General features: G+C 37.4%; 1 protein-coding gene across 2 annotated transcripts; it reads right to left on the reverse strand.

Moving 5' to 3' along the window:
* Positions 1-9,676: 9,676 nt before the first annotated feature.
* Positions 9,677-110,603, reverse strand: LOC131063721 (uncharacterized). 2 transcript variants are annotated; one of them, XR_009111122.2, is made up of 6 exons: positions 110,265-110,603; positions 57,808-58,135; positions 57,648-57,716; positions 56,572-56,622; positions 22,031-22,152; positions 10,019-10,153 (listed from the first exon to the last, which is right to left on the reverse strand). XR_009111122.2 is itself a non-coding variant. In XM_057997622.2 (5 exons), exons 1-5 carry the CDS (start codon positions 110,405-110,407, stop codon positions 10,088-10,090), a joined length of 657 nt encoding a protein of 218 aa, XP_057853605.2. In that variant the 5' UTR covers positions 110,408-110,600; the 3' UTR covers positions 9,677-10,087. The 2 variants fall into 2 exon arrangements, 1 of the variants encoding a protein (XP_057853605.2); XM_057997622.2 differs by lacking the exon at positions 22,031-22,152 and having other exon boundaries at positions 9,677-10,153; positions 110,265-110,600.
* Positions 110,604-144,179: the final 33,576 nt, after the last annotated feature.

Here is a 144,179-nt window from a genome sequence, read left to right on the forward strand (position 1 = left end):
GAGTAACAATTTGTGGAGCTAGTGGCCCCATGGATAATAAAATTTGTTGCTTGCTTTTGAACATCCCTCTTAAATGATATTTTTCAATTAAAACTTTTAATAATGTTTCTTGCAAATAAAAAAATTTGGAGGCAAATAAAAAGGAGAGGAAAAAATGGTGAAGCCACCTATCATTTTTTTCCAATAATTAGTTTTTGCATATTTCTAGCCCCTCCTTTTTCTACAACCTATTTTCAATTATTAAGCAATAGTTGCTTCACCAAAGTATGAAAAGATTCTAAATTTTCCTTTTCCCATGATTAAAACATTACATTGTCAGGGCTCGGGTGTCTTTCCCCTTCCTTGATTGGGGTTTTGGGTGTTTACTGGTCTGACTAGGTTCTCTGGTGCCATGTCCAACTGTGTTTTTTCTAGGTTTGCTCCCCTATTTTGTGGTCCCTTTTACTATCTTTTGGTTGTTATAATAAGGGTCAACACCCTAGTTCTTGTTGCTTTCTTAATCAAAAACATTACATGGGAACACTTTCACTTCTTATTTTTAAGCATAAAATAGACTTAAGGAGCCATATGGGGACATGAGGTTAGAGTCTTTTTACTAAGGGCAAGATTGAGCTATGTCCCTGTGCTAGGGTATTTTTCATTACATCCTTTCTATCAAAAGATGGTAGGAAGAAAGTGCTTGAGGGTGGATCTGGATGTGGGGAAAACAGTACCCCTCACTCAAATCATAGTTTTACTCCAAAGCTTTAATAGAATCCTTATATATTATGCCTATTTCAATTAGACTGCCCAATCTCCCTCTCCAATTTTGGCAAGTTTCATGGTTTTAATCTATTGACAATGTTCTTGGTCACTTGTTACAAGAGGGTGCAACACCATCAAACTCGAAGCACACTACCTATGCTCGCATTCTCATGGACGTTGACACCTCTTGGGATTTTCTTGAGGATATTGTCTTGCATGTTAAGGATAGACCATGGAATCACACTTGACTACGGGGGTCATTCATTCCATTGCAATAGAATTTTTTCTATAAAACACTTTGCTTCAAAATACTCTTGTTCTTGTCACAAGAAGGTGGAAGCAACTTGGTGGATAAATTTCCTCCATGATCATTTAATGTCGAGGCTTTGGTCGCCACTTACCCTAGGGTTGCTGAGACTTCAAATATTTATCCTAATCGATTGTCTTCTTAAGGCCTAATAATGGCCAATTCACCTTTGGCCCTCCTACAACTGGGTGTTGAACTTATGTTCTTACTCTTCTAGAGGTTTCAATACAACATTCAATTCCTCTTTCCCCTTTGTTCTTAGCCTTTGGAGGATGATGTCTTATCAAAGATTGTTCAAAGAAGGAACATAGGTCTTTTAAAATATACTTGTGTTTCCCACACCCAAGTCAAGGGGATTGCGTAGGTGGGCTTCCAATTATGTTTTGTTTGGCAACCTTGTTGCAACCTCATCGCACAAGTTTTATGATCCCTTCAAAACCATATTTGTGTTGGCAGATTGATTTTGTTGGTGTATAGATTTTAGTTACTTCCAAAGCCCACTCTTCTATGCTTTTGTTTGACTTTTGTTGACGTTTCAATTGTTTCGGGTTTCTAGGGGCCCATAACATCTATTGTTTTACCTATTTAATTAGAAACAATATCATTGGTGAGTTACACATCAAAGTATTTTTCAAATATACTGGATCAAGATACTACAAATACTATTCCAACTACAAGACCAATAGAAGATAAATTCCAAAATAATCAAATCACCATAAATTCCATGTTATGACTTTTTTTTCTTTGTAATGTTCATGCCACAATTCAAGCATTCATGAACAAGGTATTCGATGAGTTTCTTCGTAATTTTGTTTTTATATGTTTTGATAATGTCCTTGTTTAAAATAAACTTTAAAATCCATTAACCTTGTTTTGTTTTTCGATTCAAAAGAAGGTTAATCTCATGGATTATGGAAATTTAATGACATTGTTTAACATTAATGTAAAGCATTAAAGCATTTTACTTGACATTTCAGCTAAACAAAAATTGTATGCCAAAGCTTCTAAGTGAGAATTTGCTAAGTAATCTTTATAATACCTAGGTCATATTGTTTATGTCAAAGAGGTGTACACCAAGCCAACTAGTGCAATATGTAATTAGTCACATGAGGATTTTTGGGTTTAGCAAGGTCTAGAGGTTTGTGAGACATTTTTTTCAATAGCTCATCCTTTAATAGGTCTCACAAAAAAGGATTCTATACATTCTTTTGATCAACTCAAACTATCTATTATCAATGCTCCAACTTAAGTATCCTGTGATGTTTCCAAGCCATTCATCATTGAATGCGATTCATATGGATCTAATCTAAGTGCAACACTCTCCCAAGATGATTACACGATCTCATTTGAAAGCAAGATAAATAATGATAAAGAGGCAAATGTCAACATATACCAAGGATTAGTTCGTCATTCTTCATGGGCTAAGTAGCATTAACTTTTGCTAGGAAGCAAATTATTTATTAAAACAAACCATCTCAACTTTAAGCACTTGTTAACAACCCAAGGCACTTGTGGAGGATCAACAAAAGTGGATTGATCATTTGTAGCCATATGACTTTAAAAATCATTTAAAAGAGGGGGAAGGTGAATGTTGTGAAAAAAGCACTATCATGCAAAGAGGAGTCGCCTATCTATTTAGGTTAAGGAGTCAATAATGTGATAGAGTGGGCCCCAAGGATCTTAATTTAATTCTAAAATTAAAATCTCATCACTCGCATTGAATTTAATTAAATCCTCACTTCCAAATTGTCCATTACATGGAATTGAGTTTAGAACCCCCTCATTAGACCTTGGTCACTAAGCAAAGTTTATTTTTGAGGTTTTCTTTGACTCAAGTTTATCACTTGAGTTATATACCTCATCCAATATGCTCATTTAAATGAATGTTAAGGGTCTTAATGAGTACTTCCTTCATTAGTCAACCTACTTTATCTCATGGCTACAAGATCTTCAAGATTATTTAAATGAGATTAATGATTAATACCTACTAGGGTACAAGATCTTCATGTTTATTTGACCCAATAATGCTCCAACAAAGGAAAGAAATTGTACAAGGCAAAAGCTTGTTCATTTCATAATAACAACATTCTCTTCTAAGATCACATATACTTTAGAAATGGATACAATTTAGTCAAATGACACTTATACTTGCCATGAGTCCCCACTTATAGGCCATACAAGTTTCCATAAAATTTATAAATATTACTTTAAATTTCTCCTAGTAGAACATGGAGGATTTTGTGAAATTTGGAGTAAAATGTTAAAAAAAGTCATCAACAAAATGTTGATATTAAACAAAGCGAGAACTTGCATCAATTGGACTTTATCTTGAGTGTACCGAAATTTGAACATTAAGATGAATGACATATATTGGTTGACCAAGTATGCTCATTTCATTCTTATGACAAAAGTTGGGCTCAATGGACCTAAGGTTGACAAACTTATTAACAATGTGTACTCAAACTACATGGGATCCCAAAATAAATCATTAGTGATTGGTTGTATTGTCCCATAACATTTTTGGCATGAACAATTTTGATCAATTGGGTGGTATTTAATTGAGTACTGCCTAGCATTCCCAAACAAACAAATAGACATAAATTCTCAAAAGGGTACTTGAGGACAATAGATAAAGTAGATGGATGAAATGGTTATATCTAGTTGGGTATTGATACAACACCGCATAGCACTCTCCTTAAAGAAGTCCCCATTTAAGGAATTATATGGCCACACATGCCCCTTATCCACAGACTACATAAATCAAGGGAGAGATTCTAGCATGACATAATACAACAATTGAAGGACAAAACAATTTGTACAAATGGGATGAAGCAAAGATTCTATAGTAACATAGGCCAAGGTGAAGCTTTGAAGTATAAGTCATTGCATTTGTATGAATAAAAACCTAAAAGTAAATCCCTTTAATAGACTATTATTATCATACTTATTGTTTACCTCTGCTTGTAATGCCTACCCTAAGTCTTACTATTTAATCTAACATTTGCCTATTTATAATAAGAAGTTAAGTTACGTAGAGAGTAAATTATAGGTTGATCAAAGTTATAAGAAAAAAATTAATAAATTGATAATATATCTAGGTTATCCTTATTCCATAATAAAAAAATTTAACTTTTAAGAATAATTAAAAAAGAGCTCAAACTAAAAAGTTATCATTAATAAACACAAAATATTACCTTTTAACAATATTATTATTTTAAGATTATAAGAATTTTTATAATCCAAACTACAAAGCTACCATTAAAAGAAAATATACAACCGCATTATCTAATAGAGTTTTCTAAACAACTTAATTCAATGCAATATACAAAAAAATGTGCCTAAATGAATACTATTCAATTTCTTAAATAAGAATCATATACTTCATTATCTATTAAAATAATTAATTAGTTTCTTGATACTAATAATTATTTCAAAATCTCTTCATTTGAAATTTATTTGTTGGGAGAGAGGGCCCTATATGTGTGCACCTTAACTTCACAAAATACTCTCAATTTTGTACAACAGTTAATTTGTCAAGTCTCCTATGTCCATATGGTCAAATATGATATCACATCAGCATGCATTTTTGTGAAGGTGTCCAAAATGGTCCCAAATTATGATAAAACGGATAGGTGTGCACTAAGTCATGTTTACTTGTGAGCTGATGTAACATCACATGATTGATTACGTTTTGAATTGTAGAAGTACTTTTTAGGGATAAGCATTTACATGATATTTTTAGTGCACCACCATTGGATCCATTTGTCCACATGTTATATGTTGAAATATAGCTTCAATCAAATTATTCATGGCCGACTTAGTCATTTGAGTGGCCTATCGGCCATTCACAATTAATAAATCATATTAGTCACTTATCGACCTTGCAATACAACCTCGTCACTTTGACGTGTTAGTTATATTGCCACCAAAGGTCGTATGAATCAAAACGTAACTAATGATTATGAGAAGACGTAGGGACGTAATTGTTGACATGGAATCGATCTTGGAAGAGTCATGATGATTGGTTTCATCTATCCATAGATATATGATTCAATTCATCTACTCTTCCAAGGTGAATCGAATCATCTAACACCTACAACAGTTTGTATTATTTTTCTAGCAATACATTGAATAAAGACACAAGCAAATCACGCATTACTTAGTAGTTCACATTCCTTGTTTCTGCAAATCGACCATCATCTTCAACAGTCTACATTATACATTCAGAAAAGGTTCCTTCTTGTGACATAATATATCTATCTCCAGCAAATCATACATTCAGATAGAGGTGATATCACAATCACCAAGTGGATTGCACTCATAGCAAATCGAACTTATATATTATAGTTTGAACTATGTTGATACTAGTTTTAAGAGGTGAAGGTAACAAATTGTTAAATTTTTGTCTACATAATCTGATCACCTAAAATTAACATGGTATCAGAGTAGGCTTAAGGAAAGATCAAATCAAATTTATAGAAGCAAGGTTATCTTCCACTACTATCTTCAAGTTCGACTACTCCTATCGAACATCAAGTTGGTGAATGGAATTAGAGTTGAAGGCAGGCTTGAGGGAGCATCAAACTTCATATCTTGGAAGTTTAGAATTATGCTTGCCTTGGGTGAAAATGAATTAGACGAATTCATGAAGAAAGCCATACCGGAACCAACCGAAGATGAGAAGCTTCAATGGAAGAGAAAGAACCACAAAGCAATGAAGATGTTGGTTGACTCTGTGAAAGATCACATTGTAACAATTATCTCCAAGTTGGAAACAACATATGAGATGTTCAAAGGATTAGAGGAAATGTATGAGATCAACAACACTAGCTGAGCCCTTGCATTAAAGCAACAACTTCACCACGTCAAAATGACAAAAGAAGAATCCATCACCTCATACTTCATTAGGATTATTGAATTGAGAGATCAACTCTCTACCATTGGACACACTATAGAGGGCAAAGAGTTAACCATGTTGGCACTCAATGGTCTCCCTTCATCTTGGGAGTCATTTATTCAAGGGATAAGCACAAGATCAAAACTTCCTAAGTTTGATCGATTGAAGATAGATTGCATTCAAGAAGAGACAAGATTGGTCACAAGAGGCATTGGTCAAAGTTCTACAAATGAAGATATTCATGTTCTTGCCTCTCACTCCTCAAAGAAGAAAGGTAAGAAAGGACACTTCAAAAGAGGGAAGGATATTTCAGAAATCCAATGCTTTAGATGTGACAAATATGGTCACTACGCAATGAAATGTCCAACCAGGACTATGCCTCAAGCTTCCATTGCGGATGTTGGTGAGACTCTTCCACAAAAGGATTCAAATGGATTCATATTCTGATTTGAAAGAGATAAGTTTTATGGTTGAATAATGTTCATGAATTTCATATATAGTTATTAATTCATGCAATTGCATTATGCATGTTATTTGTGAAACAACATTGTCATCAAATGTCCGCTTACGAAAAGCTTCAAATGTCCGCTTACGAAAAGCTGCATTTGGATATCTTGTTTTTTAAATTTCTTCAATTTACTATGAGAAACTTGTCCCTTACATACAAGACATCTTTAGAATCACAACCTATTGCTTTTCAAGGTATACAGTTTTGAAGTTCTATTTGTGATGAAGAGATTGAAATCCAGGAACAATATGCAGAGGACTTTAGTGGAGATTTTGAGATTTTGCATTTCCAAACATTTTATAAAACAAATATTTACTTGCAGAAGTGCAACAATTCACTTGTAAAAGCCATAGAAGCATTTGTACAAGTGATGATGCATCCAAGGTTATGAAGCAAGTTGAGACAAGAAGGCTCTTCCAGTGAAAGAGAGCGTACTGCAAGGAGATTTTGTTCTAAATCTCGGGATGGTCATATTCCTAGCTAGGGCTCGATCTTAAGACAACAGCTCCATGGTGGCTTTCGATCTAACACTTCCACCCATATGAGGATCATACTAGATGATGAGAGTCTCTTGAAGCAAGATATCTTCCATGATTCGGACCATGTGAGCAAGGGATGCTTAGATGACAGAGGGAGTAGCTAAGAGGATCTTGGTCATATTGGTTCAAAGGGAGTGGACCATGTCAAGATGGTTTCTCTAGTGATCAATATCACTATGGCATGTGGAGATCAAATATCACTATGTTAGAGACATGGTGAAAGGGAATGTTGTTCAGTTAAGATACATTAGTACTAATGAGCAAACACCAGACATTCTCACGAAGCCTCTCTCCAGAGTAAAGTTTGTATACTTTCAAGATAAGCTTGGTATGGTGGATAATGAAGCCCTAGCTGAGATTGAGTCTCGGCTTCATTGATTTGTTTATTTTGTTTATATATATACTAATGTATTCTTATCTTCAAAAGATGTTTAAAGTGTAAACTCTTGTTAATACATTTCTCCTTGAGAGAGACTTGAGGTGTAAGCCCTTATCTCCACCCTCTGATATGGTTCATGGTGGATGTCATGTGTGTGACACCATGACAACACCACGTGAGAGAATCTGTGGTGATTTTCTTGTACTTGTGTGTTTACCCTCTGCATGAGCCATGGTGCATATCATTGTGAGGTGACGATCTCACAATAATGGTTGATATCTCGTGAGGTGATATCTATGGATATGCCATAATGGTGGACATCATGTGAAGTGATATCTATCGATAAGCCATAATGGTGGATATTAAATGAGGAGATATCTATGGTGGATATCACGTCACGTGATATCCATGGATAAGTCATAATGCTTGATATCACAATGAGGTGATATCTTTCCCTTCCACATTTGGGTGTAGCCATTGTGATCAACATCATGATGAAGTGATGTGTCTTGTAGACATCTAGAAGGATTACTCCCTAGCTAAGAGAGAGTGTTGAAATATAGCTTCGGTTGGATTATTCATGGCTGACTTAATCATTTGAGTGGCCTATTGGCCCTTCACAGTTAATAAATCATATTAGTCACTTATCAACATTGCAATACAACCCCGTCACTTTGACGTGTTAGTTATATTGCCACCAAAGGTCATATTAATCAAAACATAACTAATGATTATGAGAAGACGTAGGGACGTAATTGTTGACATGGAACTGATCTTGGAAGAGTCATGATGATTGGTTTCATCTATCCACGGATATATGATTTGATTCATCTACTCTTCCAAGGTGAATCAAATCATCTAACACCTACAACAGTTCGTATTATTTTTCTAGCAATGCATTGAATAAAGACACAAGCAGATCACGTATTACTTAGCAGTTCACGTTCCTTGTTTCTGCAAATCAACCATCATCTTTAACAGTCTACAGCAATCAGAAAAGGTTCCTTCTTGTGACATAATATATCTATCTCCAGCAAATCATACATTCAGATAGCAGTGATATCACAGTCACCAAGTGGATTGCACTCATAGCAGATCGAACTTATATCTCATAGTTTGAACTGTGTTAATACCAGTTTTAAGAGGTGAAGATAACAAATTGTTAAATTTTTGTCTACATAATCTGATCACCTAAAATTAACATTATATAGCATGTATTGGTACCCCTATTACCTACTGGTCCCTCTCCCCTAGTGTGGGGGGGCCAAAGCTGGCCTTTGGCAAGCTTGATCTTGGGTCATTATTCAAGAAATTGAAATTATAAATTTGTAACCTCTTTGAACTTTGGTCCTTATTCAAGAAAATGAAATTATAAATTCATAACCTCTTTGAAAAGAATCAAGTTATAGGATAAAAATGACATTAACTGTTACTTGTCTTTTCTGTATTGCATGCAGATCTTAAAATTCAGAAAAATACACGTTACAATCAGATCTTAAAATTCAGAAAAATACACGTTACAATCAAATTAGTTTTGTAAAATTTGAAGGTTCCCTAAATCCCAACCAAGGAAAGATGTCCCAAGCCAAAGGACCTTTTCATTGTTAATGGAGAGTGTGTAGAACTTCTTTAGCGAGTCTTTGCATTGAGAATGGGACTGACAATCACTATTACAAGGTAAAAACTTAGTCAATTCACATAAAGCCCAGATGAATCTACCTAAAGGATTGCATGTCTAGTGTGCTTGATTAGCCAGGATTTATTGCATAAAAAATACTATGAATTCTTAAATCAATATGTGTTGATCTACACGTGAAAAATGAATATTGATATTACATCATTCCTGTTATACTAAATACCAAGGTACCGTGAAAAATGAATATTGATATTACATCATTCCTGTTAAACTAAATACCAAGGTACCAGGTACCGTCAATGGTATAGATGGTGGGACCTTAGGCTTGGGTGCAACACTGATCTATCCATGTCATACATACAGTAAACACAAATGGCTTTTGAAAGCATGAAGCTAACCAACTAATGGGTGCATAATGTATGCTATATTATCCTAAATAAAATTCAGAATAACGTGATATGAAAAAGATTGCCTACCCAACATTAAATATTGACATTAACGTTGCTTAGGTTTTAACCACTAATAAAATACAGTGAGGATTAAGTTCAACGCATATTAGCTTTTGCATTATAGCTTTTGGAACAATTCACTATTATTGAATCATCATTTGAGATGCTGAAACAGGCAGTTCTCTAAAAGAAAGTCTCACATTGACTACAAGGAAAATAACCACATTATAACAGGCAAATGCTTCTTCAGAGAAAGAATTAAATGTATTAATCAACTTCAGTTGATGTGATGACGTTTCGCTAGAAACTGCCATTAATCATATGAAGAAAATTGTAACAAGGAACCTTACTAACTAATATCAGTTAATAAGATAAAAAAACCACACGACTCACAAGCGAGAATATGTCAATTGAGGAAAGAAGATCCACAAAACAATACATTCAGGTTAGTGATGGCAATAAAATCAACTTCGCTTTTAAGTAATGACAATAAGCTCATGCACAATAGACAACAAATTTTGTAGATATTAATTATAGGCCACCACAAACACAGGACCCTGCCTGATTGTAAGCCTCTGCCAGAAACTCTAATTCAACCTCCATTACACCTCAGTACCACAATATAACTCTACCTGCTAGAGAAAGTTGTTATTTGTTGCATCACCTGAATGCAATGTTCAATTATCTCGAGCAACTGCAACAGAAGGGAATCAAAGATAAATGAGATGATAATTTGTGACACTAACTAAATATAGTGCAAAACATTCAGAAATTTGAATTTTCTCTATGATTGTAAATTCTATTCTATATCACCCTGGTGACTTGAAAATTTCACAGTGAAACCTTTATAAGACAAAAAGCAATTTATCATAGATAATTTATGCAATTCAATATAGTTGAAACAGAAACTAAAATCAAAACAAAGACAAATCAGAAATTCTCATGTCATCGGGAAAAGTATAGTTAGAGAATTCCACCAAAATGCACTTGCCAATTTAAAACAATAAGAAACAAGCTTAACAAAAGGCTATTCAGGATTCAGTTGGAATGCTCATTGAACATAGATTTTTATTTTTTTAGTAGACCATGAATATGAAACAGGAGATGGGGTCGATAAATGATGACATTGCCCATACAAAAGCACTAGACATCTGCAAAAAGTATAACATGAAATTTGTTAACTGTTTCTAATTGTCCAGATGTAGGTGCAACTTATACCAGGTTATTACTGAGCAGTTGCAAATGCCCCAGCGTTAAGCACACTAGGAGACCTTTTGGCTGACTTAAATACGAAATAAAAGTGGAGTCAATAAAATGATGAAATTGCCAATACAAAAGCACTAGACATATCTGAAAAATATACTTTGATGTTTGTTAACTATAGCCTAATTGTCCACATAAAGGTACAACTTATACCAGGTTATTAATGAGCAGTTGCAAATGACCCAGCTTTAATCATGGTTGGAAACCTTTTTGGCCAACTTAGATATGAAAACTTCACTGAGAAATTATATATGCAGTCCAACCTACTAAAACAAACAGAATAGATGCTTAAAATAGACCTATAGACCAAGCTAAGACTTCTCTGGAAATCCATAAACTGGTGTCGATGCCCTTTGAACACAACTTATATCTGCCCAAGTATGGCACCAAACAACTACTAACTAGCCAATTTGATGGAAGGACTGACCCTAGCACAGACATGCAAGCTAGTTCATGAATATATATACGTAAGCAACGATTGGATGCCTCAAAGACCCAATCAAGATACCCACCAACATTTGTAAGAAATTTTTATTTTTTACTTCATCAGGACAACAATTTTCTCATCTGCACTCAAGTATGATTTTTCCTGTAGAGTGAATTTATTTTAATCCTATTTAAATACCCTTCCTCAAAATTTCCCAGTCTCATATTTTTATCTTCTTGAAACCTGATTTGCATTACTATAGAGTGATTTAAATGGGTGGCAGCTTAAGATCATTATGATATCAAATTTCATTGGATTTATTAACACAAAACTCACCTTTGTTTCACCCTTGAATCACTGTATTTTGCTTGATCATTTTCTATTATGGAATAAGTAACAGGAAGCTGTAATTATCTATATGTGCACCGATGATTGTAAATTGTCCATAGGGTGATTGAGTAAAGCATGAATGTTACTTACCTGTTCTATTTTTTAGAAGTCGTATAGAGTATTTTATTTAAGAGGGGATTGAGTAATTGGACGAAAACAAACCTTCAGCTGAGTTGAGGGCTTAGAAGCATCAGTGCTGTCAATGAAAATAAGGATGACATTGATAGCCTACAATGGTGACATAAGCATGCCACCCCACATGAAAACATGTTTGGTGTCGATCTAGGCTACAACCAGGATAATGATGACCAAACACATATTTAAGCATAAATATCGTCTAAACTTATTATTTTCTAGTGTATCATGGATTCATGGATTGATATTGAAATATGATTTCACAGGAAAAAAACTTTGCTGAAATAATTAGTGCTGAACAATATACAGTAACAATGGTAATGAATTCATTGTATATGATACCAGTTCCTTTTTGAAACATGTTACGGATCAGTTTGCTGTAAAAGCTCCTATTTTTTTCAGTAAATAAAAATTCAGGATGTACAATTTCCTGCTCTTATAGATTCTTGGAAGAGACTGAATAGAATACTAACTGATTTCCAGCTTGATAGTGGCTCAAGTACAAAGGTGAGTATGCTATCCTTCACTAATTCTGTAAACCATAAATGCTGATATATTCTGATTTTAACTTCCTACTTTCTTACATTATGACCCCATTTCACCTTATAGTCTGACCTTGGCTGGTATTACACAACTGATTGACATGTTGACATTTTTTTTAATTTAGATTATCAAAAGCATTGCATGAACCTATAGACAAGTTGACAGATATAATGATGTTATGATAATGAAGTAGGCATCAGAAAGGAGACGCTTGTGCTGATCATACATTAAGCTAGTCATCAGTAATGGAATCCCAGAAGTGTGAATGACGAAGCCATGATGTTGCATATGATCAGGGTTCCTATTGAGTCATACTACTTTTCCGTTAATTTTTAGAGGCAATAAGAATCATGTGAGTCATATTGCTCTCTATTGATGGGCTGTCATCCCAATGGGATATCAATAAACACAACAGAAAAATACAATACAAATAGATTTTGATTTCATCAATATCCGTACATAAATCACCCAAAGCACTGATCAGTTACCCAGTTTCTTAGGTCATAAGAAGACAATAACCAAACTACATCCAAAAACAGATGTCCCTTGAAATTTGTTGATGTGTGGGATTAAAAGTATAGACCTGCAACCAACTCCATTTCTGTCTAGCCCAAAATACGCATAATAATTAGCCATCAATTCAAATTTCAATGATATACAGTGCAGAGCTAAGTCCTCTTCAGAATAGGTCCATCTTGGATAAGGATATCTAAACCAGCCCTAGGCCCCATCTCAAGACAAATGGTTGCATCTGGTACAAGGAGGTCCATCTCAAGCAATAATTAAGGAAATGGCTCCATCTTAGGACAAGTTACAATAAAAAAATAGGCCTTGTCCAAGGACAAGTAACATACCAAGATTGGATCTCCTCTCAGAATAGTCATTCATACAATGACCAATACAATAGCACTTACAGCACCAAAACTCATTTACAAAAGACTAATTTATTAGCATTTGAAGTTCAGCAATAACGATCTTCATAAAATGCATAAAGGCTAAAGCAATTTATGGTTGAAAAAAATTCACTTGCAAGATCTAATCTTTTAATTCAAAAGATCCTTCTCATTTAGGCCTCTAGGCTTTCTAAACACCAAAGAAACATCTACAAAAATAAACATATATGCAACATATCAACAATGTGAAGCAAAACCAAACACTGAAACACAGAATCAGTACGCTGACATCAATGAAAACCATACTGACACATCAATCATCTTCACATTTGCAACAATCTCCCCCTTTGTCATTGATGGCAACATTCATCAACGTCAAACACCTTTTAGATTCTCCCCCCCTAGAAAAATGACTATATCTTTTCAAATTACTCAAACTTCTCCCCCTTTGACATCAAGGACAAAGGTAAGCAACAACACAGCTCCCCCTAAGAGGAAGCCCAAAAAACATTAACCCAGACTAAGATATGCATGAAGTTCACTGGACTAATGCACTGCCAAATGCACTTAGTTCAAACTAGGAAGGGGTATGACCCCCAACATCTATTGGAGATAATCAAAAGTATCTTTGCACAAAGCCTTCATAAAGATATTTGCAACTTGCTCCTTTCTAGGTACATATTCAAGTTTTACTTCATTATCCAACACCTTCTCCCTTAAGAAACGATACCGAATAGAAATATGCTTTGTTCTGGAATGCAGTACCGGATTCTTAGAGATATTGATTGCACTTGTATTGTCACACATGATTGGGATCGGTTCATCAGACATCACACCAATATCCTTTAATGGTTGTTTCATCCAAAGTACCCGAGTGCAACATAAAGCAGCTACAATGTACTTAGCTTCTGCAGTTGATAAAGATACATAATCCTGCTTCTTGCTTAACCATGCAACTAACCAGGAGCCAAGGAAAAATGCTCCGCCACTAGTACTTTTTTTTTCATCAACACTTCCTACCCAATTTGCATCAGTATAAGCTTTCAGAGTAAATTCTAATCCTCTGAGATACCACAATCTGAAATCTTTTGTTCCTTTCAAATATCTGAATATATTCTTCATTGCAACAACATGAGATTCTTTTGGTTCTTGCTGAAATCTGGCTGCAAGACAAACAACGTACATAATATCCTATCTGGTAGTAGTCAGATGTTGTAATCCTCCAATCATAGATCTATACTTACTTGCATCAACTTTAGGAGATTTATCATCATTAGTCAACTTACATCTAGTAGTCATAGGAGTGCATACCGGTTTGGAATTCTCCAATCCAAACTTCTTTAATAGCTCTCTAACATACTTCAACTGAGAAATGAAAATACCTTTATTGTTCTGATTCACTTGCAATCCAAGAGAGAAACGTAATTCACAGATCATAAACATTTCAAATTCCCTTTGCATTTCACTAGCAAATTTCTTGCACATGTCATCATTACCTCCAAAGATTATATCATACACATACACAACAACAATTAAGATCTTACTTGATTCAACTTTAAAGGAAAGATTGATGTCAGCAAACCCTTTTTGAAAACCTTGATTCAGTAAATACTTATCTAACCTTCCATACCAAGCTCTAGGTGCTTGCTTCAATCCATACAGCGCCTTCTTCAATCTGCAAACAACATCCGGATCATCTGATAACTTGAATCCTTCCAGTTGTTCAATGTAAACTTCTTTTAATTCTCCATTAACTTTGAAATCCTTAAATGTTGCAAAAGCTAAGAACATCCTGATAGCCTCCATTCTAGCAACACGAGCGTATGTTTCTTGGAAATCAATTCCCTCAACCTGTGTACCCTTTGCATACCAACCTTGCTTTGTTTCTCACTACATGACCATCTTCATCCAGCTTATTCCGGAATACCCATTTTGTTACAATAACATTCTTATCTATTGGTCTAGGGACTAGTTCCCAAGTATGATTCTTCTCAATTTGATCCAAATCTTCCTTCATAGCCTTCATTCAATTCTGATTTTTACAAGCTTCTTCAACTGTCTTAGGTTCAACTTTAGAAAGTAAACATAAAAGAACTTGCTTTTCAACAACTTTGCTTCTTGTAATAACTCCTCTATTTTTATCTCCTATAATTTGATTCTCAGAATGATTTTTCTGCGCATACCTCGGGGGTTTTGATATAGTTGTCGGAGCAACCCGAGTTTCTTTCTGCTTGTCTTCATCCATGTTCTTCTCTTCTTCTCTACTTGCAGACTCATCAAATTCATAACCTGCTTGAATAGTAGTTTCATTTGAAATGTTTTCATCAACCTTCACATTTGCACTTTCAACATTTTTGTTCAACCTCTTGATATAACATCTGTAAGCTTTTCTCTTTGTAGAGTAGCCCAGAAATATACCTTCATCAGCTCTGCTATCAAACTTCCCAAGATTTCCTTCATCTCTCTGGATATAGCACTTACTTCCAAAAACTTTGAAATACCTTACCGAAGGAATTCTTCCATGCCATAACTCATATGATGTCTTCCCAAACTTCTTCCTGAATAGAACTTTGTTAAGGATAAATACAGCAGTGTGTATTGCTTCTCTCCAGTACGCTTCCAATAGATTTGCTTCCTTGATCATAGTTCTTCCCGCCTCTTGAATAGTGTTCATTCTTTCAACTACTCCATTCTATTGAGGTGTCCTCTAAGCAGATAAATGTCTTCTAATTCCATATTTTTCACAGAAAGTGTCAAATTCATCAAAAATAAATTCACCTCCTCTATCAAATCTTAAACATTTAATCCTTCTATCGACTTCATTCTCAACTCTAGCTTTGAATATCTTAAAATTTTCCAGTGCTTCTGATTTTTCTCTTAGAAATGCAACCCAAGTCATTCTAGAATGATCATCTATTAAAAGCATGAAATACCTCTCACCTTGTAAACTCCTTGTTTTGGTCGGACCGCAAAGATCTGTGTACCAAATCCAATAATCCGATAGAAGATTGTTTTTTTCCTCTGAACGTTCCTTTTGTCTTCTTTCCCACTTGACATTCTTTGCAAATGTTGTTATCCGGTTTAGTCAGTCTTGGTAAATCTCTCAAAGCTTTTATCATACTAATCTTCACCAAATTGTCAAAATTGATGTGACACATCCTCGATGCCATAGCCAACTTTCATTGATCTGAGATAATAAGCAATGTCCAACAGCTTCCAATGGATACATGTTTCCACCTGTCTTTTTCCCTGCAGCAATAACAGTTCCGAATCTCTTCCGGATCTCACAGCCACCATCCTGAAAAACAACATTGTAACCATTTTTGCACATCTGTTCAAGACTCGAGATTATAATGTAATCCTTTCACATGAAAACAATGTCAGTGTTATGCTTTCCATCAAAAATAATAGAACCAATTCCAACAATCTAAGCAGTCTGATCATCTCCAAATCTAACAGAACCACCATCATACTTTTAAAGTTTTACAAATTTACTTTTGTCACCGGTCATATGATTTGAACAACCACTATCAATTAACCATTCATTTCTATCTCTTCTAACATGCAATGCTAAAGCAACAGTCTCAACAACCTTAGAATTATTATTAGTTTTAGGTACATCCTCTTCTACCAAGAACAAACAATCACCATCCTTATAATCTAACTCATCATCTGAAATACCATCATCATCTCTAACATAGTAGGCTTTCTTATTGAAGTTTCTTTTGTTTTCCTTAAATTTTTGTTTTGATCCTCTTTCCAGACATCTAGATGCATAATGACCAATCTTTCCACATTTAAAACATTTAAGGGGTAACATACCTTTATACTTGCCAGTTCCTCTCTTTAGCTTTCTCACAAAGTTCACTTCCATTTCATCCAATCTCGCATCCTCTGAATCTTCATTGCTGCCTTTGATGCTTTAAATGTTGTCTTTGTTTTTACTTTGTCTTTACCAAACTTCCTAATCTCGAATGCTGTTAAGGTGCCATACAACTGTTCTCTGGTAAACTTTGACGGATAATAAGTTCTTCAATAGCTGAGATCTTGTCACTGTAACATTTCGATAAAGTCCTCATGATCTTTTCTATCACATCTTTATCATCCAAGGTGCCACCAAGGTCTTTGATCTCATTGACTGCACTATCAATCTTTTGAAAATAGCTTGCTATATCTTCTTCTTCCATTCTCAAATTCTCATATCTACCTTTAGCAGTTTGCATCTTAGCTAGCTTAACTCTATCATTTCCTTCATAGACGTACTTCAATCTTTCCCAAGCTTCATAAGTAGTATCTAATGCAACAACCTTTGCCAATTCAGTTTTAGATAATGCACTAAAGATAGCATACCTTGCTCGCTCATTCTTTTCATAGGCTTCAATCTCATCCGGTGTAGTAGGTCCATTTGCCGGTTGCACATGCTTAGTCTCCATAGCTTTCCAAGTCTTGTAACTCAAAGAAATCAAATATCCTTGCATCTTCACTCTCCAGAAGCTATAGTAGGAATAATCAATTTATGCGCCATCGGATCTCCTTGAGCGGTTAGTCTCGCTTTCTAGGAACTAAAGCTCTAATACCAATTGTTGAAATATCCCAAGCAACTGCGAGGGATGAATCAATTGTACATTTAACTTTTCCCACAAAAACAAATCCGGTAAACAAATCTCAGATTACATAATCGCAAATTGATATAAGCATGAAAGATCATACACATCAAACACTAGATATGACGTGGAAAACCCAAGAAGGAAAAAACCACGGAGAATATTAGTTCTCAATATAAAAAACAACTATTAGGGTGACACCAGTTACGGTGATTTTTACAAGAAGGCTCACTGCCAGAAATGCTCGTTGTAAGTGGGCTCACTGCCCAAAAGAAGAAGAAAGAAAGAAAGAAAGAATCCACCACTGAAGCACACAACTGACTTGTTGGAAGAAACCTTAGGCTCATTGCCACCAATACCAAACAGCATCAGCACACAACCATACTGATCATCTACAGCCAAACATAACTTTGCACAAACCGACATGAGATAGATCTTGTTTTCAATCCAAATCCTCTATATCTTTCTATCTTTTCTATATATTCCACATTACAATCATTCTTCATTTATATTGATCTCTGATATAGAATTTTCAAGGCGGCCAAGGAGAAAGAAGAAACACAATTCAAAATAGGTCTTCACTAAGCATTCCCATGATGGAAAGGAATGAGAAGTGGACCACACCACGATGCACCAACACATTATCCAAATGCCGCAATCACCGGAGCAAAAGATAGAGCATCTGAGGTTAACCGAACTCGAACTGATCATAACCAAAAGCACAACTCCGGAGCATACCAACACATGCCGAATCAGAATAACAAAGATAGACATGAATGACATAAATCTGAAATCTCATCAACAGAACCGAAAATGCGGAGCACTGCAACTTCTGCCAGAAAACATCATTACTGCATAGACTTCCGAAGCACAACTTCCAAACCTCCAAAACATGAGAGAAATATCTCAAAGCAATATCCAACAACATATCAACACGTCATGAACATATCTACAATATATCAACAACGCAGAGCAAAACCAAACACTAAAACACAAAATCAATACGTTAACATCAATGACAACCATACTGACACATCAATCATCTTCACATTTGCAACATTAAGACATTCATAAATGTCAATCAAAATCACAAGCACCCAATTTATTTCAATAACTTTTTTATCATAATTTCTTCAAAAAAAAATCCTTGAACTTGGGATTCCAGCCTTGGGCAATGCATTAAGACATTCACAAATATCAATCAAGATCATAGGTGTTGGTGTTGGAAATAAGCCACACCCAAACCGACGATGGACTGGTCCAAGAGGGGCCAGTAGCTCAGTGGTAGAGCACTCCAACAGCGTATGGAAGGTACTAGGTTCGAGTCCTAGCTGGTCCATGTCTCAACATGGTATCAGAGCCAGGTCCAGGCTAGGAGCCCAAAGCACACAAGAGGTGTGGCTAAGGGGGGGTGTTGGTGTTGGAAATAAGCCACACCCAGACCGACGATGGACTGGTCCAAGAGGGGCTAGTAGCTCAGTGGTAGAGCACTCCAGCAGCGTATGGAAGGTCCTAGGTTCGAGTCCTAGCTGGTCTATGTCTCAACATGGTATCAGAGCCAGGTCCAAGATAGGAGCCCCAAGCACACGAGAGGTGTGGCTTAAGGGGGGGTGTTGGTGTTGGTAATAAGCCACACCCGAACCGACAATGGACTGGTCCAAGAGGGGTCAGTAGCTCAGTGGTAGAGCACTCCAACAGCGTATGGAAGGTCCTAGGTTCGAGTCCTAGCTGGTCCATGTCTCAACAATAGGCACCCAATTTATTTCAATAACGTTTTTAATTTGGTACATACTTGAAAGTTCAAAATTTTCATGGGCAACAAAGCATTTACCAAAAAGCATTGATGCATCCAAGACTCTAAAGGATTACCATAACTTCATCATTCTTCAAAATTCAAGACAAATCCATTACTGTTTGCACAAATGTGCCTCAAGTTCTGGAAGTCCAAGTTTGCCATTAAACTTAACACTTTCATGAGTAGTTCTCAAACTTAAGATTTCTTCTCCCTCTTCCAACTTTGTTCTACCAAACAGAATTTGAACCATAATTACAAGACTCAAACTCATCTTAGACTCGACAAGCTGATTTTTGACCTAGAATTGGACTCACCACCCAAACTCAGCCAAGTCTTGGCAAATTGAAAAAACTATGAAAAATAGAGATTTTTAAGGATTTAAAACTTGTTTTAAACACCTTTTAATAAACAAACTTTAAAGACAATAAACTAATCAAATAGAAGCTACTTCAATCACATACACAAGTAGACATCAATCACATGAGTATAAAAGCAGATTTTAGCTGAAGAAAACAACATTTTTAGAAATATAAATAATGTCAAGTGTTTAATCTTTACAAAACACATGAATGACCAGATCTATGGCATCAAAAACAAAAATAACAATATGGAGTTGAAAGGAGCTTGTATCCCTCAACCCAACATCACTAGCTCTTAATGTCTCTTCTCCCTCTTCCAACTCTCTTCTACCAAACAGGATTTGAACCATAATTACAAGACTCAAACTCATCTTAGACTCGGTAAGCTGATTTTTGACCTAGACTTGGACTCACCACCCAAACTTGGCCAAGTCATGGCAAATTGAAAAACTATGAAAAATAGAGATTTTTAAGGATTTAAAACTTGTTTTAAACACCTTTTAATAAACAAACTTTAAAGACACAATAAACTAATCAAATAGAAGCTACTTTGATCACATACACAAGTAAACATCAATCAGATGAGTATAAAAGCAGATTTTAGCTGAAGAAAACAACATTTTAGATATATAAATAATGTCAAGTGTTTAAGCTTTACAAAACACATGAATGATCAGATCTACAGCATCAAAAACAAAAATAACAATATGGAGTTGAAAGGAGCTTGTATCCCTCAGCCCAACATCACTAGCTCTTGATGTCAATTCATGTGCTTCTATCTCAAACAAGTCTACAAATGTTGCTACATCCTTTAACAGACTAAAAATATAAATTTAATTTAATTACTAGGAATTTAATTGGGCAAAAGTTAAAAAAAAAAGTGTTTTTTATCCATCCAACATGGCCCATAAAGATTTTCATTTCCTTGTTTTTAAGAACTACAGCAAAGATTTGGGAGTAGTGCCCTCAATGGGGTCATGGGGCAATGCCCTTGTGGGGGTCTGCGGGCTATGCCCCTAGCAGGGTCAACGGGCAACACCCCTTGTGGGGGTTTGGGGACAATGCCCCCAACGGGGTTGAGGGGCATAGCCCTTGCCACCAAGCCCAAATTAAAGGCTTTGAGACCACACAAATTGTCATGTTGCATGCCATTTTTCATAATTTTATCACTTTTTAACCATCCTCTAAAAGTCCTCCAAACCCTTCATTTAAAGTTTTTTTTTCCTTTTATTTTCTCATTTTAACTGCTGCTGCAACCAAGTCTTCCCTCCAAAGCTCATTGGGTCCGGCAAGTTTGGTAGACTTGGCAAGATTGACCAAACTCACCACATACCCAGGTCACAAGTCCTTGGGACCCAGTTAATGCCAACCACCTTAGGGCTCATTGAGTCTTGATAAGTCCAGGCGAGTCTTGTAACTATGATTTGAATAGTGTACTCCAATCTCAATTACGATGAAACCATCTCTTGAACTCCATAAAAGCGTATGGTAGAAGAAGCAAAGTCCAAGACCCCCAAAATGAAAATGATCCCACTCCTCATTGTCAAAGGAACCATCTGAAAGTGCAACCTCTCAAGAACTAGAACCAAAAAGCTGTTTCAAAACCTGTTAGAAATACATCATAAACACCTAAAAAGTAAAAACAAAACTTTGGAGCATATCAAGAGAGCTCACTGGGTTTGGAGTGATTTTTGTTTTGTGAGTGGAAAGGAATTTGTCACTCTCTACAACATCTCTTCCTGGTTGGACTTGCAACTGAAGATTGCAGTTGATTTCAAGTTGAAGCTCTTTCTTCATATTTGAAGAGGTCCCACAAGGGAAAAGTGTGCAGATATGAGAAAGAAAATACCTCTATAATGTAACACAAGATCTCTTTTGTGGGACATCATGTGCAATTGAAATTCATAGTGGTGTAGGGCACAAGTGAAATTGCAAGGAATCCAACGATACTTCCAGGTATCATGTGTGCATAAGAAAGCCCATTTATGAGCGGTGAGAAAAAAAAGAGAACTAAGACAATTATCACTCACCAAGAAGCATGAGAATTCAGATTTAAAACACCTACACACTCAAGTACTAGGTCGTTTCCAACTTTAATATTAATCATATGGACAAATCCATGGGGGAACAAAGAAGTACCTGCAAGGGAAAGAGATGAGCACCTTGTTAAGCTGATTGTTAGATGTATCTATGCTGATGGGCTTTCCTTTAATTTGGTGATACATATAGGCAGGAAGCTTGTGAGGGCCATTCATGAAGCCCCAAAAGGAAAGAAGACCCAAGGTTACAAAAAGGTGAAAAACATTATTCGCTAGGGAGAAGAAAATGTGTCAGTCATAAAGCTAGTCAGGGATTGTTTAAAGGAAAAAGGGAGAATCATATTTTCAGATGGATGCAAAGCCAATAAAAATAGGCAGTGCTCAAAAAGGGAGACATGAAATGGAAATGAGACTGCAAAACACCACATTCAATTCTACAATACATACAAGACTTAAATTCCCTTAAAACCATGCATTCATGTATTCCCAGCACTGCTCACCTAAGATCTTATCATTGAGAACTTCTAGACTTGTCTACTCTTGTAAATTTTTCATGCTATAGAGCAAGTGGATAGTGAAAAATGAGAAGAAAGTAGATAAATATGAACTGGCCCATTTTGACATACATTACCACTATTCTTTCAAAACATGAAAAACAAAGTTGTTTCAACACCAAATACAAAAAAAATCCCACTATAGATATCATAGGCATTCACACTTAATTTTTTCAAGAGAACCACGCAAAGTAAATTGTGTCACAATTTATAACATAGAGTCACAAGGGAACGATGTAATGTTCCCTTTTGAGGATTATACTCGATTTAACCAAAAATAACAATTCCAACAATACACTTTATTTACAAATAGTCTTCTATAAATAAATTACATAATTTGCAGTTAAACTTAGAGAAAATTGTAATTAATTAACATCAAGCATTATGATCATAAATAATCCGTATAGAAAATAAAATATCTTAAATTCATATGGATCCATTTTATAGCTTATTTCCATCAGCCAGCTATATTAGGAATGCAATGGGAAAGTCTGATAGGGCACTGGGAGACTATCCTCCTCAACCAAGCCCAAGGGCACAAAATGGGCCTTCGAGTCATTCAGCCCCTTGGCCCACAAGCAATAACTTGGGGTGGTGTATTTGATGAGCGAACCAGTACTGCTGTATCTCCCTACCAAACGTTTCTCTTTGATTACAGATATGATTGCTTGATAAAAATCAGATAGATAATTACTAATCTTATAATTCTTGATGGATTGGCAAGTTAATTAAATAAATAAATTATAGCTTCCTAACAGATTCATAAACAAATAAATAATAGATAAAATCATGTCGCATACCAATCACTTATCTAAATAATATAGATTGCTGTTCTTTCTTGAATTATACTCAGAATCAGATTTCCTTATTTGATGCCTTATTCAAACGATGCCTCCTTCACTTATACCCTTCATAGTAAAAGGGTCATACCTTTTGGTTATGAAAAGATACGCCTGTTTGCATTGAAATGATACACCTGTTTTGCAATTGATGTCCTTTCACTTTACAACTGTGCCCTTCCATGATCGCAGCTATTAAGGAAAGATAAAAGATATTCAATATCAGTCAAGGGAAATAGCCGACCAGCAATGATTAATATTCCTTTCCTTAGGCGCTGCTTGTAACAGGTTTTAATATTCATATTCTTTGGGTCGGCCTCTCTTGGGATTTGCCATCTTGTATTTATTTTATGGTTAGCTTAGTCAGCCATTTTGGAACTCGCTGCTTAGGAATTATTTAATATTTATCCTAGTCGGCCTCCTATGTTATCACTGCCTCAGTTTGATATTAATAGATGCTGAAATCTGATTTAGGGTCATGACAAACGAATGGATCTCAAAACCAGATTCTGTTTGCAATATACAATGTATGTAATCTCATTGTATGTTCATGGGTTAGTGTACATGCTAATTCATGTAGGGGCATACACTTCATGTTTATTATTGCGTTCACTTTATGTAAATATTCCAAGTACATGAGTTTTAGGATAAATATCACTAAAAGAAAAAATTGAATGCAAAGACATATTGTGGAAAATGCACGCAACTAGATGGAAAAAGCTTTAAATACATATGAAAGGCTCTTTGTAGATGTAGCATCCACCTCATAATCACTAATAACCTAAAATACCAGAATCGCGGCCTAGGGTCACGGTGCGGGGCCGAGTATGGGTTCGGTCTGGCCTTGGGTGCGTCACAAGTTCGTGACGGTGAAATCGTCAGGTCAACATTAATTTTAAAATTCTCATACATTAATTTTACATGAAATCATTGTTGCCCGTTTCTATATCCAGCATCATCAATAATAATGTTTAGGTAGACTACAGGTAAACTATAGTAAAAATATTTATATCGAGCAAATATTTATTAATTTTAATTTTTTTTAAATTCATATATATAATATTATCATATATATAATAATTAATATTATTATAATAATATATATATGTACAGACGTACCCATACCCAAGTAAAAAATTTGTCGTACCTGCAAATCTATATCCATACTCATATTTGTACCTGTACTCGAATCGACAACTTAGCTAATAACCTATGGTGATTAATGAGTAAAGTAATTGTAATCCACATGTAACATTTACCCAATAATCACTAACAAAAGAAGGTAATTAATGAGTATAGTAAATGTAATCTAGAGTAAAAGAATCAAATACTAGGTTAGTTTTTTACTTACCATACATAAAATGATTCTACAATCATTACAAATCTTACAAGTCCATTTTCTCTACTTTGGCATAACTACAAAATGCAAGCATTCTACGTTACAAGTACATGTGACCACATCACACATCAGCCCATCAAGATGGGGATCCCCCCTTTTTTTTTAGATTTTTCCTTCTCTAGGAGTAGTCTCTCTTTGCTTGTCTCTTGTGAATGGAGTGGAGTAGGTCATCAAGCGTTGCAAGAATGATTCGAAGATGGACTTAAGATTGATCAAACCAAGTAAAGTCAGGTGAAATAGCTAAGAGAAGAGTCAGTCACGAAGTTGCGTACCTTGTCCCAACCTCGAGCGAATTTCCTACCTTGACCCTGTCCTTCCAAAGGATCCAGAGCGAACTTGTTCCCTGTCCTTCCAAGGGTCCCAGAGCGAATTTTCTCCATAGGTGTTCTTAAGGGTCGAATTGATGATGCTTTCATGAGGAAAGATTTGAAAACCTAAGGCTAAAATCAACTGAGTGGAAGACAATTGAAGAAGTCGGATAAAGGATCAACTCCAAGTTGCGTACCTTATTAAGGTCCTAGAACGAACTTGTTTCATGTCCTTCCTAAGGGTCCAAAGCGAACTCTGTCCTTGGAGCAATCCTAGAGCAAATGTCCTTGGAGAGGACATGGAGCGAATTTCTCCAAATCATGTACCTTGCCTCAAACTTGGATCAAATTTTTCATCTCAAGACAATGTACCTTGGCCACCATAAAGAGTGAAATATTTTTTATCAAGTCTTGTCCTTAGAAAGGTCTTGGAGTGACTTTTGAGTCTTGTCCTTCCAAAGGATCTAGAGCGAAATTTTCATGTCCTTCCAAAGGATCCAGAGCGAAATTTTCATGTCCTTCCAAAGGATCCAGAGTGAACTTGAATATGTGTACCTCGAAAAGTCTTAGAGCGAGCTTTTTCTAAAACCATGTGCATACCTTCCAAAGGACAGAGAGTGATTTTCATTTTTAGGTCTTGTCCTTCCAAAGGACAGAGAACAAATCCTATTTTAGGTCTTGTCCTTGCCAAGGTCAGGGAGCGAATTTCATCATGTCCCTACCAAGGTCTTAGAGCGAACTATTTCCAATTCATGTACCCTCTAAGGGACATAGAGCGATTTTTTTTATACAAGTCATGTCCTTGGAAAGAACACAGAGCGAATTTTATTTTTAGGCGTGTCCTTGCTAAGGACGTAGAGCAAAATACTTATCAAGAGTCTTGTCCTTGCTAAGGACATGAAGCGAGTTTTTTCCTTTGACCTTGTCCTTCCAAAGGACATAGAGCGAACTTTTTTTCAAGGTCGTGTACCTTACTAAGGTTCAAGAGCGATTTCATTTTAGGTCCTGTCCTTGCTAAGGACATGGAGCGAACTATTTACCTTGACCTTGTCCTTGCTAAGGACAGAGCGAAATTCTTACCTTGACCTTGTCCTCCCTAAGGTCCTAAGAGCGAATCATGTGTGTACCTTGCAAAGGACCCAAAGCGAAATTCATCAAAAGCAAACATTTTGGCGCCAAGATCAATTCAAAATTCGAATTGCTAAAAGAAGAACTCTAATGTGTTAAGTCGGCCAGCATGAGGAAGACAATTTGTTGTTTTATTTTTGCTAGATTAAGTCGGCCTTAACTCCAAAAGTCATGACTCTACCCTAAATCGCATATATAAGAGAAGTCAAAAGGATCATTTTAATATCAATTCAAAACACAATTCTGCTCCAAAAGCGAATTTTGTCAGCAGGTCAGCGAATTTCTCCAATTGAACAGCGAACTTCATCAAGCATCAGCAATTATAAAGGGCGAATTTCATCATTGAATGCAGGTCTGGTCTTTTAGAAAAGGCGAATTTATCATTTGAAGATCAGGTTGAAGCGAATTTATTCAGCTAGGAGCCTACCATACAGCGAATTCACATTGGACAGCCCTGATTTGCCTTAGACATCACAATTGCATTCCAAACAGTGATTTCATTAAGTAGTGTCAATCATTTAATTGAAAGGAAATCATTAAAATCAGGGGTAAGGACTGCATTTACGATCAAAAATCAGGTCTGATTAGAGGCAGAAAATCACAATTCATCCAAGTTAGGGTGCATGTATAGAGTTAAATCAGTCTTATTTAGCAATTGATTTCATATTTTAGATGCAAGGTTCAATTCATGCTCAAGTAGATAGGCCTCAATGCATTGATAACTCACCAAGAACATAACTTGAACATTTTTAATAGGTGAATGATGGCAGCGCCCAAGGCAAGTGGATCTACCTCCCAGCAGGCTCTCATCAAAGAAGATCAGAAGAATGATGACTTGGAGACCAAAATTACATCCCAGTGGAGCAACATTGGAGATACAAATCTTGGGAACTTCAATGTGAAGAAGTTTCGTGAGGCACCATACATTGGCAAACCATCATCGATAGCCGAGAGGATAATAGAAAGCGGCATCATCAAGGCAGCTGGCTTCCCTCCTGCAGTTAGATGTAAGAACTAATGATTGAGTGTGCCAAACACTACGATTCACACTCAAGGACAATTGTGGCCGAGGATGGAACCGTTCTTGCTTACCTATCAGAAACAGCTATAAGTGAAGCATTCCACCTACCAGAACAAAGAGACATGATCTATAGAAGCTTGGAAGGAGCAAAATCAATTTATGAAGATGATCCCGATGCATGCCTAGCAGTCATCAATAGGGATTGGTTGCAAAAGAGTAGACCTCGCCTGAACAAGATATCTAATGGGCCACATCGAATTGACTTCCAAGAGGAATTCAAGGATTTGATCACCTTGCTTGGTCGAGTTATAGGTGCTCCTCAAGCCTTTTGTTTTGATAAATGGATGTTCTCCTTCATACAAATAATCATTCAAGGGAAAGGAATGATCAATTGGGCAAGAATCATTAGTAATAGCCTAGATGTACAATTGAGAAGGTTAGTTCCCACCAAGTCATTCCACATGAGCTCATATGTCATATATTCCCTAGCAAGGAATTATGAATATGCGGGACTACCACATAGAGGCAGAGTTGGAAGGAGGCCCAGCGAGATAAGGGTTTGTGATTCCTATGAAATATTGCATCACCCACCTAAGTCGCACTATAGATTGGTCAATGATACTTTCACAATGCACATTACTAGGATCCTACAAGGTGGAATCCATCAGAGATTGTCCCCGGAGGCACAAGCACTTATCAAACAATATGGTGCATGGTTCATTCACTTCCCCAAATTCACATACATAAGGGTCCAAGGATGTCCTTCTCCTCCTTATATGTTGCCACGTTATCCCACAGACATGATAGTACTTCTTGAGGTGGCAAGACAATTGTTATCATGTACCAAGTCATTGAGGTACAAACACGGAGGTGTCATCACTAATTCCATTTCACTTGGGAATTCAATAGAAGTTTGTCCTTCCCTTCAAGCAGCTGAAAATGTCGAGCCAGAGTTATCTCTCTATTTGTTTACATCATTTTCTTCTAGAGATAACTTTGATCCCTATGGTAATGTAGAAGAAATGGCTGGAAGAAAGCATAAGCACATGTTTCAAGTAGACAACTTTTGGATGAACGCACGAGATGACTTTGAGATAAAGAAGAAGATGTACTCATGGCTACCTCTTGATCTCATCAGGAAATGCGAAGTCTATAGAGTGGCCGACCAAGCACAAGATAGTGGTAGATATATCCAATCTACCTATGAGATGGAAGATTTAAAAGGAAAGATTAATTGGGATGAAAAGGAAGTCATGGATTTGAGGGAATTGATGAATCAAGTCTTAACTTGCACACGCAAATGGGTAGATATTCAACATCAAAAATTGAAGGAGCAAGATGTAACAATGACATTCAATTTAACAAGGACAGAGGAAGAAGAAAGGGCAAGTGTAAGTGAGAGCACTTCTCATTCTAAAGGATCAAAGAGGAAGAATGAACAAGGAAAGAAAGAGACATCAAAGAAGAAGCAAAAGACAAATTCTGATCAGCCTCCTAGTGCTTCTTCTAGGCATGAAAGAGAAATAAATCAAGGCAAAGATCAAAGGATAGATGAAGGCATGGTCCATGAAGTAGATGAATCAATGGAGTCTACAATACAAAATGACAGGAATGATAGACAAGATAAAGGAAAGATGCCACAAGAATCATCAAATCCGGCCCTTCATATCCAGATTTGTGATGATAAGAACAAGTAGATAATAATGAAGCAACTTCCCCTCCCAGGAATGAGCCATTGCCAGAGGAAGTGCAAGTAAAAGAAGGAAGGTCTTCTATCCCCGACTGGCTAAAGGAAAGACTTGCCAAGGAAGTAATAGTGGAAGAAGAAGAACAAGTATTTGATTTGAGAAGTCTTCTAAATGGACCTCAAGAAGATATTGAGAAGAAGAAAGCTTCAAAGATGCCCAAAGTAATAAGAGATGATACAGGCTCCAGGAAGATACAGATCGCCACTCCGGCAATAGATAAATATGAGGATGAGATTATGGCGGATGAATATGATTTGGAGACATTTAACTTAGGTCCACTAACTTCTGAACAAGCCATGGAGGAATGAAAGATCCCAAATGGATCATTTTGTTGTTGCTGCTGTAAATTCTTAATTAAACATATTATATTTTTGTAATTTTCCGGTGATCTTATAGAACAGACAGAAGTTGCAGAAAGGGATTGTTTCTTTTTGGGTTTTGATGTTATAAGTAAAGTAATTGATAAATAGCAACAACTGTGAAATAAAATAGTAAACAATGTTCATATGTAAGAACACTTAAGCAATCTGAAAATATTGCAAATCATACCAGGCAAATAACCTAGTTTTGTATTCAACAAGAATCCATACATTTATTTGGAGTTGTTCTCAATATGGATTGATGCCAGATGGAGGAATATTACTGGCAACGAACAAGGAAGACCAAATAAGCTGAATACAACCCTTCAAGCCAACATACAAACAAGGCGTGGTTGCAAAGGAGGGTGGAATCTGCTGCAAATCACGTGCCAGCTGAAATAGACCAGCCGCCCAGTTGAAACCCCCAATATGCACGCTGAATCTTTAGGACAAGAAGATGTGTCTTCTACCTCTGACAATCTCTGTGCAATCCTAGATAAATCCATTGTCAACTCCTGCTGAGGGCTACGTCCCAGCAAGCTCAGACCTGGGGTTTGCGTCCCAGACCAAAATCACTCTTCCAGAGCAATTCCCAAATTCGCAAGTTTCAAAATGATCAAAGATACTATCAATTAGGTTTTCATCTCCTTATAACTCCTTTCCCTTTGCAAGTCGAACCCTAAAGAATAATAAAGCTTGCGCTTTATAATTAAAGTGACACTTTCCCAATTATGGCGTCAAACTATAGAAAAATATCACTTTATTGCGAATAAATAGCTTCAAGCATCCAAAAAGACTCCGGGAGGTGAGAATCATGTAGCAAAGTTCAAGACCTTTCCAACAAGCTATAACACATAGGCATATCAAACCAGATGAAGCCAAAAACCCCTTATTACTCCGAAATGGCTATATACATAGCCTTATTTTAATTTATTTAATCACTAACTTAGGAAATATTTAAATATATTAAAATATTTTCATAGATCCAATAATAGCCCAAAATAACCAACCAAACACGAATCTGACTTCGTCACCTGTCTGTGACTGATGCCGGACAAGATGGGCCAACTAGCAGTCCCATCCCTAAAATCCAGGGATAATCCTAGAAACTAGGAAACACACCCAATCTTCCTGAAACTGAAACCATGGTATGGTCTCGTGGAACCTCAAATATGGAAACTGCCACAACCTTCTAAAAAGTAGGGAATCGCCCTAAAAAGTAGGAACCTCTCTCCAAACACCTGTAACTGCTCAAAAGGATCCTGCTCTACTCCTTGGTCCCCCAGGTGGTCATTCAGTCAACTGCCAGTTCTCCCTAAAAAAAAGGAACTGTCATCTGATGGTCCAAAATGGCTCACAGAGCCCCTGCAAAGCTCCATGACCCTCAGAATGAGTCCCCTAACCATGTCATTGACCTACGGGAACTCGAATGGTAGGTCAACCCCTGCTCATCTCATGTCACCTAGGAAAGGGGACATTACAAGGAAGCAACTGATTCAGTGAAGGCAGTCAATGAGAAGCTAAAGGCTAAAATAGAAAGGAACAAAAGGTTAGAAAAAGAGGTAAATGCATGGAGGAGCTATTTCCATCAATTCAAGGAACCACTAAGGCAGCATGACCCAACAAACACACGTCCACTAATGCTTCCTCATGAATCGGTAAATCATATGGAGAAGATAGCAAACTCAACACAACTTCTAGATGCATGGGTCAACAAATCCTTCACAATGGCTAATGAGTTTGTAAGAAATATGATGAAGATACTTGGTAGAGCGATTCATGTTCTTGAGATAGTTCATAACCTCATGGTGACAGTTGATGCCTTCACTCATACTAAGGATGTCACCATTCCAGTATTGCAAGCAATAAGGAAAGCATCTAGACAAATACTGGCACAAGAGGGGATAATTAGAAAGGAATCAACTCCTAATCTGTTACAGTGGTCAACTTTGCTTCAAATGAAGAAACTCCTTTTTGAGGACGTTAGTAACAGATGTAGTCAAGTTGAAGATACCGTCCATCCTATTCATGACAAGATAATTGAGGTGATGTGCATTATTCTTGACAAAAGGGCAGAAACCGAAACAGATGTGGACATTCAAGAATTGGAGGGTAGGATAAAAGTCATCTTGCAGGGAGAAGGTGGACTAATCACAGAAAAACAGTTGGATTGTATGTATACCACTATGTTCCTTATTGATAAGACAAAAGAACTTGAGCATGGATGGGAGATAACACTTCTTGCAGTCTTTGATGAAGTGATCCACCTAGAAGAACGAATGAAGAATCTACCTGAGATTCCAATTTTTGAAGTTGAGAGTATGACGTTCAGATTCATCCAATATGCCTAGAAAAGAAAAGGAAAAGGGGAACAAAGTTCTAGAAGAAAGTTTGTTATGATTCCATTTGGCGTTCCATTTTCCTATTGGAGGATGCTTCCTCGATTTTCGTGTTGACACATACTATTCTCTCATTGGTTGTTTCATGATGATGATTATCTAGATAGGGTTTTCATTTGTATCAAACCCTAATTAGGGTTTAGGTGGCAAAATCTTGGCCCTTGATCTTCATTCGATCTCGGCCCTTGATTGTATTTGGGAGTCTGATATAAGCTCCACTCATTTCATTTGTAATGGTTAATGTTAATGATGATAACAATAGCAATAGAGTAGAACAAAATAGAAGAGAGTAATAGTGCTAGAATAGAGGCAAGAGAAAGACTTGAAGAATTGTTGTTGTTTGGCTATTGGATCAATAAAAAAATTGAAGTTATGGTGTTTTTGCTCAATCCTTGAAGCTTATTGCATGGTTCTTTTATCTTCTCAAGCCAATCTTTTGATGTTAGTTTAAGCATTAGATTAAATGATGGAATGTTGCAATTGATATATTGTGAAGCTCGTTATCCATACCACTAGCTTTCTTGCTAATTGTAAGCAAGCCTTGTGTGGTCAACTGGAACATTTGAAAGTGTTTAAGTTCGATTATTGCTTAATCATTGATATGCATTCAATTGATGGTGTCTATGGTTAGTAGTGATTTGAAAATCTCTAAACATCCTTAGAAGATTGCACTAGTTCCAGTGGGGTTGTTCATGTATGGCGATGCTAATAACTAGTTGAGCTTCACTTGTGTCATTTCTTCATTCACTCATTTTAGGATAGCTTAGAACTTCTCTAAACCCTCGTCTTTTGCCATTTTTTGATAATCATTTAGTAGTCTTAGGAAGAAACTTCATTGCATACCATCTGCCAATCACTTTATGAAATCTTTTCGAACCATAAATGCCCCCTAGATGAAACAGCAATCAAAACGACCAACGAAGCTTATCCACACGTAGTGATCCTACATTCATAAACCTTGGAGTCTACTCGAATGATACTTAAGCTAATCTTCAGCATCCGAGAGATTTTATTCAAGAGAGGATAAGATACTTATGGTATTTTATTATGTGTTCACATGTGCCTAAAAAACACATCAAGAGTACTGACACACATTATTGAGCCACACTCAAAATTTGCAAGAGAAGAGTAAGCAGTCTATGAGAGTCATCTACTCTTCAATCTACAATCATATAGGCTAACATTTTACTTAACATTCATAAGATGATTCTACAATCATTACAATTCATACATGTCCATTTTCTCTACTTTTGAATAACTACAAAATGCAAACATTCTACGTTACAGGTACAAACACACATCATGGAACCAAACTCAAATTTTGCAAGAGAAGAGTTAGCAGTCTCGAGCAATCTATAAGAGTTTAACCCAGCTAAGGATCATGGTGGAAAAACATATTTAGGGGCAGCTATTAAAGGGAAAGCAAGGTTGTTAGTTGCACAAATGAGGACGAGATTGCATCATCTTAAGTGTGAGACCGGCTGGTGGAAGATACCGAAGGAAACTTGGGAAGAACAAACTTGCATATTCTGTAATACACGAGTGGTGGAAACGGAATGGCACTTCATCATGGAATGCACAGGTTATGAGGATATATGTACTCAATAAAAAAATGGCTTGAAGGTTGACAACATACACCAGTTATTTGAGGAAGATAGGCTTAACCAAACGGCCAGCTTCATAGCCAAAACTAATAGTAGGAGGACCAACATAAAAAAGAGTTTGAAAATTAATTAAGGATGCTTTTTCTCAATCCCATAGATTGTTCAGTCTCATGGACATCATTAAAATATTTCATTCATTCATTCATTCATCAATAGGTCGCAACGATAAGTAAATACAATAACACTTGTATTACGAACCCTCCTCCATTCCCTTTCTCTATAAATTGAAGTAGAAGAGAGCACCTGTAGTGTCATAAAATTGCGACCCTAGCAATTTTCGATTGCATTAAGGTCCTCACGCATGCGAGTTCGAATCCTCTAGCCTGATCAGAGACTGGAGATTGCTCAGCTTGCGGAAACAGCTTCTTCGTTGGCCTTTGCATCACCCCGTCCGCACTCTGCCATGGAGAAAGGGGTAGGACAGGGGCATGGCGCCACTGTCCTCCCAGGACAGGGGCGTGGCACCCCTGTCCCTGCCCTATTTTGGGGCAGGACCCTTCCTAGGGTTGCATTGTTGGTTGTGCCTCGAGCGGGAAACTCCCCCGATGTCGGCCCATGACGAAATTCAAATCCACTAACATGTATTTAAGGGGCATTCGTCCTCTCATTTGCATAAGTTGAAGTTCGATAAGATTGGAGTGTGTCAAGTTGCAAAAACGATCAAGCATTTAAGCATTCTCTTCCAGCATTGAGCACTCTCAAGTCTCCCTTCAAGGCTAAGTGTTGCATTCAAGTCAAGGATTCAACCATTGAAGAGGAAATTGATTTAAACATTCAATTTCACACAAGCGCTTCTATCAATATTGCTATCACAACCTCCCTTGAGGTGATTTACAATTCAGTCTTTCATTTACATCCACTTGCAAGTACTTTCTTTCATTAGTTGGTTAATTCCAAAACTGGGGTTTGACCTAAAGGCAAACCCCCAATCCCAACCCATTTTCCTCTCTTTTCTGTGTGTAGGTTGCAGGTGCGTAGCTGTACTTTTGAATTCGGGCTTCATTTGCAGAGGCGGAAAAACCTTTTTCGTTTCGCAGATTTTTCGGAGGACCATATACGTTCCCGCCACTATCCGGGCAACTTTTTCTCAAATTCGTGGGGCGACTTTGTCTCGACATTTTACTGTCAGATCCAGGCGCACAGCTTCATCCCATATTCTAATCTCAGATTATAATCAATTCTTTGTCACTTTTGCACTACATAATTCAATCAATTCCTTTCCATTTCAAACAAGGAAAAGGGGATCAACTTAGCATTCTGTTGTGACGTTTTCACACATCGCCCCATTGCAAATGGGGACCCTTGCTTTTTTGCTTTTTAGGGTTTGTTTTCTAGGTCTTTTAGGGTTTTGTTAGTTAGCCTTTGCATTTTGAGTGTTGTCAGGGAGATCAATAGGATAGCAGGTCCCGCTAGAGTGAAGTCTTGATCCTGAAAATTTGGCTAAGTCTGAAAGTCCTGATCCTGAATTTGACTAAGTCTGGAAACTGAAAAACCTCAAAAAACTAGATTTTGCAATATAACTCCTGGAGGTCTGAAACCACTCTCAAACATCCTGAAAGTATATATGGAATATAACTTAAAGTATAAGTGATCTTTCTTCTTTCTTATACTTAAATGTTATATTCCATAAAAATTATCCTGATGGAGAGTTCAAAAAGTCAAATTTCGCTCCTGTCCTTCACTGAGGATCCAGAGCGAAAAGCGCTCCTGTCCTTCACTGAGGATCCAAGGCGAATCGCTCATGTCCCTCACCAAGGGTCCAGAGCGATAAAGCTTAGTGGAGTCATTCCTGACCTTGTTTGGACAAATTGAGATATCGAAGGCATGAAGGAGGATGTAATCAACCCATTGAAGATAGTTTTGAAAGTTAACAAGGCATAAATGAGCTCATAAAGGCCAGGGCGCTCCTGTCCCTCTCCAAGGGACCAGAGCGATTTTCCCTCAAGACAAGTTTTTGGCAAAAGGAAGGCAAGTTTCGCGTTTGAGGTGGGTGAAGGAAGACGCAATCGATCCGTTGAAGATAATTTTCAAAGCTAGCAAAACACAAGTGAGCTTATAAAAGCAAAATCGCTCCTGTCCCTCTCCCAGGGACCAGGGCGAAAAACACATTAGCTAACCTTCCTCTCCAAATTCGGATGAATCCAAGTCAAGACGCAAGGTCAAAATGATGTTTAAAAGGTTTCACGGAGGAATGAAGTAACAAAGGCCATCAAGTTGATGAAAATGGCTAGGGCGCTCCTGTTCCTCACCAAGGGACCTGAGCGAAATTTTCAAAATACTTAATTACCTAGCATTGTGAAATGCTATTTCTTGCTTCCAGGACTCAAGATGAAGGAGGGAATGATATTCTACGTCTAGAAAGTGATTCAAGGTTGATACGATTAAGAATTTGTGCAATAAACTAAAAGGCGCTCCTGTCCTTCAGTCAAGGACCAAGGCGATATTCATTAAAACAATCATTTCCTTCCAAGACCACACCAAGGCAAGGTTGTGCAAAGTCAGAAATGCCTTTAAGAAGATGGTGAACAAGGAATTGCCCCCAAAAGTCAACAATTTCAAGCTCAAATGCAAAGTCCGCTCCTGTCCTTCACTGGAGGACCAGGGCGAAAATCCTTGGGATAGCTCATTTGGTCTTGAGAAAGCAAATTGGACATGCATGAAACGAACAATAGAGATCATTGATTGCCTCACATCATAAATTGACAATTTGGAAAACGAAGATCAAGGACAAAAGGATGAAATCGCTCCTGTCCCTCACCAAGGGACCAGGGCAAAAATGGTTCTAAGGAGCATTCGTTCCAAAAATTGAATAGATCAAACTCAAGATTTCAAGTAAAATGCCATTTTGGACGTCCAGGATGAAGTGTTGAACGTGAAAAACAAGAATTGCAAGGCTAAAGTGTAAGGGCGCTCCTATCCCTCTCCCAGGGACCAGAGCGATCTTGTTGATGTCCATTATCTTGCCATGCCTAGGCGCCAATATCATCTATGACACATTTAATGCCAATTTCGATAAAACCTTGAAATATTTTTGAAATTAAATTGACATTTAATAAGTGCGCAAAACATTTAATAATTAATTTATGCCTTTAAAAATCGAAATTTTAATTATAAAGGCATTTAAAATTAATTATTATTAATTTAAAAATAAAATTGGGGCGCTTGGGGTATTATTTAATGTTTTTATAAAGTCGGCCTCTTCTTTTATTAAATTTTTATTTATTTTTGGCCTATTTTCCAAGTCGGCCTATGGGAAATTGCAAAGGTGAGCGCTCTATATATTGGAAGTGGTTTTTTCACAATTCAAATCATTCTTGCATTATCTCTCATGCGAACTTGAAGAGCAATTTGAGGAGGGCGAAATTCATATTGAAGACTATCGGAGAGGCGTATTTCTTGCTAGTTTGGAGGATAATTTCCAGATTTTTGCAGACATTTGAAGGCAAATTTCCAGATTTTTGAAGAGGAAGGTGGAGTTCTTTTCCAAGCTAAAGGAGGTTCATTTTATCCAAGGGAGAGCTTTGATCTACACTTTGCCTAGCAAAATTCATCTATTTTTACATCATTTCTTAGAGTTTAAAACTCAAGAGGAGGTATGGCGAAATCATCTTGACACCCTTATTCAAGATTTATCATGAGGTTTCCTAAATTAAAATCTTGAATCTTCCTTTTAAAGTTTAATTTTTAAATTTCAAGATATATTACTAATTTTGAAATGTTGTGTAGGTATCAAGATGGCGACTCCAAGCTCGAAAGATCTACAAGTCAGAAGACTCTCCTCAAGGAAAATCAAGCCAAATCAAGGACGATCAAGCAAGGACAAGGACGACCTTCTTCGATCCAGCCTAGCATCGACAAGGACGACATTCTTTGGACTAACGTCATCAAGGGCGACTTCTCCAATCCAGTATTCCAAGGCAAGGTACATCAATCGTCCTGCACATCAAGGACACAAGAAGTCAAAGCAAAGGGTTCGTTGAAGAAGTAGATAGTTCCAGATGAATTAATTAAAGCTAGCTTCTCAACAACATCAAGTTGAATATTTACCAAGTTACAAGTGTCAGACGAGGTGGCATCCTAGTCATCACTTCTCCAGTCAGATTGATCCACCTCAGCACGTCCAGATTCAATGTACCTAACTCATGGAAGGTGGCACAAACTTCAATGTACCTACCCCGGCTATTCATTGGTGGAATTTTCCAGAGAGGACATGTGTCCAAGCAATACAATTTTATCATTGGTCAAGCATTAAATGTTATGTAATGGTTGTAACAAACCCTAATTAGGGTTTTCATTGTTGAATCTTGGCCATTGATCTCAAATTGATCTTAGCCATCGAATTGTATTGTGGGCACTATATAGGCCCTGGCATTTCATTTGTAAAGATATAGAAGCAAATAGATAAAAATAATAGAATAGATTAGGTGAATAGAGAGTAGTTAGAAGGTGATTAGAATAGCAATTAGAGTAGAGTAGAGAGAGAAGGCAAAGCTTGTTGCCAAGAGGTTGTTGTAAAAGACTTGTGTAACTTCATTGAAGAAATGGTGAAATTTATGGGTCGATTCGACAATTTGCATGGTCTTTATACTTCTCATATTTGATTTCATGTTATTAGATGAGTGGAAGAAATGTGCTTGATTGATGGTGGAATTCGTACATCCATACTACTAGCAATTTGTTGATTGCAGACTTGCCTTGCGTAGTCAACTGGAATCATTCAGCTTAAGCTTAACTTCAATTGTCGCTTCTTCATTGATATGCATCAACCTGATGGTGTCTATGCCTGCAGTGATGATTTGAACATCATAAAGCTTTCCTTCGAAGATCGCACTAACCTTGTGGAGATGGTCCTGGGATGTCAAAACAAGACTTAGTTAGAATTTCATCAAAGATCAATCATTGCTCTTACATTCTTAGTGTTAGGATTAGATCTTTTCCCGCCCTCATCTTTTTTCCTTTTTTTTCAAATCAAAGCTAGTGAAGTCCTATGTTCCAGCAATATTCAAAGCAGATCAGACGTTCAATCATCAAATGTAAGTCCCTTTGTGATTCCAGCAAATCACATCATACCACAGAGAGCTTATCCACACGTAGAGACCCTACATACAAGAACCTTGAAGTCATCCCGATTGATCCTTTTCGCGACATCTTCAGCATTCGGAGGCTTTACTCAAGAGAGGATAAGGTACCTTTAGGTATTTTATTCTATGTTTGATAGTGTACAAAATACACGTCAACACATTCCCAATTCATTCAGAATTCAATCTAACATCTTTGTGTGGAGAGATTGAATCTAGTGAATTATCCTCTATTTCTAATGTAACATGGTGAAAAATGCTTGAATGGTAATCAATAGCGAAATTTTCATCTCTTTGAGGGAAAGCGTAGTTTTCCTCTTGATCTATCATTCACCATTTCTCCACCATTACATTTTGGTGAACCCAACATCTTGCATGCTTTCCTTTTAACAACATTGCATATTTTTCATTTACAAGTTTCAATTGTCTGCAAACTTAGTGGTTAATTCATTAAAAACCCTAGTTTTTAAAATTAAAATTGAACTTGTAATTTGTAAAAATTGCTTGTGGTTATCTTAGATCTGAAAAATTGTTTTGATTGTCAAATTCAATTTCTTCATTGTCTTGTTCAATTTGCAATTAAAATTTACAAAATTAAGAGGTTACTTGTTAAAACCCTAATTTTCAAAAATCATCTTGAACTTGTGCAAAAAATTGGATTTCAATTTAATTTTCAGATTTCTGATTGTTCTCAAATTTGTTTTCAATCCTACAATTCAAATTTTCAATTTCCCCCCTTTTTCCCAAAATTCAAATTTCAAAATTATGTGGTTAGGTCATCAAACCCCAATTTTTAAAATTAATTAGATTTTGTTTGAGTTTCATATCAATTTCATTTACATTCAGATTTCTAAACATTTTCCAAGGTGTCCCTATCCATTAGGTTTGACCCTTTTCAAAATTGCAATTCAATTCCTCTTTTTCTTCAAAACCCTAATAGGTCCTTTTTGCACATTTGTGCCTTCATTTCACCCATCTAGAGATCATAAAATTTGCCAATTTTGGGGGTTAGCTTTAAAATCATTGTAATATCCATCCCTGAAAGTTTCGAAAAAAGTTGGTCGGATCATGTGCGTTCCCGCCATGGTCCTTGGCTTTTTTCCCGAAATTTCGAGAGACTGTTATGACTGTATTTAATAGCCTAAATCCAGAAGATTGGTTGATTTTATCGATTTTTATCCCTCTAGAATCGAAAATACCTTCAAAATTCAACATTTCAAATTTCAAGAAAATTTTTAAAATTAATAGGTTAATTATAGTCTGCTCTGATTTTAAAATTAAGTGGTACTCCCTTGGCCCTAATTTTAAAATTCCGATTTCCTTTCATTTTTGGAAATTGTGTCATCCTCTTCCCCCAACAAAGTTCAAATTGTGTAATCATTATTTTCTTAAATTTTGCATTAACCAATTTCGTAAGCTTTGTTTCACAATTCAAAATTCAAATTTTCCCTCTAGTGCATGAGTTTTACCACTATTAGTCCTACCTATCCTATCCCCGTTAGACGAAGCATTAGAATTAAGGCTTCCCAAGGTTTAATTACCGAGGAGATGGAGCCTAATTTGGGTGACTTCTTTAATGAGGATCATGCTAATTCTTCCCATCCTAATCATGTGCCTATTCACCCCATTGATGGATCCCATGATGAAGAAGAAGCTTTAACTAGGATTTCTTTAGATCAACTTTCCACATTGGACAATCAATTTGATAACTTTCAACAATGGATGTCCCAAGAGTACCCTAATAGTGAAGCTCTTCCATTAATTGAAGGTCTTAAATGCATGCTTCAAAGTGATAAGAATGGAATTGATATATTGCATGGCATTGCACATATTGTTGATTCTAATGTCATGCCTATCAAAAGTTGTGCTGAAACCCTAGGTTACTCACAACCTTCAACACAAGTCAATCCTTCAATTCCTTTGACTTCTCCTATGACTAGTATTCCTACTTTCACATCCAACATCATGGCTACTTCAACTCAAAATACCATTCCTACAACCATAGGTCATGGGGGCAATCCCTCTTCTTCATTTAATCCTCCATCGTTACCTATGTCTTCCATGAGTGTTCCAATCAGTGTGACACAAGGGGGCAATTCCTTCAACAACTTTATTCCTCCTTTAACTGTCCCTTTTCCTACCCAATCATCACCAATGCCTACTTATCATAATGTCCCACCACCTTATTCTCAGTCCATGCCTTCTTTCAATAACATCACACCACCTTCTCAATCACCTATGTCTAACATCAATTCTTCTACCGAAATGACAATTAACAATCTTGCTCAAACCGTGTCTTCCTTACAACAAAGAATTGCTTCCATGAGTCAATCCAAGTTTAGTGTGCCCAACATTAATGTTGCAAGCCCACTTTCTCTTGATATTGTTAAAGTTGTGCCACCTAAACATGTGGAGATCCCTCAATTACCAATCTATAATGGAAAAGGTGATCCTCTTACGCATGTCAAAACATTCCAAACCTTGTGTACCGATTTTTCTTATGATCAAAGATTGCTTGCAAAACTGTTTACAAGAACACTAAGAGATAAGACCTTACAATGGTATTGCTCTCTGCCTTCTTATTCTATCACTTCCTTTCAACAACTAGAAAATGCTTTTTTCCAACAATTTCAAAACAACATTGGTCCTAAAATCACTTTGACTGATTTAATGCATTGTAAACAAGGTGTTAAAGAAAAAGTGACTGATTTCATTGGTAGATATACGCATTTGTGTGCTCAAATTTCTTTTCATGTGCCTGATAATGATATTCAAAGAATTTTCATTTCTAACTTACAAAAAGATATCAGGGAAAAGCTTCTTTTCTCTGAGTTTGCTTCTTTTACGCAATTGTGCGCAACACTCCACAATTATCAATTGGTTGTGAGTCAAATGGAGCAATCCACTCCTATGGCTCTGGGTGATAAGGGGGAGAGTGTTCAACAACCATTTGCGAAGTTCAAACCAACAAAAAGCTTCATCAAGTTCAATGATCCAATCAACAACAACCATGTGAATGCTACAACAGGTGTGCCTTCTATTTCTAAATTTTTCCAAAGAGAAAGACAGTTTACTCCTTTGAATGAATCTTTACATAGTATCATGTCTCAGTTGTTGCACAGAAATGTTATCAAACTTCCTCCTATAAAACAAATTGATCCTTCCAAACTTGCATTTCCTTATTTTGATAACAATTTCTTTTGCCAATTTCACCATCAACCTGGTCACGATACTGAGAAATGTTTTGCATTGAAGAATAAGATTCAAGACTTGATTGATAATAATACTATATCTGTGGCAGGTGTGAATGATAAAGGGAATAAATCAGTAGCTCCTCCTAATCAAAATCTTAAGATTTTCATTGATCCCTTGCCATCTCATACCTCTAACATTATTGAGATTGTGCCTAATTCTCTCTCTTCTGAAGAATTCACCTCTATGGCTCCAAACTTGGTTAATATGGTAGAAGCACAAGATAAGGATCCTTGTATTACATTTGACCCTAGCGAGACCATTAGAGCACCTGATGGCCCTTTATACATAGTTGCAAAGGTTAAGGATATCCCTTGCCATGGTGCCTTGATTGATCACTCTTGCATGGTTAATGTCATAACTGAAGAGTATCTTTTCACTTTACGATTGCATAAACCACTATATGATGCTTCTAATGTGGTTGTGAAGTTATTTGATGGCTTCTCTTGTCCTACCATTGGTTTTATCACCCTTCCTGTTGAGGTTCATGCTAAATCCATGGATGTTGACTTTGTTATCATACCTTCTTCTGAGCAATTCCATGTGAAGTTGGGCTATCCTTGGCTATCCTCCATGAAGGCTATTGCTTCTCCAATACACAAGTGTTTGAAATGTCCTCACAATGGAGAAATCATAATCGTGAACCATAGCTTATTTTGTCCATCCGAAAGAAGCCCTGGTGTTCCTATTGATCTCTTTTGGCCTAAACAATTTCAATCTCTGCCATCAAGGAGCGATGCTCTTTTTCAATCTTATCAAAAATGGAAGAATGATATGATCTTATCCTTAAGTCAACCTAGATCGCCAAACATTCCTATTACTCTTCAAGATGAGGTTCTTTCCCTCTCGGATAGAACTAATCTCCCTCGTAAGGAAGATGATGGACCTGGTCTCCTTCCTACACCTAATATTCCTCCTTTCTATGGCGCAGTTCCACCTCCTTCCTCTTATCGAGAGAAGAGGCCTGCTTCTCCTATTGTTCAACCAAAAAGACCTCAACCTAAACTTTCCTACTTTTTCACGTGTTCCTCCTCCTTCTCAGCCTTCCACTAAGACTCGACGGAATCATTGTGTGAGAGAACGCCGACGAAGACGCTGTGTTAAAGCTCGTGAAGCTATCTCTCAAAATACTCAATCTCCTCAGACTCCAACAGTTGACATGATTCCCTTTTCTCCTAAGCAAGATGTTCAACCAACATCTCCAAATCATAAGTTGCATAAAACATGTGATGGTTTTACTCCTATTCGTGTTCTTGCTCCTCTTTCTCTAAACTTTGATAAAGAAATGGGTGAAAATGTTATTCATAATGGCAATACAACTCCTAATGCTTCTGATAGTGAGTATGAGTATGTTGATGTGGACAAGCATTTATCAGATTGAGTTTTCACAAACCCTAATCCTAGCTCCAAGAATCGAACAAAGTGACTTACACCATGAGCATAGTCCTTGTTTGGATCTTGTGATAGCTCCATCTGTTGTGCTCGATGTCGCTCCTCTGGCATGTTCCTTGCCTTCCCGAAATAGTGATCAACAAGATCGGGAGGCGAATGTCGTGCTAGATTAGCAATATTAGCACTGCGGATCTTTCTCTTGATGATATGATGAAAGAATAAGGATCCAGTAGAATGCTAAGAGGGGGGGGATGAATCAGTATACTCAAAAACTGATAATAAACTTCCAATCTCAAAATAAACCTATCAACAAATAACTCTGTCAAGATAATGTCTCAAAGATTACCAATATCAATCAATCATCAATCGGTTTGACTGTTATACCAACTTAACAGTAAACAACTTCAATCTTGTAAACATCAACAATGCTTAATCAAATATCAACATATTCATCTCTCATGCTTCCAGTTATCATGCCTTATCAGAATAGTTAAGTAGTTAATCAAATCAATAAATAAGATCATAACCACAAAAGCATTCACCACTAGACACAAATATTTATACGTGGAAAACCCAAATAGGTAAAAAAGTAATGTCCCCTTTTCTAGGTGACATGAGATGAGCAGGGGTTGACCTACCATTCGAGTTCCCGTAGGTCAACGACATGGTTAGGGGACTCATTCTGAGGGTCATGGAGCTTTGCAGGGCTTTGTGAGCCGTTTCGAACCTTCGGACGAGGTCTCCTATTTTTTAGGGAGAACTGGCAGTTGACTGAATGACCACCTGTGGGACCAAGGAGCAGAGCAGGATCCTTTGAGCAGTTACAGGTGTTTGAAGAGAGGTTCCTACTTTTTAGGGAGATTCCCTACCTTTTAGGAGGTTGTGGCAGTTTCCATATTTGAGGTTCCATGGGACCATACTATGGTTTCAGTTTCAGGAAGATTGGGTGTGTTTCCTAGTTTCTAGGAGCATCCCTAGATTTTAGGGATGGGACTACCAGTTAGCTCAGCTTTTCCGGCATCAGTCAGAGATAGGTGACCAAGTTATATTCATGATTGTTTGGTTATTTTGGGCTGCTATTGGATATCTGGAGATATTTTAATATATTTAAATATTTCCTAAGTTAGCGATTAAATAAATTAAAATAAGGCTATGTATTTAGTCATTTCGGAGTAATAAGGGGTTTTTGGCTTCATCTGGGTTGATATGCCTGTGTTATAGCTCGTTGGAAAGGTCTTGAACTTTGCTACATGATTCTCACCTTCCGGAGTCTTTTTAGATGCCTGACGCTATTTATTTGCAATTTAGTGTTATTTTCCTATAGTTGACACCATAATTAGAAAATAACACTCTTTTCATAATGCACCAACTTTACTCCCTTTTAGGGTTTGGCTTGGAAAGGAAAGGAGATATAAGGAGATGAAGACCTAATTGTTCATTATCTTTTTACACAATCAAACTTATTTTGTGAATTTGCTCTAAGTGAGTGATTCTTCATTTGGGACGCAAACCCCAAGATCTGGACTGGCTGGGACGTAGCCCTCAGCAGTTATTGGCATTGGATTCTTCAGGCAGAGTGCATAGTTGACAGAGATTGAGTACACCATTCTTCATTGTGGATTCAGGCTGCAGAGTAAGGGTTTCAGCATGGCAGATTGATTCTTCAGCTTCGGCGTGATCCTTGCAGCCTTAGGGCTGCCATTTGCAGCAAGTACATCCCACGTGGAATGTAAGGAATGCATGTATTCAGCCTTAGAGGTATTCTTGATTCATGATATATTATTTTGTGAAGAACTTGGAAGTTGCAGGTCTGCAATTTACAACAGCAAGCAAGTTTGAGACGGAAACCTCAGATTTGGTCTTCAGGAGGATGGAATCCCTTCTACAGGAGGCACGTGGAACACATCAAAAGCTTGTTTCAGGCATATTGAGGGTCATTTCAACAAGCAAACTCAGTAATCATTAGCAGCAAGGTCATTACATCAGATCTGAGCAAGAATACATTCAATTTCAATGCATTACTTATTTCTTTTGGCAGCTGTACTATTTCCCAAGGGGGCCGTACCATTATAGATGGTTGTGGAGTGATAATAAATAAAATGGAGGGTTTTAACTCCATTTCTTGTTCTTAACTTCATTGTTAGGATCAGCAAGGACTGTGTAGAAGAAATCACAATCATCAGGCTTGAATTGAGATCAGGGTGAGCAAAACAGTGAGGATTTAAGGCTAAAATTGTATAATTTTGCTTGGCAGAATTTGGATTTCCAACTGGTAATTGGATTTTTGGCCCAATTTGTTATTGGTAATTCATTTGGAGGTAGTATAAGTGTATTGGTACATCTGGACTGCCCTCGTACCTTCAATTCATGCCTATATCCATTTCTGGATAGCAAATCAGCAACAAACCCCAGCGCTGGATCCGTGGTATGTTTCTAATTGTTTTGGTGAATATATCTTCACTCCTAGTTGAATGTAATCTGCTGTCATAAATAAAATCAGAAGCTCATATCTTATTTTGAGTTGAATTCTATGTTATTATTGGTTAATCGTTGCAATCGCCATCACCAAAAAAATAAACAACACTTTCTGCATCTTCTGTCTAGTCTCTAAGAACACCAAAAAGCTCTGAAAGATAGTTTATTAATTAAAACTTATCCAGGGCAGCAAAGAACCCATTTAGGGATCTTTCAAAAAACCACCGTGAGATGAGACTCGCAAGGATAGCTATTTGAACTCTTCTGAAGTTCGCCTTGTTAGGAGTCAAGCCTGTTAAAGCTTTACAATAAGTCTTGTTACGAACTAATTCCAGTTAGGAATCACCCGGTTAAGGGATTTACAAATATGCCTTGATGAAAAGCACAATATCTGTTAGGAGTAACCTCGCTGGAGGATTTGAGAATCCAAACTAATGGACCACCTTGTTAGAGGATTTAATAAGTAAGCAAGCTTGTTAGAGCTTACTCGGTTAGGGGATTTTGATTTCTGTTGTAATTGTTAGAAAACAACAGGTTTTCTTGATCTGTCTGAATAGGACTACATCTGCTTGATCAGATCCTTCTTAAGCTTCAATCTGCCTTTACACAAACTGCAGATCCATCCACCGGTTTGGCAACCACACACTCAACTAATTTCTGCCAACTTTGCCAACACTTTTTACAAACAACTTCATCGACCTTAAATACAAATCAACTAGATCGGTAACACAACAAAAACCTAATTCTCATCATCGAGATTACAAACAAGTCGGTACAATCTTGATCGTTAGAAATCATAACAATCTCTTCACATTAATCAAGAAAATTCCAACCGCTCCATGATCACCGCTTCATCGGACTTGTAACTCATCACGCACTATGCATTAGATGCAATCCACTTTGCTCCTTTCCAAGATAACAAACACGCCAAATCAATCTGAACTTATCCTCATACAATGATCACACGTGTCTCCATTACCGCTCAACATAAACCAACAAACTTGATCGGGTAGGGTTTAACACAAAACAACTGGTAGGGTTTACCGGTTTACATAACATAGAAATGTTTAACCTTATACACCGGTTCAACTTACAAACTACCATATACCGGTTTACATCATCTTCCACAAAGTTTATCATACCGGTTACAAGACAAAAGCAATATCAACTATAACATCAAAAATATTATGAATATCATTCACCTGCTCAATTGACATCAATGACAACATATCATTAATGCAATCTATATGCAAAATGCCAACAAACTAAAAATACCAACATCTCCCTCTCCTTTCTTTTTCTTTTGTGACCATTCTTCTATATGTATTCTTGTTCTTCTATTGTTCCCTTAATGTCTACTTGGGGACGATGCAAAGCATTGAGATCTTTTCTTGGTCTCTTTCATGTTGACTCAAAAGACATCCTATCTTCCCTTTCTTCTAAGGTAGCGTCCATCTTTGGGGAATGACGATTATTATATGCATATACATACATAATATACATGAGTTATCATACAACGTACTGGCCTCGAGGAAAGCAACACTACCTCATGTTTTGTGATTCATTATCCTTGGGTTTATTCCTCGATTGGGGGCTAAATCCTTGTGATAACGTGCTCCCTCCTCCTCTCTCTCTTGGGTGTATCCTACCTTAAAGCAATCGCTCCCAATAAGGCACGTACGATCGCTTTAACGTGGAGGCATACACTCCGCTCATACTTTCCTTCATATGATACTTAGAATTACTTAGTGAGCTATATTTTGCTTTGTAATCTTTGTATCCTTGCTTTCATGACTCGTAGTGAAGGGAACTTTGCTACTTGCAGTCATGGTTCTCCCCTTCTCGATCTTCCCTTTTACTTTGTTAATCGAAGTCATAAGATCCTAAGTCCACTGGGGGCTTGGCGCATCTTGCCTCCTTGACGTGGTAGAAGTCTTTCAATCTTGTTTCCTTGAACTTTACCAACAGTATTGGCATACACTTATACTCTCGCTAAAGTGGGGGCTAAATGTAGTGTCATAAAATTGCGACCCTAGCAATTTTCGACTGCATTAGGGTCCTCACACATGCGAGTTTGAATCCTCTAGCCTGATCGGAGATCGAAGATTGCTCAGCTTGCGGAAACAGCTTTTTCCTTGGCCTCTGCATCACCCCGTCCGCACTCTACCCTGGAGAAAGGGGTAGGACAGGGGCATGGCCCCCCTGTCCCTGCCCTATTTTGGGGCAGGACCCTTCCTAGGGTTGCATTGTTGGTTGTGCCTCGAGCGGGAAACTCCCCCGATGTCGGCCCGTGACGAAATTCAAATCCACTAACATGTATTTAAGGGGCATTCGTCCTCTCATTTGCATAAGTTGAAGTTGGATAAGATTGGAGTGTGTCAAGTTGCATAAGCGATAAAGCATTCAAGACCATTCAAGCATTCAAGCATTCTCTTCCAGCATTGAGCATTCTCAAGTCTCCCTTCAAGGCTAGGTGTTGCATTCAAGTCAAGGATTCAACCATTGAAGAGGAGACTGATTTCAACATTCAATTCCACACAAGCGCTTCTATCAACATTGCTATCACAACCTCCCTTGAGGTGATTTACAATTCAGTCTTTCATTTACATCTACTTGCAAATACTTTCTTTCATTACTTGGTTAATTCTAAAACTGGGGTTTAACCTAAAGGCAAACCCCCAATCCCAACCCATTTTCCTCTCTTTTCTATGTGTAGGTTGCAAGTGCGTAGCTGTACTTTCGGATTCGGGCTTCATTTGCAAAGGTAGAAAAACCCTTTTCGTTTCACGGATTTTTCGGAGGACCGTGTACGTTCCCACCACGGTCCGGGCAACTTTTCCTCAAATTCACAGGGCGACTTCGTCTCGACATTTTACTGCCAGATCCAGGTGCACAGCTTCATCCCATATTCCGATCTCAAGTTATAATCAATTCTTTGTCACTTTTGCACTACATAATTCAATCAATTCCTTTCCATTTCAAACAAGGAAGAGGGGATCAACTTAGCATTCCCAATTCATTCAGAATTCAATCTACCATCTTTGTGTGGAGAGATTGAATCTAGTGAATTATCCTCTCCTCTTTCTAATGTAACATGGTGAAAAATGCTTGAATGGTAATCAATAGTGAAATTCTCATCTCTCTTTGAGGGAAAGGGTAGTTTTCCTCTTGATCTATCATTCACCATTTTCCCACCATTACAGCACCATTGAGGTGATATCCACCCTACCATGAAGCATTAGCTTCCCTGTGCTACTCCTCTAAAGAAGCCTAACCCATTACAAAGGATCTAGCAATGTGCCAACATGCATGATGGAATCTAGCTCACTATCTGAATTATTATTGAGCTAGCATACATATATGCTTATGCAAAAAATATTCAATTCACTTGTCCATTGAACACACATATATAGAAGAGAGTGTAACTCAATTTAAATAATGCACTCATGGGTATGAATCAATGATAGTCAATGATCACAACATAAAATGTTCCATTTATCTCACTATGATATCGAGACATTCAATAGGATAGATAAACAACACCAGAAGACAACGCCCACAACTGACATTCAATTCTTATGATGTTTAGCTTAGATAATGTATTTTCAAAGTGATAATGTCTATTGATTAGTCCACTAGAGAGGAATACTTAACAAATGACTAGTTTATAAAGTAAGCTAATCCACAACACAAACAAACTTCAATAACTCCACTCAATATTAAGTGATACTTGGGATCTTACTTCCTCCTCTTGACTTAATTGGTCGTAGGTTATCACCCAATAAACATAGAAGGCAGCCCGTGAAAGGATTGTAACCTATTTAATAATTTCCACTCATGCATAACCATACCTTTATAAATAATAATAATTATCATTTAAACTCATGTGATTGCAATCTATAAATTAATTAACAGTTTCCAACTTGCAGATTGCAACGAAAAAATACAGCATTCAAACAATCATAACTTTCATGTCCCTTGGCCAAAATTAAAAGTTCAATCTGTTTTGGAAAAGTGAAGGAATGAATAACAAAACCCAAAATTTTATTTCAAGAAATCCAAACACGTGAGCAGTTTTCTCTGCAACTCATCTTACTAATTTCTACCTAGAATCAGAAGTTGACAAAAGAGAGTTTGTTAGCTACATTCAGGAAACCTTGGATAGTATGCCATCTCAGCCATATTGAATTGTGTAATGATAATCCTTGACAGGTTGACAAGATTCCAAATTCATTCAGCAGTGACATATACCATCAATTCCTTAGCTGAGAAATTTTGACAAAATTTGCTACCAAAGATTCCAATTCAATTTACTATTATTTATCATACTCAAAGTTAATTATTTTTCCAGATTAGTTTTTGTTACTCTAGTACCCTTCATTCTAAAAAAATTGAGTTACAAAACCTAACTTGATTTGAATTTCCCTTCAAGGAGTAAACCACACCTCCCCTAATAATTGGTATATATGTAACCAGAAGCATATATGATTCTTTGAGAGAACTAGACACACTTAACAGCAATACAAGAGGCAAAGAACATTGTGTTGACTGCCATGAGGTCTATGAGAAAGAGAGATACAATTTCTTGAAGGCTCAGAACAGAATAAGGTAGCAGCTTCATCCAGAATGTTCATCAATCCCACCTCAAAGACAAAATCAACTCAACCATATAGCCTATTGTAAAAACGCTCCAGCCTTTTATAACTCTGCCTCTAATTGAATATAGAATAAGCATAGAGAGACGAGGGAAATTAGAGAAAGAAAAGATAGGGAAGGATCTCTAGTAATTGGTTTAGAATTTGAATTTTGAATTCTAAAATTTGTCCATCTGTTGTAGCATTTAATTCTACAAAATTGTCTCTGATTTGACATCATTCTGTTGATACCTCCAACTTATCACCACTCCCTTGCAATCCATAGAGGTAATTGGATAATAAACACTTCACTTTTGGAATATTAAAAGATTGAAACCAATGCTTTAATATTTAACTTACATGCTTTTCCTTTTGAGAAAATATTTCACCAATAGTACAAAATTAACTTTACCATGTAATCCAGACTTGAAATATAATTTAACCCATGAGAGCTCACACCAATGGCCAAATCACATTTATTAAATTTGAAGGAAATAAAAATAAAAAAATCTATATCAAAAATAAGATCAGAATAATCATATGGAGAAATAATATACCAACATTATCCTATAGAATTCCGCTCCTCTCTCAATGTCATTAGAAGGCATACCTAAAAAAGAATCAAATGGAGAAAGACAATGCTCCCAGCCCAAACAAAGACAGTTTGTATAAAGGTTCAGAGGTTAAAAAATATATGTGAGACATCTATGAAGGAACGAGAAGTGAGGTATCTAAATTATTCACCAGAGTATTCATTATCACCATCAATAGAAAATCAAGCCCTAAAGCCTAATTATTCCCTCTTACAAAGGAATGTACAGTCTACTTGTCGTAACTAAAAATTCATCTTTATTGGTACACTTAGTGAGCATACAAACGGCCATGCTTAAGATATTTATGTCATGCAAGATTATTGTTAATCAGATTGGCCTTCAGTATCTGCTATATCATATATCGAAAACTCAGTCTTTGTCCCTTGTTCTGATGCTAGCCACTAAATCTCTCCAAAGAAAATGCAGCATATAGTATTCTGCACCACTATATAAATGGGTGCCCTCTACTGAGGCTCATAAAGAAACCTTTACTGCATGGCTTAATTTTATCACTCCAATACCATAGTGTTATAAATTAAGATTGTTCGTAATCAAAGCATAACTTTTTATCCCTATATTTATGAAATACATACATATAAACAGCTAGAGAAGCTTGGGTAGAGCCATCCACTTTCCTACACCATAGCACTTATTCTTTTATCAAAAACTCAATTGTCAGGATTTCAATATAACAGAAAGAATAACTTTATCCACAAGGTAAATGTAAGTATCACTCAAACGCTTATGCCACCTACCTCTTATTGAACAAGACTAGCTAGCAAAGCATGAATTCGTAGGCATGTAGTTGTGATCATTCCTTAGCCCAGTGAGGCGAACATTTCGATGTGACATTCAATTTCTACAGTGCTGCAGAACTATTTTGTTTTAACTAGTGTAAGGTTCCCCTACAGCAATTTTTTGTTTTTCCTTTTTTATTTTCCATTGTTACAAAAGTGGGAGAAAATACTTGTCGTGATAGGCATAAGCCCAATTCTCCCCTTTGCCAGCACCCTGCACACTATATTTGCATGCAATTTTGTGAAGACACCAACAGAACATGTGGGAGAGGAAACTATTTGAATTTATCTATTTGAGTTTATTATGTTTTTATTTTATCTCTTTTTAAAATCATTTTAATCTTTCCTTAAAAAAATTAAATAAGAATATTAACATATGAATATTTAAAATATAGTAATAATTATCGATAATATTAATTCTATTTCTTAACTATAGTGGCATTAATATTAAAATATAATACTATTTATTTAATATTGATTTTTACTTCATTATTAAGATAATAATTATCAGATAAAAGAAAATTTCAGTTCCCATTTAGTTTGGTGCCCATTTTGATGGAATGACATAGTGCAATTACAATTCAACCAGTGGCACAGTCTTGTGTTAAGTTTGGGTCATGACCTGATGTTGACACAAGCCCTCTAGTTACCTAATTATTCTAGATTTCATTCCTATGCAACTATATGTAGGTAAAGAACACATATATACGCTAACATTATGTATAATTAACTAAGTATGTGTTTTGTTTCTATAAGTGTGTAAAGAACTATGGACACTCTTTTAGATTGGAGAGAGAATATCATCGAAGAGAAAGTTCAAGTCAGTGGAGGTAACCTATTATGACAAAATCACACAAACACACACACTTAGGTTCATGTGGTTAAGTTGCATAGGATTAGTGTATGTATGTGTTTTTAACCTATCTATAGTTGTCTAAGAATGAAACCTAATGCAAGAGCATGCTACTTGTTGATTGTAGTTGTATTAAGACATTTCATCAAAAGAGTCCAAACTAAATAGAAATTGGCATTTTTTCTTTTTATTTATTATTATAATAGGAGATAAAATTAATATTGTTTAATGACATTATATTTTAATATTAACAATGTTATAATAAAGAAATAACAATTCATAATATTTTAAATAGTATTATATTCCAATAGAGACCTTTTAAATACTCTTATGTTATTTATTTAAAAATTAATAAAAAAGAATAAAATGATATTAATATTAATATCATTATTAAATAGCATATTTACCTTATTTCGTCTTAAAGGAAAAGGACTTGTAAAATTAAAAAAGAAGAATTAAGCAAAATATGTTCAAGGCAAAGGCTACTAAGACTATTAAAACAATTTGTTATAATTTAAAAGCCTTAATAAAGACTGGCTGCCATATGTAAGGAAGATAAAAATTTAAAGAACGAAAAAATGAAAGGAGGGAGTGGTAGTGCTGCATTTTCTGAGGAAAGAGCATAAGTTTCAGCCACCAATAGAGATTATCTTCCTTTCACCTCCTCTTTTATTTCATTTCATCAAGTTTTCCTGGTATAAGCCTGGATTCCATCTTTCTTGCTGATTATCTCACAAGGATTTTCATATGAAGCAGCTTATTATAGTAGTTATATTTTATTAATAAGTACTTCTCTTTTCTGTTGCGGTCTTCTTAAATTTATCTGTATTAAAGTGTTGTGAGGGACTGCTTACAATATTCATTCTAATGCATGGCTTAATTGTTTAGCCGCTGGGCCTTTCTTTTGTGCACTTCATTTAGTGTAATGTAGCCACTAACTGCAGAACACAGCAGTGAAACTAAAAGCATGACTGAAAGTTTTGCTGCTAACTCATTTTGTGTGCTAGCAGTCATTGTGGTAGATGGCTACTAGGTAACCATAACACTACATTGCCCGTGCTCCAATTATAATCATAAAATTCATTTCCATTGCGTTATGTTGAAGGACATGCTGCACATTCTACTTAATGTGCACACCCTTTAATAATATACTCAGTTACTAGGTTCAACACAACAAGAATTTGAACTAGGCATCCATAACTTCAACCCTTGGCATACATCTCAGATTCTAAATACACTCATTATAAAAAGCTGTGTATGCAGCAAAATCAAATTTGTCTATGAGCAAAGAAAGAGAAGCTTATTTTTCTCGTTAAAGCACATTATTGAGAATACAAATCTGCAATGATTAAAGACAATTTTGTGCCTTCTCTATTAATAATGCTACCCAATTGGCATCTGTTGTGAGAGATAACATCACAAGAAGTTCTCATAATTAATAAAGGAACCCACCCTTTAATGGGTGTCAATGGAGATTCATGAAATGATTTATTTGTAAGGATTTGTTTGAGTCCTTGCTTAGACAGTGAAGTGTGTTTAAATAAGACATCTTTTTGGTAATAAAGCATTCAATTTCCATATTAAAAGCAAACAAATACATATTCTTAAGCCAAAGAGATGTATTAATGTATACATAGTGCCATTCCAGTTACTCCATATGAAGCTTGAAAATCACTTTAAAATGCAACAATCAATATGGATCAACAGATTCATTCTTTTACTAATTTAGAAAACAACCAACAAAATACAGACACCCTAATGAAGAAGTTATATCCTCCAGCTGTTCATAAGATTAACCTACCAGGCAAAGGTCTATACACTGCTGAAGCCTAAGTTGTTGGTAAGGGGTTATAACTTATTTTGATTTCTTGACTTGTTTCATCAACTTTGGCTTTCTCGAGCTATCAAACTCTTTATATTGATTATTCTTCATTTCGTCCTATTTTAATGTGTATTTAAGTATAAAAAGGATCTTGAACTAAGTGAGATTCTAAAGCTAGACGTGTTTAGTACCGGATTGTTTAGTTTTCCATAAGTCCACAACGTATGAATTACCATCTACCTCCCCTCTTTCAAAATAATTGCATTGTAAGTAAAACCAAAATGGCACTAGATAAAAGACATGCTATTAATATATGAAAATTATTTGAAAATAATATGTTGAATGAGTGGGCCAAGATATGCTCTTGATGTCAGAAGTGAGATCTACCTAAGGCTCACAAGTGGAGACTTCAAGTAACATATGTGATTGTGTGATAGTTCCTATTCAAAAAACTGACCCTCTAGAATCACTAGTAAATTATATGTACATGTAAACATGGTTTAAAATTGGTCTATTTAATCAAACTGCTATTCTGATAGGAATCTAGTGAGCTGAGTTGCAGAAAAAACTACTGGCATGTGTTTGGGTTTCCTGTTAGATGCTTTCTCGGTTTTATTCTTTGTTATTCCATCCCTTTGGAATATATTGAAGTTTAAAGTTTGTCCAAGAAGTGTAGAAGTTATGACCATTTGTGCAAGTTGGAAAATGTTAGTTGATTAAAAAATTGCAGTTACATGATTTTAAATGATACTTAGTATTATTTATAAAGGTATGGTTATACATGAGAGAAAATTATTAAATAGATTACAATCCTTCATGGGTTACCTTCCATGTTTTTTGGGTGATAACCTATGACCAATTAAATCATGAGGAAGTAAGATCCTCCATATCACTTGGTATTGAGTAGAGTTATGGAAGTGTGTTTGTGTTGTGGATTAGCTTCCTTTATGGACTAATCATCTGTTCACTATTCATCTCTAGTGGACCAATCAATAGATATTATCACTTAAAAATACATTATCTAAGTTACACATCATAAGAATTGAATGTTAATTACGGGTTTAATATTCTGGTATTGTTTATCTATCCTATTGAACATCCAAATATTAGAATGAGATGATTAGAACATTTTATGTTGTTAACAATGATTATCATTGATTCATACCAATGAATGCATTGGTTAGATTTACATTTTCTTCCATAGAAATGTGTTCAATGGATGAGTGCATTAGATATGCATTGCATGAGCATATAGTTATGCTAGCTTGACAATAATTCACGTAGTGAACTAGATTCCATCATGCATGTTGCCACATAGTGCTAGATCCTTTGTGATGGGTTGGGCTACTCCAGTGGAGTAGCACGGGGAAGACTGATGCTTCGTGACGGGGTGGATATCACCATGATGATGCTCTCTCTCTTTTGCTTTAGGTTACGAAGGAAACAGAGGAGGGTTTGTAATGCAAGTGTTAACGTATTTACCTATCTTGTGACCTACTTATTGATAGTGTAGATGACTCTTGTAGACTACTTTCTCTTCTCTTGCAAATTTTGAGTGTGGTTTCATGATGTGAATACCTGTAACTGTAACGTAAAATGTTATTTTTTTAGTTTTGCCATATATGGTAAATGCAGTTGTACAAATTGTAACAATTGTAGAATCATTTTGCAAATGATAAGAAAGAAAAAATAGTCCAGCCTTTGACTCCTATTACTCTAATTTGCATTTACTATTCTCATTAATTGCCATATTTTGTTAGCGATTATTGGGTTATTGTTACAAATACATTCTACATGTCCAATTCTTTGCCCACATGCAGTTTAATGTTCCACAATTTGTCCAAACAGAGAAATAAGTACTGAAATAACCAACAAAATCACACTTTTGTAGAAAACTATTGAGCTTGACCTGTTCGAAGTGAAGAGGAATATAGCAGGTGCAACAATATTGTTTCCAAGGGCATGTTTACTAAATACCTAAAGGTGTGTACTAGTCACCTTCTTATGTTAATCTATAACACCATACCTATATCTACAGTTTCACACAAGAGACACGTTCACAAGTAAATGTGCATGCAAAGCTGTAAATTGATTTCAATAATTCTCATCCGCACTCTTTCACATAAGAGCCACACATTTGCAAGCATGTGAGCATGTAATGTTGTAAATTAGTACCAATAAATCTCAACAACCAAAAACAAAGAAATGCTAATTGGGAAATTTAAAGCACCTCAAGAACTTCTCTTTTGATTGAATTGATTAGCTTTACACATTGTATGTTTAACCAGGCATTTCATCTCAGAGAACAAGCTAAAGATTGAAAACTAAGAAAAGGAGTAGGACAATTGCCTGTTTTATGACCAGAGGATCATGAGTGACTGCAATCAACTTCGATGTTTCCTGCCAATAAAATAATATTCCTCAGATATCAATATAAAAAAGTTCCCTGAATAGGCTTAATGCCATTATAGAAGGTGTATGGCAATTAGATGTTAGACTGATAAACAGTTAAACATTTGAAATCAAATTCACTTAATTAGCAAAAAGTAAACCTGCATTCAATCCATCACAATGACACTTACGTAAATAGCCTGAACATTCAATCCATCACAATGACACTTAGGTAAATAGCCTGGGAACCATGTAGGAAGAAGTTCATGGAAAGCACTAGTACTAAAGCATTTTCTAAAATGCAACAAATGTTTTCTGCCATCAAGAGACCAGGCAAGCAAACATATTCACCAGAGTTAAGAGCCACAGAGAGTGAAGCCAAAATTACTGATACAAACAGGCTTATAAACTTGGGCTAGTGAAGAAAAAGGCTTAAATGGAAAGGAATATAACGACTTGACCATAAAGGATTCCCTTTGGTTACATTTCAAGTGTTGTATATGACAAGGACACTTTTATTTTATAAAGGTATTTCAGAGCACAAAAACTTGATAATTTGTTAACAAAAAAAAGCTTTTATCATTAATAAAGGTATATGTTTGACCTTATTTTCTAGAATCAACAAATTTCATTGCAACAACAATCCAGAGAGCACTAGAGATTAAAGTGAAAATGATTTTTAGAACTTCTACGGGACCAAAAATATTACACAGGAATGACAAGACTTGCACCGACTAAATACTCAAAATTCAAACAACTTTATGTGAAGCAAGCATTTTATAATACCTATGTGCCCAGTCTATGACCTAAGGTGATTAATTAAATGCACGAGAAAATTGAACTATGTTATCATTTCTGCTAACTTTAACACTGAATAAAATAATTCATGTTCTTAGACAATCTACAAAGCTAATTCAAGAATCTCATTTCAAGATATCATATAGGAGATAAATCAGTTTCAAAAGAAGCCATACTTGCCAATTAAGCATACCATTCAGCAGGATAAGTGAGAAATAATACGGCAAACAACAAACCTCAATCTTCTGAACCAGAGTACACAATGTTTGTGAAAGCACCGCACTTATGTTTGATGGCAGGTCTACCTGCACAATATGCACGTATGTTGGACACTGTTGGATGTAGAAACCAAAATTTCTTGAAAAATAATTCTAGAGAAGCCTAAGTCATATGTACTTTAGAGAACAAAGATTTCATTTTGCCAGATTCTTCATTAGGTTGATATCCATCATTTCTTCTCATTGACCCATTATTATCAGCTTTTGGTAATCCATTAGAAATGAATGTAGAAACATTAGAAGGCTCCACTTGTTGAACAGGAGTTGAGGCCGTCATTTTTCCATGTGCATTGCCCATGTACCCATTTTGAATAGCAGAATCATTTAAAGTTGCTGCTTCCCTAGGAATTTGAGATCTGTCCACAGGATTTTCCAAAACTGGAGCAGGTGCATCACTCTCTCTTATGACAAACTGGGAACAACCAACACAGTACATCCTTCCTTCTCTGAATACCAAAGAAAAACAGAATCATCAATCTTGTAACAGAGAAAGCCATAAAACCTTAAACCCTATTGTGTCATATTTTAGAGCCACACATCCTTATTCAATGCACTTGTAATTATAAATTGGTAAAGACTGTAAATAATTACGCATGCATCCAATGAGGAGCTAAATCCCATAGTCCTATGAAAACATCAGGGTATGGTCAGTAGTAAGTGGACAGAGATGCCATCTAAATTAGGGTATGTGAGTAAATGAATAAAGGCGCTACTACGATTATGGTCACATGAAGATGTAAAAATAAAGGCACTGCTGTATTTCATGCATTTATGTTCACATGAAGATGTAGGGATGGAAAAGGGATGCAGTCTTTATCCCTACACTGGAGTTTCTTGGTGAATATGGTAGATACTGAATAGTAAATGTATAGACCCATAAGATGCAATCTATTAACAAGTCTACTTGAATATATCTGTTGAATTTATCCAGCATCATATTATCAAAATAACTTCTATACAAGAAATGTCACCTTTGGTTTGTGATTTTTCATTTGTGACAAGCCAACCACCTTTTTGTATTAGATGTTTGAAATTGTAAATAATAAGAAGTCATGCAATTGATGAGTGGGGATAAATAGTAAATACTATATAGAAAATGTTACACACCCAAGTGAGACACTAGGTATGGATAATGCCAATTGCATGTCAAGCCGTTCAAGTTGTCCAAGCACCACAAAATAAGAATAACCTGCATACAAGAGTTGTGGCACTTGGGCCATGTTTTTTTGTTTGTAAAAGGCCAACCACTTCATTACAGTAGAAGATATGTTAATGGCCAATAGAGATGGAAAAACTCCAAACATGGAGTAGATGATGCTCCTCACTTGAGATTCCAAGTTCAAAGACAATTATTTGTTAGATGATGCATTATTATAGACAAATTGCACATGCACACATAGGGATAAAAGTAACACCCTCTATCTAATAAAATGACTTGATGCCAATTTGCTGACACCTCCTCCCTCTAGCGATTACCATGTTGTCAGTGTTAAATGACAAGTGTCATTTGTTTGCAACAAGAAAAAAAAAAATTTAATAAAAATGGTTGAAACAAGATCAATACATATCTCTGGAAGGACTCTTGATAAAAAATTGTTGCTCAAGAACAAATGCACTAACTTTATTCTATGAAAGTAAGATGACAATTAAGAGTGAATCTATTATAAAATAAAGACTATGAATAAAGCCATCCAAAGATTGGAGATTGCCTAAGAATAATAAAGCAAACACAGCCTTGAAAATGTTCAAAATTGCATTAAGACGTTAACAAAAGTAAAACTACACAAAGTCAAACACAAAAAATTGTTCTAAAATGATAAAGCAAGGATAAGGTAGAGAAATCTTGTAGATAGACATGTGTCCAAATCATAGAAATGGGACTCGCCCAGACTCGGCGAGTCCGAGTACGAGTCATGCCCAGCGAGTCCTAGGGACTCGGACTCGGACTCGTCTGAGTCTGGCAAGTAAAATCGCCAAACTCGCCGAGTTGGCGAGTTTGGCTCAAACTCGCCAAACTCGGCTAGTCTTGAGCCCCAGACTCGGCCGGCGTGGGCCAAAAGTAAAACACGAAAAAAAAATTACTTTGCAATGTTTTTTTAATTCCGCTTTTTTTTTGTTAATTATCTTCTATCCCTAAAAGTGACTTTCATTTCATCCACTTGCAAAAAAAGGAGTAGTAAAGTGAGTTGGGAAGAAAAACAAGGGTGCATAGAAGAAAAACCAGCAAGGAGGAAGCTCAAGTTTTCTTCAATTTGTCACATTGGAGCTGCATTGTGTTTGGATTTGGTGCATCAAGAGTTGGATAGGAAGACTTTGCAGCTCATTTCAAGCTTGTTATAAGAGGTAAGATTGTTTTTTTGAAGATTAGTTTGTTTCTTGTATGCAAAAATTCCATTTTCTATTCATTTATTTTGAAAGTTTTACATTTTCTTTCAAAATCTTTTGTATGTTAGTATGTAGCATGTAGTATGTAGTTGTAGTGTTGTACTATGTAGTGTTTGTAAATTTCTTGTTTTTTAAAAGTAGGGTTTGACAAACCCTACTTTAATTTTTTTGAATGTATGTAATATGTATTAATTTTATTTTGTATTTGTAATGTTTTATTGCAACAAACTTCACTTTATTATTTGCCTCAACTTCAAGTTTCACAAAACTATCCTAAAATGTCTACTTCAGCTTCTAGACCCCCCATTAGAAAGGACCCTGCTTGGAAATATCATGAGGATTTTCCAGGGCAAAGAAAGGGGCAAACAAAATGTATGTTTTGCAAAACAATATTCCATGGAGGTATATATAGGCTGAAATACCATATTGCTGGTGTGCGTGGACATGATGCCGAACCATGCCTAAAAGCAGTCCCTGAGGCCGTACGTGAATGTTATGTAATGGTTGAGGAAATTGAAAGGAAAAAGAAACAAAAGGAGGATCGAGCGGCCATTGGGAGAGAAACATTTTAAGGAAGAGGGACACAGTTAGGTTGTGTTGGAGGCCCTTCTTCCTTACCTCCATATCGTCCCACTCAGTTTGCTACTGTTGGTGCTTCTGCTTCTGCTTCTGCTTCTATAAGTGGCAATGCCACCGCCACTTCTTATGCTCCTAGCACTAGTACTTGTAGTGGGAGTGTTAGCATTGGACCTAGGATTCGTAAATCTAGGTTGGATTCCTTCTTTGTGCCTCGCACTACTCCTAGGTCCCAACCGTCGCTTGAGGGAATGGATTGGAACAAGGAGGTCCATGATGCTGCTAAAATGGCAGTTGGCGGGTTTTGGAGCTACAGCTGTATTCCATTCTTTGTAGCCAGGTGAATGTTTTACTAACTTTTATGTTTGATAACTTTGATTTTTTTAATTTTTATACTTATCTCATTGAATTTTTATACTTAACTTATCTCATTGAGTTTCTTTGCGACAGGTCTCCTTATTGGCAAGAAATGGTTGATGCCATGACCACATGTGGGGCGGGGTTCAAAGCCCCTAGTGAGAGTGATTTGAGGGGACCCATTTTGTCTCAAATGGTGGATGATGTGAAGAAGGATTTAGATGAACAACGCCAAATATGGAGCACTAAAGGTTGCACCATCATGACTAATGGTTGGACGGATAAGAGAAATAGAACTCTCCTTAATTTTCTTGTTTCTTCCGCAGGTGATTGATTAATTTTAGTTTCATATAGTCTTTAATTTTTTATTTTTTATTTAATGGTTTATTGAATGATCATTGACCTAGCTTTATTTTTTTATTTCAGGGGGCACCGTTTTCATCAAGTCCATTGATGCCTCCGCCCATTGCAAGAATGCCACCTACCTATGTGAGCAAATAGAGGAGGTGATTGAAGATGTGGGTGAGGAGAACATGGTACAGGTGGTGACCGACAATGCAGCAAATTATGTTGCTGCGGGTAAACTTTTGATTACAAACTAATTTTGTTTGCAAATTAATTACTATCTTGTAGTTTGTACCTCCATTAATTACAATTTACAATGCAACAAATTATGTTGCTGCAGGTAGACTATTGATGGAGAGGCACCCATCTATAGTTTGGACTTCATGTGTTGCTCATTGCATTGACCTCATGTTGGAGGATATTGGAAAAATACCATGGGTAAAGAGATGTGTAGAAAGGGCAAGAAATGTCTGCAAATTTGTATATAATCATTCATGGGTGTTGGCTCTTATGAAACTATACACAGAGCAGAAGGAGTTAGCTCGTCCAAGAATCACAAGATTTGCCACAAACTTCCTCACATTGCAGTCCATGCTTAGGTCTAAGTCTGCCTCGAGACGTATGATTGTTGGTGAGGAGTGGTCTTCCTCATCCTATGCTACCACCCCTGTAGGGAAAGATATGGCAAACTGCATTTTTGATGAGCAAGGCTTTTGGGTCCCTTGTGATGAGATAGTGAAGGTAATTTTTTTATAAATTCTACAATTTAACTTCATGTTTTATAACTTATTATATGTATTCTCTTATTTGCTCATTTTTCTAAATTACACAATATTTTCAATTTTGCAGTTTGTTAAGCCCTTGGTGGTTTTGTTGCGAGTTGCGGATGGAAATAAGCCCGCAATGGGCTATATATATGAGAGCATGGATAGGGCGAAGGAGGCCATTAGATTCGTCTATGGAGGAGATGAGAGCAAGTATGGTCCCATTTGGGAGATCATTGATAGGAGATGGCATCATCAGCTTCATAGGCCCATCCATGCGGCAACCTATTATTTGAATCTGGCATTCTGTTTTATCCCTTGTTTCAAGGTTGATGTGGAGGTCCTTAATGGACTATACGCAATCATGGAGAAGATGGGACCTGCTGGTACTTCTCAGATAGACCTTTTTCGAGAGCTACAGTTGTGCTCAGGTGCACAAGGGGAGACCTTCTCTCGTCTTGTCGCCAAAGACAGTAGGACAACTATGATGCCAAGTAATAATAAATTGTAAGGCTTAATTTTAGTTTTATTCAATACTATATTGTAACTTGTTAAATGAGTTCATGAGTGAGACTGATTTTATTTATTTTTCTCATTTCAAACTCAGATCATTGGTGGAGCTTTTTTGGCCCAGAGACACCAAATATTCAGAAGTTGGCCATTCGCATCTTGAGCCAACCATGCAGCGCATCAAGTTGTGAGTGCAATTGGATTATGTTTGAGCACATACACTCCAAGAGGTGCAATAGATTATCTGTGGAGAAGATGAGTGATCTCGTCTTTGTTCACTACAACCTCCGCCTGAGAATGAGAAAGAATGCATTAGTTGACATCTCTCCTATCATTCTAGATGAGGTTGATCTTGAAGCAGAGTGGGCCAATGAGAATCAGACAACTCCTAGGACTCCTACAGCTGTCTTTAGTGATGATGACATTGATTGGATCGACCAGGTAGATATAGAGGCTGAGGCTGTAGCCATGGCAGAGGAGGAGAAGAGACAGGAAATACAGAGACTCAGAGTGACACAGTTGTTCCTGATGTTGGTGAGCATGGAATGGTGTCACGAGGAGCGACTATGGCTATTGAATCATCCAGGACCTACTTTAAATGCCTTCGCAGGGGGCCAGGGCGAGAGGGTGCACGGCCCTCTGAGCCATAGGCTTGTACACTTGTAGTTGTATTTTGTATTTACTATTTACCTTTGGTATTTGTATGAAACATTTGATGATGATCATATGATGACATGGATTTTTTATTCCATAAGTTTTGTAATATTGTATACATTTGACAATATTTATATATCTATGTTTGTTAGTTTCTTCAGCTACAATTTGCATTTATGCTTATGTGATTGATGTATACTTGTGTATGTAATCAAATGAGCGGAGTTTGATGACGTTTTTGTGTCTTTTAGGTGTATTCAATAAAGGGTGTCTGAAAAAAGTTTTAAATCTTTAAAAATCTCTAAATTTCTTGAGTTTTTCACTTTCCCGAGTCCAGCCCAGTCTGGAGCCGAGTCTGATGCCGAGTCCCGAGTCCAAGTCTGAGTTGGCCTTGCCGAGTACGAGCCGAGTCCCAAGTCCAAGTCTGAGTCGGCCTTGCCGAGTCCGAGCCGAGTCCGAGCCCCGTTTCTTTGGTCCAAATCATAAATTCAAAACTTTACAATGTTTACATAAATACACAAAATAAAATTTAAAAATACATGAGATGCATAAAGAATGAATTTAGAGAACACAGGTTTATTTTGATCATTGCAGCATTACTAAAGATCGGGATTGACTTTGCAAACTGAAAGTAATAGTAGAACTCAATTACTCAGGATTTGATCGGGAGACTAAAAATTTAAAAAAATTACCATTTTTTATTATTTCATACCAAGTAAAGGGAAAAACCTCTCCTTTACCATCAAGGTTGCCCAAAATGATTTTTTATGTTTTTTTTTTACTAGTGCAGCCTCCAATGAAGTCGAGGGACTGTATCTCTCACAGCATCCAAGAGCAGCACGCTCAGCACATCCCCTATTGCAATACAGGGCAGGGTTGAGAAGTGGAGCCTCTGCCACCAGACCCAAATTAAGGCCTTCTCATCCACAAGGACCTTCATGGCATGTCATTTTCATAAATTTATCACTTTTAACCAACAGTAGATAAATCCTTTCAACTGCTCAACAATCAAATCATGCCACTGGATCGTACTCCTAACCACTGAAGACAAAAATGACATACGAAGACAAAAGTTGGTCTTATCAAGGGTCTGCAGATTTTTTTGGTGACTAATTCTGCAGAGAACGCTCACAAGTTGCAGAGAAAAATTGCTGAATAACTTACTAGTTTTTACAGGTCATGGCTAGCAATTCATTGAGGAGTTACACTACCTGCAAATTTACTCACAAATTTGGCAAGCAGTAGCTGAGTTTGCAAACTATGATTATTCCAAAGTTTAAAAGTTATTTTATTACATTTCAATTATCAATGAACAAACTTTAATTTGATATTTTGTATTCCATATTTTCCAGACAATCTCCTGAACTTTCAGCTTTCAATTTGGTTAATTTCAGTAGTAAAAAAGCTGTGTTCAGATAGCATAAATTTATTCAATGAAAATAAGATGAGAATATAGGAAGCTTATTACAGGAAATAGGATGAGAAAAAAATGATGAAAGTGCTCGAGAATACTTTGGAAAGAATACAAATGTTACATTCCATTTTTCATCACCCTCTAGACCATGTTAATTTACTTTCAATATTTAATTTTGGATTTCAAAACATAAATGATGATCAATTCAGGTATATTGGATAATTATGATATCATGTAGATATATTCTGTGAAATGATGAGATAATGTTTTTAATGATCAAGTCAAATGAAAATATGTTTTCATGCTTTAAGTGAATTATGTTGATATGATTACACTCATTATAATATCGGACTAACTACTCTCTCGAGTTAATGAGGTGGATGCAAGATAGTGTTTTCCATTCCAAGGATGAGAGAGAGTATCAATGGAGAGAGGGAGGCAGATCCCAGAGAAAGGCCATGGCCATCGGAAATCAAGAACGCTCACACACACAGATACCTGTTTCCTCTGATTGCAATATAGTTTCATATTTAAAGCATGGTAAAATCGGTTATTGTTAGCATCAAGAATCTGCATTTCTAGATTTGCATGATAAAAGTGTTTGGGCATACAAATATTTCTTGTCTTTAGGTGACTTTTGCTGTAATACTGTTATGTGTCCATGGGTAAAATTGGTATTCGAATTTATGTATTTTTCAATTAGTGAAACTCTTGCAATAAGAGTGATTGTTTAAATGCTTATAAATTTAGCAATGTAAGTGACTATGTATACTAGTATACAGGAGTATATAAATGTATAATGATATATGTAATATGTATATTTATGTAGTTGATATAAATAAATAAATATATATATGGACGTAATTTTCAAAAATGTTTTTACATATCAATATGTACATATATATCATAGCAACAAAAATTGTTTGGGGATTGAAATATCGAAAAAAAATCGAATTTAAAAAAGACACGTATATTATTATTATATTATTATAAAATATAAAATAATAATATATTATAAATATATATTAATATTACTATTTACTATATTATTAAATTGTAATATATTAATATATAATATAATAATGATATATTAATATAATAATTATAATAATATTAATATATAGAATAATTTATTATTATCTAATAATATATTATTTATATATAATATTGATATATTATAAAATAATATATTAATATCTATAATAATATATTGAATTATGTTATATTAATATTATTAATTATACTAGAATTATTATATTAATATATCATAATTATATTATATTTATATATTAATATGTTATAATATAATAATATATAATATATATATTAATTGTATACTATGGGTTGGAGGCCTGGCTCGATTGGCAAGAGCTTCCTATGGTAGGCACAAGGTCACGAGGTCCAGTCTGCCCCAGCCCACTTGGTATCAAAGAGTGTGTCGCGCCAACATCATCGGTCATGTTAAAAGGTTTATTCGGCATATTGTAGTTTATAGGGGGCAACCTAATTCTTGCAATCTTAAAAAATATATATTATATATTATTATATTATAATATATTAATATATAATATATATTATAATTATGATACATTAATATAATAATTATAGTATAATAATATTAATATAACATAATTAATATATATCAACATATAATTATATTATATATTATTATCAGCATTATCAGGAGATGTGTCTCCGGTAACCGAAATGTTTCATGAAATGCACGAAACTACAGGGTGTAGGAGTTCGGCATCTCCTGACATCTTAGGCGTCTCCCATGAAAAAATCAAGCGTCTCTATCAAAAAAGGGTTAAAAAACACGTTTAAAAAAACCCGTGTCATGTAAACAAAAAAAATATGACCTCAAACACCACAAAATGACCCTTTGACCTGCAAACAACTTGCAAACGACCCTTCGAAGAGTTACCCCCAAGCCCCAAGCTATTTGCCATCAACAATTTGCTATCGACCCTACAAACAAACCTTCAAACAATACAAGAAAGGTAAGCTACTAAGCCCATAAGGATTTTCATTTTTTTTAAAAAGGCTTTTAAAATTTTGAGTAGCAAATGATTGTAGAAGTTGATGATCAACCACAAGAGCCAAGAATCATCTGCAAACAAAACACCTATCACACAAAAGAGATTAAGCAAAAATTTTATGCGCTATAACAACCAGAGAATTATGTATTATTGCACAAAAGAATTGGAGACACAATAATGGAGAGATACATTACAATGAATGAATGACTTGCTTTATAGAAAGCAAGAGATGCCCTAATCCTAAAATTAGATAAACTAAAGCAATGCAAAGTAGGAGCTAAATTAAGCTCAACTACAAACTAAAAAAACTAACTAGAAGTGCCTCTAAGTGAGCTCTAACTAAAAAAGCATAGCACCTAGATAAAATAAAGCACCTAAGTTTAACTTAAGTGAAAAAGCAATTAAAAGACCTAACTAAAAAATAATTAGATAATTGTCCTAAAATTACTCCAAAGCCCCCCTTTAAAATTAACTTAGGGATAAGCTAAAGAGCTAATGATGAATGCAAAATGCATGCATGAATGAGTCTTGGCAACTCGGGCCTAATTAGGTACTTGTTTAAAAACCAATGCAAAGCAATGCAACTCACACCAACGAGGTCTCTCTAAATGGAGAAAAGGAGAAAAACCACATGGGAAAAAACCCCTCTCCAAAAGCGAGAGATGAAATGAAATAAAAAAGGTACTATATGTGAGTAAGATGAAGGACTCAAGATGTCCCCCCAAGTACTGAATCGGTCACAGAAGTACAATAATATCCCCCCATAAGAGAGAGAATAACAGACGATTTATCCCCCTCGTACTGAAGAAGCTCCAATGCCAAAGATGAAGGCTCAAGGATGTATGTTGATGGAGATCCAAGAGCAACAAACCACGTACCTCCCCTTAGGAAGAAACAACTCAAGTGTCCAAGACTTAAACAACTTCATGAAAAGAGATGGAAGGAATAGTCACTGGATGTGTGCCATGGAAGATTGCTCAACTATCCAATTGTCTGAATACAAAAATGTCAAATCAACTGAAGCAAATCCAAACAACTGTGAAGTGGTCTGATGAACAATCTTTGAAGGTGTCGAAGATGGGATGACAGGAATGCTCAAACTACCATCAAAGAGGAATGGAATATCCTCAATCATGTCCCCAATCTTTGGAGTGTGTGATGTATCAGACAATGTTGCAATATCTAACAAGTACTCATCCCACTCTGTTGGAACTAGAAGGGAACAATCAGCCTACAGAACTGAACTAATCTCTAAAGAAGCAGGAGGTGGAGGAGGATCAAAACAAGTCTCAGGGACCATTGCAAATGATTAAAGCACGCATAGGTTCAGGTGACCAAATCTCTCCTTAGATTTATGATCTACTCTCGATGCATGAGAGATAGGACCAGATGCATGCTCAATGGGAGCAAAATGAGAGATCTCATACAATCATGTTGCATGATCAACACTGCCAACTACAACAAGCTCTCTACTATGAAGATCTTTGATGAGCAATGAATCAAGGGTGAACTCAACTATCTTACCTGTCCCACTATGAGTAATCTAGTAGACGGAAAGAAGGTTGGAAGATAATGCAGGGACACAAAGAACATTATTGAATGTGCCACCATCAACCTCAATAGAACCACTCCCATTAACACTCATTAAGTGTTATTAGCCATCAAAACCTATAGAAATGGACGATGCTCAAACGAAGAGAACATACCCTCTGATGATGCCTTATGATGTGAAGCTCCTGAATCAAGAAGCCATCTGGAGGACTGGGAATGAATTGATGCAAATCGTGCATGGCCCTTCATCTTGTCTTCACGACGTGTCATAGAAGAAGACCTAGAATGTCCAGATCCTGAAGTGGTAGAAGAAGATGTACTAGATGAAGGTGGTTGAATATTGTGCTTCTATAGAAGTTGCATCAACTCGTCAATCTTCTTTGCATATAACCGATGCTCATCATGTCCTGGCTTAGTGCAATATGCACACTTCCGCTTATCCTTCTTCGATGATGACCTCTTGGAAGAGGAAGAAGAATCCAAAGAATCATGTGATTGTGTGGCCTTGGGCTGCTCATGTGACTTGGAATCCTTGTGTTTTTGTTTCTTGTCTTTTCCATGTGAAGCCTTCTAATCTGTGGAACTCTGGGAAGCAACAAGAGCCTGTGATTTAGAAGACTTCGATCTCACCATCTGAACCAACTTGGTTTGCTCTCGTGTGAGTTGAGAAGCAAACTCATGAAGTGAAGGCATGGTGTAACGTGTACTAAGAGCATCTCTAGTGGCTTACAATGTAGAAACAAAAATTGAGTAATCAGGACCAAGCTTGGCAAGGATAGAGAGAATCAATTGAGAGTCCTTCTCAATTTTGCACTGCTTCAATTGTAATATGAGACTTGAGTTTGGTGAAGAAGTCCTGGATGCTGTCAAAATCATTAGTATTCAAGTCAATAAGCTCGTTCTCCAACTGAAAACCCCTCAATGCATCTTGCTTTCCAAATAGGGACTCCAATGTAGTCCAGATCTCATTGGGTGTTGTGCAAGACTCAACATGAAAGAGAAGATCTGGAGAGATGGACATGCATAATGTTCCAAAAGCCTCATCACACCTATTAAACCATTTTCTCTTCTCAGCAGCACTTGTTGGCTCAAAAACTATACCCATAGTCACACTGTATAACCCCTGGTGTTTTAGGTGAATCTCCATTTGCTTTTTCCAACCATGATAGTTGAATGGAGTAAGGGGAACAATATAATTTGGATCCATGAAAAATTAAAAGAAAGTAAAGAAATGGACTGAAACAGTGTTATATAGCCTCTCAATGCCAAAAAATTCGACTTGAATCACTGAAAAAACAATTATTTTGCACGTTTTCCAAGAAAGAACCCAAAAAGGATAAAATTGAGATCTCTTAGTACCTACTGAAAAATCTGCAAAAAAAGGACTTGGGATCTAAATAGGGGACTCTGAGAGCTTCGCGACAATGTATGGAAGTCGAAAAATGGAGTCAGGGTGTGCAAGATATGGCCCTAAAAGTGCGAAACTGAAGACTAACTTTGGAGGCCTAGTAGAGAAAATTGGTGCAAAATCTGATCAAACCACCTACAAAATAAGATCGGCGCTGGAACCAGCTTTCCTACAATATCTCGTTTGCCCGATTTCGACTCCGTATGACAAAGTTATGGGCAAAAAACTGAAGGTAGATATTTGAGGGTATTAAGCTAAAAATAGGGAAACATTGCTAAATTTAGCTGAGCACCAATTTTAGTGGGTCCACCAAATATGGAGGGCCAGGGCTGATGACATCAGCACTACTACTGCTATAGAAAAGTACACTGCCCTTTTGACTTTTTAAAACCCTTTTTTATTAACCCTTTAAATAACACACACCCTTTGATTTGACAAAAAAATTAATAAAGTTTGCAAAACTTTTGGTCAAATCATTTTTGTTTTAAACCACCGAAATTATTTTGACCCATGGCCTGACACAAGTGTAGGTATGGATCCATACTTGGACAGAAAAATGTGCCCCACAAAATTTTACCAAAAATTGTGCCGGTCTCCATTTTTTACGATTGGATAAGCGATTTAGGAGTTTTGGGCCCTTTTGAGTACATGGTGACCTCCATTTTGCACTAAAGTGCCTAGATTTTTCAGCTACCCCCAAATTTTGCCTCGATCTTCATGCCCTCACATATTTGACCCAATTTTTCAATTGCTCCAATTTTGATAAAACAACAATCAACCCTAGGGTTTTTCAATGTTGCGGACACGATGGCAACCTCTGTTTGAACCCAATGTGCATAGAAAATTCACCTCAGGTTGGATCCCTTAAGCATGCAGATAGGAACTTGACAAATCTGACACTCTAATACCATGTAGAAGTTGATGATCAACCACAAGAGCCAAGAATCATCTACAAGCAAAACACCTATCACACAAAAGAGATCAAGAAAAGATTGTATGCTCTATAACCAAGGAATTCTATATTATTGCACAAAAGAATTGGAGATACAATAATGGAGAGATACATTAAAATGAATGAATGACTTGCTTTATAGAAAGCAAGAGATGCCCTGATCCTAAAATTAGAAGAACTAAAGCAATGCAAAGTAGGAGCTAAATTAGGCTCCACTACAAACTAAAAAAACTAACTAGAAGTGCCTCTAAGTGAACTCTAACCAAAAAAGCATAACACCTAGATAAAATAAAGCACCTAAGTTTAGCTTAAGCGAAAAAGCAATTAAAGGACCTGATTAAAAAATAATTGGATAATTGTCTTAAAATTACTCTAACAATGAAAACATAGCAATCGCACAACATAGAGTCAAAGTCAAAGGGTGAATATTTAGTTTTACAGTTTTACCTTATCTTTGGTTAAAAAGTAAAAACTTAAATCTAACACTATTATTGTTTGGAGGTTGTCCACCAAGTAGACTCGGTATTACAATACTATTGTAATACTGAGAAACAAAAAAAATTTAAAATGAGAACATTGTGAAGCTAATGGTTGAAATCCATTGTGTAAATTGTTGAAGATAATGCAAATAAAAGAACAAAAATATAAACATAGACATATAAATCTGCAACTTACAAACGATATTAATAAAACAAATAATTTTAAACAAAAAGCTGAAATAAGTAATTATTAGTCTTTATGAAATAAATTTATGAACCTTTTTTACAGTCATGTCACGCCAAAGTACTATAGAAAAGAAAAATGATAAATTTGATCCGATTTATCATAATCGATTAGTTAACATGGTCGTTAACTGTATCTTAAACACACAAAAAAAAATCATTAAATTATCGAATTTTTTATCAATCTCTAAAAAAGATTCAACAGAAAACAAAGAAAAATCCACTAGTTGTTCTATGTCAAGCAATACACAAATTAACTCCCAAATTGATAGTAAAATCAAGACGTGTAAGTGGATCCACTTATCAAGTTCCCATTGAAATAAAAAAGAAAGAAGGAAAAATACTTGCTATCCATAGGTTATTAGATTCATCTAGAAAACGTTCTGGTCGAAATATGCATTTCAAATTGAGTTTATTTCTGGATGCTGCCAAAGAGAAAGGCAATGTAAAAAATTATATGTTTTATTAATATGGTCTGTAAGTTGCAGATTTATATGTTTGAGTTTATATTTTTGTTCTTTTATTTGCATTATCTTCAACAATTTACATAATGGATTTCAACCATTGATTTATAAAGCAGACCAATCTCAAAATTGACCAGGCCAAATCAAATGACAAAAAAGCAATCTTCAACATAGCTTTTTAGTTTTTAATATCATTAAATATTAAATTATTAATGCTAAAACCTGTGCAATTCATGAGGCTGCCACATGACAAGTTCTTTTCTTCCATAACAATTAGAAGATTAGCAAGTAGCAACATATAACGCACTTGACAGCCTTACTCTAGGACAACATTAGACACTCCTGTTTTAAGCACAGAGATCCAGGATAGTCATCAACAGAGTTAAAGAAATAAAATCCATATGAAACTAGAACATTAGTATATAAAAATGAAACTAGAACATTAGTATATAAAACTGAAACCAGAAATAGCAACATGTTCAACAGTTCAATTAGTGTTCTCCCCACTATCTTTAATATGGAAACAATTAGTGCAAATACTATAAACTCTATTGTTAATAACTTTATTTTTTTATTTTTTTTGTGTAAAATGCCAAGTGGGGGAAAACAAGGCTTGTACCCCTAATAGAAGTATGTTGACTGTGTGAGGGTGCCAAAAGGTGCAGGTGGAACAGCCACGATCAAATGTAAGCTTTGTCCAATGGCATGGCAAAGTACTTACACGAGGGTGAAGGCTCATTTCCTTCACCAACCTGGAAAAGGTGTTGATCCTTGTCTAAATGAGACAAAACAATATGAGGCTTTGAAGGATCAAGAAAGGGTTGATGAGAAAGTTTATAATATAAGCTCCTCACATGCTTCAATAACAATCTCACAAGAGACCACACTAGCAGCTCAAACCCCATTGGAAGGCTATTTGATGTGCAAGGTCGAGAAGCAATTGATGCAGCAATTGCACAAATCTTTTATGCAAATGGAATTTCGTTTAATGCCACTTGCACACATTTCAATGGAGAGATGGTCCAAGCTATCAATGATGGAACAGCTAGGTATAAACCACCTAGGTCTAAAAAGCTTGGTGAAACTCTAATTGAAAGAGAAAAAATTCGATTAGAGCAACAAATTGCACTAATGAAAAAGAGTGTGGTCTACAAAAGGATGCAATATTGTGATGGATGGGTGGACAGAGCTAAAAATCGTCAACTACTTAATGTCATGGAGACATGTAGCAAAGGGCCTTATTTTTTGAAGGCAATAGACTATTTAGGGAAAAACAAAATGCAGATTTTCTTCATAATCAGCAATGTGACAGCATTGCATCACATGTAGTCCAAGTTGTTATTGATGCTGCCACTTTTTGTAAAGCAGCAGGTATGATAGTGCAAAAAAAATACAAGCATATTTTGGACACCATGTTGTGTGCATTTATTAACAATGCACTTAAAGATATTGGCAAGTTCCAGTGGATTTCAGACATCATAGAAAAGGACAGAAAAATACAAATGTTGATATGTATTTATCACCACACACAAGCCATTTATCTAAGTTTGTCAAGGTGTAACTACTCAAACCGACTGATACGGTTTGCTTCTTATTTTATTCTTCTTGACCGCCTTTGTGAAGTCAAAGGAGCTTTGTGTTCCACTGTTGTTAGCGGTGCATGGGCAGCTTGGAGACAACCTACATCAGCTACTGCAGTTGTGGTGAGAGGTTTGGTCCTTGATGACCGTTTTTGGGCTGATATGAGATTTGTTGTGGACTTTATTAAGCTCATATATGAGGTGATTAAATTTACAAACTCAAACAATGTTTGGGAATATTTTATGAAGAAATAGATTCCAGGTGTGAAAGAGTCAAGAAAATAACTGATGCAAAAGATCTTTCTTTATATCCTTTGATAGAAGAAAAGTTACATAGAAGATGGAACAAACTTAACACACCCCTTCATTGTGTTGCCTATACCTTAAAAATCCTAAATGGCATATACACAAGAGACCAATAAAAGAGATTGTGGGCTGAAATAAAAAAGATTTATGGTCAAGGTGAGGATGTCTCAATTATAAGGAGACAATGAAATAAGTTTTCACGTGGGCAAGGTGATTTTGCTTCAGTGGAAGCTTTATATGATATGTGAGCAAAGAATGACCCTTTAGAGTTGTGGTGGAACCATGGACGTGAAACCCCCGAATTGCAATCACATCCAATTAGATTTCTCTCACAAGTAGCTAGCTCTTCATAGAGAAATTGGAGTACTTATAATTTTATTCATTCACAAAAGAGGAACTGATTAGGGTCAAAGAAAGCAGAGAACTTGGTCTACATTCATAGCTCACTTCGTCTTCTCTCTCGTGTTGATCCTAGGTACATGGAGGGTCCTTCAATAAAATGGGAGCAAATTGCACCTTATGGAGAGGTTGCAGCCATGGGGGATGAAGTGCTGGAACCAAATGTTTTTCGTTTGTGTATCAGCATCAATATGTAATGATAATCTAATATGAAATATGTAGTTAGTTTTGAAATCTTCCACTCTTTGACACAATAACATTTGACATTTGTGTAATTAAACTTGAAAGTTAATGTTAATTTGTTAAACTTTGCCACCATTCTTGTTTTCAAAGTTCTATGTTATGATATTTTCTAAAATTATTATATTGCATTCAACAAAAAATTGACTTTTCCAAGTTCCCCCATCTCCTATTTTTGAAAATTTGTTGTGCCGGTACCGATGCCCGTCTCGAAAGTCTCCAAGCACCCCCGTCTCTTGGTAACCTTGATTATTATGGTATATTAATATGTTTATGATTATGATATATGTATATATACACAATAACATAATAATATATTAGTGTAATATAATTATTATACTATAAAGTTTACCTCATTGAAGCAACTAATAGAAGTGCGGATACCATGACATGAGCGCAGGTTCCTTCATCCATGGTAGCTATGGTTGATGGCAATCCATTCAATTCAATCCAATGTTTTATTGGTTCCCCACCATCCCTCTCTCTCTATGATTGATAGAACACTAAGACAAAAAACCTAAAAAAAACCCTAACTGAATTTTTTAAAGAATACCTAAAGAAAATTGCTGAAAATACTTGTCAAAAATCATAGAAAACTAAATCACGCAAATAAAATTTGTAGAAAATCACGGATAGAAACCCTCAAATCGCGATTGAACTAGAAAAAACTAGTGGAAATCAAAGAGTACCAATCAAAATTTATAGTCACTAAAATTATTGGGGAAAAATGGGGATTTTGACACACGCGTGCGCGCGCGCGCACACACACACACACACACTATATATATATATATATATATATGTTATGAAGAAGTTGTGTGTGTGAGAACTGGTGCATAGGCATTTATTAGCCAATACCAAGAAGTTTATGCACAACATTTCAAAAGGGGAAAAGCAATAATGCAGAGTTATGAAATAACGAAGGAGGAAACCTGTGAAGGATAAGGATCTAGTGAGCATGCAACAAAATGGGGAGAGAATGAGGGATTCAAAGGGATATTAATGAAGAAAATATGACTTTAAAAAAAAGGGGAAGGAAAAGGAAACAACAAAGGACAATAGAGAGGTTTTGTAACTTGAATACTGCAAAGGGCTACAATATGTAATTGTTTGTATCACCATTATTTTTTAGTAGATGAATAAGGAAAGCTTCATTAGATGTTTTAAGAAATTTTTGTGTAATAGTGTACGAGCAAATGTTTCTTTCGTATAAGATTTGAAAGGTTATGACTATTTCTAAGGGTTTTCTTTCTACTGTATTAAGTAAATTCTCTTTCTTTTCATAGAAATTGGTGTGTTAGGATTTACAACCCCTTTATTAGTATAAGGGAGGCTAAAAGTTATGAGTTTGTATAGTTTGAATGGAAAACAATAATGAAGAGTGGTTATACTATGCCTTACCGACTTCAATCAAGTGTTGTATATTTGTTGTTTGTCCTCTAAGAGCTCTTGTTTGAACCACATACTGGTTTTGTTCCTTTTCCATTGATTGAGAATCCTATCAAGGTTTTGCGAATCTAAAACCAAAATATATACAACATTGTCACAATAAAAATGAGCTTAATCCTTTCAGGTCTCAATTGGATGTTAGTTTATATATCTTTTAGCCCTAATTTGAACTTGTCAAAATTTAAACTTTTGGTGTCAAACTCGTCATATTGATAAGCTCCTGGTTGAAAGTATCCTTACTCATCTACAAGCTCTTGGGGTTTAAGTTGCGAATGCAAAAGCATGAACAAGGCATGTGATCAGTTTAACAAGTATTTCTCAAGCAATGTCATGATTGTATGATATACCATAATGGTAAAGCTCTCAAAAATGGCAAGCATGTTCATAAACATATCATTGAAATGAGATTATTGTCAAATATTTTCATAGAAATGTCATGCATAGGCATTTTTAAGGAGGCTCTCAAACAAATAACAACAACAAACAAATGAAGCGGTTATTGAAACTTGCATCAGCCACTTCGCATAATTACCCAAGTTGTCCAAGTCGCCAATAAAATAAAGAAGTTAAAGATGATTGATGTCTTCATAGTGATTATTGGTAAGTTGTTGCACTTTAATAAATCACCAAAGATAGAGCTTTTCATCAAATTACATATCAAAATGATATTTATTGGCCATTTTACAAAGTTTCCAAAGTATTTAAAGAGACTGATACGCTCTGCTTAGCTCTTCACTTGTTGGTGAATTGTTTTAGTTTTGAAAGACGCCGAGGCATTCCAAATATGAAGGATTAGTCATTATAAGTCACTCGTCGGTGACTTACGAAAGTTGGCCAAGTTTGTTGAAAAGCCAGCACATTTTGAGGTTGAGTTAATTATATCTTCATCGGCAAATTGCAGAGGTTGCCATCTTCATCAAATAATTAATAGTAAGGCTATTCAAACACCATCCACATAGGAGTTTTGTCGGAAAGTTTGGATACTTTCACAAGTTGCCAATAAATTTCCAAACCAACCTTTAGACAGCAATGAATGAATGCTGGCGGTTATTAAAACCTGTGTATCGGTAAGTTCATGACTTGTGCCAAGAAGCCAATGAAGTAGTTAGTTATTATAACTAACTTTTGATAACTAGGAATCAACTTGATATGCATGCATAATGAAGAAACATTGAACTGGTTGATGGTATGCCTCTACATGGTTTGGAGAAAATGAATTTGGTGAAAAGACTTTAATAACTTTCAAGCAAATGCAAGATGAATGCAAAGTTTGAGAAGTGTAGTCAAGGCGCATGAACTGTTTGATGAGTGCCTTTGGAGATGTCGTCTCACGGAATGCAATGATTGTAACGTTTTCAGATAACGGGTTCATTGGACAGGCCTTAAGAAAACTTTCAAGCATGCAATTGGCTGATGTAAAGCCAAACACCAAACATTTTTCTAGCATACTTCCTGCCTGTGCCAAAACGGGATCTTTTGATTAGTGTGTGGACATGCATCTAAGCATATTAAAAGTCAGGATTTTTGGTCAGATATCATGGTTGGAAATGCCTTGGTTGGCATGTATGAAAAATGTGAAATCATAGAGTACATGAAGTGTTTAACAGAATACCTCAGAGATGTCTTCTCATGGAATGATATAACTGCAACATATATGCTAAATGTGGGGGCACGTATTATAAAGCAAATTAATAATTGGACAGCAAGCATCGATGAGTTGTGGTCTCATAAAATGAAGTAATTAAGAAAGTGCAGATCCATACACATGTAAAATGTGAAAACAGAGACAATATACTTGAATGGTTTGACAGATTGTCTCAATTAAATGTCATCGGATAGAGTGTGTGATTGCAAGTTGATGGCGAAACTGGATTTGTTGAAAAAGCTTTAGAGACTCCCAAGCAAGTACCATTGGCAGATGTAGCACTAAACTCCACAACTTTGTACCAAAATCTTCCCTTTCATAGCTCGTGCAAAATGGAAGACTTTGAACAGGTTTGGACATCCGTCGAAATGCAATAAGTGAATGCCTCGAAGAGATGTCATCACAAGAAATGAAATGAAGTGATTGCAGATGTGCCAAAAAAATGAATTTTGCAAGGAATCTCTCAATATCTTTGAATTAATGAAGCCCCCTTAACAGTGTAATTAAGATTTGTTTGTGTTTCTGTTAATGAATGATGGCTGCATGCACTCCAACCACATTGAATGCATCGCCTATACAACTGATCAATAGGTACTCTTGGTTGACCTTCATGCCCATGGCGGCTATCTCAAAGACACACACAATCTTATTATTAAGCTGCCAGTCAAATTTGTGGCTGTTATGTGGGCGTGTTTCCTTGGTGCGTGTAAATAGAATAAGAATACAACAACAGTTGCAGGATATATACAGAGAATTGATTGGTTGATAAGGCCATAGAAACTTTCAAACATATGCTATCAGTGGGTAATAAAGATGAATTTCACAGCCTTTGCTACCATCCTTTAAACCTGTGTCAAAATGGGAGCTCTGGTTCAGGGTGTGAAGATCCTTCAATGCGTGAGCACACAAAGATGAAAGCGTTGGAAGAGTGTATGGACATCCATTAAGATATAATGGTTGGGAGATTTTTATCTATTGTTGTAATTGCAACAGCCGCGGTGAACATGTACATAAAATGTAGATGTGCTTTGTTGTTCGATACAATGCCTAAGGCAATTTTGTCTCATGATATGCAGTGATTGCAATATTCATAGAAAATGGATTTGTTGAAAAGGCTTTAGAAACTTTAAGGCAAATGTAATCAGCCGGTATAAAGCCAACTCTTTCTCTATGCACGACCTGCATGAAATATTAAAACGCAGTGATTGCAAAACCTTTGCAAAATGTTTTTGTTGAATAGACTTTGGAAACCATTGTGCAAAAGAAATTGGAAAGCTCTGCATGTGAGTTGTGGAAGCATAAATATGGACACTGAATGATTTGACAGAAAACCTCAAGAGATGTCATGACATGCCATGGTTGATGTGTATGCAAAATGTGAAAGAGCAAAACAAAGCATGTGAACGGTTTTAATAGAAATCCTTAAAGAAATGTGACCTCACAGAATGCTTGCAGAATGTAAGTATAGACAAGGCGAAGGGAAGGTTTCAAGGCAGCATATTGGTCATCATCAACAATTTGGGAATCCCTCCTAAATTGTCAAAGTTACCAACACATCAAATAACACCGATTAGGATGGAGAACAAAGAATTAAACATTGTCAATAGAAGTTGTTAACACTTCTCAAACCACCAATGAAAGATGTTAATCCTAACTATTTCCTAGCAACCAACATTGACACACAAGTATACAAAGTAAAGGAGAGGCATTGGTCAGCATGTGTGTAGCATGACAAACTTGGACATGGCATCATGAATTGTTCAAAAGGATGCTACAAAGAGACATTATTTCATGCTCATGGAATAAAATCGTGCTAACAGTGAATTATGGGTATTTTGCAATGCTTGGTCCTTTCCATCATTATGGGGAGCCTCGGAGTTGTCTTCTCTTTGAATGGAAACCTATATGTTTTATCTCAAATGGCTCAATCGCAAGATGATTAAAGGTACAAATGAAGTGGATGAAAATAGAGAAATGCCTCAGCATAACTCATTACTTGGTTTTTCATCAAAGCTAAAAGTTTCAAATTCTCATTTGTAAAAGTGACTTAAGTCACTTATTGTAACTAAAGTTAGAATTGGACTCATTTTTTTCGTATAAGTTAGGTAAACCCTAACTTGTTTGTAAAAGGTAGTTACTATAAGTAATAACTTAGGTAGTCACCGTAAGTGGGTATCTAGAGTAGTTATCCTAAGTACTTACCTAAGGTGGTTATTCAAAGTGGTTATGGGTTGGTTATCAAGGCGAGCTTATAAATACAAGGCTTTTGCATTGTAAAAGGGAGACTCTTACACAGAGGAAGTTTTGGAGAAATTTTGGTTTTCACATTTTGTACTCCAAGCTTTTGAACTTGTATATTTTCAAAAGAATAACAAAGAATGCATTTGATTCGTACGTCTTGAATGTGTTTGAGTTATGATTATCAATTTCTCATATGTTAAATTGATAATCCTTTTGTGTATTGGTGGAATCCATTGATTTTCAATTCCAAAATACATGTAATTGATGAAACACATGATTTCTTGGTATCTTGAATTGTATGTGTTAGTACAACTTATTTCATCGTATGTCGAGATTTGTTGTCTTTCTTTCATCACCATTGCATATCAAAACACATCTTGTGCTTAAACCCCCTCTTGTAATTCTTATGAGTTGTGAAATCCTATTTGGTATTCATATGTCTATCATTAGGGTTTTTGTTAATCATCTTGTTTTAGTTTTATGCTTTCTCCTTTATGTACTTTCAGCTTAAAAGTACACAAAAATACCAAATAACCCATCATACGAGGGAGCTGCCCCTCTCAGACGCAGAAGAAGATTGTGGTAGATTATGGTTTTACCACAATCTCTCTAACTATTGGAACAATTGTCACTGCTCTTCGGGCGAACAGGGCTAGATTTGGAGAATCAATCGCAGTGACAAATCTGTTTACCAACAATATCACAATATGGTCTTAGTTTACGGCTTTATAAACTAGGGTCATCATAAATACAGCTAAGACAATACAATGCTTAGATTTATCCTCAAGTTGCATATTTATCTTGTTATTATAAACCTAAGTTTCTAACAATATCTTTCTACCAACAGAGATGTTAGTATTATGTCACGACCATCATCTTTGTATCTACTATCAACAGAGAAGAAGTATTTGAGAATTGACCATCACCTTTGTTTAAACAAACATTAATGTGTAAATTTTGACCTTTACCCTATGTAGAATATGATGCTACCATTATTATCTTTTCAGCCATGTATCTATTTTTAATAGCGTAGTAATGTGTAACTTCAGCAAGATTTTATCCTTGTGTCTACAAAAGATTTACTTGGGTATGAATTGGTTTATTATTTCAATGCAAACAACAAGACAACATCCAAGACAACCAATCTCCTCCCATAAGTCTAATAGCATGATTTATTTGTGAAACACACTCTTTGACTATCTTGGAGTTGATAATTTTCCTTTTATGAGTTTCTATGGGCAATGATAGTAACCTATTTTTGGAATAGAAAAAGACCTCTCAACCTGGTGAATGGTCGAGAGCATTGTTATGGAATAATAATGTTAATGTAATTTGTTTCTAGCAGAGAATGCTGACTTTATTACTGATTATTTGAGCTCAGTAATATTGTGAGATCTTATCCTCATAGTGGTTGTTAGCTATAGTTTTCACTTGTTAGTCTTTCATTTTGCCTTACAATAGAAGATTTAGGGATTATATTAATATAAGCATAGTCATAAATTTTATTGTGGATTATGTTTATATGCTTATATAGACATAAATTGTTCAAAAAGAACTATTATTTAAACGATAGCAAATTGGTCCAATTATTAATGGCACAATATATATATATATATATATATATATATATATATATATATATACCATGGTGACGAAATTTTGTAGAACTGTATATATATATATATATATATATTAGCATCTCACTTCATTGCAATCCTTGATCTTTCCTTCGACGTTGTTGCACAAACTCTGAGCACTTGTACACATGGCAACATATTGCATCATTGTAGCCCTAACAGATTCAAATATACATATGCATGTACATAAACTTGGATGTAAACATAAAAGGCTTGATTGAGCATGATATCATGAATGAGACATTGGCATGTTTATTTTGACCAATATATCAATGATTTTTAGTACTTAGTACTATAAAGAATGGAATAAAAGATCTTGACAAGTTAGAAGAGAAGGCAAATCTAATTATCTTTATTTTTGTTGGAAATTATCATTTTTTTACAAAATAGGAGGTTGTTTGTTAAATGTGACTGAAAATGAATTTGTGGAATCACTATCGATATCCAATTTGAGATAGAGGTACATGTGAATATACGACCATGTAAGTTTCACGTGAATATGATTATAAATCTTTGGCACAAATAATGCAAAATCACAGCTTGCATTGTCAGTTCACTTTTATTTAAATCTGCTCCACATGCGAATGATATTCAATTATTGCTTTCTTTGGAAAACTCCTTGCAATCAAATCCTTATAGCTTCACAAAGGGGGCAATCTTTTTGAAACAACATCACACATGCCAACGGATGCACCACTTCATTTTATAGATGCCTTTTCATCTCAAAAATGGGCACAAAGATGTGGTTGACCCATTTATTTTAATTTAAACACCACTAAAGAGGGTGCCACAGATAGGGGAAGTTGGACCAAATTAAAAATCATTTTAATTTTGATTTTTATCCTCATACAGTGGGTGACAAACTTAAAACCATAGGTTGGCTAGCATAACTCTATACTTTTGATATCAATGACAACAATGTTTGACAATCTCCCTCTTTGTCATCGATGGCAATTTTGCAAAGAAATTATCTTGAATTGCAACAAGAACATACTTCTTCCCTTGACTGAAATACTCCCCCTTACTCTACTCCTCCCCCTTAGACATCAATGGCAAAGGCTTTTAAGGGCTAAAGGATAAGACAATGAATGGCTCCCCCTAAACATGTGCTTCTTCTGAAGAACTTAGAGACTAGATGAGTGATATCCCTTCCAATTTCTCCCTCATGTACTCAAAAGTCTCTTTTGGAAGGGATTTTGTGAAAATGTCCGCAATCTGTTCCTATGTTGCAATGTAATCCAACTTCACTTGCTGATATACTACCTGCTCTCTTAAGAAATGATATTTGATTGGAATGTGCTTTGTTTTGGATTGCATAACCGGATTCTTCAAAATATTTATTGCACGTGTTATCACTGAAGATGGAGATAGGATGCCCATACTCAACCTTAATATCCTTTAATGTTTGTCTCATCTAGAGAACATGTGTGTAATAAGTTGTTGCTGCGATGTATTCCACGTCTGCTGTAGATAAGGAAATTGAAGCCTATTTCTTGCTCAACCAAGATACAAGACTATCACCAAGGAAGAATGCTCCTCCACTAGTGTTCTTTTCTATCATCAACACTATCAGCCCAATCCACATCCGTATATAATGAAAGGGTGAAATCTTCACTTCTTGGATACCACAACCCAAAATCCACAGTGACCTTTAGATATATGAATATTATTTTAACCTCTTGCACATGAGTTTCCTTTGGTGCTGCCTAAAACCATGCCACCAAACCAACTACTTGCATAATATTAGGCCTAGTTGTTGTCAAATATAATAAACTTCCAATCAAGTTTGAAAACCTCTAGAAGTACTCGCAGGACTTGTGAGGCAATTTGTTGAAAGAGTTAATCATGATAAAGCTCAACAAAGAGTTTTCGAGTAACTCACGGCGAATTTAGGTTTTAAAATCGCCAATTTTTTGCATGAATTGCAGCAAAAACTCATCGCACCAATGTAAAGTACAAACATAAAAAAATTTGAGGGCTTTATTGTATTTTTTGGACACATTGGCAGACTTGGGGCACAATGCACATGACTCAGACCAGATTGTTTTCTAGTGTTTTATTATCTCCATTCTCAAATTCAATTCTCAGGCTGTAATATCCCCAAATAGGATACTAAAAACAAGACAATAATTTCTGCAATCTAGGGCTCAAATCTGATAACAAAACTTTTACAAATTAGGGCATAAATCTGGAAAATTATTTGCATTAAAGTAGTTTCAATCCAACCCGGAATTTCTGATCAGATTTCAGATCAGAATTAAAACTAAAAGATAGAAAATTCTGATTATTATTATGCTTAGAAAAAATGACAATTTAAACCCTTACAACAGCCCAGAAATTTCTAAAACTAAGAATCAGACATTTCCATCAAATAAATGTGTAGATATCATACCAAAATATTCCACATTTGGGTCAGAATATATCTTCTAACCCTAGCCAACCTTCCAAAAGTGGTGTTGGCCTCCCAAATTGGCCAGCATTAAGTCTGAAATTGATGCTCTTCAATAGTCGTCCACAGAAAACTCAAAAATGAATGATTTGCAGTAGTGAATGTTCCTAGATCTGAGTCTCCAGCACTGATATTGTCCTCAATTTGGCCTCCAAAATTGATGAATTATTGCAGCCCAAAATAAACAATGTGCTAGGGTTTCACAAATCGGAGTTCTTCCACCGAAACACACTCTTCTAACTAGGGAGAACCCATATGTCTCACCGAAATTAGGAACACTCAAGGGTTTAAATCCTCAAGCCAGGATGCAGCAGCAAACAACAGCAAAGTTCATTACATAATGAGCTCAAAATGAGCCTTTAGGGTGTTGTATAACAACTCCTAACAATGTGATTTAATAGCTCCAATATAATAGCAGTCATATTATTAATCTTTTATTAATTAATTACAAAAATTGATTAATTAAAAAAGATCTGATATTATATCAGTTATATTATTAATATTTTATGTTGCCTCTGTTTTGCTAGGTTTCATTCATATTTTTCTAAAAGACAATGGCTTTTGAAAGTAGAGTTGTTGGCAGAAAGATGGATCCTTGCCACAAACATGGGACACTGTTGTGACCATTTCACACATCGCCCCATTAAAATGGGGACTCCCTCTTTTTGCTTTTGTTTCGCCTGTTCTTCTCTCTGCTCTTAGGGTTTTGATTAAGTGAGTGAGTTGTCTAGACTAGGGTTAAGCCTTAGGGGTCTCTATTGGATATTTTCAGGCCGAGTCTAGTCAAGTTTTTGAAGGTTATTACGCATCCTCTTGAAAATTGGTTACTGAAGTTAGGGTTGTCTCAGGTTAGGTCCAGTCAAGGTTTTGAGGGCACATTCAAATTTTGTCTAAATGTTATCATTTTAATGATGGAATTGTGTATTTTTTTATTTTTTTTTGCCTGGGTAATTTTTGACCAAATTTTTGATGGCTTGATAACTGATTCCTGACCTTAGAAATGACCTAATTATGCCTTGTGAAGTGACTGAAGACCTAAATTTTGGATATTTTGGCTTATAGAAGTAAAATCGCTCCTGTCCCTCTCCCAGGGACCAAGGCGAAAATGATATTTGGTGCATCTTGGTTATTGACTTGTTTTAATCGTTTTGTGCAGGGTCGCCAGGGGATATGATCGGACGTGAATTGAAGATTTTGAAGATTTTGAAGACTCAAAAATGACAAGTTTTTAAGGTTTAAGGCAAAATCGCTCCTGTCCTTCACTGAAGGACCAGGGCGAAATGACTTATTTAGATCATTTTTGGTCTTGGTTGATCAAACTGAAGCATCCAGAACGCAAGGAAAGATGAAGCGAGCATAATGGAGTATCCAGACTTAGTCGTTGGCAATGAAAGGTTGAACTTTTGGCCTAGAAAGGTAAAGGCGCTCCTGTCCCTCACTGAAGGACCGGAGCTTGAACTCCAAATTTGCATTATCCTCACAAGATTTAAGTGATTTCGCGATTTGAGGAGGACATATGTTTTGCCCGTTGAATATAACTTGAATGAGTCACCAAGGAGAAAATCAATCCAAGTTGCAGTAGGCGCTCCTGTCCCTCACCCAAGGACCAGAGCGATTTTCTCACAAGACAAGTTTTTGGCAAAGGAAAAGCAAGTTTTACGTTTGACATGAATGAAGGAAGACATAATCGATCCATTGAAGATAATTTTGAATGTTGGCAAAGCGCAAGTGAGCCCATGATGGCCAAAACGCTCCTGTCCCTCACCCAGGGACCAGGGCGAAAAACTCATTATCAAGTCTTTACCTCCAAATTTGGATGAACCCAGGCCAAGGCACAAGATGGCGATGATATTTAAAGCGCTACAAGGAAGGACGAAGTTGCAAAGACCACAAGACTTGATAAAAATGGCTAAGGCGCTCTTGTCCTTCACTCAAGGACCAAGGCGATTTTCATAGAATCAACCATTCCCTTCCAAAACCACGTCAAGGCAAGGATATGCAAAAGTCAAAAATGTCTTTCGAAGGACGATGAACAAGGAACCAACCCTAAAAATCGACTATCTTAAGCACAAATGCAAAATTCGCTCCTGTCCTTCACTGGAGGACCGGGCCGAAAATCCTAAAAAGGTCAATTTTGCCTTGAGAAAGCAAGCAAAACATGCATAGAACGAGAGATGATGATCATTGCCTACCTCACATCATGAATTGGCGATTTGGAAAATGAAGTCCAAAGATAAATGGTAGGGCGCTCCTGTCCCTCACCAAGGGACCAGAGCGAAATCTTCAAGTATGCCTAGTTTTAGAATGCCACTTTCATTTCAAACACTCAAGATGGAGTAAGCAATGACGTTTTTTGCCTTGAAGGTTATTGAAAGTTGATATGATCATGAATGTGTGCAATAATGCAAAAAATCGCTCTTGTCCTTCACTGGAGGACCAGGGCGAAAATCCTTGGAAGAGCTCATTTTGTCTTGAGAGGGCGAGTGAAGCATGCATTGAAAGGACGAATGAAGATCATTGATTGCCCTGCAACATGAATTGGCAATCGGAAAGACAAGGACTAAGGACAAAAGTAAGATCACTCCTGTCCCTCTCCCAGGGACCAAGGCGAGGTTCTTACAAATCAATATTTTACCATGCCTAGGCGCCAATGTCCTCTAAGACATATTAAATGCCAATTTCGTAAAAAACTCCAAAATATTTAAAAAATTAAATTGACATTTAATAAGGGCGCATATCATTTAATAATTAATTTAAGCCTTTTAAAAAATTCGAAATTTTAATTACAAAGGCATTTAAAATTAATTATTATTAAATTAAATTAAAATTCAAAGCGCTTAAGGTGTCTTTTTAATGTTTTTGCCAAAGTCGGCCTCTCCTTTTGTTTAATTTATATTTATTTTTGGGCCTATTTTCCAAGTCGGCCTATAGGCAATTGCAATGATGAGCGCCTATATAGTTGAGGTATTTTGAAGCATTTTAATCCATCATTCAATCATTTATTCAAATGCGATTTGGAGGAGCAAGGAGGAGTGCGAAATCTGGTCTAAGAAGGAGTGTGAACTTTGTTGGAGGCTAGAGGTGGAGCGAATTTTCCTCAAGGCATTGAAGACAAAGGTGGTGGAGTTGAGGCTCGTGAGGAAGACCATTTTGTTGAAAGGAGGCGCATTTGCTAGAAGACTTCAATCTTCATTATTGCCTAGCGAATTTCCTAATTTTGCATCGTTTTTTAGAGTTAGTTTTCAAGAAGAGGTATGGCGAGATCTCCCTTGTTCAAATTTTGAAATTTTGAATTTCCAATTGCATAGTTATATTTAGGAAATGATAATTCAAAGATTTATCATGAAGTTTCCTAAATTTAAAACGTGGATCCAGTCTATATTTCTACGTTGCAAAGTATATCACTCATTATGAAATGTTGTGTAGGTGACAAGATGGCGACCCCGAAGACAGGAGCATCCACTAGTCGTCCAGCCCTCATGAAGGAAGATCAAAGGAATGAAGAATTGGAGACCAAGATCGTGTCAAAATGGAGCAACATTGGAGATACCAACTTGGGAAACTTCAGTGTGAGGAAGTTTCGAGAGGTCCCTTACATCGGAAAGCCATCACCTGTCGCGAGGAGAGTAATTGAAAGTGGCATTATCAAGGCGGCCGGCTTCCCTCCAGCAGTCCAGTGTCCTGAGCTGATGATCGAGTGTGCCCGCCATTATGACCCGCAATCCAGATCAATCGTGTCCAAGGAAGGAAACACTTTGGCTTACCTTTCAGAGGAGGCTATCAGTGAGGCTCTCCATCTGCCAGAACATAAAGATATGATTTACAAAAGCTTGGAAGGAGCTAGATCCATGTACGAAGATGATCCAGACACTTGCTTAAGCATCATCAATAAGAATTGGTTACTCAAGAGTCGTCCTCGCCTGAGCAAGGTTCCAAACACACCACATAGGATCGACTTCCAGGAGGAGTACAGAGATTTGATAACCTTACTCAATCGAGTTACAGGGGCTCCTCAAGCCTTCTATTTTGAGAAGTGGATGTTCTACTTCATCCAAGTGATAGTTCAAGGAAAAGGAACAATTCATTGGGCTAGAATTATTAGCCATTGCTTGGACGTGCAGTTGAGAAGACTGAAGGCTACCAAGTCCTTCCACATGAGTTCATACATCATATATGCCTTGATCAGAAGTTTTGAATATGCAGGACTCCCTCACAGAGGAGTGATCGGAAGAGGACCGGGGGAAGTCAGAGTCTGTGAATCTTATGTTCATTTGCATCATCCACCTGGAAGTAACTACAAGTTAGTTAATGATACCTTCACGATGAACATCACCAGGACATTGCAAGGTGGGATTCACAATCGGATATCTCAAGATGCACAGGAGCTTGTAAAGAGGTATGGTGCTTGGTTTATCCAATTTCAGAAGTTTACATATATTAGAGTTCATGGGTGTCCTTCACCACCATATATGTTGCCAAGATATCCGACAGACAGAATAGTGTTACTTGAGGTGACTAGGCAGTTGGCGGCTTATGCAAAGGCATTCAGACACAGGCATGGAAATGGAATTCCAGTGCCTATCATACTAGGGAATTCAATTGAGGTATGTCCTAATGCTCTAGCCATGGATGATGCAGAGAAAGAGTTGGCCTTATATTCATTTTCATTCTTTGCCTTGAGAGAAAACTTTGATCCTTATGGATACGTAGAAGAAACAGTTGGTAGAAAGTACAAGCACGAATTTCAGATAGAGGACTTTTTGATGAATCTCTCAAGTGATTTAGAGGTGAAAAGAAAGATACATTCCAGATTACCTTTAGATCTCATCAGGAAATGCAAAGTTTACAAAGTGGCCGATCAAGCCCAGGACAGTGGCAGGCATCTCCAATCATCTTATGACCGAGAGGACAAAACAGTGAAAATAGATTGGAATGAACCAGAGATTACAGACTTGAGAACTTTGATGGCTCCGATTCTGTCTTGTACTCGCAGATGGGTGGACATACAACATCAAAAGTTGAGAGAACAAAACATATCGATGACTTTTACTTTGGAAGAAAGGCCAGGGGAAGGAGGAGCAAGCACAAGTGAGGGCAATCCTCATCCTAGGAGCACAAATGAAGACAATCCTCACCCTAGATGCGCAAGCGAAGGCAATCCTCATCCTAGAAGTGCGAAGAGGAAAGAAAGACCTGAGAAAAGGGAACCCTCCAAGAAGAAGCAAGAGGCCCATCGAGGTCACTCATCTAGCACATCTTCCCAACATGAAAAAAGGACAAGTCAAGGACAAGAGAAGAGGGTACTTGAGGTTGAGGAATCTATGGAATCAATGGTTCAGAATGATAAACATGAAGAAAGGCAAGCACCTCAACGTTCATCAAGTCAGTCTGCCAAGGTCAATGAGCTACACGAAGACAGGAATGATGATGAAGTGACATCTCCTCTCCGAGATGAGGGATCAGTGCCTAAAGAAATACAAGTTAGAGAGACAAGGTCCGCCATTCCAGACTGGTTAAAAGAAAGGCTAACGAGGGTGATTGTGATCGAAGATGAAGATAATGTAATTGATTTAGAAAGTCTTGTTGGAAATTCTCAGGAAGTGACAGAAAGAAGGAAGGCTACCAAGATGTCCAAGATGATCAGAGATGAGACAGGGTCCAGGAAGTTGCAGATAGCTACACCAGCAGTAGACAAATATGAAGGTGAAATCCTTGCAGAAGAGTATGATGTAGAAACATTTGAGCTTGGTCCACTCACAGCCGAGCAGACACTAGATGAGGCCACTGATTCATTTGAGGCACTTAAAGACAAGCTTAGAGAAGAAATGGAAAAGAATAGAAAGCTTGAGCGAGAGGTCAGTGCTTGGAGAGGCTACTTTAGCCATCTCAATCAGCCTTTGGGACGTCAGGATCCAGCAGTATCTCCTGTGCAAGCACTTCCCCTTGAATCAGTTGGTGAGGCAGAAAGAGTTAAGAGCTTGGTCCAGCTTATGAGCTCTTGGATTGACAAATCTCATACCGTTGCCATTGAGTTCGCAACAAGAATGATGCAGACCACCCATCGAGCTATCAAGGTCCTTGAGATCATTCACAACCTAATGATAACAGTAGCCGCCTTTGCCCACACTAAAGATGTTATCATTCCTGTTTTGCAAGTAATCAGGCAAACACCAAGGAAGATCTTAGCACAAGAAAAGATAATGGATGGAGGAGCTCATAATTTACTTCAGTGGTCAACTCTACTTCAAATGAAGGAAGTTCTTTTCGAAGACATTAGTGCGAAATGTAATCAAGTTGAGGAGGTCATCCATCCGATTCAGGACAAGGTGTTTGAGGTGTTATGTTCTATTCTTGGCAGGAGGATTGAAGATGAGACAGATGTGAATCTTCAAGAGTTGGAGGAAAAGGTCAAGGTCATCTTTTGCAAAGATGAGAACGTTATCACAGATGAGCAAAGAGATCAAATGTTCGCCACTATGCTCCTGATTGAGAAAATCAAGGAACTCGAGCCTGGATGGGACATAGCTCTTCTCAAGGCTTTCGATCAGGTCATCCACTTGGAGGAACGAATGAGGAATCTTCCAGAGATTCCTATTGCTGAGATCGAAGAAATCGTGTCCAGATTCACTGCATATGCTAAGAAGGAGCATTGGAAGGGGAACAAGGTTCTAGAAGAGAGATTGTTATAGATGATGTGGCACCTTAATTATCATTGGTCTATGTTTCCTAGATTTTTGTGCCAATTAAATATTTGGCTATGTATTTAATATTGTTCAGTAAAAGGGGAACTTTTTGTAACAAACCCTAATTAGGGTTTAGGTGTCAAAATCTCAGCCGTTGATCTTCTTTTGATCTGGGTCGTTCACTGTAATTGAGGATGCTATATATACCCTCATTCATTTTCATTTTGTAATAGAATAGAATATAGATAGAGAATAGCATAATAGAATTAGAGCTTTTGGAGAGAAGAAAGTTATTTTGTAGCAAGATTGAGTTTTGAAGAAAGAATTTCAAGCAATTGTTGTCTATTTTGGCTTTGAGATCAATAAAATATTGAAGTTATGGTGTTTTATTGCAATTCTCGCGGTTATCTTCATGGTTGTTTACTTTCTTGAATCATTCTCAGTCAAAGTAGTGTTTAAATTTGAAGGACTAAGTGTTGAGCTTGATCTTTGGTGAGATTCACATTCCAAACCACTAGCTTCTTACTGATTGTAAGGACGCCTTGTGTGGTCAACTGGAGATATTTGGATTGCTTAAAACTTTAGTCATTATTGAACTATTGACATGTACCTTCATGGTAGTGTATATGATTCTTAATGATTTGAAAATCAATAATCACCTTAGAAGATCGCATCAATCTCAGTAGAGTTGTAATTCCTTGGCAATACTGAAATTGGTCGGATCTTACCAAGTCGAGCCTACATTGAGTCATTCTTAGGATTAGATTAGGATTCATCTCTTGCAAACCCTACCTTTTGATCTTTTGAGAACTTGTTAGTTTTTAGGAAAAACTGTTCCTGAACGGAAACGTAAGGCCCCTTGATGAAACAGCATTCACAACGGCCACTGGTGCTTATCCGCACGTAGAGACCCTACATTACAGAACCTTGGAGTCACCCTGATTGATCCTTCTTCGCGACATCTTCAGCAATCAAAGGCTTTATTCAAGGGAGGATAAGGTACCCTTGGGTATTTTATTCTGTGTTTGATTGTGTACAAAATACACGTCAACAGACACCAAGTGCAACACAAGGAGATGTTATTTGTAACCACCGCACAAAATCTATGAGCGATGGCATAAACTGACTCAAATATCACCTTGCCCAAATCATTGGAATCAATATTACACCATGTGACAATTGTCCTAAAGATGTTGAGAGGGAGGCAAAAGCAATGCTTGCTGCATATGACCAAAAGAAGGCAAATAAAAAGAGAACAGCAGAGCCAGTGGCAGCCCTAATGGCACATTTCAGTTCTAAAAGGTCAGAGGGAGATATGGGGACCTCTTCTTCCCTTGGGCCACACATACGAGGATTAGAAAGAGCGGGCAGCCATATGTCTAACTTTTTGGTTTCTTGTAACACTCCTATAGTGCGCAACCTGGATTGCAAGGTATTGCATTGAATAAAGAATTGCAACATTAGGCAAAGTTGGCATGTCCTAGATTTCGGTACTACAATAATATTTCATTCAATGTTGCTTCTAGTCCATCAACAATTGGTCACTGCATTGACCGTGGCAGGTAAGGGGTTCAAGGCCCCAAGTCTTCAAAAGTTGAGTGGGCCATTATTGCAAGATGAGGTCCCAAACACACATCGACTAGAGGAAAAACAAAGGAAAAATTTGGGAAAAGAATGGTTGCACCATTTTATCTAATGGGTGGATGAATTGTAGGAATAGGACACTCGTCAACTTTCTAGTTGCTTCAAAGGGACAATTGGTATTTTCAAAATCAATTGATGTCTCCAATGAAGTGAAAAATGTAGAGACCTTGTGCAAAATGTTGGATGAAGTGGTGGTGGAAGTGGGTGTGCAAGATGTCATTCAAATTGTGATCGGCAATGCAGCTGCATATGTAGCAGCAAGCAAACTTCTATAGGCTAGGCATCCAACATTTTTTTGAAGCCCTTGTGCTACCCATTGTCTTGACTTGCTCCTTGAGGACATAGGGAAACAAAATTGGGTGAAGAAGATGGTTGAAGATGGAAGGAATATCACAAAGTACATCTACAACCACATCTAGGTCCTGAATCTTATGAGAGAGCACATTGATGGTAAGGATCTTGTGCGATCAGGGGTCACATGCTTTGCTACTAATTTCCTCACCTTGCAGAGCATATTAGCTACATTGCCCAACCTGAAGTGGATGTTTGTGAGTGAAAGAGGGTTGGAGAGTCCTTATTCTAAAAAGCCTAAAGTGGAGAAGGTCGTGAAGGCCTTTTTTGATGATAGTTTTGACAAGATCATGGAGAGATCATCAACTAAGTTTTCAAACTTCGATGATTGATTTATTTGTCAATTTTCTAATATTACAATTTGCTGATTTTGTTAATTTTTTTTATATCTAGATGTCAGAACTGTTCGTTGGGTTCTATGAATGGTGGATGGGGATCAAAACCAATGGGGTATCTATATGAGGCCATGGTTAGGGCCAAAGAGGCAATTCAACATTTGTATGGGTCAAACAAGACCAAATATGAACCCATATGGCACATAATTGATTGGAGGTGGAACCAACAACTCCACCAACATATTCATATTGTTGCCTACTTTTTGAACCCCAAGTTTTATTTCTCCCCTACTTTCAAAGCAGATGCAGAGGTTCTCGTTGGCTTCAACACATGTATTCGAAGATTAGTTGTTGATGAGAACCTTCAAGACCTCATACATGATGAGTTAATAGAGTTATAAGAAGACCAAAGGGCCATTGCTTTTTTTCACTTGATTGCACTCGTAGGAAAGCCACCCTGCTACTAGGTAAAAAAAAATGTGTCTAGTTTTATTTTACCATTTATTTCACTCTTTTAAGTTTATTAAAATCTTTACCAAGTTATAAATGGCAATTTTTATCCTTGTAAATTTTTGGTGGGAAGATTATGAATTTTGCCCAGCGAGATTGGAAGAAGTTCCCTATCAACACATGAAATCTACCTTGGCAACTTGAAAAGTTTCTTGACCTCACATCAACTCTGCCCTCATGCATTAGAAAAGTTCCTTGGTACTAGGTAAAGTCTGCCCATGCCATGTGTTAAGAATATAGCTTCATTCGGATTGAAGCAAGTAATATATAACGACATTGAATGAAGGGTCATGTCCTCGTAGGGTCATGACTCTACGTGGCATAAGCCACGTAGAAGTCATGCCCCTACGTGGACATGACTCTTCATCCTTTTATTTATAGGCATCGACACTTGCTGTGAACCGAAACCAATAACTGTGGCAGTTTCACAAACCAGCAAGTTGTCGATATTATCATAGAAGATTAATAGTTAGAGTTATATATATATACACATCGGAGGTAAAACATATTCATTGCAGTGATCTTATTAAAGTCTATCCTCACTACATATTACCAAACTATTGTATTCTCTATCTCCGATCTAAATTCCTTAACACCATGATGCAATAATCCTTGTCCACTAGCAATGTCCGCCCATCCCTTGTGGAAGACTTCCTTCCATGCATGAAGTCCGCCCTACCTCATAGGAAATTCTTATGCTCACACCAAGTCCGCCCTTGGTGGATAAGAGAAAGAATTTGAAAATAAAACAAAGCAAAAAGGAATTAAAGCACAAAAGAGTTCGCCCGAGTCATAAAGGGAAAAGAATTTGAAAGTTTGACAAAGTGTTGGGAGGAAAAAAAAAAAAAGACAATGAGGTGGATTAAAACGAAAAAGTGTTAAAGAGTTTCAAGGTGAATTAAAGCAAAAGGGTAAAATCAAAGAATTCGCCCAAGAAAGAGTGAAAGATGAAAAAGAATTTGCCTAAGTGCTGGAGATAAAGAATTAAAGCCAAAAAGTGAAAAAAGAAAAAATTCGCTCAAGCATGAAGGAAAGGTGGTAAGTTGGATCAAAGCAAAACGAAATAAAACACGAGAAAATTCACCCAACTTGAGAAAAAAATTTGGAAATTTTGGACAAAGTGGAAATGGATTAAAGCAAATGGGAAAAGTAAGAATCCGCCCAAGTCATGTTTGAATTTGGCAAAGTGATTGAAGGGAAAGGCGGAAAATAATAAAAAATAAAGCAAGGAGAATTCACCTAAGATGAAAAGGTAATTAAAGCAAGAGTTTGCCTAAGAGAAGGAAAAGAGGAATTGCCTAAAACTCTTTAAAACACCAACAACCTAATAAAATAAAATAAAGGCAAGAAAAGTTCAAATTCCCTATAAACATAGGCATTGGCAAACTCGTTGTTCACAAGTTCTTTCTCACACTTAGGAATTCAAACTCTTCCAAGAGCCTCTTCCAATTTTTGAGGTGGATTTTCAAAATGAATTTCAGGTGCAAGAAGAAATCAAGCTAAGTTGGAAGTGATTCTTTTGAAGAATTTCTTCAATATTTTCAGGTTGATAAGCGTTTCAAACTTCAAGATTACCTTCCTTCAGCCTGAATTCCAAATTTTCTAGATAATCTTCATTCCAAGTTCTTCAAATTTCATCAAGGAATGATATTGCTTTTTTGTGCTTTTCAAATTTTGAAAAATCAGACTTAATTCCATGATTTCAAGAGTTTTTCCAAGTCTGATTTCGAATTTCAGAACGTAACTAAGTTTGATTTCCATTTCTAAAGTTTGCAATCACACATTAATTCCATAATTTCAAAGTTTTTCTAATTCTGATTTTCGTTTTTCAGACTTTACTAAGTCTGATTTTGGGTCTGATTTCAAGAATTCAATCAGAAAATCAAAGTTGTCTTCCAAAATTTGTCATATAAACATCATGCCTATTTCCCTAACTTAAGAATTTTTTTTATATTTCCAGGTTGTGGATGTCAACACAAGGAAGAATTTCTCAAAAAGTGCAGATGAAGTTCAACACAAAGGAACCAGTTGGAAAGATGATTCCACAATTCATGGAAGGACAACATTCACGCTTCAAGCTGGAACCTATCGCTCTACCTTGGATTTCTTTTGAAAATCCAAAACACAAAAAAAGATTCCACATCAAGGAGCGATAGGTTCAAGACACAATGAGAATGAAGAAAATGTTCTAATCATCTTCAATTTCCTTCGGATCAAAAGATATTGCCTAAGGTATCAACACTTCTTCATGAAAGGGAATCAAATCTACAAGGCAAGCTAAGGTCACATCCCAATCATCAATCAACCAATCCAAGGGTTCCAAAGTCAAACGTGTCCAAATACAATGAACTAGACTCAACAAGCAGCGCCTATTTTCTCATTGGTTATCCAAAGAGTTGTAATTTTTCCATTAGCCGAAAGGAGTTTTTTTGCAAGAAACCCTAATTAGCGTTTTATCTATTGATCTTGGCCATTTATCTTAAATCAATCTAGGTTGTTGCTTTGTAATGGGGTGCCTATATAAACCCTCCTCTCATTTGTAAAGAGAGAGATTTTTGAGAAATTGTTGTAATAATACTTCTTAAGTGCTAAGACATTATTCATTGTTCAATTGTTGGTGAATTTTGTCTACTTTTACAAGTTAGCATGGTTTCTCAGCTCTCAATAGAATTGATTTCATTTTCAAGTTGATAGAATGAATGAAGGATTTCATAGAATAGCTTAATGTGGAATGGATGTGTTCATACTTTTGATAATTGGATGATTTTCAATTATTGTGCAAAGTTAGCCTGAACTAGTAAAAGAAACTTAACTTCTATCATTTTATTCATTGTTCAAAATGTTGGTGAATATGAGTGATATGAAAATATTTTGATTTCCTCAGAAGATTGCACTGTTCTTGTGTAATTGTTGAATTTGGCGAAACAAGAATTGGTTTTGGATTCCACTTTTACAATTTCCGTCTGCAAAGTTCATAAGATTAGCTTAAGATTAGAAGTAGCCTCCTAAACCCTCATCCTTTTGCCTTTTTTTCCTAAGTCTTAGTAGAACTTATTGAAAAGTCGTTCCAAAAAAAAAAAAAGTTACAAGTGTCAGCAATCAGCAAAATCCTTAGATTGATTCACTTGAACAATTGTGTAAGTCCCCCTTGAGATTACAAACATATCACAACGAACCAACTGAGACTATCCGCATGAATTTGGAACCTTGGAGTCATCTTTGTGATCACACAGTCCATCTGTTTAGCACATAGAAGATTTCGATCAAGAGAAAATAGGATATCTCTGGGTATTTTATTCTGAGTTGTGCATGCATAAAAAACACACCAACAGGTGCACATGAAGCACTTCACCTAGACGACATTGATCCATATTCAACAAGTTGGATTATGCCTCATGATGTTGATGTTAATGTGGATCCATTATTTACTGACGATCGCTTAGCTGAGTTGAAGAGGGAGGCAGTTGAATGGGAGGCAGAAGTGGCAACACGTGAGGAGGCAGATAGTGAGGTTGGTCATCAAATAGAGGCAATTTCCTCATATACACATCTTGATCCTGATCCTATCACCATGGATGACGTACCTATTGAGGATGTTGCAGCTACTTCAGCAACACCCACACAACGGCAACAAACTTGTTTGAGCTTTAGTCGTGGACAAAACTTATGATTTCTAATTTTCATTGACACCACAACTTGAACTTAATATGTATTCAAAGGTTGCAGTTGTTTTGTGGTCTGTGATATGTATTGAAATCAAATATATTCAAAGGTTGCACTTATTTTTTGATCTATGATGTGTATTTAACTCAAACTTTGATTTAATTATGATGGAAATTAGTAATATGTTCTACAAATTCAACATATATATGTTTTTAAGAAATTATATATTCTCAAGTGTTCAATAAATTTGCCGAGTTATTGCCGATTTTTTTCCCAAGTTTTTAAAAAATCTGGGCTAGTTGAGTCATTGTCAAGTCCGAGTTTTTCAACTATGCTTCCAATCATGGACAAATTCATCCTCCTTGCTCAATTTGCATATTGTAACCATAGGAGTGCTCACTGGATTGCAATCTCCCATCTTGAATTTCTTCAACGTCTCCTTAATATACTTGGTTCTTGATATATTGAAATAAATATTGAGAAATTTGCAACCCAGGGAAGATGCCATAGGTGTTTGGGGAAGGGACAAATACACTACATAGAAGTGATCTTTGATGAGGACTCAAAGGAAGATAAGCCTAAGCTTGGGGTTGTTGTGGATGAGGCTAAGCATGAACACCAAGGGGGAGAGCATCTAAGAGGCACACTTGCAGCACCATCAAGGGCTCCTAAATATCATGCTTTTTGTGTTAGATGAGTTTTGCAAGGACAAAGGGTGACACTTTTGATTGATAGTAGGGCCACCAACAATGTCATTTATGAAGGGATAGTGCCTACGATGGGATTGAGAATAGAAGACATTGAAGGGTTTAATGTTACAATGGCAAATGGTTGTAATATTCCCTGCAATCGAAGTATTCAACAATTGGAGTTGACTTTACGACACAAGCTGCAAGATGATTTTGATGTGATTGGCATTGGTGATACAAAGTTGGTATTGGGAATGCAATGGTTGCACTCACTTGGCGAATATACACAGTTATGAAACCATGTAGTTAAAGTTCAAATCTAATGGGAAGGATGTCCCATGTTTGTTTTGACTAAGAGGATGGAGAGAGCCTTTCATAGAGATCAACTAGCCCAAGCAGCGGAGTGCTTGATTACAAATACTAGTTCATCCAAGGAGGAGAAGTCTTACCATGTTGATATTCAGCCCCTCTTGGAAAAAGATAGCAAGGTGTTCAACGAGATTCCCCTAGGATTACCTCCCAATAGAGGTTTTCAACATGTGATTAAGCTTGAGGAAGGAATGAAACCTATCATCACTACTCCTTATCAGCACCCAAGAAGACACAAGGAAGAGATCGAGAAGACAATCAAGGAGTTATTGGACAAGGAGCACATACAACCTAGTTCCAACCCATTCATGTCATATGTGGTTTTGTCAAGAGAAAAGATGGGATGATGAGTATGTGTATTAATTGAAGAGCTCTCAACAAGAAAACAATCAAGAATTGCTACCCCATACCCAGGATTGATGAGTTGATAGATGAGCTTCATGGTGCAGTCTACTTCTCCAAGATTGACTTACAGTCGAGGTATCATTAGATAAGGATTTGAGACAAGGATGTGCACAAAATAGCTTTTAGATGTCACTATGGGCACTACAAGTTCTTGGTCACGCCATTTGGGTTGACCAACACACCGACCACCTTTCAGTCATGCATGAATCAGGTATTTATTTTGCAGTCAAGGAAATGTGTGCTAGTTTCCTTTGATGACATTTCTAGCTACAATAAGACATGGGAGGATCATCTTAAGCACATAGATGAGGTGCTTGGCATACTAGAGAAGCATTCATTCCACACCAAAGCATCCAAATGTGAGTTTGCGTTGACAGAAATACTATATTTGGGGCATAAAATTAGTGCCCAAGAAGTTAGTGTGGATGAGGAGAATATCAAGGTGATTCAATATTGGCCTAGACCATGGAATTTATCACATTTGAGAGGATTTGTGGGACTTTGCAGCTGTTATAGGAGGTTCATGAAGGGGTTTTCATAGCTTCCATTCTTGTTAACAAACTTGACAAAGGGGGCTTTCTCTTGGAGTGAAACAGCACAACGATCTTTTGACAAACTCAAGGAGGTAATGAGTTCATGTCCTATTTTGGCTATTCTTGATTTTTCACTTTCTTTTGTTCTAGAATGTGATGCTTCAGGAGAAGAGCTTGGGGCAGTGTTGATGCAAAATAAGCACCCCGTGGCATTTGAGAGCAAGAAGCTCAAGGAGACAGAGAAAAGCTTCTCTACTTATGAGAAGGAGATGTTGATCGTCATGCATGCACTTGCCAAATTCAAACAATACTTGGTTTGTGGGAAGTATGTGGTGAAAATGGATCATAATAGCTTAAAGTTCTTCCTCAATTAAAAGGATTTGAATGATAGGCAGCAAAAATGGGTAAGTTACAAGCCTATGATTTTGATATTGAATATGTTAAGGGAAAGAATAATGCAGTGGCTGATGCACTCTCTAGGAAGCCTTATTTTTGCTCTATGAATGACATTTTTGCTGTTTATAAGGTCTCTATAATAGCCAAATATGCCAAAAACACTTTTGCCATTGACATTTTGGAAGGCAAGCTACAAGTTGATAGGTACTAAGTGGTGAATAAACTCATTGTCTACAAGGATCAAGTGTAACTTGGAGAATCAAAGGTGAGAGAGATGATTTTGAAGGCATGCCATGACACACCATAATACTTTAAAACATACAAGCAAGGGAGCACTCTTCATGGAAAGGGCTCAAGGTCATGTGTTGAAGCATGTTAGGAAGTGTATGAGTTGTCAACAAGACAAATTATGAGCATGTTTTTCCAGCTGGTCTATTGCGGCCCCTGCCCATTCCAAATCAGAAATGGAAGAGTATCTCCATGGACTTCATTACCCAACTTCCAAAATGCAAGGTAAAGATTGTATCTATGTGGTTGTTGATAGACCCACTAAATAGACTCATTTTCATGCTATATCTTTAGAGTATAGGGCTCTACTAGTGGCTGATCTATTCTTTAGAGAGATTTTCAGACTTCATGGGCAGCCAAGGAACATTATAAGTGACGAGACAGCAGGTTAATCAGCTTATTTTAGCAAGAACTTTTTCGATTGACAGGTACATAATTAACTCCAAGCACTATTTATAATCCTCAAACCAATGGACAAATAGAAATCGTCAACAAATGGATAGAAGGTTACTTGAGGAATTATGTTACAGGACAAAAAACAGCATGGATCAAATGGCTACACCTTGGTGAGTATTACTATAATACTACTCACCACATCTATAGGTATGACTCCTTTCAAAGCACTCTAAGGTTATGATGCTATTTCATTCATAGATTTGATTACTTCGCACAGTAGAGCACCCAGAGCTAAAGATTTTATTCAACAAAGTTGGGATTTGTGAAAGCACTCAAAGAAAACTTACTACAGTCCAAAAACCAACAGAAGTTGTATGTTGATCACCACCAAACTAACAGAGTATTTGAGGTTGGAGACATGATGTTTTTGAGATCACAGCTCTATAGACAATCTACCATCAAAGGAAGTGGCGCTAACAAGTTGAAGCCATGATTTTAGAGACCCTACAAGATAGTAAGGAGAATTGGTGCGCTAACAAGTTGAAGCCATGATTTTAGAGACCCTACAAGATAGTAAGGAGAATTGGTGTGGTTGCATATGAGCTGGAACTTCCAGAGATCAGCAAGATACACAACATTTTTCATGTGTCGTGCCTTAAGAAGTCCCTTTGACAGCGGGTCATTCCTTCATTAGATCTACCACCAATAGCTAATGAAGGGAGGTTGATTTTGGAACCAAAAGCAATCATTGAAATGAGGGAAAAGAGGCTTCGTAATAAGGTCATTCTTGTATATTTGGTAAAGTGGAAGAACCTACATCTGGAAGTTGCCACGTGGAAGAGTTGAGATCTTTGATCATCTGAGTTTGAGGTTTCTTGAGGGCAAGCAAAATCCAGGAGGGGAGGACTGTCGTGTCCCCTTCATTCGCTGAGAAGGGATATTATTTATTTTAATAAAAGACTAAAGTGTTTTTAAATACTAATAATATATATATATATGTATATATAGTAATGATAATATTAATTAATTGGTGGCTGACCTGATTTGTGATTTGGGGTGTCAACTTTAATAAATTTATAGTGAATTAAAACATCATAAATTTTGTGGCCAACCTGTTTGGGAAGGTATTTTTGTGGCTGACCTGTTTTTGGGTTTTGGTGCCATCAAACGGGTATAAATGCAAGAGTAATCACATTCATTTAGGATCAGGAGGTTGCTTTGGGCAAATTCAATACCTAAGCACTAACAAGACAAAAATCCTGACTGGTATGGAAGAGATCTGAATATGAACAGCTATTTCCGAGTGTTGGAACTAGAGAGATTGATGCAATTTTGGAGTTAAATTCCAAAGGGTTGCTAGGCACCTACCAGCATCCTTCAAAGGCCTGCATTACAGCGGCAGTAATCACCAGCGAAAGGTCATATATGGGTGGGAATACTACTTGCAAACCTGCAAGTCCCTTCCAGGCATTCCCTAGGCTGCTCTATAGTTGGTCTAGGACATCTAATCATCTGAAGAGGCAAACAATCAAGAGCTAAGAGCAGAAAATAACATCCACCAACCTGGGCAGGTGTATTTCCAATGCACTTGGCAGATCTGGAAACAAATCCTCCAATCCATGCAGTCTTTTATTCACACACATCTGATTCTAAGGGATAGAAAATAATAAATATTGTAAGGAAGGGACACAGTCCAACTGTAACTAGATTGGTCAGTTTTCTAAGCTTTGTAATTCTGAACTCTGACAAATGTGAACTGTGCATTACAGAATAAATTGAGGTTTACTTTCAAAGTTAAGCTTATTCTCTGATCTGAGTAGTTTGGAATGGCAATTTTATGGTTTGACTGTTGCTGTTATGAGAATTACTTGCATGTGTTGGTTTGAATCTGTTAACCAGTACATAAGGAAAAAATCCTAGGTTCATTTCAATCACTCAGCATTCTCGATTTTCCCTCTTTATTTGCGCTGGTTCATAAAAACTTTTCAAACATAAGTCAGTGGTATTAGAAGCATTTACTATGCTTTCTTTTGACAATCCAACAACCCTTTCAAAAAGCTTTATTGTTGAATGACAATTTCATGCAAAGTTGGCAACAAGGGTTTGATATAGCACCTGATAATCTCAACCCATCACACTACAGGTAAGCTGTTCTTATCAGTAGATTGGCTTGGTGGAATTTCTTGAATCACATGCCACTATGCTTTATATTCGGTATTAGCTTTAGAGTTATTACAGAATGCCATCAAATATTGGTCCTGAGTGGTTATTTCTACTCCACCACCTTCTTTCCACCCACCTTAAATGATTTGCCACCAGTCAAACGTTGGTCCTTCAAGATGCAAAGTTGCAAACTGAAACTTTGAATAACCCCCCTTTATATTTAAATGAAAAAAAAAAGTGTCTTACCCATGCAAGCCTTTGGATGATAACTTCTTTGCAACTATCAAACACAGGCATTAGAATTCCCTATTTCAGGCTCTCATTTATGTGGCTGCCTCTATTATTCCCTAAGGTACTGTTGTGCACATTGCACACACACCCCGTCCGTAACAGGGGACCCCCATTGCTCGGAGAGAAGGAGAGGGAGGCGTTTAAGCAGGTAAATCACACTTGCACTTTCAAGCCCGGCTAAGCCAATACCTAAAACCAGAGCATAAAATAAAGTTCGGCATCTGCCTCAACTTTGCGAGAAAGAAAACCAAAATTTACCCATTTCGTGAGAAAGTGCCAAGTTTTGCTGAATCGACTTTGGCGTTAAGAGCCTAAATTCAGCCTCTCCTCGCGTTTTGGCAGGGCACGAAGAAAAGTGGAACCAAAATCGGCAATTTTCATTAGTTTGCAAGAAATGTAAAATCGCGAGGGCACTTGATGGAAAATCGCGGAGCTCAGCCTAAATGCCTGAAGTTCGATTCAAAGGCTTCAAAGTCCAAAATCTCAAAAGCTTCAAAATTGGCCCAAAAGCCGAAAATGGAAAAGGGACGTTCAAAAAACCAAGTCGCACATTTTTGTCTTAGAAACCGAATTGATGAAAGCAAATAAACCAAGTCGCACGATGTCATGAAATCGCGAGCAAACGGAAAAGAATAAGTCGCGCATTTTTGTCTTAGAAGCCGAAATTCATAGGGGGGCAAAACAAAGTTCTGACTTTTCCCTCTAAATGCAAGTCACGATTTTCGCATTTTGCCCTACGTCTCGCCTTGCAAAGCAAGCAAGAGGGCCGACTTTGCACTTTCATTAAAAAAGCCGATTATTTTTTAGAAAGCGTTTTTTAAAGCGGCCTTGCAAATTATCCAAAAGGGCTGAATTTTTTCTAATGTGTCCAAGTGAAGTGCTTGAAACTGTTTTATTGTAAAAGGTTGCCTATGGGCCCCACCTAATGTATTTTAAAACAAAGGGACACAGACCAATTATGTTCAATTGCCCGGATTGACCAAATTGAAGCCAAATAGAGGTAGGCAGTTGAGATAGTGGTTGGGGGGATAACTGAGAATTGAGTAGGCATGGGTTAAAGCTGCCAGCTTCTAGAAGGCAAATTAGGGCCCTTGGATGCAGTCCATCCTAGCCTCTGGTTCAGTTTGCAAAATATATAAAAGGCAGAGGCCTTTCTTTTGTAAAGGGTTAGATTTTTAGACAGTTCGACTGTTAGATTTTTAGGTAGTTAGAATAGGTTAGAGTTTTGTAGAAGGTTAGATTTTAGGAATAGCATAGAAATGCTGCAGAAATTGTTGTAATAGGCAGCTAGAATCAATATAATGGACATTGATTTGGTGTTTATCATCTTGGTTTTAGTCTGTTTGCATGGTTTCTTTCAGCAATTTAGATAGCTCTTTCTTTTGGGTGTGCAGGTATTTGATGGATTCGGGCTCATACCATTGAGGATATGCTGATTGTGTATCCTTGTGTATGGTTAGTCTGAGCCTTTAAATTTGTGTTTAGTTCAATTGCAAGTGTCCGTCTGAGTTGCACCAGAATTGGGTGTTTGGGCATGCACCTACAGTCTAAAAATCTTTAAGTCCCCTTGAAGATTGCACCATTCCTACGAGGTTGTGAGCCATTCTGACCAAGCAGGAATCGGTTATGTTGAATCCGTCTACCCGCATACCAGTCTTATTAATTTTACGTTTCCTAAACCCTTCTCTTTTGCTTTTATTTCCTAGTTCGAGAATCAGATACAAACCGATTTTATCTAACCGTAAGTCCCCTTTGTGTTTCCAACAAAACACATCAAACTATTGAGCTATCCAATAGTCATGACCTGACAGTTGAAACCTTGAGGTCGTCCCCATTGATCAACTAAAACAACATTAGGATTCCTTATACAAGAGAGGATAGGATACTCGGCGAGATCATTCTATTTTGTGTTGGCAGGATAGAGTTGCAGCGATGCGACTTTAGACACGTCAACAGGTACCCTAATTGATAGGATGCATAATCATGTCCAATCCTCCTCTCTAGGGTCTCTTCTAACAATTTTCTTCCCTACCACACTTGTCCTGTCAGCCCCTTTTGTCCATTGCCACAATCAATGCATGCAAGGCTTGATCCATTTGATTCATGTAGTCCTTTATACCATCCAAGGAAGTCCTTGTGGCTTAACCCACTGATATCAGAATTTCTTATTCCCTATTATTTTCTCTAGAAGTAGTTGAGATACAAGGCCACAAAAGAGCAATTGATACTACTGTGATGTGCCAGCTTTAAAGTTTAAACCCATCATAAATATTGTAAATCTTAGTAAAAAGTTTAAGCCTGAAAAAAAATATGAATCTGAGCTTAGAAATAAATCTGACTTCAGAATAATTATTAATACTAACCTTTTCTATTTTAAAGACTGAAAAGCAGAATTTTTATAAAAGATTTAACTATCTGAACAACCATAAACTACTTAAGAATGGACCAAAAGGGGGTGGGAATATTACTGGAAATTGAAATATCTAAAGAGGTAACATCAACTGAAAAGGACTTTCTTGGAAAGGTAAAGGCAATTGCACATGCTAGAAAGTATCCAAGAGCACTAGCAGTATGCATATTACACTTGTCCAGGATAAATCTAAGCTAGTTCCAACCAAAATATGCCTAAAGCCTATAATCTTATTTGGAGCTAATGTTCCCACTTGAGCTCTTTTTTTTAATGTGTGTAATTAGGAATGACTATATGTCCATAAAATCCATTAACTTATACAAATGTCAAAATGTAATGACTTTCAAAATCTCTAATGGAGCATGCAAGGGGACAATCGTGTTGGTATAATATTATAATTTACCTAGGACGGTACTATATCATAAGTGTTATACTGCACCTATTCATTAAGTTTACTTAGGATAATAGGATATTTTATTTTCCTAAACTTAGGTAACTAATAAAGATGTGTCATCCATGACTTGAGGTCATCAAGTGCCACCACTGTCTCATCAATTATTGATTGATGGAAGTTAAGTGCCCCCTCTGTTTCACTTGACTGAGTTAACTCAACTCCTGATTGAGAATTTACTCATGATCTCTTGGACATTTGTCATCCTGACTCACTCATCCAAGTGGCCTATATATCTGTATCTTACTCATTGTATTGTGGCTCAAAAGCACATTCATCATCAGTTAAATTTATAAAAGAATGGCATCATTTTTATTTATAGTTTTGTCGCTATTTCTGTAATGTCCCCTTTTGGGAGGACACTAAATCTTGCCCAATATACTTGAAGTATTGCAAGTTACGTATATTCAGTCTGCTGTAGTAATTTGGATATATTCAATTTGATGTTGTTTCCTTCTTTAAATGCAAACGTCTGCTGTTTATATCAATCTGATCTGCTACCTATACTTAGATATATATGTGTGTGTGTACGAGAATCCTTTCTATTCCATCAGGTCTGATTCTCTGATTACTGATTTAATGTTTCCTCTTCTTTTCCTTCAATAACCTGCTTTATTATTGTTTGCAGATTTGTATTTGTGTTCTGATCTCTTTGATACATGTTCATATCATTCTTCCAGATTTTCTTATAATTCTGATTTAGGTCTACTCCTAAATCTGCTTTTAACACTTCAGATATTTTGTTCTATTCCATGGATCCTACCTTCTCAAATGAAAACTTCTCCACCTTATATCCTCCAATGTGAGGGAGAGTCACACCTCTTCTTATTGGTCACAACGTTTCACAATTAACACCCTTTGAAAGGGTCACAACCTTTCATCATTGCTGCCCCTTTGAAAGAGTCACTTCCTTATCTTCTTCCCATTAATCCTTCCTTAATTCCTTTGCTCTCTTCTTTCTTCCTTTTTTTCCCTTTTTTTTCCCAATGAAGTTCTCTTCTCTCCCTTTTATATCTCATATTTGAGGGAGACACAACTTTTCATTTCATGCCTTTTGACCATTCCTTAAACTTAACTAAATTTTAATTATATTAATTTTTATTTTTATTCTTTTATATTTTAATCCATTATTATTATTTATTAATGAATCCTATTTCAACAAGGGGACATTACAAATTCATTGATATTAGGTCCTCAGTTAATTTAGTTCATCACAAAATCTAACACATAAAAGCAAAATTTAGTCTAATCATAAAAGCAAAAGATGCCCAGAATTATCAGAAATGTTTTTGTATTAGTTACAAAATAATTCATTAATGATGATTTCCGGACTATAACCTAGGTGAAGCAATAAACCATATAATTAAAAGTAATATGCCTCGCATCTGCAATCTATGCATGCTTCCATTGGGTCGGATTTGATTATGCTTTACAGCTTGGATGAGTTGTGATTTATCTCTTTTGCAATCTTTGAATGTTCTTTTATAACCATAAACTGGATATGACACTGGACGATGTGGTACTGTATCCATATATATTGGATATGGCCCAAGCATGGGCTTGTAAACAGATACATCTGATATGTTATTCATCTTCTAATTGGGAATATTGTATCAATATCTGGTATCTGATATGCAGATACACATATTTGAGTAGCAAAGAGAAAGTATTCAGCAACTCTGTTTACAATCTAAAACCTACTTTTCAAAACATTAACAATGCCATTCAACTTCAATCATCATAAAGTGCAAAAGGTAATTGTTTCAATGTCATATAAATAATATGAGTAACTCCAATGTATCTCAATTTACTAAATTTTAACTTCCCTTCATCAATGCGGAATCGTTTGTGATTGTCTCGCTTGTCTTCATCTTATTTTGATGACAACACAAACCCCTGACCACCATATTTAACCCACACCCTTAGCTCCATTTCAATAATCAGATATGTAGCAATAGTTTCTAAAAATAAATAGTAAATAGCTGGCTTATCGCCTCTATCTTATGTTTTTACTGAATCATTTCCATCAAAAAAACTTTGTTCAAGGCATCTTGTAGACCTACAATCAATTTACACATCACTTGAAAGGCTCTCCTCTGTTTAGCAGACCACAGTCTAGTGGTAAAATGGGAACAATTGCTATGATAATGACCCCAAGTTCTCTATACTGGGTTTCCTCTCCATCTACTCATGCAGCTTGGTTATTATGTACGCCACCATTGAAGACAATCAAGTGTAAGTCTATAAACTTCAACTGAAGAGATACTCTTGGGCACAGCTCCTGACCAGAAAGTACTCTCCAGAATTCAATAAATCAGAGACAGTATTACCTTCTATGTTCAAGACGACAATGCAAGGGACTAAATAAAAGAAAGGACGAGAGAGAGATAGGCAACCCTTCTATCATCAAGAAGCATTCTAAATTCAAATTGAATATTTCAAGTTTTCAACTTCTTCAAATTCAATTCAATTGTCATCGCTAACTACTATTCATGATACATACACTAACATGCGTATACACACTCGTTGCTCATTTTATCTTCCTCATTCATGCAAGAAGAAACCATTATTGCAATCAAAATTTATAAAATCCTCCTTGGCTGAGTAAAGGGTAGCACACCTTGCCATCCTTTTCCTATGTCTAATCTATGCCAACTCATCAATTGTTGTGGTCACAACCTATATTGTCAAGCTTCTCAGTTGCACTTGACTTAAACTTCCATGTTCCACAGGGACACATCCCTGCCCTTGAAACTGGCACCCCCATCCTCAATGACATTTCCAAGATGATGAGAAGGCAAGAGGAGCCCCTTGGCTGTCTCCATTTTTTTTCCAAAACTATGGGACATCCCCAAATGGCACAAAATCCGAATCATTTGAGGGATGTTTGGCCATCCCCAAGATGGTTGTGGCCATCTGAGACATTCATCGACTATCATGAGGATGTCAAGTATCCCAGATGGAAATAAAATCTGTCTGTTGTTTTGTTCTTATTTCTTAAATTCTTGAATCTATTTTATAGGACATTTCTATATTCAAATCCAAGTTGTATGCAAACACAAAAAGGTGGTTAGAGTTCCAAAAGATTTCATGAATTAATACCTTCATCCTACTCTAGTCACGTCTATTACATTTTGAATCTTTAATTTAATATTGATATTGAAAATGATATATTATATGGATATCTTAACTTAAATTTCGATGCCATGCATGGTTGAAATTGTAGAAATCTCTCTTTGTGTCAATTACATTTTGAATCTTTGATTTTATACTAATATTGAATTCTTATATAACATAGTTAAATTTCATATCAAAGTATAACAAAGAAAGCAAACCATTAAGAAATATATAAAAATTAGAAATAAAGATAAGATCAATTCAGCAAGCCATGGACTTTGAGATGAAATTAGCAAGACTAAAAATTCAATCTAGCCTTCAAAATAAACGCCAAGCCATATACAAGTTTGGATTCCTCATCCAAAAGGATGTGATTGAATGCAAAATCAAACCACAAAGATTCTCGGATTTTGGCCCAAGCAGTTGTGATATAATTGTGTGATGGTAAATATTGCATGCCCATACCCTTTTTCCTTTTTTTGTGGTGACATATTCTTGTATAAATTTGGTTCATGACATTACTATAATCTAATCCCATTATCACTCATCCCCTGAGATTGATCCTAATACATAGATCCATCCATCAGCCTAGAACAAATCCACAAGTGCATAGTGACCTGCGTCATTTCCACAATTGCTGATCTGAACCGTGACTCTTAAAGTTCGAATTCAAAATAAATCCTGCCAATTCCCTCCTACTACGCATTGTGAACCAACCTAACATGCATCTGTGTTGATATGTGTGCTATATTGTTCTATTTATAGACGTTACTTCATTTATCTTGAAATCAAGGATAACCTAGGGGTTGTTGAAGAGCATTGTTCTAGAGCATCGTAGTAGCATTAGATCAACATACATCATCCTAGGTCTGTTGCACTCTTGCTGTCCTCAATCATTGTTCTGAAGACATTGAATTGGTCATCCTAAGGGTCTGACAGAGGAGAACATGCCCCTTGCACTTTAATAGACTCCCAAAAGGTGCTTCCGAACACTGCCAGTCCTTACGAAGATTCAGATATCAGAAAAGTGAAGCAAACAAATTCCAACAGTCAGAATTATGACAGATCATTCTTGCAACGTACAGTTCAGATCCATGCACCAGATTCAACTCTGCACTTGTGCATATCAGGTCCACGGGCACATAGGTGAACCAAAGCGAAATACAATCCATTTTCAGATTCTGATACGGTTGTATAAGCAAAACATAAAAATCCACTAGTGCAGTGAATCAACTCCAGTCATCTTCAGAATCATTTTCCCATCTTCAGAATCCACCTAAGCATTAGGATTTATTGATAATTCCTGCATTTAATTTCACTACTTAATTATTCCAATACCATTTAATTAATCATTATGAGCTGATTAATTTTCCTTGGACATTTACGTAAGAGGTGCATTTATTTCATTACATGTATTAATAGGCACCATTCATAAGATGGCCAACCAAGTTCAAACCCCCTCACTTTAATAAGACGCCCCAAAACTCCAACATATAAAGAAGCTGCCCTGCAACAATTATAGGTTGTATTTGAAGGTGATACATGTTCACAGGTCTTCAAGATTGCAATTCAAGGTTATCCCGCAACATGTCTAAGTTTGCCCATAACCTAACCCAAGAATTACCCAGAAAAGAAAAAATACAAAAAATTTTAAAAACGAGAATCGGCAGAAAAATAGCCTTGTCATCCATGGCTTCAGGCATCTTATATATAATTCTCAGACAGTATGCATATCCCAAAATAAAGTGTCACAGAGCTAAAAATTGTAAAAGCATTTAAAAATTTCGGAACCTGTTGCGAAGGAGAGGATTAATGCATTGAGGACAATAATCATTTAAAAGAGCCCAACCCTGTAAGAGCTTCGCTGCAATTGCCGCGCTCGCATCGTCTGATTTCTTCCTCCTCAAACACTCATCAGTCTTCTCCATCTCCATTTCTCAATCTTCTCTCTCCAGAATTACCAGCCCAAGTCGCCTCGCGACTCTTCACACCCGATTTTTTTATCAAAAATGTTCTAACGGTATATATGTAGTTTGAGAAATGCCAAAAGAAAACGCAGACGCCATTCTACAGATGTTATGCTACTTTTGATGATGGGGAAGGAAATTGGACGGTTGGTCTAAATGGGTCACGGTGAATTTTCAAACTTTTTTACAAGCGTAATATATTTATTATTTATTTATACATATAATCCAAGAAAAGATCTCCATGGAACTTGTGTCTCCCATGTATATATGTATGTATGGTCTCAATGGGTAACGGTGAATTTTCAAAAAAAATTACAAGCGTAATATATTTATTATTTATTTATACATATGATATTTGTTCAATCCAAGAAAAGATCTTCATGCAACTTGCGTCTCCCATCTATGTATGTATGTATGGCCTCAATGGGTAACGATGAATTTTCAATTTTTTTACAAGCGTAATATATTTATTATTTATTTATACATATGATATTTGTTCAATCCAAGAAAAGGTCTTCATGGAACTTGTGTCTCCCATTTATGTATGTATGTATGAATGATTATAAAAATAAAAAATAAAAATAATTTTATAAATAATAAGAATGTTTTTTATTTAATTTTTAATTTCATTATAGAAATAAAAATAAATTGAAAAATGGTTTACAAATACTTAATGTTTATCCGTTATAAAAATAAAAAAGATGTTTTTTATTTATTTATCTTATTATAGGAATAAAACAAAAATTAAATGGTGAAAAGAAATTACTAATAGGATGGTGCAAATTGCCGAAAATTTGAATCGGCAGCATTCTCTGAGGGCACAACAGGGTGCAAGTGAAGCGGAGCATGGTGTTGGACTCGGAGCGAAGTTGGGCGGCGTTGGCATCTGGGCGACGGAAGCAGAGGCTGACATTCCTATGGAGACAATTCGGGAGTTGGTGGCCAAGGAAAGATGGAGATCGGCGAATTCAGAAAGACCCTCAGACCCCTTAGTGCCACAAGAAGGCTTTGACAAGGATGTATTGGCCCCAATGGGTTTTTGAAAGGGGCAGATGGGTTGACAAATGTCATCCTTTCTTCCAGAATCTGCATCAGCTAGGGTCATCCCAGAGAAGGGAGCTAAGCGTGGAGTAGTAGAGACAATCGAAAAAACCAGGGCCTTCATGGTCAAGACGAAGGCCATTTTCGCAACGGAACCTAAGAAATCAAGGTGTCGTTTCGGCCGTTAGTATGGTTGAGCATCTCCGAAAGAAGGGGTTTAAGAAAGGCAGGAGTGGGCGGTTCAAGCAAACAAATATCCCGAAAGCAGATATGGTGGACAATTGGAGATCTAAGAATGTAGGTATCGTCATCTAAACTAGCAAAGTATGGGGAAAAAAGAGAGATCCCAAAGACATTGGTGAAAGCTCCCAGAAGCAACGAAAGTTCAAAACCAGGTGAGTGATCCCTCCACTTTGACAATCCTTTTGAATGATAGCAAAATTAATGAAATTAGGGAAGATCTTCAAAACAGATGTTTCTTCACCAAATGGGGTGGGGGACATTGGGGCAGGGGCAACTTTGCCACCTGGTGTAGAGATCAATGGGGGGAAGGGATTAAGGTCATGTCGCTTCCCAACGATTTTTTTTTATTGAATTTTTGGATGGCAATGAGAGGTGGAATACCCTTAACAGAGGCCCCTTTATGTTGGATGGTATTGGAGTTCATTTAATAGACTGGCAACTGGACTTCAATCCCAGGACCCACAAGTTGCCTGAATGTCCGATTTGGGTGAGGCTATACAATATACCATCAGAATACTGGAATACCAAGGCCCTAAAGGAAATTGGCAACTACTTTGGATCCTTTATATCTGCAGATGAAATTATGGAAGATAGGATTTGAGGAAGTTTTGCAAGGATCTGTGTTAATGTCGATCAAATATCAAGCATGTCAAATAAGATCAGGATTGTGGGCAATGGAGAGGGGTGGACAAAAAGAATCGACAAAGAAGACCAAATGTTCATCTGTCCTAACTGTTTTTCGAGGGAGCATATTGGAGTGGATTATGTTGTGTCAACAAGAATCTCCAGACCATACTCATGCACACAAATGTCTGAGCTGCCACAGGGGGATAATAGGGTCAAAGAGCAGAGCAAGGTTCCCTCCCTTGTTTCTAAATCACCTAAGAGGATGAATGATGTTACGGACAACATTGTGCCCCACAGAAATCTGTTGGTTTGTGGGAAAGTTGGGAGTATTTGAAATCCATGTCATTCCTTCACAAGGAACTCGGCAGGGCTCCTTGCTTCAAAGTGACTTAGGCCAGATCCATGCTGACAGTCAAGCGGGAGGCAATTCGACAGAATTGCACTCACTACTTCAAGAGGTAAAATCCCTTCAAGCAGAAATAAAATCTCAAATGAAGACCCTTCAAATCCCTCATGATGAGGAATTTCCCATACTCCCTAATGGGGACAAGGATGAGGAGAGCACCGTGGCTAGACTTGAATCTGGAAGTTAGAGTCTGCAATAGGTAAGAAGCATGCACACTGAGCTCATCATAGGTGATAGGGAGGAAGGCTCAGACACTCAAGCTTAGGATTTTCAGCAAAATGAGATTGGGGATGAGGATTCTGGTTCGGAATGGGAGGAGGAAGTTGGTGGTGAAGCTAAAGAATTGGGTGATTACAGCAATAAAGGATTTGAAGCCTCTATATCCAAAATCAACAAGCCTAACATCAAGCCTATGGGTAGGAGAGGTCTCAAATCAAACAAAACAATGTTGAAGATAGCAGCAATGGCTGCTGGACAAGCCAAACTCTTAACAGGGAAGGGTGCTACCCTTCCCCAGGAGCAATGAGGATTATGACTTGGAATGTCAGGGGCTTAAATGCCCCTGACAAGTAGCACTTGATCAAGCGCCAAATTGATGAGGCAAAAGGAGACATTTGGGTGCTTCAAGAAACAAAGTGGAACATATCAGATATTGATGGGCATATGCATGTGTGGAAACAATGGACTGGGAAATTTGTGGAAGCTGATGGAGCCTCAAGAGGTATTGGCATCATCTGGAACCCATTGTCAATCAAAGGAGAAGTAGTGGATGAGGGGAAGCATTGGTAGCAATGCAAAATAACTCTACTAAGTAGCAATGAATCCTTTTATATCTTCAATATCTATAGGCCCACTGCTGCCCTGGAAAAAAAGGGAGTTGTGAAATCTTATATCATGCAAACTTGATGGATGTAATAGGACAAAAAGCATCATTGTTGGGGATTTCAATGCGATCCTGAATGATCATGAGAAGGCGGGCAGTCTTCTGAGACCCAATGTTGTCCAAAGAGATTTCCAAAATTTTATTGACTGCAACTTACTTTTGGATATTGTCCCCAAGAATGGTGTTTTCACCTGGACAAATATGGCTTCTCCAATATTGCAGAAAGATTGGATAGATTTTTGCTTTGCGGGGACTGGACTTCACAGAATCATCTAATTGAAGCCTTTATCCATCCTATTTCAGGCTCTGACCATTACCGTGTTCAATTGGATATCTCCTCATGCCACCTTGGAGGAGGCGTCCCCTTCAAATTTGAGAAGATGTGGTGCAGGGACCCCAATCTTCATGATTTGATCTCAATTTGGTGGAGTGAGTTTGATGTTGGGCATAACTCACACTTGTATAAATTTAGTAAGAAGTTGAAGTACATTAAAATGAGGATCAAAGAATGGAACCAGGAACACTTTAAGAACATATTTGTAGAAAAAAGGAGGGTGTTGGATGAGTTTGAAAGAGTCAATGAAGTTGTCATTAGCGATGGAATGAATAATGATGACTATCACAAGGAAAAATTTCTTAAGGAGAGCTCAATGAGATCTTGAAAAGGGAAGAAATTAATTGGAGGCAGAAATCAAGAGAGATATGGCTCAGAGAAGGTGACAGAAATACAAAAAAAATTCATAGAACAATAATAGCTAATAGAAATAGGAGCAGGATCTCGCAAATCAAAAAAGCAGATGGTAGCATGGCTTAGAACCTGGAGGAAGTCAACTTGGAAGCAATTTTTTTTTTTGAATATATTCTAAATAGGGGTAATCAAGTGGATGGAGCAGGTAGGGACGAGATTTTAGCCTCCATTCCAATGATAGTATCTGAAGACCAGAACAAAGAATTATACAGATGCATTGATGAGGAGGAAGTTAAGAAAGCAACCTTTCAGCTTAACCCAAATAAGGCTTCTAGTCCTGATGGTTTTTCGGCATTTTTTTTTCAATCTTTCTATGATATCTTAGGGAAAGATCTTCATCAGGCTATGGAAGAGTCAAGAAAGAGGATGACCATGTTGGGAGCCATCAACCACACCTTCCTTGCTCTCATCTCTAAAAAGAGCAGCCCTCAAGAGATGGGGTACTTCAGGCCTATTGCACTATGCAATACAATATACAAGGTTGTAACAAAGATCATTACAAACAGGTTGAAACGGATTCTCAATTCCATCATATGTGATGAGAAGAGTGGCTTCGCCCTGGGTAGATCGATTGTGGAAGGCATCATCACGGCTCATGAAACATTACACTCCACTAGGAAATCCAAGGATTCCTACATGATTTTGAAATTGGACATTCTGAAAGCATATGACTTAGTGGATAGGGAATTCCTCTTCGAGGTTTTGGATAAGTTTGGTTTTGGGGATAGTTGGATCAAATGGGTTACAAGCTTCTTAACTACCCCAAAGTTTTTTGTGCTAGTCAATGGGTAAGGTCATGGTTTTTTCTCCTCCACCCGGGGATTAGGCAAGGAGACCCTCTCTCCCCTTTCCTTTTCATCATTATGGCAGAGGCCTTGGGAATATCTATTTGTGGCCTGCATCAAGATGGGCATTGGGCGGGGGTGAATGTTGCGAATGGAGTTGAGCATACTACTCACCTATGATTTGCAGATAACACGATCCGCTTTGGTGCTTCGAACAGGGTTAAGGCTATAGTCATTAAATCTTGCCTGGATGAGTATTGTAAAGCATCTAGACAGAGCATCAACTGGAACAAATCAGAAGTCTTTTTTGTTAATACACAACCAAGGCTACAAAGAACCATGTCTAGAATTCTAAATTTATGAGTTGCAAACTTCCCTGGAAGATTTTTGGGTACCCCTCTGTTCACAGTGCTAAACAAGATTAGCTACTAGGAATCATTGATTGCGAAGTGTAAGGCTAAACTAGATAACTGGAAGGGCAAGTGGCTCTCCTCGACTAGAAAACTCACAATGATCAAATCAATATTGGTCGTGATCCCTGTCTTTTCAATGGCATGTTTAAAAATTCTGGCGGCTGTGGAAGATGACCTCATCCAGATCATGAGGAAGTTTATATGGAATGGGGTTGGTGATCAAGACAAGTTTCCCTTGTTAGCCTGGCAAAAAATCAGTCGACCCAAGGAATCCAAGGGTGCAAGAATTTTCCAACTATCTTTAATGAATTTGGCCATGGGTGCCAAGCTAGTATGGACCATGTGTAGTGGGGGTGAGAAAAAGTGGGTCAAAATACACAGTAGCAAATACCTAGACTCAATTGAGCCAAGAATAATTCTGACAACTCTCAACCCTCCCAAAGGCTCGGCAATTTGGAACTATATACTAGAATGCAGGGACATCATTAGGGATCATCTTTCCTGGGAGATTGGAAATGGACATAATGCATCCTTCTAGAATGACTCATGGGGTGGAGGAGATATCCTGAGTTTGCTTCCTGATCTGAATGATATTAAGGAGGAATCAACATGGCTGTGGGGAAACAAGGTTTGTGATTTTGGAGAAACAGTGTTGTAGGATGGTGTAATGAAATGGCAGTGGAGGGCCCTTGACAATCTGAATGTTGATCAGCGGCAAAAAGATTCCTTGGAAAATATTTTGAAGAGTTGCACGATCATCCCAACAGGGAAGGAAGACATCATTCACTGGTGTGGCTCCAATGATGGAAACTACAAGGTCAGCCTGGGCTACAAGATCAAAGAAGTTGCTAGAGCTAATCATGAATGGGAATCAAAATTATTACGGAACAAGCATTTATTGCCGAAGGCCCTCGGGGTATTCACATGATTGGCTATACAAAAGAGAATACTCACTTGTGATGGGCTCATGAAACTCGAAGTGCGAGGTCCCAGTAGATGTGTTCTATGTGGGAGAAATTCAGAAATTGTTGATCATCTATTGCTGTTATGTGAATACTCCTGTAAGTGTTGGTGGTACTTCATGCATAAATTAAACCTTCATTGTCCATTCCCGATAGGGATTGACAACTGGTTTAAAATGTGGCCACAAAGGACCTCGAAGGCGTTATTTGGTGATCTATGGACAATCCTCCCATCCCTTCTAATTTGGGAATAATGGAAGGAGCGCAATAGATGCATATTTCAGGATAAGTTGATGGATTCAGGTGCCCTATGCTAGAAGATAGAATCCTCTTTGATTTCTCTAACCAATGAAGCTACAAAAGGGAAGACATTAAAGAAAAATGTATATACAGGATGGGACTGTAGTATGAAACTCACCTTCCTAGACCTCTTTGTTCCAACTCTCTTTGGGAACAACTCCTGCAAGCCCCACTTTAATCCAGACCCCCGACTTAGTGGGATCCTCCAGACCCTGGTTGGGTCAAGATAAATTTCAACAAGGCTTCTCTGGGCAACCTAGGCCCTAGTGGCATTGGGTGTGTGATTGGTGATGAATTTGGTAATTCTTTACTGGAAGTTTCAGACTACACTGGTCATTCTACAAACAATATGGCAGAGTTTTGAGTTGCATTACGTGGCTTATAGGTAGTGGTCTGTAGTGGGGCCTGAAAAATCCATTTGGAAGGCGACTCCCTTAATGTGGTAAATATGATAAGGAAAAATGAAACTCCATGCTGGATCCTCAATCAATGGCTCCAACCAATCAAATCTTTGTTGAATGAATTGGAAGATTTTCGTATAAGCCATGTGTACCGGGAAGGGAATGTGATAGCGGACAATCTAGATAAAGCGGCGGCGCAGTCTATCAATACATGATCGAATGGTACCATGCTAACATCATACCTCAAACGGTACCTGATATTCCCATATGACACATCACCCTCGTCTTTGTCGGATAGTGAGATCATTGATTTCCTTACCCTCTAGGTAAGATTGGATTTGATTTTTCACTTCAAGTGGGACGGCATATGAGTTGGTTAACATGAGAGTTCATTAATGCCAGAAGTGCTAGGATAGCCCACGACCCCTTGGCAATCATGAGAGTGTATGCCTGGTCTATTTATAGAACCTTTTTCTCAATATTTTCGCATATTGCCTAGTGAATTTGAGTTATAGCGGTGTGGTTGGGCTTAGGGTGCTAGGGTTGCTAGTGATGGATAGGCCTGTTATGCTGGAGTCCACCAAACGATAGATGGCCTTCTTAGGGGAAATTTTTAACAAACGACTACTAGCAGTCATGGCCACGAAGCACCCTCTTATTCTAAATGTTGTAAAGAGAATTTTGGGTGGGGATTTCATTAGAGCTTATCACCGATACCGGGTAAACTCAGATATTCCAGCCATGTTCGTCACCATGCTAGTTTATATGGGGGTGAGTAAGCAGAGAGTCAAGAAAATGACTCAAATGATTTTCAAGCACTGCTTTCTTGGTGAGATTGACGCTGCCCTAGATAATATCGATGCCAACCTGCGCACCCCACTACCACAAAACTACTATATGTCACTGGGAGCGGGTGTAGAGGTTAAGAAATTTGTGGTGGTACAAGCCCTGGATCAGGGGAGCCTGGTTGCGGAATGGGATGGGAAGGACAGGAATATTTCATTCCTGCTTAAGGCTATTAGTGTTTTGTCGGGCACTAGCAAGGCCTGGATGAGGCAGTTTGTTTTGGTGGAGGGCTTGGGCGAAAGGTAGGGCATTGGAGTTCTGGAAAATGCTGAGCTTGAACCTGATAATGCATGGGGCTTTGGTCACAATGAAGAATGGGTACCGAACGATAATCGTCTCTCAAAAGAAATGGCTAATTCAGAGGTCCATGTTGATTGTGGGATGGATTGCCCTGTGGTGTTGGAAGTGGTCCTTTGTTAGAAAGCTAAAGAAAGTGAGCAAAATTTGCAGGAGGTGGATAGCAAACCTGAGGTAGTGGCACTTGAGGAGACGGATGTTGACTCTGTCTGAGCTTTTGGGAGCTATTTCATTTTCTTTTTGTTTCTGTTTTTTTGAACTTTGGCATTACTAAAAGGCATTAATCTGTAATTTTGTAAATGTAGAATTAATATGCAGGGTGATAGATGTGTATGCTGGTAGTAGTCAACCTCTATATGTTAGGTCTTTTTTTTTTTAGGGGGGGGGGGGGGGGATTCTCGAATGTAGCTTATGGGCATCAGGCCTCTAGGGTGTTGGCAGTAGGTAGCAAGTCATATTTCCAAACTTAGACATGTAAAAAATCTTCTATATTAATATAATGGGTGTTGCCCTCTGCAACTATTTATCTATAAAAAATTTTTAAAAAATGGTTTACAAATACTTGTTGTTTATGTCTTATAAAAATAAAACATAAAAAATAAAAATAAAAATGATTTTACAAATGTTTAATGCTTATCTCATTATAGAAATAAAAATGATTTACAAATATTTAATGTTTATCTCTTATAAAAATAAAAAATAATAATAATTGTTTACATATCTATAGTTAAAATAGAATTGTTCAGCAATCTAAGCATTATCTTTATCCCAAAATAATTTTAATATATGTTGACCCCCAATAAGGCTTTCGCCTTAAGAATGGGGCATTATAGAAATTTCACAGGCGTGGGACTGAGTGTGACCCATGGAACAACCTCTGGCTTTTTAGAAGTCAACTCTTTGATCTTTTAAAGAGGGGGGAAAAGGGGAAAAAACAACCAAAATCCAAACCAAAGGATTTTGATGAAATTAAAAGGAAACTTCAATGAATGTAGAGCTTTTAAAACACTTTAAACATTCCATGAAATGACATGTTAGGGAGTCTACTTATTTTTGTAAATCAAACACAGTAAGCCATTGATCCATCATTTCAAGAGGGGAACAAGACACATGAAGCGACAAAGGCATAAGGCACAATATTGAAATCCTAGCTACGGGAGTGGGCATAAAGACCAAGTAAAATCAACCACTCAATTATTATAGAAATAATCCTCTCTTTATTTCGTATGAAAATGGTATAATCTAAAACCTAACTTTATGAAATATGAAAGAGTAAATGCAATACATGATCCAAACTTCATAAATGGGGAACTAGAGAAATGTGAACTAAACAATAACCATACATTCAACATAGGCACAATGCATTATCCATAATAAAACAAAAGCAACAAAGGCATAGTTTGTCATTCATCAAATAATGCAAAGGCTACAAATGCAAATTACAATGTGCATATAAAACTAAAGATGAACAACCATTTTTAGAGATGGCTTAAAGCATCCTAAAATTGTGTATTCATGGAAGCTTGGACTCCCTTCGAAGTTTGGAAAAAGTAGATCTCATAGTAGCATCAAATGCTCAGAGATCGAAACACCTTCTTCTTTACAAATCACCCTCTAACTTTTATAACCATTCCTAAAAAGATATCATGCTTGGTGACAAAAACTTGTAGAGATGAGGCCATAGTGGTGTTGGTAACTACCTCTGGGTTGGAAAGCTTTAAGTCGTGGATTCTTCCTTGATTGTCAGCATGGAAAACATCTATGCTTTTGGTCAAAATTAAGGAGATAACCGCTTTCTAGTTGTGTGAGGTAAATTGTGCTCAAATATAAATGATTGAAAGATAACACTAAACAATCTCAGCAACACAATGAACCTGAAACACCTCAAGATTGGGATGTTTGAAAAAAAAATGAAGTACAATAAGCATAAAATAAGTAAATGAAAACCTCATTTACCAACTTCGATTCAATTTTCCCATGTTTGGATGTGCACTCAAGACGTAGCTAGTGCTCGATTGCTCCATGATGTGATTTGATGATGGGATATGGGGATTCAATTTGACATTGTGACGATATGGATATGCTAGAATGGATTAAATGTTGCATGATAATGATATGGTAGTGAGAAAGTGGATGATTTGATCTAAAATGAGGAGGGATTAAATAGGAGAAGGGGGGAGAGGAAGGGATTGGAAAATGCAACACTTGTCCTCAAGGAGGACAAGTGGCAATCTTAGAAATGACAAGTGGAACAAGACTCCACACTTGTCCTCAAGTGGCTCAACAAGGGAGGACAAGTGTCCCTTGGAGGGACAAATGTCAAAAAGGGGCTTGACATGTGTCCTTAAGGACACATGGCCAATTTGGGAGGAAGCCACCCAAAAATAGAATCAAATTTCCTAATATTAAGGAAATTAGAGGAATATGTGTGCACACACATGTGAGGGGAGGTTAGGATAAGGTTAGTTTGGGGGGATAGGGTTGGTTAGAACCCATGGGTTAGATTGGAGGTTAGGTTAGAAGGGGGTTAGTTAGGTAGTTAAAAGTTAGGAGACATGTGACATATTTAAATAATTATTTAATTATTTAAATGAGGCGAGGGAAATTAATTAATTAAAGGGATTGGAAAAAGCCATTAATTAATTAGAAATTAATTAATTCAAGGATTGGAAAGGGGGGAATTAATTAATTAATTAAATTAATTCAAGGGATTGGAAGGGAGATTAATTAATTCAAGGGATTGGAAGGGGGAATTAATTAATTAGATTAATTAATTCAAGGGAGGGGCTTAATTAATTAAGATATTTAATTAATTAAATGGCTAAAGGAAATAAATTTGACTAAATTGATTAGCCAAATTTAAGTGCCTACATTAGTATCTTCATGATTCCTTATTTGCAAAACAAACCAAAAGTTTCTAGATTTTTGCACATGCGCTTTTCTCTCAATATGTTTTCATCATTCAACTTGCATGACTACTGCAACCTAATAGTCGAGGATCATTTTTTGCTTATGGTGGAGACATTTTCGACACGTGTTCAACAACTAGATCCTTGGGTAGTCCTTTTGAGCCTTTGGTGAGGCCTTCCCGTAGTGGTGACATGTGGAGGTCCTATGGGGCTTCTTTGGAAGAGTCCCGCCATAAAATTGTGTTTTCCCGCGACTGCAACATGTGTTGAGAAAACGAAGTCCCTGGAAATGTGACCGATCTTCATGTATTTGTGCGGACCCCGATGAAATAAAATTGTCGCTAATCTCTCACTGTAAAAGTCAGAAAAATCGAAAAATGTAGAAAGTTCTACAGTATCTATTAATTTTAAATTTTTAAATTGCTTTTTGTTTTTATGTACATGGATGAATGAGGTGCATATTCAATTTTAGACTTATGTCTATCCACGTAATTAATTTTTATTTTCTAATTAATATGGTTTATAATGTTAAAAAAACTGACTAGTTGTTCAATTTATCTTTTTATTCTAGAACTTTCATTTTAATTGATGTAAATATTAAATACAACTATCAATGTAAGTTAGGAGATGTTAGTGAATATTAACTCATGTCTAGTCAATTTAGTTTTGTGGTTGATTTGGGGCTATACCGTAATCTTTTTTTATAGCTACAATGGTGCATTTTTATGTATATTTGAGTCCACATATCTAGTCTTGCTCATGCTAGCCTTATGCTTTTTCCTTGTAATATTTATGTGCAAATGATTATAACATAGTTGTAATATTTATGTGTAATATTCCTTCTGTCGTCCCTTTTCCCCTCTCTGCTATGTTCCTTGGCGGATTGGATGGTGGTTTTTATCTGAATCTTGTGTTGGGAGGGTTTGGGGGCAAAGGTTTTTGTCCGCCGTGCTTTTCCTCTCGTTGGCTAGAGATCACTTCCCTTGCTTGGTTACTTTGGTCAGTTGGTGGAGTGTGGCGGTGATGGCTCCCAACGACACTTCAGCGGTTCCCTATTGTGTTGTGTCCCAGGCTGGTCTGAATGCAGGGGAGGCCCCTTTCTGTTCTTTTTCTCCCTTCCTTGATGAGGTTATGGCTTCTTTTGTTAGGGGCTTTAGGGGATTTTTGCCCACTGCTGCTCTTTTCTCTATCAAGGAGAAGATCTTCTTTCTGGAGCCATGGCTCAAGGTCTTGAGGGTGGGAGTGATCTATCTTTTTTTTGCACCCTCGATTTTTGTTGAAGATATGTTGATGGGTTGTCCTCTTCAATCCAGTCATGCCTTTATTTGCAAAATCTGTTGGTATGCCCTCTCCATGTAGCCTAGGTTTTCTCCTGCTTGCCTTATTAAGGTGGCCCTTTCTTCTTCGAAGGCAAAAAAAGGATGGTGCTAGAGACAACTTCTATCCTATAGAGGTGGTGTTGAGTGATGTTATGGAGGTTGGGTGGTGTTGGCGGGTGGCTGGTGTTGTCCTTCTTCTAGAATGGTGGAGTTCTAGAGGAGATCTTTCTCCTGCCTCTTCAGGTTATGGGAGCTTGTCAAAACCCATTTTTGTGATCCTTGGATTTAAGATGGCTGGGTATGTGATATGTTTTTTTCTTCCTCCTCCAATCCCTATTGAGGTGGTGATTGTGGAGAGCTTTCAATTTCCAACCATATTCTTGTTCCTCCTGGTTGAGGGAGCCGGTAAAAACCCTTCTTCGTTTGTTATTTTTGCTAACTGGGTATTAGCTGCTAGTTTTAAAGGGCACACCTTGGTTTCTTATTGTACTTGTTTTTAGTTAAGGGGTGCTGGGCTTGGGAGCCTATTTGCAGGTTATGGGATCCTAGTTAAAACCCTTTTGTATGGTTGTGGGTGCTAGTCAAAACCCCCAGTATCTTTCAGTTTGTGGGAGCCTATTTAAAACCCTCTTCTGTGGTTGTGGGTGCCAGTCAAAACCCTCAAAGTCTTGTTTCTTTGTTGAGGTCCAACCTGATTTGTAATGTTCTCTGTTGTCATGTGGCTGGCGTTTCACTGGAGGTTGGTTGTATGTATTCATTGTATATCTTTTGATCAACTGTTTCTTGTTGGGGTATGGATGCTGGTTCATCCAGGGGGTTTCGGGTCCCCTCAAAACCTACTTTTGCCTTAATCAAAAACATAGTTGGCTTACATGTTTGATTTTAGTTATTGATCCAACCCTTATCTAATCCAACCTATCTTGGTAATTAAATCAAACTAGTTGTTTAACTCATGTCACATCCATGAGTGCAAGGTTATCCTTCTAATCACAATCTTGAAACATTAGCTAATTGATCTCATCTAAAATTTTGGTCACAAGATAATTTTACACAAATATTTATAATTTGGTATTATGTGTATAAAATACATTGATTTGCACTCATTTATACACACACATCCTAGAATTGAGAATCATCCATTTACACATGAGATTAGTCATTCATGTATGCACTCAAACCAAGCAAGGAATCCAACATATTTTGTCACACTCATCCTGGTGCATGAATCACTTAGAAATCATTCTAGAATTTATATACATGTTTGAAGCTAAAAATGTATGTCTAGGTATTTTTAAATTCAACCAAATTGACAAAAGAACCCTAAGAGTGTGAGCAAGAATGTTATTGCATATAATTTTGTTTATCTAAGAATTTATAAGGCAAGATCCAAAGATTAATAGAAATTGAGTTCACAACTACAAAGCAAGTTTGAGGAAGAGAATCTAATCCAAACTAGCAAATGTGGCCTAGTGGAGAGGAAAAAGGAATATTCTAGTTTTGGTTTTCATACATGAGTGTCTAGGAAACTTACAAATTTTGAGTCACATAAATTCCACTATCATCATCAAATGGCATTCATCCTTTGACTAAAGAAATAATTATTATTTCTTCTTGTTAATTGCATTTTTCATTATAGGACTTCTTAAGGAATTTAATTATTAATGCACTTAAACCCAAGTCCACTCTAATCAATTTACATATAAAATTGGGCCCTTGATTCTAGGTTCACCCCTTTTTATTTAATCCTAATTTGATCCTAATCTTACCCTAATTTTAATCTTCAATATATATTTCACACATCTACACATGTTGGTTTGTACCACCAAGTTGGATTTAGCATTAGAATCACGATAGCTAACATCCCTAGAAAATCAAAATAAAGTTGGATCAGACCAGGTAGTATACTACTTGGTCCCAAACTTTTTCCCTTGAATTTTGAGAGGTTAATTTAGCAGTCTTACCATATTCAAATCCCACTTGCCATCAAATTTCATCAATTTTAATTCATCCTTTATCAAATTTAAAATTAGGGTTTCATATGTATGGTGTTTCTTGTTGGCAACAACAATGAAAGAAGACAGAGAGGGGAGGGGGGGGGGGGGTGAATTAGTCTTCACTGGATTAACAAACTTAATTACAAATACAGATCTAATAAACTACAACAATAATAAAGATAAACAAATTGAAAGTACAACACACAACACCAAGATTTTTAACGTGGAAAAACCAGTTAAGGGAAAAACCACGGTGGGAACCTACCCATAGTAAGATGATACTCTGGAGTAGTATGTGAAAATATTACAATTTGGAATGCACATGCATTTAGGCACACTACCTAGAGCTCACTGCTCAAAAGCTAATGACCCAAAAGGCTACAAACCTTAGGGAAGTCTCACTGACTTACAACAAGATTCAAACTACAATCCAGAAGGAATGAACTAAAAGAATAGCATCTCCAAATGCCTGATTACATTTCCAGTTAAGTACAAATGTATGATCTACCACACAAATTTATGCTCAATCACAATATCGAAGGATGAATCATTGTTCGCACATACACCGCTCTCTGATAATGCAAACACTACCTCTATCATTAAATTACATGAATATATCACCTATATATACAATTCATCAACTTTGACAACAAGGTCGGCTAAACCCTCAACTCACAATTACAAAATTACATCACATGATACAAAGATCAACCACCAGACCAATATAATGATTTACATGACATAACATGGACCTAATTCAAATTCCCAAACGCTCAACTCCACCGGAAATCACACCAAGATCAATTGCAACACGCCACACCACCAAAAATACCACATAACACAAAAATCATCACCGATTAATGAAAACCACCAATAACTCGCACAATGATCAATGCGGATCATCAAAACAAATAGGAAACGATTAGGAAACACCAACAAACACGTTAGAATCATCAGTAACAGCTGCACCGACACCACTTATAAAATCTTCATCGATCAACATCTGAAAACTCAAGAAAACAACCAATCAACAATTATCACGAAGAAAGATAACTTATAGAGCAACAAAACATGATCCATCTAAAATGAAGATACACAAGACCATCCCAAGCAATATCCCAAAATCTTAGCTCAATATCAAATCACATCCCGAAGGAAATGCTAAACTCTGCAAAGCACCAACACAACAAAACAAAACTACAAAACCAGATCATAAGATCCTCCCAATTTGCAAACACTGGAGAAAATCATAGGAATATGTTGACATCAATGACAACAACATATCCTAGCAGCAACAATGTCCAACAAACTCCAACATTTCTTTCCCTCAATTGTTGATTCCAATCAATAATTTGAAAGTATATCCTTGTGAAGTGAAATTGTTATTGTTTTGTGAAGTCTCAGATCTACAATTCATCCATCAATCAAGTCTTCATCAAAATTTTCATCAATTATGGAAGATTTAGGAGATATTGAAGAATGAGAAGGAGATCACCAACTATTGATTGGTGTGTATCTCTTCCTTGGGATTTGGCATGATTTTATGTTGTTTTCATGTCTCTATGTTGAGCTTTAGATCTAGATCACATTAGTTTTCAAAATTGTATTATTTCTTTAGATTTGCATTACAAATGTGATTTAAATTATTCTCATTACAAGCATTTAAGATTTTCTCAAAAACACAGGGTACAACTGTAGTTTGTATTTAGCTCGTAGAAATCTTACAAACACATAAGATTCAAGGGAACACACATATTTTTCAATTACATTATTAGCTATTTGTGGAGGTGGAAATCACTAGAACCAGGGGTTTGACTAAGGTAAACCCTATATAGCCACAAACACACCATTTTTTAGATTGCAGGTGCAATTACAGGTTTCCATTAGAGCAAGCAATTTTTGAGAAGTCTTAGTCAATAGGCACAAGTTCTTTGTCATAAATTGGTCTTGGATTTCAGGGACCAGGGTGCTCCATGCCTTGGTACTCCTGGTTTGGCTTCAATTTTCACTAACACTGCTAAGACAAGCTCGAAATTCCAGTTCCTAGTTTACAGCTGTTTACTATCTCTAAGACTAGGGCATACAACACCTTGGTCCTATTAGATCAGGCTCAGTTTTCTATCACAGGTGCACATAAAAATTCTATTCTCATGTCTATACTTATTGCTGCAATTTTATTACTATTCAATTGATTGTTATTGTTGTTTAGTCACTTTTGTTTATATTTTCATTGTAGCTTTGCATCATCTTTACATTTTACACATTCCCTTTCAGATCAACAAAGGAATAGAAACCTTAGAAGCATCCCTTGACTCTCTTTCCAAGAGTTAGTCAAGGAGGATCACTCCTCTAGGTGCTTTGATATTTTAATATTTGATGAAAGTAGGGTTAGGTCCTACAACTACCCGATTCCATTTTCACACTAAACACTTACTTTTTAGAGTACATTGTCTTATGTTCATGTATTGAGTAATTTAGTTATTTTGTGCATATTTTCTATGATTCATTATCATCACATATTTCTATCATGAGTAGTTTTTCTATAATCCATGTCTCATAAGTGTTTTTTTTAACTAAAAGAGGGGTAAAAATTTATTCAATCACAAAAGAGATACAAACAAAGAGACGAGAAGAAAGGACTAGAAAGCCCTATCATTGTCCACTAGCTGATCTAGCCTGAAAACTATATCCGGAGGCAATTTCCCCCTATCCACTATATTCCATCCTTGCATTTGATCTGAGGCCCATTTGGCTAAATAATCAGGGACACCATTTCACTCTCTAGGAATGTGTGTGAAAATAACTGAATCCAGAGAGCTGCACACTTGAAGGATCTGCCTAATAATTGAAGCCAAGTGCCAAGTAACATCCCCATGCTCTTGCTAGGATAGCAAATTCACCAGCACCTGAGAATGAAATTCACATATAATATTGTGCCACCCAAGGGTAGAGCATTGTCGAACAACATACAAAATGGCAAGAGCCTCCATTAAATTATTAGAATTAAAACCTTTATAAATAAAGAAAATAAACTGAACATCAATAGAACTATCCCACCCAACTCCACCAATACCAGCATGCCTAGGGTTCCCTCGAGAAGAACCATCGATGTTAATTTTTAACACACCAAGAGTGGGGGAGTCCACCGACCTTCCCGGTTAACTTGTCCTAAGGGATGTCTGCACGTACCTCTTCCCCCCTGCCCATCAAATACCAGAGCACCCCCTTGAAGAGGAAAAGTAAGATGAGAGAAAATAGAAACATCACCAGGATCCACATCACTAGTCAAATCACACTTAGCCACAATTGTCTCATGAAGAGAATGAATAAGTTTCCACCACAAATGAATAGCATCCATCCTAATAGCTTGAAAGACTCGCCAATTCCTTTCCAGCCAAACATGTCAAATGATAAAAGACAGACCAAGAGTCCAATCAACATGAAGAAAAGGGGTTCTAACATGGGACTTACCCCAACGTGCCCAGAGCTCTGACAAAGAAGAGACATGACAGCGAGTCTGACCCCAAACGCCCCACCAAAAGTGTCATATTTCCTTAACAAAGGAGCACTAAAAGAAAAGATGAGAAACAAATTCCTACTACTGGAACACAAAACACACATCGATGGGCCTTGAAAGCCCTGCTTGCAGAGATTATCCCAGGTAAGACAACGGTTGTAAGCCACAAGCCACAAAAAGAAATTGCATTTGGGCTAGGAAAATTTATTCCAAACCTGCTTCCACCAAGGCACCTCAATTTTACCAAACAATTATTTGTTAAGCTCCAAGTACCCTGTAGAGACAGAATATTTTTGAGACGACTCATTACCCCAGGCTAGGGCATCAGGTCACCCCAAGGAACTCCATACTCTAGAAGCCATAATCTGAGTCAACTTAGTCTGATCCCTCTCTGACCCTCCTAGAGGCCAATCAGAAGAATCCTTCCATTTGTAACTGTGTATGGTGAAAATGGATAACAATAATAACAATATTGAAAGGCTAAATGAATTCAACCACCAAACCCTAGCCTAACAACAACAAAGATCCACCATAACATATGAAGATTACCTAAGACAATGTAAATAACTCAAAATCACAAAGATTATACCATCACATGTCCAATAGGGTTTTGATCTCCATTCTTCCTATCTCCATTGATCTTGCTTGATATATTTGCTCTCAGATTTTTATATGCACAAGAGCTCAACAAAGAACGGAATGTGGTTGCAAGTAGGATTGTAGTGTAGTCAATTGATCAAGTGGTTAGGGTTTGACAATGAAGAAAGCATCTCCTTAAATAGAAGACACAATAAGAAATGGAGGGTTAAGATTGAGAGGTGTAAAAGGAGGTCGGCTAGGATTAGAGGGTAGGTAAAAGAAATAGTAAAATAATGAAAGAGGTAGGTAGTGTATGAATTAAGAGATGAATGACATGTGTCATGGGTAGAAAAAGATAATGAATTAATTAAATAAATAAAGATTTATTTAATTAATAGAAGAAGTAGGACAATTAAATAAATAAAATATTTATTTAATTTAGGAAAAGGATAATTTAAATAAATAAATGTATTTATTTAAATGAGAAATAAGGCTAGAAGAGGATAAATGAATTAATTAAATAAATAAAGATTTATTTAATTAATAGAAGAATTAGGCTTAGATAATTAAATAAATAAAATATTTATTTAATTAGACATGACAATTTTAGGTGTCTACATTTTGCCCCTCTTTGAGACAATGCGGCTTGTCGCGTTGTTTCAAAGAAGATAAGATGAACTGATACAGAGTTGCCCCAAGATGGGAATTATATGCCCCCTCGAGAGATTGGATGAAAATGTCTGAAAAGATTGCAGACAATCTCTCGATAAGAAAGAAAGGCTAGAATGGGTTGACCGAGTAAAGTGACAAAGTCACGGGATAATGAAGACTGACTCGGGAAATGAAGGCGAGGGCGAGGGTAGGCTATAAGATAGACCACGGGCAAAAGACATCCTCATTGTCATCCACACCCTCACGAGATCACAGTGCAGAGTGAGAAAAGAGCAGCAGCAGTCAGCAGCGATGGCCTTCGTTCATAGATTCGACCGCGTTCGCCGATTCCAGAGGCCAGCAGAGGCAGGAGAGCCGGTAAGTACCAGAAAACCTCCTCGTACTTTCACGCATTTTAAGTTTTGTCATTAATGCTCAATAGGTAGCAATAAATGCGCTAGGAATAGGGTAGTTAAAAAATACAAAAACGCGCAACCGCGTCTGTGTCAGTGCCAGGCGCGTCTGTGTCCAACAGGCGCGTCTGTGTCGGGTCCAGGTGCGTCTATGCCTGGGACCGCGTTTGTGATGAATGCGGGCGCGTTTGCGAATTCCAGACGCGTTTGTGTCCTTTAGGGGCGTCTGTGTTCCCTGGCCGCGTTTATGAAAGATTTAGGCACGTATGTGTTCAGAAAGCGCGTCTGTGTTGCAGAAGCGCGTTTGTGAAGTCTATAAGCGCGTTTATGAGTTTAAAGCGCGTTTGTGTGTCAAAAATGCATAGTTTGAGTCGTCTAGGTCAAATCGGTAGTTCTGTGATGAACATACGCTGTCAATTGGATAAACTGCTGAGAGGATACACTCAAGCAGGTCCTCTAGGAAGACTAGGATAGATCAAGGCACTTTGTGATGAACAGGGAGCACCAAGATAGGCAGCACTTTGTGATGAACAGGGAGTGCGAATGTGAGTAACACTTTGTGATGAACAGAGAATGTCACACACGTAGTACTTTGTGATGAACAGGGAGTACCACTAGGATAATCAGCAACACTTTGTGATGAACAGTGAGTGTCACTAGGGTAGATAGCCATATGCATTTAGATAGCGAGTAGCATTTTGTGATAAACAGTGAATGCCACTATAACTGACATGATTGAGTTGCTTGACTGCAGGAGTATTTTCCTATGTTGGAGTCACGGGAGAGATTCCCGTCGACTCAGAGATTGCGACCAGAGTTGTCGATTCAGGACAGGATTGCTATTGAGGAGATGGGCCTCAGACATGTGCTATATGTGCCCGAGTTTCGGGCGAACATGGGTTTGCTGACTGCACTGGCGGAGAGATGGCACTCCGAGACTTGCACGTTTCACTTGCCTATGGGGGAGATGACAGTGACCCTTGAGGACGTCTACAGGATTTTGCACATACCGATCGATGGAGAGCTGATTCCATATGATCGTGATGGAGATAGGGAGGCACTGAGACGAGTATTCCAGGATCCCGGGTTGGAGATGAGAGCAGGGCACGTGGCATGGGATACCATGACCGCGACAGGTTTAGCATTACCAGCTGTTATTGGAGGAGCCATCAGTGGTTTCTTGTGTCCAGACAGGGCTACACGGGGATTGGCAGTGGGCTGGGGGGGAGCACTAGAGATACTGGTGACTAAGCACACCAGATATGCATGGGGGCCATGTGTCCTGGCACACTTATATTATGAGCTGCATCAGTTTGTCTATCACGGATCAGTAGGACTGGGCTGCGGAGTGACTCTGTTACAGGTGTGGGCATATGAGCACCTTCCTATCACACGGCCTATTCATTTCAGGGGCAGAGGTCATGGACGGAGTTTTGTACATTTGTATGATATGATTACGTCACAGCCTCGGATTGGCCGGTTGGAGCACTAGAGGCGTGTTATAGATGATATTGACATGGTCATCTGGAGGCCGTACCTGGGGTGCGAGGAGTGGGAGGACGATGTCGTGGAGCTGCCCTATACATTCAGGAGCAGGTATCTGATTGGGCGGACGCCCTATATTTTGGAGAGGCAGCTGGTTGACAGGGTTGGGAGACAGTTCGGCAGGATCCAGAGGATGCCGCGAGGCTAGGGCATGTATGCCCGCACAGTCAGGGATCAGGCTCAGTTCGGACCACTGTTATCATATGATCAGGCCGTGACACAGATGACAGAGATGCTGCCACTACCTTGGGATATGTGGCCAGAGGTGGAGGATGCAGGCATGGACGCAGAGTATGCTGCGTATTGGGCAGAGCATCCGTTTCCGAGGTTGACAGATCCTGGAGAGCTGTTGGAGGGAGAGGTTTGAGGGGATGATGATGATGGTGGTGGAGGGGATGGAGGCAGGGGCCGACGGAGGCGGAGAGGAGTAGTGGGGGAGAGGCGAGTGGCACCTTGGAGGGAGGGAGGACAGGAGGGAGCAGCCCAGGTGGTGAGGGGTCGAGGTGGATTGCCCCTACATGTACCAGCAGCACAGGGTCCTAGAGCACAGGGACCTAGACAGGTGCAGGCTCCCAGGCAGGGTCAGAGACAGGTACCTATTCAGGCACCTAGACAGGTACAGGGGGAGGCACAGGTGCAGGCACCTGCAGAGGAGGAGCCACAGGCAGAGGCTGAGGGTGGTGATCCTGAGGAGGATGAGCTGCTAGAGCTGAGAGAGATCTGCCAGGGCCAGGCAGACGAGATTATGGATTTGGAGCGGGAGAGGGATCGCCTTAGGATCAGACTCAGGGACACAGAGCGAGAGAGAGACCAGGCCATCCAGCGATATACTGAGGTCGAGACAGCTCTGAGGGCAGGGAGGCAGGTAGCAGAGGATGCAGGGGCAGGCTATGCATATGTGCTGCGGGCCGGAGAGGAGATTGGGTATTAGAGGGACCTGTACTATGGTGTCGTGCCAGCGGATCAGCGGGCGAGGAGCTTCCATAGATCGTCGCACACAGCGACGGCTACGGGAGGGAGCCGGAGGAGGCAGGCATCTAGTGGTGGGGTCACGGGTCCTCCACCACCACCAGATAGGCAGGGTGATCCTGGAGCGGGTCCTTCTATAGCTCAGCATCCGTCGAGGCCAGGCGGCTCCGAGGGAGGGAGTTCATCATAGCCATAGAGGGCTCCCCTTGTATCAGTATATGTACCATTTTTGTATTGTAGACACCTGCGGGTGATTTTGTAGCCATATGATTCTTTTGACATCATTGTATCATGACACATTTTGATTATATATGAGAGATGATCCATTTTTGCGGCAGCTATATGCATGTGTACCTTATGTGATGAGATGGTCTTATGTGATACATGTTTTATGATATGGATGCTTATATGATGCAATGTAATATATTTTTGTTCTTTTATGTTGTATATGCGATGCATGATGCAAATGTGAATGTATGTAATGCAAATGAATATGATAATGCAAATGATTATTTACATAATGAAAATGTGAGATGTGCTAACATGTGTTGTATGCAGGATGTGATGCAATTGTGATATCTATATGTATGTATGAAATGCTTATATGTGGTGATGTAGGTGTAACTATATGAAATGCAAATGTTTTTGGTGTGTCATTATACTCAGTCATGTGATAGCAGGCTACGCGGACTCAAGAAGGATGATGGAAGTCAATCAAGAAAGGGAGATGGAAGACAGAAGATATGAACGTGAAAGAGCTTCTTGTGCGTTATCATCATTGAGCTTTATTATGGCAAGTAGGTTATGACAATCGAGGCATTTGTTCGACCTAGAAGTCATTGTACCTGTTTGCATGGAGATAAGACAGTCACAAACAAGGAATGCCCCAGTTCACACTAGACTCACAGTGTCCTCATATTCTTGGACAAGTCATAGCATTACTAAGAGACAATCCACAGACAGAAAATACAAATAGGTGACGATACCCCATCCTCGCCTTTCTAGTCAAAGACATCCTGGAGATAGAATCTCTAGTCAAAGACATCCTGGAAAAGCTAAAAGACATGTCACCAAAAAGATAAAATCAAAAGAAAACCAAGACTCGACACCAACATCCACTGTAGTCCTCAAGTTTAGTGTCTCTTGTCATTTGTATAAGTCATGTTTGATTGTGGTCACAATGTTTACTTTCACAAAAAGGATAGATAGCACTGAACCATATGTTGTCTGAGTCTGTTGAAAGATTTGATTTTGTTGAAGCCCATTGTTGCTGCTGTGTCTCATCTGAAACTGACTGAATCCATGAAACTAATACTTTATTGCGGAGAAGATGAAACTTTATTGCGGATCTGTGATGGAAATGTTGCTTTATTGCGGATTGTGCGCGAATAGACTGAAGAAAGCTGGAAGAAACTGTACTCCTCAAAACATGTGATGTTCTCAGTTCCACACCCATTACTAGACATAGGATTTGCCTTAGCCACAGATAGGATCTGATTTATTATGGATGGAAAGGGAGGAAAAGGAATGTTTATTATGAATGGCTAACCAATCTTGGGTAGATCAATAACAAGCCATGATGGGACTGGGTAAGTTTATTGTGGATGAATAGGTTGTGAGTGTGTGCGAAGTGAAAGGATGAAAGAGAATCCTAAAGGAGGGAGGAGCAATGTCTCTACGCATGGCGCTGGTGACCCAGTTTTCACCATGGTACTTGCCCAGGGCACCACCGAAGTGGTTTTCACCGTTGGACGAAATTATTTCTCTTTACTTTTTTCGATTTTTCAATTTTTTTGTGTCACAAGGCGCCTGTTTGCCAGGTTTTCACCAAGTGACGATTTTTTTGTTTTATATTTTTTTTGTATTTTTGAATTTTTTGATTTTTTTGTATTTTTGAATTAGGATACTCTGAAGAGCTATGTATAAAACCTGCGAAGGTGCATGCTGTTGATAGGATCCTCCAAAGATTCACCTTCTGTAGTTGAGAGCTGATATGCCCCAGAGCCATATACTGCTGTAATGATGTAAGGACCAAGCCAGTTTGGTTCGAACTTGCCCTTCTTATCTCTGTCTTGTTGATTCTTGGGGTTCTCTTTGAGGACTAAGTCACCTACTTCAAATGTGCGAGGCTTAACTTTGTGATTGTAGCTGTGACTCATTCTTTGTTGGTGAGCCTTGAGATGATTAAAAGCAGTGTGTCTTCGTTCCTCCAGCAGTTCTAGTTCTTGTAAGCGAGAGACCCTGTAATCTTCATCGTTGATTATGTTTCTCAAAGAGACCCGTAAAGAAGGTAACTCGACCTCAATAGGCAAGATGGCTTCAGCGCCGTAGACAAGTGAGTAGGGTGTAGCTCCTGTAGGTGTGCAGACACTTGTACGATAGGCCCAAAGTGCAGGATTGAGTTGGATATGCCAGTTACGGCCAGCGTCGTCGACTGTCTTTTTAAGGATTTTGAGAATTGTTTTATTAGACGCCTCAGCTTGGCCATTACCTTTGGGGGTAATATGGTGTGGAGAAACGGTGAGAGATATGGAAGCGGTCACAGAGCTCACGAACATCCTGATTTTTGAAGGGACGCCCGTTATCAGTAATAATGGAAGTAGGAATCCCATATCGGCAAATGATGTAGTTCAAAATGAAGGTAGCGATCTGTTTCCCAGTAACTTGTGTGAGAGGCACGACTTCAATCCACTTTGTGAAATACTCTGTGGCTGTGATAATGAATTTATGTCCATTGGAAGAAGGAGGGTGAATCTTGCCTATGAGATCGAGTCCCCACTGACAAAAGGGCTAAGGAGATGCAAGTGGTTGTAGTTCCTGCGTTGGTGCACGTATGAGGTCTCCATGAATTTGACACTGCTTACACTTCTTGACAAACTGATATGCATCTTTTTCCATAGTAGGCCAGTAGTATCCAATCCTGATAAGTTTCTTGGCCAAGGTAGGACCACTAGTATGCAGGCCACATATCCCTTCATGCACTTCTCGTAACGCAATCTAAGCTTCGTCATTCTCTAAACATCTAAGAAGGGTGCCATCTAGACCTCGTCGGTATAGGATATCAGCTAAAATGACGTATCGAGAGGATTGGCGAATGAAAGTGCGGCGTTGATTGTTTGATAGATCGGGAGGTAAGATATTGTCGCGAAGGTATGTGAATATGGAACCATATAACTGGGATTCAGGACCAACAACACATATCATTTCCGTAGGAGTGATCTCATATGATGGAATCAGCAAGTTGTCTACCAGGAACTCATAGCAGGTCTCATTTTGCGGCAGATCAATGAGCGAAGCAATTGTAGCCATGGCATCTGCAGCACGATTCTGTTCTCTTGGTATCTGCTCAAACTCTATCTTTGCGAAGTGCTGTTTCAGATCATCTACCAGTTGTTTGTAGGGCATTAGTTTTTCATCTTTTGTTTGGTAATCATCAGTTGCTTGCCGTATGACCAGTTGAGAATCCCCAAAAACACGAAGCTCTTGGATCTTCCACTGAACTGCAATTCTTAATCCAGTTGTTAATGCCTCATATTCCGCTATATTGTTGGTGCAAGGAAATGATAAGCGGTATGATTTTGGTATAGAATCGCCTTGAGGAGTTATAAAGAGTATACCCGCTCCTGCCCCGTGCTGTGTATATGAGCCGTCAAAATATAATTGCCATGGCTTTGCAGGTGATATTGTTAGAATGGACTCATCTGGAAATTCTGACTGTAGAGGAACATCATCTATCATGGGAGCATCTGCCAATTGATCTGCAATGGCTTGTCCTTTGATTGCTTTTCTGTCTACGTATTCGATGTCAAATTCACTCAGAATCATTACCCACTTGGCCAGCCGCCCAGTAAGTGTAGCTTTGTTGAGAAGATATTTTAGTGGATCAATTCTGGTAATCAACTTAGTCTTGTGAGTGAGCATATAATGTCGTAACTTCTGTGAAGCAAAGACCACAGCGAGACATGCACGTTCGATTGGAGTGTAGTTTAGCTCATATCCCACCAATGTGCGACTGATATAGTAGACTGCTTTTTCCTTGCCGTCAGGTATTTGTTGTGCTAGGAGTGCCCCCAGTGCCGTTGGAGTAGCTGATATGTAAAGTAGCAAAGGTTGATCTGGAATGGGTGGCATTAAGACTGGTGGGTTCAAAAGATAGTCTTTGAGCGTCTGAAAAGCCTGTTGACAGTTCTCATCCCATTTGAACTTGATATTTTTATGTAGCAGGTGCTGGAAAGGATTACACTTATCTGCAAGTTGTGCGATGAATCTTCGTATGGACTGGAGTCTCCCTTGTAAAGATCGAAGTTGACTGATATTCTTGGGTGGCGGCATGTCCAAGATAGCCTTTACTTTCGCTGGATCGGCCTCGATTCCTTTTTTAGACACAATGAATCCTAGGAGCTTCCCAGAGGTTACTCCAAAGACGCATTTCTTTGGATTTAGTCTTACCTTGTACTTTTCCAGCCGATCAAAGACAACTGCAAGTATGTCTAAGTGTGTATCTCTGTCTATTGACTTTCCTAAAAGATCGTCAACATAATCTTCCACGGTTATGTGCATGAGATCATGAAAGATAGTAGTCATCGCTCGTTGATAAGTGGCACCTGCATTTTTCAGCCCAAAGGGCATGACGTTCCAACAGAAGGTTCCCCATGGACAAGTGAATGATGTTTTATGTTGATCTTCAGGTGCAATCCTGATTTGATTATATCCAGAAAATCCGTCCATTAAGGATAACATTTCATGACCTGTTGTGAGATCAACGATCAAGTCTATGTTTGGTAATGGGAAATCGTCCTTTGGGCAAGCCTTGTTGATATCTCTGAAGTCTGTACATATTCGGATACTGCGATCTAGTTTGCTGACAGGTACCAAATTGGAGATCCATTCGGGATAATCAATTGGTCGTATGAATCCGACATCCAATAATTTCTCCAGTTCTGCCTTGACAAGTAATGCCACTTGTGGATGCATTTTCCTCAATTCCTGTTTTACTGGTTTTGCCCTCGGTTTGACTGTCAAATGATGCATAACCAAATCCAAATCCAGTCCAGGCATATCAGCGTATGACCATGCAAAGTTGACTTGTCGTTCCTTGAAGAAGCTTATGAATTTTGTCCTTTCAGCCTCTGTCAAAGATTGCGCCAAGAATATGTTGTGTGGAACCTCTTCTGTACCAATATTTGTCTTTATAGTCTCCTCTACCAACATGGATGATTTTTCCTCATATGATGCTGGGAGAATGTCGAGCCTTCCATCTTCGGGTGCCTCAGAGAGGTTTTCGCCCTCAGATACGTCCTTTCTTTTTACTTTTTTGGGGTTAGATAGCGCCACAGTGTGGTTTTCGCCATAAGACCCTTGTTTTGTTCTTATTTTCACATTTTTGCGACTAGAAGGCCCGACACCCTCACCGAAGTATGCCATGTTGTTGAGTTCTATGGTGTATCCTGCTTTGTGGTCTCCAGAGGGAAGATCATCTCGAATGCCAAGATAGTCGACAATAGCTTCGTCATTTTGAAATGTATCAAATTGTGCTGGTCCTTCATGATCCCAGTCAATGAGTTGGGGGTGAACAAGGGGAAGGTCATTAGTGTTTTCAGAGTTTGCTGGACTAATAGTGAAGATGTGGTTATATTCAGGTATGTCAAGGCAATCGTCGAGGTCATCGATGGCACTCTCCTCATCAGTTTCGATCGTGAGCAAATCCAAATTGTCATCACTAGTAGCGCCTTCTGGGACAGGTGTCCTCATCCTATGCGATTTCAACCTAGGACCTTGAAACGAAGACTGTGCGAGATCCTTATGGGTTGGTTCTTGACCAACTCTGAACTTTTTGTAAAATTCCTCCTCCTCTGTAGGTTCATCTGGCTCTCTGAATGTCTCGGTGAGCTCATAGTCACTAGAGGATTTGTCTGAACCCCATTCCCACTCATTAGAATCTGTGGAAGGATAATCCTCTTGTTGAACTTCGGCAACTTTGATTCGCCATGCCTCTTTTGTTCTTTTATTGTGAATCTTGGAATTCAGAAAACCAAGTCCCTTGGAGCGTTCTCTTCTTGTAGTTAGCTCAGGTTGTAAGGGCTCCATAACACCTTCTTTGCGTAACCCGAGAGGGCTTTTTCCATCATACCCGAATTTTTGTAGAATTTTAAAGCCTTTGCCATAGTTCTCACAGGGTATAATAGTCTGATCATGTGTGTCCTATTCACAATCTTTATAAAGCATTTTGTATAAATTTTCCTCTTCTAGTTCGCCCCATCTTTGAAAGATGGTAGGATCCCATTTGAGTATCATGATGGAGATTTGCTTGTTAGGATGTGGCCTCCCATATTCTTTTGGAGAGCTCATGACTTGTCGTAAAAACATTGTTTGATTCAAAGTGTATTCTCCCATGCCTTTGTCTTGAAACTTGCCTCTAAGTTCACCTTGTTTGAATGTCGAGGGTTTTAATGACTCAGGATCAATGTATGCTGAAGAAGGAGTAGCCTCACGATTACTAGGAATGATAGTTTTAGTATGTGACCTCAAGTTATTGCAATATATGAATGGATTTGGATCACCATTGACTGTTACCTCGACTCCATTATGAGGAAACTTAATGCATTGATGGTATGTTGATGGGACTGCCCTCATTTCATGAATCCAAGGACGTCCTAGCAATATGTTATACGTGAGATCTAGATCTAGGACTTGACAAACCACATCCTTTGTGACTGGCCCTATTCTTAGCGGTAAGGTGACTGTGCCCTTGGACGAGCGCTCTTCATCATCATAAGCCTTGATGGTGATTTGGTTTGTAGCATTCACAGCCTTGTCAGAATATCCCAATTGTCTTATGGTACTCAAGGTACAAATATTTAGACCTGCTCCTCCATCTATCAGGACTCATTTGATTCTATGTTTATGTATGTGTAAAGCGGAAAATCGCGATCGAACCCTAGTTGCTCTCCCCTCTTCCAACTCTGAGGAGAGAGAAGGGAGATTCACTAGGGTTGATGGTTTTCACTTAGGGGAAAGACTTTACATTCAAAAGAGGGGTTGAAACCCACAAGATCCAATCCCACGCAATGCAAGATTGGATGCTAAATGCATTTCAAGGGTTAAGACAGCAAGGCTACCCTCTTTTGTAAAGAATGTGCATAGGAGAATTAAGTTGGGAATGCATAGAAAGTGACAAAGATTCGCTTATAAACTGAGATAGGAATACAATATGAAGCTATGGACTTGGAATTAGCAGTAAAATGTCAATACGGCGCTGTCCTGCAAATTTGAGCAAAAGTTGTCAGGACGATGGCGCCACGATCCTCTGAAAAATCCGCGAAACGAAGGGGGATCTGTTCGTCTCTGCACAAGGATTCCAGATCTTCAATTTCAGCCGCGTACCTGCAACCTACACACAGAAAAGCGAAGACGATTGGGGGGTTAGGGATTAGGGGTTTGCCTTTAGGTCAAACCCCGGTTTTGGAATTAACCAAGAAATGAGCAAGTGCTGTAAATGTAAATGACTGTAAAACAAGTACTAATACCTTGTTCTAAGGATGTTTGTATCCTTATGTGCGAAGGTATAGATGTTGTATGTTGTTGTAGTATGTTGTATGTGATCTCCTCTTCAATGGTTGAATCCTTGTCTTGAATGCAACACTTAGCCTTGAATGGAGACTTAAAAGGAATGCTTGAATGCTTGAATGTTTGAATGTTTGAATGTTTGAGTATAGTTTCCACGCTTGTACACATATGTCCTTCTCATCCATTTATGCCAAATGAGAGAGAAAAATGTAGTTTATATACTTGTCATTTAGGGCTGATAGACTGATTTTCCTGACCTTAGGCCGACCAGGAAAGTTAATTTCCAAATTGCAAACAAAAAGACCCGAGACCCCTTAGGAGATCGGGCCCAAAATAGGACCCAGGGCGCTCTGGTCCCACCTCCCGGGACAGCAGGGTGCAAGGAGGTTCAGGCCAGGGTGCTTGAAAAATGCAGTTTTCAGTGTCGTAATCAGGTTTCGGGGTCTCCATTCAGGTTGCGTGTTGCGTCGCCATCGTGAAGACCGAAATGCAGTCGAAATTGCAAGTGTCGCAATTTTAGGACGCTACATTTAGCCCCCACTTTAGCGGGAGTATGTATGCTCATACTTCCGGTAAAGTAAAAGGAAACAACATTGAAAGACTTTCACCACGTCAAGGAGGCAAGACACACCAAGCCCCCAGTGGACTAAGGATCTTACGACTTCGATTGACAAAGTAAAAGGGAAGATCACGAGGAAGAACCATGACTGTCAGTAGTAAGGTTCCCTCACTATGAGTCATGCAAGAAAGATATCAAAAATTTTCAAGGCAAGGTTAAATTTGCCAAGAAATTTTCAAGTATCTTGAAAAGATATGAACGGGATGTATGCCCCCCTACGTTAAAGCGATCACACACGCCTCACCGGGGGTGATTGTTTTAACGTAGTGATACACATAAGAAATGAGAAAGGAAAGGAGCACGTTATCGCAAGGATTTAGCCCCAAAGTGTGAGATAAACCCAAGGATAATAGACACAAAACACAAAGCACGAGGTGACTTCGCTTTCCTCGGGGTCAGTATGCTGTATGATAATTCATGTATATCATATGTATGTATGCATAATTGTTCTTCATTCCCCAATCAAGGAAGGTCACCTAGAAGAAGGGAACACATGTGTCTTTTGAGTCAACATGAGAGAGACCAAGAGATCTCAATGCTTTGCATCGTCCTCAAGTAGACAACACTAAGGACAACAAATAGAAGAATGAGAGTAACATATAGAAGAAGTAACAAAAGAGAGGGGGAGAGAATCTGCTATGCTAATGTAACTAGTCTAGCACGTCATCTACCCCCCGATCTTGCTGATCAATGTTTCAGGAAGGCAGGGAATATGCTAGAGGAGGAACATCCAACACAGCAGATGGAGCTATCACAAGATCCAAACAAGGTCTATGTTCATGTTCCAAGCCACGTTGTTCTTGTCTAGGAGCTAGGATAAGTGCTTTAAAAAATTCATTAGATAAATGGTTATCAATATCAACAAGTTCATATTCACTATCAGAAGCAAGAGGAGTAACATTTTCATCATGAATAACATTTTCATCTATATCATCATCAAGATTTATAAAAATAGGATCTTTAACTCGCACAGGATCAAAACCATCATGCATCTTATGTTTAGGAGATTTAGGCTCAATGTCCGACTGAGGAGAAAATGGAATAATGCTTGTTGAAGTTGTTTTTGGAGATTGCAAAGTTTGAGAAGCAGCTGCTTGAGCTCTAAGACGACGCTTTCGTCGGCGTTCACGTGCAGAACGATTTCGTCTAGTCTTAGTAGGAAGTTGAGAAGATTGAGGAGGAGGAATGTTCTCATCCTTAGCACTTGGGTGTTTAGGTTGTGGTCTCTTAGGTTGAACAATAGGAGAAGAGGAAGGTCTCTTCTCTCTATAAAAGGAAGGAGGAGGAACTGCTCCATATAAAGGAGGAATATTTGGTTTAGAAAGGAGACCAAGTCCATCATGACGAGGAGGGATAGGTCTACTTTTAGGAAGTTTATTAGATATAGACATGGTCACATCCATAGGGATGGGTTGGGAATCTTCTTGAGGAAAGACATTAGTTTTATCTTTCAAAGGAAGAACTTCCTTCTCAAGAATGATAGGAATATCAAGTTTAGGTGTTCTAGGTTCACTTAGAGATAGGATCATATCTGTTTTCCACTTTTGATAAGATTTGAAAAGATGATCACTTCGCGGAGGAAGAGATTGGAATTGTTTAGGCCAAAAGTAATCAAGAGGAACACTAGAGGTTCTTTCAGCTGGTTTAAAGAGACTATGATTGACAGTAACAACTTCACCATTATGGGGAAATTTCAAACACTTGTGAATAGGAGAAGCAATAGCTTTCATGGAAGATAGCCAAGGATAGCCAAGCTTCACACGAAATTGTTTGGATGAAGGAATAATAGCAAAGTTCACATCAAGGGATTTGTTATGGACCTCAATAGGGAATGTAATAGAACCAATTGCAGGAGAAGAAAATGCATCAAATAATTTCACAATCACATCTGTTTTGTCATAAATCACTTGATTCAATTGCAAAGTAAAAAGAAATTCTTCAGTAATAACATTAATCATGCACGAAGGATCAATAAGCACTCCACGGCAAGGTGTATTCTTGACTTTTGCAACTATGTATAAAGGACCATCAGGTGCCCTAATGGTTTCACTGGAATCAAATGTGATGGAAGGTTCTTTAAGGATTTCTTGCTGCTCTACAAAGTTAATCACATTCGGAGTCATAGACACAAGACCATCAGATGAGAGAGAGGAATCATTAGCCTCAATTGCATTAGAGGTATGAGAAGGTAATGGATCAGTGAAAATCTGAAGATTTTGATTAGGAGGAGCTACAGATGTATTGCCTTTATCATTCACTCCAGAAACAGAAATAGTATTATTATCAATCAAATCTTGAATTTTACCCTTTAAAGAAAAACATTTTTCAGTATCATGCCCAGGCTGACGATGAAATTGACAAAAAGCTTTGTTATCAAAATAAGGTGAAGTAATCTTTGCAGGATCAATTTGTCGTACAGGAGGAAGAGTAAGCACATTTTGTTCCAATAACTTATTCATAATACTATGCAATGATTCATTCAAAGGAGTATACTTTCTTTCTTTCTTGAAAAATTTAGAAATAGGAGGCACACCTGATGCTGCATTCACATTGTTGTTGATGATGTTTTCATTGAATTTGATGGAATCTCTGTTCGGTTTAAACTTCCCAAATGGTTGTTGACTACTATCACCCTTATCACTCGGAGCCATAGGATGTGATTGTTCCATTTGACTCACAATCAGTTGATAATTGTGAAGAGTTGCACACAACTGTTGGAAAGAAGTAAACTCAGAAAACAGAAGTTTGTCTCGAATATCTTTTTGTAAATTAGAAATAAAGATTCTTTGAATATCATTGTCAGGCACTGGAAAAGAAATTTGAGCATACAAATGCTTATATCTACCAATGAAATCAGTCACTTTTTCTTTAACACCTTGTCTACAATGCATTAAATCAATCAAAGTAACTTTAGGACTTATATTGTTTTGAAATTGTTGAATGAAAGCATTTGCAAGTTGTTCGAAAGAAGTAATAGAATAAGAAGGCAACGAGCAATACCATTGTAGGGCTTTGTCTCTTAATGTTCTAGTAAACAGTTTTGCAAGCAACCTTTGGTCATAAGCAAAATCGGTACATATTGTTTGAAAGGTCTTAACATGTGTTAGAGGATCACCCTTACCATTATAAAGCTCCAAATGCGGAATTTCAACATGTTTAGGGGGAATAGCTCAAACAATGTCAAGAGAAAGTGGGCTCGCAACGTCAAATGTGGGCACACTAAACTTAGATTGATTCATAGAGGCAATTTGTTGCTATAAAGAAGAGACAGTTTGTGCAAGATTGTTAATGGTCGCTTCAGTCGAAGAATTCATATTGGATGTGTTAGATTGAGATGGAGGTGTTATGTTATTGAAAGAAGGTAAAGAGTAAGGTGGTGGGACCCTATGATAATTAGTCATAGGAGATGATTGGACAGGAGGAACACTACAAGGAGGAATGGAATGATTGAATGAATTGCCCCCTTGCGTCATGTTCATTTGTGGAGATATAATAGGAACACTCATTGAAGGGACGAATGAAGAAATCGGATTGAATGAAGGAAGAGGGTTAATTGAAGAAGAAGGGTTGCCCCCATGACTGGTGATCGCAGGAGGAATGTCTTGTGTAGAAGTAGCCATTATGTTTGATGTAAAGGTAGGTATGCTAGCAATAGGAGTCATCAAAGGAATAGAATGATTGACTTGAGTAGGAGGTTGTGTATAAC

The sequence above is a fragment of the Cryptomeria japonica genome, chromosome 8 (assembly GCF_030272615.1).
Source record: "Cryptomeria japonica chromosome 8, Sugi_1.0, whole genome shotgun sequence".
In the NCBI taxonomy this organism is placed as follows: domain Eukaryota; kingdom Viridiplantae; phylum Streptophyta; class Pinopsida; order Cupressales; family Cupressaceae; genus Cryptomeria; species Cryptomeria japonica.

Excerpts from the sequence above, each read along its gene's own strand:
- LOC131063721 (XM_057997622.2), bottom strand. The coding sequence starts at position 110,407 with ATGGAGATGGAGAAGACTGATGAGTGTTTGAGGAGGAAGAAATCAGAC. Across the intron at positions 58,136-110,264 it reads AATCCTCTCCTTCGCAACAG|AGAAGGAAGGATGTACTGTG; the intron begins GTTCCGAAATTT and ends TTTGGTATTCAG. Across the intron at positions 10,154-56,571 it reads ATCCTCTGGTCATAAAACAG|TTGCTCGAGATAATTGAACA; the intron begins GCAATTGTCCTA and ends CTTCTGTTGCAG.